At 39.7% G+C, this 144,179-nt stretch overlaps 2 protein-coding genes and 1 pseudogene across 2 annotated transcripts; 1 reads left to right on the top strand and 2 right to left on the bottom strand.

Moving 5' to 3' along the window:
* Window positions 1–31,089: 31,089 nt before the first annotated feature.
* Window positions 31,090–32,210, bottom strand: LOC132561671 (keratin-associated protein 19-2-like; annotated as a pseudogene).
* Window positions 32,211–56,937: 24,727 nt separating this feature from the next.
* LOC132561670 (short transient receptor potential channel 7-like) lies at window positions 56,938–122,619 on the top strand. The gene is given in 15 exon segments (XM_060226373.1): window positions 56,938–57,357; window positions 83,696–84,352; window positions 87,776–87,952; window positions 88,660–88,827; window positions 91,035–91,296; window positions 92,776–92,932; window positions 94,842–94,966; window positions 98,833–99,017; window positions 100,302–100,420; window positions 103,448–103,539; window positions 113,641–113,798; window positions 118,292–118,498; window positions 120,507–120,636; window positions 121,269–121,440; window positions 122,238–122,619. Coding segments are annotated over 15 exon segments (3,411 nt in total).
* Window positions 122,620–134,988: 12,369 nt separating this feature from the next.
* On the bottom strand, window positions 134,989–138,591 carry LOC132561681 (E3 ubiquitin-protein ligase ZNF598-like; the record flags this gene model as incomplete). The annotated part of the gene is made up of 1 exon (XM_060226383.1): window positions 134,989–138,591. A coding segment is annotated over one exon (1,996 nt), but the record flags the coding sequence as incomplete, so codon positions are not given.
* Window positions 138,592–144,179: the final 5,588 nt, after the last annotated feature.

The raw sequence follows: 144,179 nt of genomic DNA, 5'->3' as shown, positions 1-144,179 counted from the left end.
CTGACACAACACATACTATCTCCATATCGTCATACTGACACAACACATACTATCTCCATATCGTCACATACATATCGTCATACTGACACAACACATACTATCTCCATATGGTCATACTGACACAACACATACTATCTCCATATCGTCATACTGACACAACACATACTGTCTCCATATCGTCATACTGACACAACACATACTATCTCCATATCGTCATACTGACACAACACATACTATCCTCCATATCGTCACACTGACACAACACATACTGTCTCCATATCGTCATACTGACACAACACATACTATCTCCATATCGTCATACTGACACAACACATACTATCTCCATATCGTCACACTGACACAACACATACTATCTATCCATACACAACACACAACTACTCTCATATCGTCACACTGACACAACACATACTGTCTCCATATCGTCATACTGACACAACACATACTATCTCCATATCGTCATACTGACACAACACATATTATCTCCATATCGTCATACTGACACAACACATACTGTCTCCATATCGTCATACTGACACAACACATACTATCTCGTCATACTGACACAACACATACTCTCTCCATCTCATACTACACAACACATACTGTCATGACACAACACATACTGACACACACACATACTAATCTCCATATCGTCATACTGACACAACACATACTGATATCACTGACACAACACATACTATCTAAATATACTATCTTATCGTCATACTGACAAAACACATACTATCTCGTCATACTGACACAACACATACTGTCTCCATATCGTCATACTGACACAACACAACTATCTATCTATCGTTGTACTGACACAACACATACTAATCCTGTATATGTTGACCTTGGCAATTTGTATCTGAAGGTCACGAGTTTGGCGTTGTTGCCTTTTAGCTAAAACAGTTTAACAAGCAAAACAACAGTGGGGTGCATTGTTGTTGAGTAACTGGTGTATGAGTCGTGTAGTACCTATTATATAAATAAGAGTAAGTATCCAATTATATACCGGATATTCCTACAAATACTCCTCAATATACTGTTATAGCATTTATATCGTTGTCTTAGACTGGATAAAAATCGTAGTTATATTTTGTAAATATTGGTGATCATAATTCCGGTTTTCATGGCATGTTGGATCAAATTCTTCTCTTGAAAAAGCGTGTTTCCGGAAGGAAGACAAAAAAGAATCGACATTTAATGGGAGAGTTTTACACTAATGCAGTCGTGTTCTCTACAACAGGTCTGGCTGATTAATCCATGGTATAAATTGTGTCATTTTTGTCTGATAGCCTATAGTCACCATTTAGATACTCAATGTTACAGGGTACTCACCATTTAGATACTCAATGTTACAGGGTACTCACCATTTAGATACTCAGTGTTACATGGTACTCACCATTTAGATACTCAATTAATAGGGTACTCACCATTTGCATACTCAATATTACAGGGTACTCACCATTTACACACTCAATGTTACAGGGTACTCACCATTTAGATACTCAATGTTACAGGGTACTCACCATTTAGATACTCAATGTAATAGGGTACTCACCATTTAGATACACAATGTTACAGGGTACTCACCATTTAGATACTCAATGTTACAGGGTACTCACCATTTACACACTCAATGTTACAGGGTACTCACCATTTAGATACTCAATGTTACAGGGTACTCACCATTTAGATACTCAATGTAACAGGGTACTCATCATTTAGATACTCAATGTTACAGAGTACTCACCATTTAGATACTCAATGTTACAGGGTACTCATCATTTAGATACTCAATGTTACAGGGTACTCATCATTTAGATACTCAATGTTACAGGATACTCACCATTTAGATACTCAATGCTACAGGGTACTCACCATTTAGATACTCAATGTCACAGGGTACTCATCATTTAGATTCTCAATGTTACAGGATACTCACCATTTAGATAATCAATGTTACAGGGTACTCATCATTTAGATACTCAATGCTACAGGGTACTCACCATTTAGATACTCAATGTCACAGGGTACTCATCATTTAGATACTCAATGTCACAGGATACTCACCATTTAGATACTCAATGTTACAGGGTACTCACCATTTAGATACTCAACGTTACAGGGTACTCACCATTTAGATACTCAATGTTACAGGGTACTCACCATTTAGATACTCAATGTTACATGGTACTCACCATTTATATACTCAATGTTACATGGTACTCACCATTTAGATACTCAATGTTACATGGTACTCACCATTTAGATACTCAATGTTACAGGGTACTCACCATATAGATACTCAATGTTACAGGGTACTCACCATTTAGATACTCAATGTAACAGGGTACTCACCATTTAGATACTCAATGTTACAGGGTACTCACCATTTAGATACTCAATGTCACAGGGTACTCATCATTTAGATACTTTATAACACCTCAATGTCACAGGGTACTTACCATTTAGATACTCAATGTTACATGGTACTCACCATTTAGATACTCAATGCTACAGGGTACTCATCATTTAGATACTCAATGCTACAGGGTACTCATCATTTAGATACTCAATGTTACAGGGTACTCACCATTTAGATACTCAATGTAACAGGGTACTCACCATTTAGATACTCAATGTTACAGGGTACTCACCATTTAGATACTCAATGTTACAGGGTACTCACCATTTAGATACTCAATGTTACATGGTACTCACCATTTACACACTCAATGTTACAGGGTACTCACCTTTTAGATACTCAATGTAACAGGGTACTCACCATTTAGATACTCAATGTTACAGGGTACTCACCATTTAGATACTCAATGTTACAGGGTACTCACCATTTACACACTCAATGTTACAGGGTACTCACCTTTTATGTTACAGGGTACTCACCATTTAGATACTCAATGTTACAGGGTACTCACCAATGTTTAGATACTCAATGTAACAGGGTACTCACCATTTAGATACTCAATGTTACAGGGTACTCACCATTTAGATACTCAATGTTACAGGGTACTCACCATTTACACACTCAATGTTACAGGGTACTCACCTTTTAGATACTCAATGTAACAGGGTACTCACCATTTAGATACTCAATGTTACAGGGTACTCACCATTTAGATACTCAATGTTACAGGGTACTCACCATTTAGATAATCAATGTTACAGGGTACTCACCATTTAGATACTCAATGTTACAGGGTACTCACCATTTAGATACTCAATGTTACAGGGTACTCACCATTTAGATACTCAATGTTACAGGATACTCACCATTTAGATTCTCTATAACATCTCAATGTTACAGGGTACTCACCATTTAGATACTCAATGTTACAGGATACTCACCATTTAGATTCTCTATAACATCTCAATGTAACAGGGTACTCACCATTTATATACTCAATGTTACAGGGTACTCACCATTTAGATACTCAATGTTACAGGGTACTCACCATTTAGATACTCAATGTTACAGGGTACTCACCATTTAGATACTCAATGTTACAGGGTACTCACCATTTAGATACTCAATGTTACAGGATACTCACCATTTAGATACTCAATGTTACAGGGTACTCACCATTTAGATTCTCTATAACATCTAAATGTAACAGGGTACTCATCATTAAGATACTCAATGTTACATGGTACTCACCATTTAGATACTCTATAACACCTCAATATCACAGAGTACTCACCATTTAGATACTCAATGCTACAGGGTACTCATCATTTAGATACTCAATGCTACAGGGTACTCATCATTTAGATACTCAATGTTACAGGGTACTCACCATTTAAATTCTCTATAACATCTAAATGTAACAGGGTACTCATCATTAAGATACTCAATGTTACATGGTACTCACCATTTAGATACTCTATAACACCTCAATGTCACAGAGTACTCACCATTTAGATACTCAATGCTACAGGGTACTCATCATTTAGATACTCAATGCTACAGTGTACTCATCATTTAGATACTCAATGCTACAGGGTACTCATCATTTAGATACTCAATGCTACAGGGTACTCATCATTTAGATACTCAATGCTACAGTGTACTCATCATTTAGATACTCTATAACATCTCAATGTTACAGGGTACTCACCATTTATATACTCAATGTTTCAGGGTACTCACCATTTAGATACTCAATGCTACAGGGTACTCATCATTTAGATACTCTATAACATCTCAATGTTACAGGATACTCACCATTTAGAAACTCAATGTTTCATGGTACTCACCATTTAGATACTCAATGTTTCTGGGTACTCACCATTTAGATACTTTATAACATCTCAATGTTACAGGATACTCACCATTTAGATTCTCTATAACATCTTAATGTAACAGGGTACTCATCATTAAGATACTCAATGTTACATGGTACTCACCATTTAGATACTCTATAACACCTCAATGTTACATGGTACTCACCATTTAGATACTCTATAACACCTCAATGTTACAGGGTACTCACCATTAGGATACTCTGTTTTGCGATGTAGAAGTGTACTTTGGTTGATGATGTAGAGGTGTATGTTGTTTGGTGATGTAGTAGTGGACATTGTTTGGTGATGTAGAAGTGTACATTGTTTGGTGATGTAGAAGTGGACATTGTTTGGTGATGTAGAAGTGGACATTGTTTGGTGATGTAGAAGTGTACATTGTTTGGTGATGTAGAAGTGTACATTGTTTGGTGATGTAGTAGTGGACATTGTTTGGTGATGTAGAGGTATACTTTGTTTGGTGATGTAGAAGTGTACATTGTTTGGTGATGTAGAGGTATACATTGTTTGGTGATGTAGAAGTGTACATTGTTTGGTGATGTAGTAGTGTATATTGTTTGGTGATGTAGAAGTGGACATTGTTTGGTGATGTAGAAGTGTACTTTGTTTGGTGATGTAGAAGTGGACATTGTTTGGTGATGTAGAAGTGGACATTGTTTGGTGATGTAGAAGTGATGTAGAAGTGGACATTGTTTGGTGATGTAGAGGTGTACATTGTTTGGTGATGTGGAAGTGTACATTGTTTGGTGATGTAGAAGTGTATATTGTTTGGTGATGTAGAAGTGTACATTGTTTGGTGATGTAGAAGTGTACATTGTTTGGTGATGTAGAAGTGGACATTGTTTGGTGATGTAGAAGTGTACATTGTTTGGTGATGTAGAAGTGGACATTGTTTGGTGATGTAGAGGTGTACATTGTTTGGTGATGTGGAAGTGTACATTGTTTGGTGATGTAGAAGTGTATATTGTTTGGTGATGTAGAAGTGTACATTGTTTGGTGATGTAGAAGTGTACATTGTTTGGTGATGTAGAAGTGTACATTGTTTGGTGATGTAGAAGTGGACATTGTTTGGTGATGTAGAGGTATACTTTGTTTGGTGATGTAGAAGTGTACATTGTTTGATAAGGTAGAAGTGTACATTGTTTGGTGATGTAGAGGTGTACTTTGTTTACTGATATAGAAGTGTATGTTGTTTGATGATGTAGAAGTGTATATTGTTTGGTGATGTAGAAGTGTATATTGTTTGGTGATGTAGAAGTGTACATTGTTTGGTGATGTAGAGGTGTACATTGTTTGGTGATGTAGAAGTGTACATTGTTTGGTGGTGTAGAGGTGTACATTGTTTGGTGATGTAGAAGTGTACATTGTTTGGTGATGTAGAAGTGTACATTGTTTGGTGATGTAGAGGTGTACATTGTTTGGTGATGTAGAGGTGTACATTGTTTGGTGATGTAGAAGTGTACATTGTTTGATGATGTAGAAGTGTATGTTGTTTGATGATGTAGAAGTGTATGTTGTTTGATGATGTAGAAGTGTATATTGTTTGATGATGTAGAAGTGTATGTTGTTTGGTGATGTAGAAGTGTACATTGTTTGATGATGTAGAAGTGTATGTTGTTTGGTGATGTAGAAGTGTACATTGTTTGGTGATGTAGAGGTGTACTTTGTTTAATGATATAGAAGTGTACATTGTTTGGTGATGTAGTAGTGGACATTGTTTGGTGATGTAGAAGTGTACATTGTTTGGTGATGTAGAAGTGTACATTGTTTGATAAGGTAGAAGTGTACATTGTTTGATGATGTAGAAGTGTACATTGTTTGGTGATGTTTGGTGATGTAGAAGTGTACATTGTTTGGTGATGTAGAAGTGTACATTGTTTGGTGATGTAGAAGTGGACATTGTTTGATGATGTAGAAGTGTACTTTGTTTGGTGATGTAGAAGTGTACATTGTTTGATAAGGTAGAAGTGTACATCGTTCGGTGATGTAGAAGTGTACATTGTTTGGTGATGTAGAAGTGTACATTGTTTGGTGATGTAGAAGTGTACATTGTTTGGTGATGTAGAGGTGTACATCGTTCGGTGATGTAGAAGTGTACATTGTTTGATAAGGTAGAAGTGTACATTGTTTGGTGATGTAGAGGTGTACATTGTTTGGTGATGTAGAAGTGTACATTGTTTGGTGATGTAGAAGTGTACTTTGTTTGGTGATGTAGAAGTGTACTTTGTTTGGTGATGTAGAAGTGGACATTGTTTGGTGATGTAGAGGTGTACTTTGTTTGGTGATGTAGAGGTGTACTTTGTTTGGTGATGTAGAAGTGGACATTGTTTGGTGATGTAGAAGTGTACATTGTTTGGTGATGTAGAGGTGTACATCGTTCGGTGATGTAGAAGTGTACATTGTTTGATAAGGTAGAAGTGTACATTGTTTGATGATGTAGAAGTGTATATTGTTCGGTGATGTAGAAGTGTACATTGTTCGGTGATGTAGAGGTGTACATTGTTTGGTGATGTAGAAGTGTATATTGTTTGGTGATGTAGAAGTGTACATTGTTTGGTGATGTAGAAGTGTACATTGTTTGGTGATGTAGAAGTGTACATTGTTTGGTGATGTAGAAGTGTACATTGTTTGGTGATGTAGAAGTTTTGTTTGGTGATGTAGAAGTGTACATTGTTTGGTGATGTAGAAGTGTACATTGTTTGGTGATGTAGAAGTGTACATTGTTTGGTGATGTAGAAGTGTACATTGTTTGGTGATGTAGAAGTGTACATTGTTTGGTGATGTAGAAGTGTACATTGTTTGGTGATGTAGAAGTGTACATTGTTTGGTGATGTAGAAGTGTACATTGTTTGGTGATGTAGAAGTGGACATTGTTTGGTGATGTAGAAGTGTACATTGTTTGGTGATGTAGAAGTGTACATTGTTTGGTGATGTAGAAGTGTACATTGTTTGGTGATGTAGAAGTGTACATTGTTTGGTGATGTAGAAGTGGACATTGTTTGGTGATGTAGAAGTGTACATTGTTTGGTGATGTAGAAGTGTACATTGTTTGGTTTGGTGATGTAGATAGTGTATATTGTTTGGTGATGTAGAAGTGTACATTGTTTGGTGATGTAGAAGTGGACATTGTTTGGTGATGTAGAAGTGTACATTGTTTGGTGATGTAGAAGTGTACATTGTTTGGTGATGTAGAAGTGTATATTGTTTGGTGATGTAGAAGTGTACATTGTTTGGTGATGTAGAAGTGGACATTGTTTGGTGATGTAGAAGTGGACATTGTTTGGTGATGTAGAGGTGTACATTGTTTGGTGATGTAGAAGTGTACATTGTTTGGTGATGTAGAAGTGGACATTGTTTGGTGATGTAGAAGTGTACATTGTTTGGTGATGTAGAAGTGGATATTGTTTGGTGATGTAGAAGTGGACATTGTTTGGTGATGTAGAAGTGGACATTGTTTGGTGATGTAGAAGTGGACATTGTTTGGTGATGTAGAGGTGTACATTGTTTGGTGATGTAGAGGTGTACATTGTTTGGTGATGTAGAAGTGTACATTGTTTGGTGATGTAGAAGTGTACATTGTTTGGTGATGTAGAAGTGTACATTGTTTGGTGATGTAGAAGTGGACATTGTTTGGTGATGTAGAAGTGTATATTGTTTGGTGATGTAGAAGTGTATATTGTTTGGTGATGTAGAAGTGTACATTGTTTGGTGATGTAGAAGTGGACATTGTTTGGTGATGTAGAAGTGTACATTGTTTGGTGATGTAGAAGTGTACATTGTTTGGTGATGTAGAAGTGGACATTGTTTGGTGATGTAGAAGTGTACATTGTTTGGTGATGTAGAAGTGGACATTGTTTGGTGATGTAGAAGTGGACATTGTTTGGTGATGTAGAAGTGTACATTGTTTGGTGATGTAGAAGTGGACATTGTTTGGTGATGTAGAAGTGTACATTGTTTGGTGATGTAGAAGTGTACATTGTTTGGTGATGTAGAAGTGTACATTGTTTGGTGATGTAGAAGTGGACATTGTTTGGTGATGTAGAAGTGGACATTGTTTGGTGATGTAGAAGTGGACATTGTTTGGTGATGTAGAAGTGTATATTGTTTGGTGATGTAGAAGTGGACATTGTTTGGTGATGTAGAAGTGGACATTGTTTGGTGATGTAGAAGTGTATATTGTTTGGTGATGTAGAAGTGTACATTGTTTGGTGATGTAGAAGTGTACATTGTTTGGTGATGTAGAAGTGTACATTGTTTGGTGATGTAGAAGTGTACATTGTTTGGTGATGTAGAAGTGTACATTGTTTGGTGATGTAGAAGTGGACATTGTTTGGTGATGTATTGTTTGGTGAGTGTACATTGTTTGGTGATGTAGAAGTGTACATTGTTTGGTGATGTAGAAGTGTACTTTGGTTGATGATGTAGAAGTGGACATTGTTTGGTGATGTAGAAGTGTACATTGTTTGGTGATGTAGAGGTGTACATTGTTTGGTGATGTAGAAGTGTACATTGTTTGGTGATGTAGAAGTGTACATTGTTTGGTGATGTAGAAGTGTACATTGTTTGGTGATGTAGAGGTGTACATCGTTCGGTGATGTAGAGGTGTACATCGTTCGGTGATGTAGAAGTGTTTATTGTTCGGTGATGTAGAAGTGTACATTGTTTGGTGATGTAGAAGTGTACATTGTTTGGTGATGTAGAAGTGTTTATTGTTCGGTGATGTAGAGGTATACTTTGTTTGGTGATGTAGAAGTGTACATTGTTTGATAAGGTAGAAGTGTACATTGTTTGATGATGTAGAAGTGTACATTGTTTGGTGATGTAGAAGTGTACATTGTTTGGTGATGTAGAAGTGTATATTGTTTGGTGATGTAGAAGTGGACATTGTTTGGTGATGTAGAAGTGGACATTGTTTGGTGATGTAGAAGTGTACATTGTTTGGTGATGTAGAGGTGTACATTGTTTGGTGATGTAGAAGTGTATATTGTTTGGTGATGTAGAAGTGGACATTGTTTGGTGATGTAGAAGTGTACATTGTTTGGTGACATTGTTTGGTGATGTAGAGGTGTACATTGTTCGGTGATGTAGAAGTGTATATTGTTTGGTGATGTAGAAGTGTACATTGTTTGGTGATGTAGAAGTGTACATTGTTTGGTGATGTAGAAGTGTACATTGTTTGGTGATGTAGAAGTGTACATTGTTCGGTGATGTAGAAGTGTATATTGTTTGGTGATGTAGAAGTGTACATTGTTTACTGATATAGAAGTGTACATTGTTTGGTGATGTAGAAGTGTATATTGTTTGGTGATGTAGAAGTGGACATTGTTTGGTGATGTAGAAGTGTATATTGTTTGGTGATGTAGAAGTGTATATTGTTTGGTGATGTAGAAGTGTACATTGTTTGGTGATGTAGAAGTGTACATTGTTTGATGATGTAGAAGTGTACATTGTTTGGTGATGTAGAAGTGTATATTGTTTGGTGATGTAGAAGTGTACATTGTTTGGTGATGTAGAAGTGTACATTGTTTGGTGATGTAGAAGTGTATATTGTTTGGTGATGTAGAAGTGTACATTGTTTGGTGATGTAGAAGTGTTTATTGTTCGGTGATGTAGAAGTGTATATTGTTTGGTGATGTGGAAGTGTACATTGTTTGGTGATGTAGAAGTGTACATTGTTTGGTGATGTAGAAGTGTATATTGTTTGGTGATGTAGAAGTGTATATTGTTTGGTGATGTAGAAGTGTACATTGTTTGGTGATGTAGAAGTGTATATTGTTTGGTGATGTAGAAGTGTATATTGTTTGGTGATGTAGAAGTGGATATTGTTTGTTAATGTAAAAATGTTGAAGACAGCTGAAGTTAAGATGCACACTGCAGAAGTTTTCGCCGTGATTGAGGTAAGAAGGTGATTGCGTGTTGAGATACTATCGGGCGAGTATTATGGTGAAAATTACGTTTCTTCTCGGTTTGATATAAGATGCCTAAGTACAAACATTCTGTCTGCTGAGGACTGATTTATAACTATTGCGATATGAAACGATTTCAATTCACCTTTAAAGTGAAAATATTGATAAAGTTGATTTAAAAGCAAGGTGTCAGGGATTTCCCAGTGGTTTCTTTAGACAATCAGTTCTTAATACAAGATAGTACTTGTTTAATCTGAAGACTGGTAATAAATTTACATGGAAAAATATTCAATATTTTGTCATGTCTACTACGAATTCTGTAATTGTAAAAAACCGAATCAGGGAAATAAATCAATTCGGGGTAAACCATCTGGGCAATATCGTATTCCCAGAGGTAATTAACGCAACGGAATTAATTCATTCACATAACCTAGGAACTGATTCTGTGAGCGCTATGCGTTAGACCAATCACAAACCTGTAATAGGTCTCCGGTGAGGCGAGTAATCGGCCCTGTAACAACCAATTATGAGCTCCGTAAGATGGCGCTGTCAGTCACGGGATGTTTAAAGGTGTCATGGGAGCATATATCTAAAGTCTGAATCTCCTACTGGCAGACAATATACGGAACAGCACGTATATATCGGCGGACGTCCCGACAAAATTTAGAAACAGTACAAGTTCATCGGAAGAAGAAACATGTTGTATTCATCTCGACTGTATTCGACCTCTTCTTTGTCAGACCTGTTGTTATAAAGAGACATATTGGATGTATAGTATCCGACCTGGCGTTATACAGAGACAACTCGAACTCGACATAGCGTTATATAGAGACAACTCGGACTCGACATGGCGTTATACAGAGACAACTCGGACTCGACATGACGTTATACAGAGACAACTCGGATTCGTTATGGCGTTATACAGAGACAAATCGGTCTCGACATGGCATTATACAGAGACAACTCGGACTCGACATGATGTTATACAGAGACAACTCGGACATCTGTATCTTTCCTGGCGTAATTTAAAGACATATCGTGCATGATGTATTCGGTTTTGAGCAATAAAAAGACAACCTTGACAACATGGTTTCCGACCTGGCGTTATACAGACAATTCGGTACACTGCATTAGACCTGACAATATATAGTGACAATTTTTGACATACTGTATCTGACCGGATGTTACATAACACGCATCCTGCTCTGGTGTGGCGTTGTATAAAGACAATATGGACAGTACTTTTTTCGATCCGACTTTATACGGAGACAACTCGACACACTCTGTCCGTCCGGATGTTACATATCACGCATCCTGCTCCGGTGTGGCGTTGTATAAAGACAATATGGACACTACTTTTTTCGATCCGACGTTATACGGAGACAACTCGACACACTCTGTCCGACCAGATGTTACATATCACGCATCCTGCTCCGGTGTGGCGTTGTATAAAGACAATATGGACACTACTTTTTCTATCCGACGTTATAAGGAGACAACTCGACACTCTCTGTCTGAAAAGACACCTGAAAGTCGGTTATATCATTGATTCTGTAATATTTAGTTTTGACTATATTGATGTCACGAAGAGGTTTATTAATCAGTGACTATATACACAAAATTAGTGATATTCTGAGTCTATATGCATCGTTTTTCATATTGTGACTTACTAATTTAGGATGGCCTTTTAATGGTGACATTGTGTATTTTTTGTTTGAAATAAGTTATCTGTGGTGATATTTTTGATTGGTGTCAATATTAGTTTGACATTGGTGACAGTTTTGATGGGAATAATTATTAGTTTGACATTGGTGACAGTTTTGATGGATATAATTATTAGTTTGACAGTGGTGACAGCTTCGATTGGAGAAATTACTAGTTTCACAGTGGTGGCATTTTTTTGATGGGTATAATCACTAGTTTGACAGTGGTGACTTTTTTGATGGGTGTAATCACTAGTTTGACATTGGTGACTTTTTTGATGGGTGAAATCACTAGTTTGACAGTGGCGACTTTTTTTATTGGTGTGCTTATTAGTTTGACATTGGTGACATTTTTGATGGGTGTAATCACTAGTTTAACAGTGGCGACGTTTTTGATTGGTGTCAATATTAGTTTGACATTGGTGACATTTTTGATTGAAGTAATCACTAGTTTGACAGTGGCGACTTTTTTGATTGGTGTACTTATTAGTTTGACATTGGTGACAGCTTTGAAGGGAATAATTATTAATTTGACAGTGGTGACATTTTTGATTGGTGTCAATATTAGTTTGGCAGTGGTGACATTTTTCATGGGTGCAACCACTAGTTTGACATTGGTGACATTTTCGATTGGTATAATTATTAGTTTGACAATGGTGACAGTTTTGATTGGTGTAATAATCAGCTTGATAGTGGTGAAAGTTGTGATTGGTGTAATCACTAGTTTGACAGTGGTGACATTTTTGATTGGTGTCAATATTAGTTTGACAGTGGTGACATTTTTGATTGAAGTAATTATTAGTTTGACAGTGGTGACAGTTTATATTAGAGTAATTATTAATTTGACAGTGTTGACGTTTTTGAAATGTTGTATTTGATATTGGTGTAATTATAAGTATACTTAATTGATACCCAGGGTTTCCATTGGTTACGTGTTAATACCGATATGGTCGCAGTCCAGCGGTCGATACCGTGTTAACATCTGTGACATTATTCTGTGTGGTAGCGTATATAACCCTGATATTGGTTTGTTATGTTATTGTGTGTGATAAACACGACGATTTGATGTTCTGTGTAAATGGCAATCGCTCTGTCCGGTATCTGACCCAGAATTTTTTGTTAGATTCCAGAGGACCGATATCAGTGTGATAGGAGGTGTTTCCGGAACCCCCGGGACTACGAAACAATGCACGGACATTGCCTGACCAACGCTTGGATTGATCAGGCGGAAAGTCGCGTCTGATGCATACAAGGAGCGCGGCTTACATAGGGACCGCGTGGGGCGTGGAACAACTCAATAAGCCGGTTTAGGTCACATCTAGTGTCTGATGATGCTAGGAACACAGCCAGAAATCATTTTAATTTTAGAAAGCTTGTAAACGTCAGTTACCCCATGGAGACCCCCATCCCATATAAGTATGCAGTTTTGAGTAACTAAGTGATTGCCTGGGAGAATTGTGCTAACATCTGTCTTCAGATCCATCATGGTTACTGTACATCTCTAGCCTTGAATTCCACATAAATAACAGGTTCATTGAAACTTGTTGTGTGGTGGCGATTGTAACTGGTCATCTGTTTAACTCTCGTGCCACAAGGACAGTCTCTCGACATGAAGGGTGATCACGCCCTGTCTATAAGGTAGCCGTCGTTATAGAGACCACGCACGAATCAAAGTTCACTCTCAACCTAAACGCTATTTTAAAAATCTGTGAAGAGAGTAGAATAGAAATGCATATCTTGTGGTAAATATAATAGACATTTACACCTTTGGGGAAAATTGAATAAACATGTATACCTTTGAGGTAAATAGAATAAACATGTACATCCTGAGGTAAATAGAATAGACATTTACACCCTGAGGTAAATAGAATAGACATTTACACTCTATGGTAAATAGAATAAACATGTACATCCTGAGGTAAATAGAATAGACATTTACACCCTGAGGTAAATAGAATAAACATGTACATCCTGAGGTAAATAGAATAAACATGTACATCCTGAGGTAAATAGAATAGACATGTACATCCTGAGGTAAATAGAATAAACATGTACATCCTGAGGTAAATAGAATAAACATGTACATCCTGAGGTAAATAGAATAGACATTTACACACTGAGGTAAATAGAATAGACATTTACACCCTGAGGTAAATAGAATAGACATTTACACCCTTGAGGTATATAGAATAGACATTTACACCCTTGAGGTATATAGAATAGACATTTACACTCTATGGTAAATAGAATAGACATTTACACCCTGAGGTAAATAGAATAGACATTTACACTCTATGGTAAATAGAATAAACATGTACATCCTGAGGTAAATAGAATAGACATTTACACTCTATGGTAAATAGAATAGACATGTACATCCTGAGGTATATAGAATAGACATTTACACCCTTGAGGTATATAGAATAGACATTTACACCCTGAGGTAAATAGAATAGACATTTACACCCTGAGGTAAATAGAATAGACATTTACACCCTGAGGTAAATAGAATAGACATTTACACTCTTTGGTAAATAGAATAAACATGTACATCCTGAGGTAAATAGAATAGACATTTACACCCTGAGGTAAATAGAATAAACATGTACATCCTGAGGTAAATAGAATAAACATGTACATCCTGAGGTAAATAGAATAGACATTTACACCCTGAGGTAAATAGAATAAACATGTACATCCTGAGGTAAATAGAATAGACATGTACATCCTGAGGTAAATAGAATAGACATTTACACCCTGAGGTAAATAGAATAGACATGTACATCCTGAGGTAAATAGAATAGACATGTACATCCTGAGGTAAATAGAATAGACATTTACACCCTGAGGTATATAGAATAGACATGAATGTCCTGAGGTAAATAGAATAGACATGTACATCCTAAGGTAAATAGAATAGACATTTACACTCTATGGTAAATAGAATAGACATGAATGTCCTGTGGTAAATAGAATAGACATGAATGTCCTGAGGTAAATAGAATAGACATGAATGTCCTGTGGTAAATAGAATAGACATTTATACCCTGAAGTAAATAGAATAGACATTTACACCCTTGAGGTATATAGAATAGACATAAATGTCCTGAGGTAAATAGAATAAACATGTACATCCTGAGGTAAATAGAATAGACATTTACACCCTGAGGTATATAGAATAGACATTTACCTCCTTGAGGTATATAGAATAGACATTTACCTCCTTGAGGTATATAGAATAAACATTTACACCCTGAGGTATATAGAATAGACATTTACCTCCTTGAGGTATATAGAATAGACATTTACACCCTGAGGTATATAGAATAGACATTTACCTCCTTGAGGTATATAGATTAGACATTTACCTCCTTGAGGTATATAGAATAGACATTTACACCCTGAGGTATATAGAATAGACATTTACCTCCTTGAGGTATATAGAATAGACATTTACCTCCTTGAGGTATATAGAATAGACATTTACACCCTGAGGTATATAGAATAGACATTTACCTCCTTGAGGTATATAGAATAGACATTTACACCCTGAGGTAAATAGAATAGACATTTACACCCTTGAGGTATATAGAATAGACATGAATGTCCTGAGGTAAATAGAATAAACATGTACATCCTAAGGTAAATAGAATAGACATTTACACTCTATGGTAAATAGAATAGACATGAATGTCCTGTGGTAAATAGAATAGAGATGAGATGAATACCCTGTGGTAAATATAATAGACATTTACATATACATGTTTGCCCTGTGGTAAATAGAATAGACATGTACACCCTTGATTCAGAATTGTAGATTGTCAATAGTATCTGTACATTATGGTTAAGTGGTAATTGTAGAAATCAGATTTATATTGTGTTATCTTGTGTTCCATACCATTGTTGTGTCCTCTAAAACAGCCGCAAAGCTGTTCCATATACATACCCATAGATACGTATGTATAATGTAGAAATGGAAACGTACCCGGAGCAGGACCATGTTTATCACAAGTAGCATCAGCTACGACAACATCAATCTTTCAGGCCATCAAATTGTTCATGACGTGACATCGGAATTGAGAAATATTAGAAACAGCACCACGATACGTCACCATACAGATCGTGTACCAGTATTATGTTATTACAGGCACTTGTCTGTGATAATCAACATTATTTCAACTTTCTGCTTCTGTACAAATCTAATTATTATACGATACATTTCCTAATCTTAATAAATAAACAAAATTACGTGACTTAATCAACAAAACATCTATTAATGTTTGTTAATAAAGATTGTTGTAAATTCGTTCTTGCTCTCTCTCTATATATACATGGTATACTGAACGGGAGAATACTGGGGTCTTAACGAGCGTGGTTTGTCTCAATGTAACGAACCTTCTACTGCCGTGTCATTACGAACATGAAGACTTAAAATTGATTGCAATCTCAGGGTTACAGATGTCAGTGTTAGATTATGTCTTATATTTGTGTCGGTATAAGAGTTGGCGGGGACTAATGCTTTTTTCAGATTTTGTCTGATTACATAATGCATTTTTATTTTTGATTCCTATTTTCTCGATACTACAAGTAGGAAATAGTTAGTTTAATCTTTTAGCTTTTGTAGCTTGCCAAGACATCACAAAGATAGAACCGGTACGAAGAATCCAGCGAACATCGTAAGGATGATAACCTACTGATTTCACTGTGGTCAAATATAGAACAGTGCTTTTCACATAATCAAAGTCGACAGAAGGCCTCATATTGGTCACTTCAGGGATTTACTATGGTCAGAACAAGCAGTGGACAGTGTTAAAGCAAAGATAATTTCCATAACGATCAAGGGCATGTATATACTTCTTACTGACCAAAACCATCGTACAGACTTCCGCTATCGGGGTAGTTCAACAATAAACGTCATAGTGGTCAGGTTAATCTGATGGTAATGGGTGGATGGGAGATGGGTGTGTGGTCGCTTAGGAACTTCAGCCATCTTTGATTTCGTTGATATGCAATGATGCAACGAAATCAATATGGCGGCCTTAGCAACCCCAACCAAAGCGCCCCCCTATCCTTCCATTATTATCATTGGAGTGTGTGACGTCATCATTTTTTTTACCAAATTTTATCTGTTTTTATTACAGGAGACTGAGGACGATAAATACTACTATTTTTCACATCTATATACATAATACTGGATCGCATTCTGGTAAAGGAATGTGGCCGTTTTTGTTGTAATCTTTCAATTACCTGAATGAAAATTTAAAACAAAAAATCGTGCATCATTTTGGCTATAATCCAACTACATATATGTTTTAGTGAAAGAAATGGAAACTTTAACATTCGTTCGGATAAAAAATTAGAAGTTTAAACTTGTTTAAATAAAGTTTGTTATTCGCTCTGCTACACAAATCCTGGTTAAAAGCAAAAATTCTTCAGCTCTAGAGTAAGTAACTCTTATGTCAGAAAACATATAAAATGTTTGTTTAAGATAATCATACTCGCTGTTGATAGTTAATAACATTTCATTCCAATGAGAGTTAGTACGTATCCCTCTACGAAAATGCCACATACTAAAGCATTTTATTAAGTATCCGGTTAAGTATCAATCTGGTTTCCCTTCATATTCTTTTTTTTCTAAATTCCTTAGAACCTTGGGCAATTAATTATAATCCGAAAATGTCATAGAAATACCGCGCTGAAACAACTTCTATGGAATTCACGTAGGTCTACACAAACATAAGGATCAACAATGAACGTCATGGGATCAAGGTCAATAATAAACGTCATGGGATCAAGGTCAATAATAAACGTCATGGGGTCAAGTTCAACAATGTACGTCATGGTGTCAAGTTCAACAATGTACGTCATTGGGTCAAGTTCAACAATGAACGTCAAGGGGTCAAGTTCAACAATGAAGGTCATGGGGTTAAGGTCAATAATAAACGTCATGGGGTCAAGTTCAACAAAGAACGTCATGGGATCAAGTTCAACAATGAACGTCAAGGGGTCAAGTTCAACAATAAAGGTCATGGGGTCAAGTTCAACAATGAAGGTCATAGGGTCAAGGTCAATAATAAACGTCATGAGGTCAAGTTCAACAATGAACGTCTTGTGGTCAAGTTCAACAATAAACGTCATGGGTTCAAGTTCAATAATAAACGTCATGGGGTCAAGTTCAACAATGAACGTCTTGTGGTCAAGTTCAACAATAAACGTCATGGGGTCAAGTTCAACAAAGAACGTCATGTGATCAAGGTCAATAATAAACGTCATGGGGTCAAGTTCAGCAAAGAACGTCATGGGATCAAGTTCAACAATGAACGTCTTGTGGTCAAGTTCAACGATAAACGTCATGGGTTCAAGTTCAATAATAAACGTCATGGGGTCCGGTTAAACAAAGAACGTCATGGGGTCAAACAATCCGTTCTATATTTATAAACAGTTTACTAATAGCTGTTTTGTATTTGTGACCAGGAATTTCCATGGTATACAAGAGATGGTATGTGCTTGCTTCATTCAAGATATATATTGAGTAATGTACTTATTTGACCTTTACCGATAGCATCAAGACAAACAGTCAAAGATGGTGAACCTTAGATGTTAGTAGAAGTAGATTCAGCCAACAGATGCGATCTTAGTGCAGGAACGTGACTGTCTCTATTTTATTGTTAAAGTTTACTGTGTTTTTAATAACTATGACGAGCAAATAGATATGAAAATGTTGATTTAAGGGGAAAGGTATTTTTCTGTACAATTTTCTATACACAGTGGATACATTCAGTTTATTGTCTGTTGTCCTCACAATCCGTCTGTGTCGACTTGGTTCTATTGTATACAAATTTCGCTCGGTGACGCCACACACATCACTTGATTAATTCTATCCTTTATGAGCTGAAGCTGTGCGCGGTCAGTAGACTGATCTCCAGTTGCTTACACTAATCTCTACGAAAACAACACTTTGACCAACACACGGTGTCCAATATAAATTTCGAACGAACATTAACCTTCCCCGATATAAATCACCCCTGTCTTCCCAAATAAACTAAACCATCACTGTTAAAACTATAATCATGGTTTTGACTTTGATCGTAAGTATATGATATTGTCCGGACGAAATTCTGTCCAGGATGTTCTTTGGTTACATATATGTTATACTGCAAAGTATAAAAGTATGGGAAGACGGGCCTGACATGTAAATTGTACGGGTAGACAGACCTGACGTTTTAATGGTACGGGAAGGGTAGACAGACCTGACGTGTTAATGGTATGGGAACACAGACCTGACGAGTTAATGGTACGGAAACACAGACCTAACGTGTTAATGGTACGGGAACACAGACCTGACGTGTTAATGGTACGGGAACACAGACCTGACGTGTTAATGGTACGGGAACACAGACCTAACGAGTTAATGGTACGGGAACACAGACCTAGCGAGTTAATGGTACGGGAACACAGACCTAGCGAGTTAATGGTATGGGAACACAGACCTGACGTGTTAATGGTACGGGAACACAGACCTGACGTGTTAATGATATGGGAATACAGACCTAACGAGTTAATGGTACGGGAACACAGACCTAGCAGTTAATGGTACGGGAACACAGACCTAGTGAGTTAATGGTATGGGAACACAGATCTAAAGAGTTAATGGTACGGGAACACAGACCTAGCAGTTAATGGATCGGGAACACAGACATAACGAGTTAATGGTATGGGAACACAGACCTGACGTGTTAATGGTACGGGAACACAGACCTGACGTGTTAATGGTACGGGAACACAGACCTGACGTGTTAAGGGTACGGGAACACAGACCTAGCGAGTTAATGGTATGGGAACACAGACCTAACGAGTTAATAGTACGGAAACACAGACATATCGAGTTAATCGTACGGGAACACAGACCTAACAAGTTAATGGTACGGGAACACAGACCTAGCGAGTTAATCGTACGGGAACACAGACCTAACGAGTTAATCGTACGGGAACACAGACCTGACGTATTAATGATATGGGAACACAGACCTAACGAGTTAATGGTACGGGAACACAGACCTAGCAGTTAATGGTACGGGAACACAGACCTAGTGAGTTAATGGTATGGGAACACAGACCTAACGAGTTAATGGTACGGGAACACAGACCTAGCAGTTAATGGATCGGGAACACAGACCTAACGAGTTAATCGTACGGGAACACAGACCTAACGTGTTAATGATATGGGAACACAGACCTAACGAGTTAATGGTACGGGAACACAGACCTGACGTATTAATGATACGGGAACACAGACCTAACGAGTTAATGGTACGGGAACACAGACCTAGCAGTTAATGGTACGGGAACACAGACATAGTGAGTTAATGGTATGGGAACACAGACCTAACGAGTTAATGGTACGGGAACACAGACCTAGCAGTTAATGGATCGGGAACACAGACCTAACGAGTTAATGGTACGGGAACACAGACCTAGCAGTTAATGGATCGGGAACACAGACCTAACGAGTTAATGGTACGGGAACACAGACCTGACGTGTTAATGATATGGGAACACAGACCTAACGATTTAATGGTACGGGAACACAGACCTGACGTATTAATGATACGGGAACACAGACCTAATGAGTTAATGGTACGGAAACACAGACCTAACGAGTTAATGGTACGGAAACACAGACCTGACGTGTTAATGGTGCGGGAACACAGACCTAACGAGTTAATGGTGCAGGAACAATCAATCAATCAATCAAACACAAGCCCAGCGATATTAACGGTATGTAAAGACAGACCTGGTACAGGAAGACTGACCTAACGTGTAAATGAAACGGGAAGACAGACCTGACGTGCAAATGGTACAGGAAGACGGGCCTGACGTGTAAATGATACGGGAAGACGGGCCTGACGTGTACATGGTACGGGAAGACAGACCTGACGTGTACATGGTACAGGAAGACAGACCTGACTGGAAAATGGTACGGAAACACAGACCTGGCGTGTAAAAAACTGTAAGACGGGCGTGACATGTTAATGGTACGGGAAGACCGACCTGACGTGTAAATGGTACGGGAAGGGAAGACAGACCTTACGTGTTAAAGGTACGGGAAGGGAAGACAGACCTGACGTGTAAATGGTACGGGAAGACAGACATGACGTGTAAATGGTGTGTACGGGAAGACGGGCCTGACGTGTGAAAGGTACTTGAACACATATCTGACGTGTAAATGGAACCGGAAGACAGATAGTTTTGTAAAAGTACGGGAAGATGGGCCTGACGTGTAAAAGGTACGGGAACACAGACCGGACGTGTAAAAGGTAAGGAAAGACTGATCTGACGTGTAAAAGGTACGGGAAAACGGGCCTGGCGTGTAAATGGTACGGGAACACAGACCTGACGTGTAAAAGTACAGGAAAACGGGCCTGGCGTGTAAATGGTACGGGGACATGGCTTGACGAAGACGGTAATATTTAATGGAATATACCTGGCGGTTTATTGGTTAAAGAACCCACATGCTATCGTGTAGTTAAACTTTACAAGAGTGAAAGGATTGGCAGGGGTTGTACGACACACATTACTGGGATAGCTCTCAGTATCTTCAGTAAGAAACCTGTTGATTTAGATGAGGTAGATATCCAGATTAATTGGTAAAAGGTATTTACCGAAAACTGTGCCACATGATGGCGTATGATAAAACGAAGCAGCAGTGCTCGTCTGTGATCGGGACAATAGCAGAGTACCGTAGTGAAATAGTATTGAAGTATTGAGAGGAAGGAACTGCTAGCACCAAACGGTTGCCCGTCTACTCCAGCATTGCTAGTTTGATTGGATAGAAAGCCATCACAGATCCGCACTAAACAGCAATTATGTTTGTTAAGATTTTCAAAATGCGTTTATTGTTAGTGTAGACTCACAGCGTTACCATTATAGTCTGAGAAATTTGCCCTTAAGGAGAGCTACGACCACCAGGTAACATCTACCACCCCAGTCACGCATCTCTAAACACTACCCGGAATGGGGCCTGCGATATTTGATGTTTTGGAAAAAATGATATTGATTCTGGGCTGGTGAGTAGCGATTACTTTGGTGACAGAGCACGGCCCGCTGTGTACCTTGGTGTGTGGGTCAGATCAGTAACCAGCCGCCCCGGAACGCCAGGCTCAATGAACTCAGCAAATGTTAGGGCAGTGCACGGGTTCACGGAAGCTTCTTACGGCTTTGTGTTACAAAGGAATTATGTAATAATACTTTTATCGAGATGTTGCATACTTTGAAGGGTACCTTATTACAGGGACTGCCTTAGTTGTGAGGATAGGAGTCTCACCTGAGGCCCAAGGATTGGGTGCAATGAACTCTGATACCCGTAAAAGCATGTTGTTGGATTATATGGAAGAGATGGAGGACTTCGGTCTGTAAGTATGCATTCTATGTTGGCGATGTTATTTACTGTGTGATGTTTCTACTGTGTTACAGTCAATAAAACTACGGATACTCATTACGATAACTTTCCTTTAATGCTTTTTTCATTTTATGTTAACATGTTTCAACTTTTATGAATTATTCTTGTCAGCTTGAATAGATGTACAGAGGCCTCAAAGTGAACTAGAACATCATGACACAATCCGATGACAAATACCTCATACGACCAACAACTCTTCTTTGAAATTGTGTGAGCTATATGACTACTGATACCTTCTCTAAGTACTTTAATAAACACGTGATCATATTAAGCTCTCTAAGTAATTTATCATAAACGTGATCATGACCGCCCTCTTAAAGTGCTTAATTGATCACGTGATCATAGCTGCATTCGCAAAGTACTTTATTGAACACGTGATCATAGCTGCATTCTCCAAGTAATTTAATGAGCACGTGATCATGGCTTCCCTCTCTAAGTACTTTATCAAACACGTGATCATGGCTCCCATTTCAAAGTTTTTTTATTAAACACGTGATCTTGACTTCCCTCTCTTAGGACTTTATTGAACACGTGATCATGGCTTCCCTCTCTTAGAACTTTATTGAACATGTGATCATAGTTCCCCCTCTTAGAACTTTATTGAACACGTGATCATGGCTTCCCTCTCTTCGAACTTTATTGAACACGTGATCATGGCTTCCCTCTCTTCGAACTTTATTGAACACGTGATCATGGCTTCCCTCTCTAAGTACTTTATTGTACACGTGAGTATTCACACCCTCTATTCAAAACGTAATCATCGTGTCTAACCATGTGGGTACTCTTTAATGAACAAGATTGTAACTGAAAGTGAGTAATCTGAAAAAAAAAACATGTGATCATTGATTTAATGTGGATATTTCTAAGACGCGTCAGTTTTCTGTACCGTTGTGAGTACTCTTTCCAACACGTGATCAATGTTACTCACTATGATTATTCTATTTACGTTGTAATTCTGACCTATTGTGAAACATCTTTGAGACACGTGACCATTCCTACTAGCTTTGAATACTCTATAAAAGCACGTTATCAGTTTTACTCAGTGTGCGTAATACGTTAAACGTGTAATCAATGTGAACAACTGTTGATAGATCACGAGACACGTGATACCGAGACACCCTGTAAGTGCTCTATCAAAAACGTGATCATTGCTCTCTTGGTGATTATAATACACGTGATCACTGCTCTCTTGGTAATTATAATACACATGATCATTGCTGTCTTGGTGATTATAATACATGTGATCACTGCTCTCTTGGTGATTATAATACACGTGATCATTGCTCTCTTGGTGATTATAATACACGTGATCATTGCTGTCTTGGTGATTATAATACACGTGATCATTGCTGTCTTGGTGATTATAATACACGTGATCATCGCTTTTTGGGTGATTATAATTCACGTGATCATTGCTGTCTTGGTGATTATAATACACTTGATCATTGCTTTTTGGGTGATTATAATTCACGTGATCACTGCTCTCTTGGTGATTATAATACACGTGATCATTGCTGTCTTGGTGATTATAATACACGTGATCATTGCTTTTTGGGTGATTATAATTCACGTGATCACTGCTCTCTTGGTGATTATAATACACGTGATCATTGCTGTCTTGGTGATTATAATACACGTGATCATTGCTGTCTTGGTGATAATACACGTGATATATGCTCTCTTGGTGATTATAATACACGTGATCATTGCTTTTTGGGTGATTATAATTCACGTGATCATTGCTGTCTTGGTGATTATAATACACTTGATCATTGCTCTCCTTGTGATTATAATTCACGTGATCATTGCTCTCCTTGTGATTATAATTCACGTGATATATTCTCTCTTGGTGATTATAATACACGTAATCATTGCTCTCTTTGTGATTATAATTCACGTGATCATTGCTCTGCTGTGATTGGTGTTTTATAATACACGTTATCATTGCTCTGCTGTGATTTTCATGTTTTATAAGACACGCGGTCATTGCTTCCCTACATGTACAATCGCGCTGTTTCTAGCGTGTCCACTATCAATCCAATGTTTGGGTAGTATTTCATGTTTCATTCTAATTAGTTATTATACGTTACTCTGTAGCAATAAGGAAGTACCAGCTAACCACTGATGACTATTAAGTGATGCCATTGTCAATATCTCGACTACTTGTAGAGAGGAGTGTCCACGACCGCGCCGCTAGGCAGTGTGAAAGTGGATTGCATATAGAAGGCGTGCAGATCTCTTATCGAAAGTAGGCGGAAATAACGTGACAATGGGATTTACAACTATTAACTAGAACAGAATATGTTTGAGTAATGGCGAGTGTTTGGCTAGGACAATAAGCATTGTAGAATAGGGCGAACACTTGACCAAAACACTAGTTACTGTAGAATAGAGCGAATGCTTGATCAGGACACTAGGTACTGTAGAATAGGGCGAAGGCTTGACCAGGACACTAGGTACTGTAGAATATAGCGATTGCTTGACCAGGACACTAGGTATTGTAGAATGGGGCGAATGTTTGACCAGGACACAAGGAACTTTAAAATATAGCGATTGCTTGACCAGGACACTAGGTACTGTAGAATAGGGCGAATGCTTGACCAGGACACTAGGTACTGTAGAAAAGGGCGAATGCTTGACCAGGACACAAGGAACTGTAAAATAGGGCGAATGCTTGACCAGGACACAAGGAACTCTAAAATAGGTTGAATGCTTGACCAGGACAAAAGGTACTGTAGGGTGGGGCGAATGCTCGATCAGGACACTAGGTACTGTAAAATAGGGCGAATGTTTTACTAGGACACTAGGTACTGTAGGGTGGGGCGAATGCCTGACCAGGACACTAGGTAATGTAGAATAGGGTGAATGCTTGACCAGGACACAAGGAACTGTAAAATAGGGCGAATTCTTGACCAGGACACTAGGTACTGTAGAATAGGGCGAAGGCTTGACCAGGACACTAGGTACTGTAAAATAGGGCGAATGTTTTACTAGGACACTAGGTACTGTAGGGTGGGGCGAATGCTTGATCAGGACACTAGGTACTGTAGAATAGAGCGAATGCTTGACCAGGACACTAGGTACTGTAGGGTAGGGCGAATGTCTGACTAGGACAATAGGTACTGTAGTGTGGGGTGAATATCTGACTTACACAGTAAATGTAAAAAAGTAATGTCTGCCTTTTTTGCCAACAAATAGTAATGTGTTTCCCTTTTCTGACCAATAAATTATCATGTATTTCCGCCTTTTGTGACCAACAAGTAATCATGACATTTCCACATGTGGCCAAGAAATAGTCAGGTCTTTCCTACATGTATTCGATAATGATAAATTGCCTGTACGTATCTAACAAATAGACATAGCTGACTTCCGTGCTTTCCATGTGTATATACCTTAAGTAATGCATTTCCTTCACGTGATAAAAAGTCGCGTCTTTTTGCACATCAGTACCTATTTAAGTGTGTTTCTAAAGCGTGATGAACAAATAGAAATTACATTTTTATGTGCGCTACAGTCAGTACGTCAAAAGAACATATTCATAAAATAATTTCGTAATCCTTTAAGACATTCAAGGGTATACACAGGAAATTCAACTACACATAACACTTTAGAAGAGAAACTGGCAAAGCCAACATCATCTCCGTACATCTGCACCTCCCAATACTCAACAACAGTCAAGTAGTCACAAGCAATAGCATATTTCATAAAGTCAAAAGTAAAGAACGCTAAACAAGTTTCAACACCGAATTTTCACACAAAAGCCAGGTCGGACGGCCAATAAGACAGACATTAACAAAGGCAAAGGACAGAAAATTCTAACATGTACACATACTATAGGGTAGATAGTTATGACATGTACGGAACAGTTATTTCACACAGATAATACAACAGTTATTTCACACACATAATACAACAGTTATTTCACACACATAATACAACAGATATTTCACACAGATAATACAACAGACATTTCACACAGATGATACAACAGACATTTCACACACATAATACAACAGACATTTCACACGGATAACACAGCAGATATTTAACACAGATAATACAACAGACATTTCACACAGATAATACAACGGACATTTCACACAGATAATACAACAGTGATTTTGGCTCGTTTTCTTTAGTTTTGGTAAAATAGAAACCCTTATAAAACAACCAGTAGAAGATTAGAGTGTGACGATGACTACACGGTCACCTTCAACTTATAACACAACCAGTAGAAGATTATAGTGTGACGATGACTACACGGTCACCTTCAACTTATAACACAACCAGTAGAAGATTATAGTGTGACGATGACTACACGGTCACCTTCATCTTATAACACAACCAGTAGAAGATTAGAGTGTGACGATGACTACACGGTCACCTTCAACTTATAACACACCCAGTAGAAGATTATAGTGTGACGATGACTACACGGTCACCTTCATCTTATAACACAGCCAGTAGAAGATTAGAGTGTGACGATGACTACACGGTCACCATCAACTTATAACACAACCAGTAGAAGATTATAGTGTGACGATGACTACACGGTCACCTTCAACTTATAACACAACCAGTAGAAGATTATAATGTGACGATGACTACACGGTCACCTTCATCTTATAACACAACCAGTAGAAGATCACCACGGTCACCATCTTATAACACAGCCAGTAGAAGATTAGAGTGTGACGATGACTACACGGTCACCATCAACTTATAACACAACCAGTAGAAGATTATAGTGTGACGATGACTACACGGTCACCTTCAACTTATAACACAACCAGTAGAAGATTATAGTGTGACGATGACTACACGGTCACCTTCAACTTATAACACAACCAGTAGAAGATTATAGTGTGACGATGACTACACGGTCACCTTCATCTTATAACACAACCAGTAGAAGATTGGAGTGTGACGATGACTACACGGTCACCATCAACTTATAACACAGCCAGTAGAAGATTAGAGTGTGACTTTTCGATGACTACACGGTCACCTACATCTTATAACACAACCAGTAGAAGATTAGAGTGTGACTTTTCGATGACTACACGGTCACCTACATCTTATAACACAACCAGTAGAAGATTAGCGTGTGACTTTTCGATGACTACACGGTCACCTTCATCAGACAAATGACCAGTACGGAGTGTACTAACACTGACGTACTTAGTGTACGAGATCTACACGGTCACCTTCATCAGACAAATGACCAGTGTGGAGCGTACTAACACTGACGTTCGTAGTATACCAGATCTACACGGTCACCTTCATCAGACAAATGACCAGTGTGGAGCGTACTAACACTGACGTCCGCAATGTACGAGATCTACACGGTCACCTTCATTAGACAAATGACTAGTGTGGAGCGTACTAACACTGATGTACGTAGTGTCCGAGATCTACACTGTCACCTTCATCAGACAAATGACCAGTACGGAGTGTACTAGCACTGACGTACGTAGTATACCAGATCTACACGGTCACCTTCATCAGACAAATGACCAGTGTGGAGCGTACTAACACTGATGTACGTAGTGTGCGAGATCTACACTGTCACCTCCATCAGACAAATGACCAGTACGGAGTGTACTAGCACTGACATACGTAGTGTACGATATCTACACGGTCACCTTCATCAGAGAGATGAACAGTGTGGAGCGTACTAACACTGACGTACATAGTGTACGAGATAGTACGGAACGGACCAACGTTTTCGGCTGTACTTTAATCCCATGTACACTAAGGTCGAAAATAGTGTGACGAGATGGTTAACAGATTATAGACAAAAATACACCAGATGGTAACAATTTACTGTAGTCAACCGGATACACTTTCTTTAACACTGAGTCCTATATGTGCGAGAGCCTGTGGACCCCATCGTCCCTGTTAAGTACTGGCCCTCTGCAGCGTATCCACATGGCCTCCATGACCAGCCGCCTGATAAGGTTGTTTTCCCTGTCGACTATTTTGGAATTTCCCCAGTTTGTGATATTATTTTGCTGCATATCTTTGACTGGGAAAATTCCGAAAGATTGATAAATTGCAGCATATGATGTTAGCAATTGTTCCTAGTGACGGGACTACTATTCCAGTCCTGTGTACCGGTCTAGTGACGGGACTACCATTCCAGTCCTGTGTACCAGTCCTGTGTACCGGTCTAGTGACAGGACTGCTATTCCAGTCCTGTGTACCGGTCCTGTGTACCGGTCTAGTGACGGGACTATTATTCCAGTCCTGTGTACCGGTCTAGTGACGGGACTACTATACCAGTCCTGTGTACCAGTCCTGTGTACCGGTCTAGTGACGGGACTATTATTCCAGTCCTGTGTACAGGTCTAGTGACGGGACTACTATTTCAGTCCTGTGTACCAGTCCTGTGTACCGGTCTAGTGACGGGACTATTATTCCAGTCCTGTGTATCAGTCCTGTGTACCGGTCTAGTGACGGTACTATTATTCCAGTCCTGTGTATCAGTCCTGTGTACCGGTCTAGTGACAGGACTACTATTCAAGTCCTGTGTACCGGTCTAGTGACAGGACTATTATTCCAGTCCTGTGTACCTGTCCTGTGTACCGGTCTAGTGACAGGACTACTATTCCAGTCCTGTGTACCGGTCTAGTGACGGGACTACTATTCCAGTCCTGTGTACCGGTCTAGTGACGGGACTACTATTCCAGTCCTGTGTACCGGTTTAGTGACGGGACTAATATTCCAGTCCTGTGTACCGGTCTAGTTACGGGACTACTATTCCAGTCCTGTGTACCGGTCTAGTGACGGGACTATTATTCCAGTCCTGTGTACCGGTCCTGTGTACCGGTCTAGTGACGGGACTACTATTCCAGTCCTGTGTACCGGTCTATTGACGGGACCAGTCCTGTGTACCCGTCAAGTGACGGGACTACTATTCCAGTCCTTTGTACCGGTCTAGTGACGGGACTACTATTCCAGTCCTGTGTACCGGTCTAGAGATGGGACTACTATTCCAGTCCTGTGTACCGGTCTATTGACGGGACCAGTCCTGTGTACCGGTCTAGTGACGGGACTACTATTTCAGTCCTGTGTACCGGTCTAGAGATGGGACTACTATTCCAGGCCTGTGTACCGGTCCTGTGTACCGGTTCTGTGTACCAGTCCTGTGTACTAATCTAGCGATAAGATCACTATTTCAGGCCTGTATACCGGTGTGGGAAGGTTATGAACTCAAGGTTAGGGGAGGTATTTGGCCATCAACAAAGGTAAAATGTTGGAAGATTTTCGAGCTACTGTAGTGTAAAGGCTGTTTGTTACCATATTTTGAACAGTAGTTTGATCCCTCTGCCAAGCTAATATCTCTTTCAATCTGCAACACACATTCCTTCATATTAATAAACACAAATATCAAGGATTTGGATGTAATAAAATTTGAAGTTATTGTCGGCGTGCAATACGCATTTCGCTTAGATACATGTCGCTTCATCTTTGTAAAACATACAAAACGCATCACGCCTAATATAATAAAGGTCTTCATACATCTTTCTCAAAGGATGGTCCCTAAATCCCTCTCCTGAATGTAAGATTTCATACATCTCTCTCAAAGGATGGTCCCTAAATCCCTCTCCTGAATGTAAGATTTCATACATCTCTCTCAAAGGATGGTCCCTAAATCCCTCTCCTGAATGTAAGATTTCATATATCTTTCTCAAAGGATGGTCCCTAAATCCCTCTCCTGAATGTAAGATTTCATACATCTCTCTCAAAGGATGGTCCCTAAATCCCTCTCCTGAATGTAAGATTTCATATATCTTTCTCAAAGGATGGTCCCTAAATCCCTCTCCTGAATGTAAGATTTCATACATCTCTCTCAAAGGATGGTCCCTAAATCCCTCTCCTGAATGTAAGATTTCATACATCTCTCCCTAGTGAAGGACTCCGTACACCTCTCCCTAGTGAAGGCCTCCGTACACCTCTCCCTAGTGAAGGCCTCCGTACACCTCTCCCTAGTGAAGGTCTCCGTACACCTCTCCCTAGTGAAGGTCTCCGTACACCTCTCCCTAGTGAAGGTCTCCGTACACCTCTCCCTAGTGAAGGTCTCCGTACACCTCTCCCTAGTGAAAGCCTCCGTACACCTCTCCCTAGTGAAGGTCTCCGTACACCTCTCCCTAGTGAAGGTCTCCGTACACCTCTCCCTAGTGAAGGTCTCCGTACACCTCTCCCTAGTGAAGGCCTCCGTACACCTCTCCCTAGTGAAGGACTCCGTACACCTCTCCCTAGTGAAGGACTCCGTACACCTCTCCCTAGTGAAGGTCTCTCCCTAGTGAAGTAAGGCCTCCTCTCTCCCTAGTGAAGGCCTCCCTCTCCCTAGTACACCTCTCCCCTAGTGAAGGTCCACCTCTCCCTAGTGAAGGTCACCTCTCCCTAGTGAAGGTCTCCGTACACCTCTCCCTAGTGAAGTCTCCGTCACCTCTCCCTAGTGAAGGTCTACACCTCTCCCTAGTGAAGGTCTCCCTCTCCCTACACCTCTCCCTAGTGAAGGTCTCCGTACACCTCTCCCTAGTGAAGGAAGGCCTCCGTACACCTCTCCCTAGTGAAGGTCTCCGTACACCTCTCCCTAGTGAAGGTCTCCGTACACCTCTCCCTAGTACACCTCTCCCTAGTGAAGGCCTCCGTACACCTCTCCCTAGTGAAGGTCTCCGTACACCTCTCCCTAGTGAAGGTCTCCGTACACCTCTCCCTAGTGAAGGCCTCCGTACACCTCTCCCTAGTGAAAGCCTCCGTACACCTCTCCCTAGTGAAGGTCTCCGTACACCTCTCCCTAGTGAAGGTCTCCGTACACCTCTCCCTAGTGAAGGCCACCGTACACCTCTCCCTAGTGAAGGTCTCCGTACACCTCTCCCTAGTGAAGGTCTCCGTACACCTCTCCCTAGTGAAGGTCTCCGTACACCTCTCCCTAGTGAAGGCCTCCGTACACCTCTCCCTAGTGAAGGCCTCCGTACACCTCTCCCTAGTGAAGGTCTCCGTACACCTCTCCCTAGTGAAGGTCTCCGTACACCTCTCCCTAGTGAAGGCCTCCGTACACCTCTCCCTAGTGAAGGCCTCCGTACACCTCTCCCTAGTGAAGGCCACCGTACACCTCTCCCTAGTGAAGGTCTCCGTACACCTCTCCCCAGTAAAGGTATTCGTACACTTCTTCCTAGTGAAGGTCTCCGTACACCTCTCCCTAGTGAAGGTCTCCGTACACCTCTCCCTAGTGAAAGCCTCCGTACACCTCTCCCTAGTGAAGGTCTCCGTACACCTCTCCCTAGTGAAGGTCTCCGTACACCTCTCCCTAGTGAAGGCCACCGTACACCTCTCCCTAGTGAAGGTCTCCGTACACCTCTCCCTAGTGAAGGCCTCCGTACACCTCTCCCTAGTGAAGGCCTCCGTACACCTCTCCCTAGTGAAGGTCTCCGTATACTTCTCTCTAGTGAAGGTCTCCGTACACCTCTCCCTAGTGAAGGTTTCCGTACACCTACCCGTAAGAAACCCTGTAATCGTTTCTTGAGTACGTGGGATATTTAGTGTTGGATACATGGGGTAATTTTTTAGAATAGTACGAGTGGGTTCAGACCCTGTTATCGTGTGTAGGGTATATGGGGGTATTCTAGAAATATGTGTATTTATTCAGGCGCTCGACAGATACGGTACAGATCGGTATATTAGACCTGTAGGTGTGGGAACAGGGTACATGTTATAATATACGTGTGTTTTGTAGAAGAAAAATGTTGATTCAGATTCTTTACTCATTTTCGGGATGGACATGATTATGACTGGGTAAACGTGCCTGGTTCAGACGCAATATGTAATTGTAGTCATCAATGACACGCTCCGGTGGTGCTAGTTCCGTCTGACTGACTTCATGCTCCTGTAATTGTCACTGAGCTTGTAAACAGTGTTACTGAACGGCCTCGTGTCAAGATAGGCGTGATTGAAGGCCGCCACAGCTCTCACAAATCTGATAACTGTTATTCTTGACCTTTGACGAGGAGACCTCCTTCCACATCAAGATCTACAAAACACAACCACCCGGCAAACAATAATGGGTTTTACTCCTGCTCCGCATCCGTATTTGTTATGAGGTTTACCACATTTCAGTATCCGTACTTATCAAGCGATTGATTACTGTTCAGTATCTGTGCTTATCAAGCGATTGATTACTGTTCAGTATCTGTACTTGTCACGTGATTGACTACTGTTCAGTATCCGTACTTTTCACGTGATCGACTAATGTTCAGTATCCGTACTTGTCACGTGATCGACTACTAATCAGTATCCGTACTTTTCACGTGATCGACTAATGTTCAGTATCCGTACTTGTCACGTGATCGACTACTAATCAGTATCCGTACTTTTCACGTGATTGACTACTGTTCAGTATCCGTACTTGTCACGTGATTGACTACTGTTCAGTATCCGTACTTGTCACGTGATTGACTACCGTTCCTTTCACATAGTAACAGGATGCCATGTCGGAAATGAAGTCGTTTTATTTAGAAACATGGTCACTGGGCAGTGAATGTGATTGCCTTTTTTCGACGGCTTTCTGATCACATTCTGTATTGATTATAACTCACTTGAACTTGTTAAATTAAAATCACGAAGCAATTCTTGCTTAATTTAGATGTATTTAGCACGTGTTACAATCCCTATTCAAGCTGTTCGTCGGTATTGGATTGACGATTGAAGAACCGTACAGGTCAAGGTCATATACAGTCCTGTGAAATAACGGATCACTGTCGTCCATCGCTACAAACGACGTTGTAGTAGAAAGTCAACTGCTCCTGCAGCCAGTGTTATATGAGAATTCCTCTCTCTTCTCCTGCCTATATTAACCTACTTGACTCTCACTATCACCATTCCTGATTGGTCCACATCTGATCTCCTATGTAACATCTCGTCCTTTCTCTACGGTGTGTGTTATGTACGAAATAACACCATGCGACAAAACGCCAAAGCGAAAAGATGGAAACTCGCCAAAGCGAAATAACGAAAAGATTCCCAACCGAAGTGGAAAAGACTATGGGAGTGATTTTTTTCCAAAGTATTCATTGCCTTTCTGGTGTTTTTTCGAGTCTTTTTCGGCCAAACAACTCGATCATTGTTCCTCATTTATCGTGGTAAGTGTTCTGGCGTCTTGTCGAACAGGATTTGTTGGATTAATTCAAGGTTAACATAATATTTAAGTGACGTGAGCATCGTATTGACTTTATCAAAGATCCTTCATTTCTATATAACACGTGTCGTGTTAATTTAATTCTTGCTTGGAATCTATTGATGATAAAGTCTTAGAATTAAACATAACAACAAATACATAATCAACAAATGTGTTTACTAACAGACGAAATAAAAATACATGACCTGATTTAGAATATAAAGACCCTTTGTTGCAATCATTATTGTTATAAAATCCTTATTGTAACTATTATGATGAACATTTTATTACAATTAGGATTGCTACAAACGTCAAATAGAAACTATAACATTCCGGGGCTCGTATAATCGGGCTATTTTTAACATAGAAACCTGGAGTTCATAAGGCCCGGTTGTTCTATATTTAGATATCATCGATATGCACTTTATGATTTCTTATCCAATTAACCTGCAGTGTTATTACTCTTCAATCTTGTCCGATGTCATTTGCTATTGTTTCCAGACTGTGTGGAGTCGATGGCTTTGTTTTAGTGGAAGAATTCGGCGATTTGAGTCTTATGTTCGTATGTATAAAATTGCGCAATGCACCACGTTTCATTGTTATGTCTGATATATTCACAGCAATATATGAATGGCTGATACTGATCTACTGTGTTATTTTGACCTTAGCACACCTGGATGGTGCACGATATTATATATTATAGCACGTGTGCGCGCTAAAAATAGCATTTATAGTAAATACTTCTCTTAGATTATTTCTGTGCAATTTGGTAGTGTTTCATAACAATCTTAAGTACAAAAGTACGATGAATTGCATTTCTGCCTCAGCCTCGCATACAAATGTACAATACATCACATTTCTGCCTCTACCTCGCATACAAATGTACAATACATCACATTTCTGCCTCAGCCTCGCATACAAATGTACAATACATCACATTTCTGCCTCAGCCTCGCATACAAATGCACAATACATCACATTTCTGCCTCAGCCTCGCATACAAATGTACAATACATCACATTTCTGCCTCAGCCTCGCATACAAATGTACAATACATCACATTTCTGCCTCAGCCTCGCATACAAATGTACAATACATCACATTTCTGCCTCAGCCTCGCATACAAATGTACAATACATCACATTTCTGCCTCAGCCTCGCATACAAATGTACAATACATCACATTTCTGCCTCAACCTCGCATACAAATGTACAATACATCACATTTCTGCCTCAAACTCGCATACAAATGTACAATACATCACATTTCTGCCTCAGCCTCGCATACAAATGTACAATACATCACATTTCTGCCTCAGCCTCGCATACAAATGTACAATACATCACATTTCTGCCTCAGCCTCGCATACAAATGTACAATACATCACATTTCTGCCTCAGCCTCGCATACAAATGTACAATACATCACATTTCTGCCTCAACCTCGCATACAAATGTACAATACATCACATTTCTGCCTCAGCCTCGCATACAAATGTACAATACATCACATTTCTGCCTCAGCCTCGCATACAAATGTACAATACATCACATTTCTGCCTCAACCTCAGAAAACAAATGTACAATACGTCACATTTCTGCCTCAGCCTCGCATACAAATGTACAATACATCACATTTTTGCCTCAACCTCGCATACAAATGTACAATACATCACATTTCTGCCTCAACCTCGCATACAAATGTACAATACATCACATTTCTGCCTCAGCCTCGCATACAAATGTACTATACATCACTTTTCTGGCTCTCTCTCGCTTTCAAATGTACAATACATCACATTTCTGCCTCAGCCTCGCATACAAATGTACAATACATCACATTTCTGCCTCAGCCTCGCATACAAATGTACAATACATCACATTTCTGCCTCAGCCTCGCATACAAATGTACAATACATCACATTTCTGCCTCAGCCTCGCATACAAATGTACAATACATCACATTTCTGCCTCAACCTCGCATACAAATGTACAATACATCACATTTCTGCCTCAACCTCAGAAAACAAATGTACAATACGTCACATTTCTGCCTCAGCCTCGCATACAAATGTACAATACATCACATTTCTGCCTCAGCCTCGCATACAAATGTACAATACATCACATTTCTGCCTCAGCCTCGCATACAAATGTACAATACATCACATTTCTGCCTCAGCCTCGCATACAAATGTACAATGCATTACATTTGTGCCTCAACCTCAAAAAACAAATGCACAATACATTTGGGTCATTATGTTCAACGTAATTACGATCAATATGCAGATGGCTTCTTTTACAAAGCATGAAGTCCGACTAGAGTGAGTATTCTTCCATATGTTATCTGAGCGATAGAGAACTGTTTACCAGTACACCACACACAAACAAGCAAATGATCTGGTGAAGGTGTGTCCTGTTTAACTCTACCATAATGAATGTAAATTCAGTTGCTGTCAACTATTTGTGATAAAATCAGAGAAAACGCGGAAATTTAGAAACTCATTACGTTGTCTATGAGTGACTATATATCAGCGTTCATCAGCCACACGTAACAGGACGATACGATCAAGGAGATCTGTCTACAACCAATACTTCTACCTCAGAATATACCGTCTAGTTGGCGCAGTTCTCGTGTCAGAAATCCAAAGTATCGACGATAACTAAGCAATCATTTCCAGTATTATATACATTTGTGGTATGTAACAAATGTAAATTACTGCTGCTAGTTATGATGGTGTAGTAAAGTTAAAGGTGGTCGAGATTCCCTTACATTGATGTTTGATTATACTTTCTATCTAAATCCAGTTATTTCTTGTGGAATGGTTTTATTTCAAAACTGATTAAATTGCTCGGATGATGTCAGCATGCCACATGGAGGATGAAGGCCATTTAAATACTTGTATTTGATTTAAAATCACTAGATAATTTGAAAATCACAAGATCACTTAATTACAACTGGTTTACTGTCGATGACGCCAAGGTGATATACCAGTTACTTCCAACACAACGAACATTGTACAAGGTCACTCTGTAAGGTCACTGTATGTGGTCACTCTGTCAGGTCACTGTATGTGGTCACTCTATCAGGTCACTGTATATAGTAACTCTATTAAGTCACTGTACAAGGTCACTGTATACGGTTACTGTGCAAGGTCACTGTGCGGGTGATCACTCTACTAATCACTGTCCAAGGTCACTGTATGTAGTAACTCTCATAAGTCACTGTCATTATACTCCATTATAAGATGTACATGGTCTTTATACTCCGTTATAAAGAGTTCAAGGTCATTATACTCAATTATAAAATGTACAAGGTCATTATACTTCATTATAAAATGTACAAAGTCATTCTACTCCATTATAAAACACACAAGGTCATTATACTCCATTATAAAACACACAAGGTTATTATACTCCATTATAAAACACACAAGGTCATTATACTCCATTATAAAACACACAAGGTCATTATACTCCATTATAAAACACACAAGGTTATTATACTCCATACACACAAGGTCCATTATAAAACACACAAGGTCATTATAAAACACACAAGGTCCATTATAAAACACACAAGGTCATTATACTCCATTATAAAACACACAAGGTCATTATACTCCATTATAAAACACACAAGGTTATTATACTCCATTATAAAACACACAAGGTTATTATACTCCATTATAAAACACACAAGGTCATTATACTCCATTATAAAACACACAAGGTCATTATACTCCATTATAAAACACACAAGGTCATTATACTCCATTATAAAACACACAAGGTTATTATACTCCATTATAAAACACACAAGGTCATTATACTCCATTATAAAACATACAAGGTTATTATACTCCATTATAAGGTGTACATGGTCTTTATACTCCGTTATAAAGAGTTCAAGGTCATTATACTCCATTATCAAGAGTACAAGGTCATTATACTCCATTATCAAGAGTATAAGGTCATTATACTCCATTATCAAGAGTATAAGGTCATTATACTCCATTATAAAGAGTTCAAGATCATTACAATCCATTATAAATAATAGAAGGTCATAATACTCCATTAAAAGAGTTCAAGGTCATTATACTCCATAATAAAGAATACAAGGTCATGACACTCCATAAAAAAGAGTTCAAGGTCATTATACTCCATGATGATCACTTCAGTGTGATCGTTATTCTCCAGAAAACCTTGCTCAAATTAAACTCTCTATTTTGTGTTGAACAGACGTAACATTAAGGTCAATCTGACGCTTTCCTAGACACTTTCATTAATTAACAACATATGTAAGTTAATTATCTGTATATAATTAGTGTTTCCACACAATGAGGAAACAATTATCCTGTCCTTTACGTTTTTGTCTATACGGAAGTAGATTTTGTTTGTGGTACGCCTACCCGTGCTCAAACAAAAAGGGAAGCATGTGCTATACAACGCATTGTAATTATAAAGAATTTGTATGTACCACCTCCATCAACAGAAAGTATGTGCTTACGTGTGTCTTTGTGTTGTCAGTATAGTACACGTGGATCGTGTGTTGTTGTCAGTATAGTACACGTGGATCGTGTGTTTGTGTTGTCAGTATAGTACACGTGGATCGTGTGTTTGTGTTGTCAGTATAGTACACGTGGATCGTGTGTTGTTGTCAGTATAGTACACGTGGATCGTGTGTTTGTGTTGTCAGTATAGTACACGTGGATGGTGTGTTGTTGTCAGTATAGTACACGTGGATCGTGTGTTGTTGTCTGTATAGTACACGTTGATCTGTGTTTGTGTTGTCAGTATAGTACACGTGGATCGTCTGTTGTTGTCAGTATAGTGCACGTGGATCGTTTGTTTGTGTTGTCAGTATAGTACACGTGGATCGTGTGTTTGTGTTGTCAGTATAGTACACGTGGATCGTGTATTGTTGTCAATAAAGTACACGTGGATCGTGTGTTGTTGTCAGTATATTACACGTGGTCGTGTGTTTGTGTTGTCAGTATAGTACACGTGGATCATGTGTTGTCAGTATAGTACACGTGGACCATGTGTTGTTGTCAGTATAGTACACTTGGTCGTGTGTTTGTGTTGTCAGTATAGTACACGTGGATCGTGTGTTGTTGTCTGTATAGTACACGTTGATCGTGTGTTTGTGTTGTTAGTATAGTACACGTGGATCGTCTGTTGTTGTCAGTATAGTACACGTGGTCGTGTGTTTGTGTTGTCAGTATAGTGCACGTGGATCGTGTGTTTGTGTTGTCAGTATAGTACACGTGGATCGTGGGTTTGTGTTGTCAGTATAGTACACGTGGATCGTGTGTTGTTGTCTGTATAGTACACGTTGATCGTGTGTTTGTGTTGTTAGTATAGTACACGTGGATCGTGTGTTGTCAGTATAGTGCACGTGGATCGTGTGTTTGTGTTGTCAGTATAGTACACGTGGATCGTGTGTTTGTATTGTCAGTTTAGTACACGTGGATCGTGTATTGTTGTCAATAAAGTACACGTGGATCGTGTGTTGTTGTCAGTATAGTACACGTGGTCGTGTGTTTGTGTTGTCAGTATAGTACACGTGGATCGTGTGTTGTCAGTATAGTACACGTGGATCGTGTGTTGTTGTCAGTATAGTACACGTGGATCGTGTGTTTGTGTTGTCGGTATAGTACACGTCATGAGTCTTTGTGTTATTCCTATAGTTTAGGTGATGATAGATGTCTTTGTGATGTTAGTAAAGTACATTTGTGATGTTCGTAAGGTACACGCGATAGTGTTTGTTGTTAAGGGAAGCTATTTGCTCAGGAGATGTCTAGAACTGGGTTCTTTCTCAGTAAAGATTAACAACGGCATGTCTTCAAACAATGTTATCTTGTTACCTAGTAAGTCAACATTCTAACACCAGTCCACTCAGGTCTGTATCGATCTGTCAGAACCTGGCCATTTAACACTACACTTTCAACCTAAACGTGATCTACAGAGGTTTAACACCCTAGTAACGTTGGTCAATCGTACCAGGTGACTGCCTGGACGAGAGTTGTCTACCTTCTTACACCATACTCGGGCCTAATCATCTCGCACAATTCAACATCTTGTCGTTCTTGTCGCGTGTATGAGTTTCGCCATTCTTGTCCATAAACCCACTATTTTCTTGCATGAGTGTCGTATCCTTTCCATAACCGTCGGGTCATTGTTTCCAATAAAGGTTTGTTTATGTATTCTTTGTCTAGAATTTGTTTTCGCCAACCCGCCATGCACTTGTATGTGTAATCCTGCCCTTTCTGTCATTATTAGACCATCCAACCATAGTGTTAGTTTCCTATCAAGGTTTAACCATGTACCTCTGCCACATTATAGGACATGTTCACGCCCCGTCATACTACCATTTTCTGTACAGATCAGTCCCATGTTGTCCCACATTGTAGGACCATGTTCCCGCCCCGTCATACTACCATTTTCTGTACAGATCATTGGCCCACATTATAGGACCATGTGTCATACTTTTTCTGTACAGATCAGTCCCATGTTGTCCCACATGATAGGACCATGCCTTAAATTTTCTGTTAGATTTCCCATGTTGTCCCACTTATAGGACCATGTTCCCGCCCCGTCATACTACCATTTTCTGTACAGATTAGTCCCATGTTGTCCCACATTATAGGACCATGTTCCCGCCCCGTCATACTACCATTTTCTGTACAGATCAGTCCCATGTTGTCCCACATGATAGGACCATGTTCCCGCCCCGTCATACTACCATTTTCTGTACAGATTAGTCCCATGTTGTCCCACATGATAGGACCATGTTCCCGCCCCGTCATACTGCCATTTTCTGTACAGATTAGTCCCATGTTGTCCCACATTATAGGACCATGTTCCCGCCCCGTCATACTGCCATTTTCTGTACAGATCAGTCCCATGTTGTCCCACATGATAGGACCATGTTCCCGCCCCGTCATACTACCATTTTCTGTACAGATCAGTCCCATGTTGTCCCACATTGTAGGACCATGTTCCCGCCCCGTCATACTACCATTTTCTGTACAGATCAGTCCCACGTTGTCCCACATTATAGGACCATGTTCCCGCCCCGTCATACTACCATTTTCTGTACAGATCAGTCCCACGTTGTCCCACATTATAGGACCATGTTCCCGCCCCGTCATACTACCATTTTCTGTACAGATCAGTCCCACGTTGTCCCACATTATAGGACCATGTTCCCGCCCCGTCATACTACCATTTTCTGTACAGATCAGTCCCATGTTGTCCCCACATTTCCCGCCCCGTCATAGGATCAGTCCCACCATGTTCCCGCCCCGTCATACTGCCATTTTCTGTACAGATCAGTCCCACGTTGTCCCACATTGTAGGACCATGTTCCCGCCCCGTCATACTACCATTTTCTGTACAGATCAGTCCCACGTTGCCCCACATTATAGGACCATGTTCCCGCCCCGTCATACTACCATTTTCTGTACAGATCAGTCCCATGTTGTCCCACATTATAGGACCATGTTCCCGCCCCGTCATACTACCATTTTCTGTACAGATCAGTCCCATGTTGTCCCACATTATAGGACCATGTTCCCGCCCCGTCATACTACCATTTTCTGTACAGATCAGTCCCATGTTGTCCCACATTATAGGACCATGTTCCCGCCCCGTCATACTACCATTTTCTGTACAGATCAGTCCCACGTTGTCCCACATTATAGGACCATGTTCCCGCCCCGTCATACTGCCATTTTCTGTACAGATTAGTCCCATGTTGTCCCACATTATAGGACCATGTTCCCGCCCCGTCATACTACCATTTTCTGTACAGATTAGTCCCATGTTGTCCCACATTATAGGACCATGTTCCCGCCCCGTCATACTACCATTTTCTGTACAGATTAGTCCCATGTTGTCCCACATTATAGGACCATGTTCCCGCCCCGTCATACTGCCATTTTCTGTACAGATTAGTCCCATGTTGTCCCATTTTCTGTACATTATAGGACCATGTTCCCGCCCCGTCATACTACCATTTTCTGTACAGATTAGTCCCATGTTGTCCCACATTATAGGACCATGTTCCCGCCCCGTCATACTACCATTTTCTGTACAGATCAGTCCCACGTTGCCCCACATTGTAGGACCATGTTCCCGCCCTGTCATACTACCATTTCCTGTTCAGATCAGTCCCACGTTGCCCCACATTGTAGGACCATATTCCCGCCCTGTCATACTACCATTTTCTGTTCAGATCAGTCCCACGTTGCCCCACATTATAGGACCATGTTCCCGCCCCGTCATACTACCATTTCCTGTTCAGATCATTCCCACGTTGCCCCACACTGTAGGACCATGTTCCCGCCCTGTCATACTACCATTTTCTGTTCAGATCAGCCCCACGTTGTTTCTCAAATGAAACTGATGTCCGTCGTTTGTCATTAAATGTAAAATGGTTGTAACATGACACGTTGGTCAATCTGGGCGGTGATTTGTAGTTGTCGTTATTGTATTGGTTGTGATTAACTATACGTCCTGGGCGTCTAGCTCATGGTCAGTAAAGTGTGGCCATTCACGGCCCGGCCCGTCACGACCCGTCCAGTCACGGCCCGGCCAGTCACTCCGGTCAGTCACGGTTAATCAATGGGAAAGCAGTGATATCAAATGGATATTCCTGGCCAGTAGGATAGATAAACACTATATATCATGGCATCACAGCCTTTTTATCAATAGGCAGATTCGTCCACGAAAACGCCTTGATCACTAGGATCACCAAATCTCGTATCCCTACATACAACAGATATCTTTTATATATTGATAGTATTTTGTCATAGAATTCCATACAAATAAAAATCTAGTTACATTCTGACATTTTTTTAAAATCAATTAATGACGTAACGTCATTGTCCATAATATGACATCACAATCGATTTCTGACTCGTGCAGCCAATGAAAAACGGTCCATGGTATATAACACTAGTGAAAAGATCGTTGGGTAACAGGTCTCATATACATCCATTGCACTTATGTTGCGATCATAATTGCTTTTTCCATTGTTTTCCTGTTAATTAGACATAAATACTCTTTGTACATATTTTCATATTTGTACAAAATGTTAATTTATAGAGAAAGAAATCGTGACAGGAGCCTGTGTCATTATAAATACGTCCACGTTATCTAACATCTGTATAACATCTATATAATTTTATCATGCCGCCTAGAAAGTGCGATTTTAGACTTTTCAAATGACACACATATTATTATTTTCCATGCAAATCAACAATCATAGTTTCGTGTAACACGCGGGATTATAAACCTGAAAAGTGACGTAAGCACCGTCTAGACCGCAGACAATATGTGTTGTATTCTACGAATATTTAATGTACAATAAACTGAATACACACACATACCGCCCTGTATATACTATAACCATTTTTGTGGACGAACTTGATGTTCGTCAGTGTTTGGAAGGAGCATGGAAGATTTTATTAGTGTTGTTATCCGGTATAGTTGGTGGTGTGTGGCGACCCCGGGGTGCCAAGATAAGTTGTATAAGGGACTGTGCTGAGCGATAAGGACCGTTGATGGAGTAGCGAAGTATAGATCGTGAAGCACACGAGACCAATGATTTCTCAGCGACAATCAAGTTCATTTCCTCGAGTTCGCACAAATTTGTTATTAAATAGGCCGGTGTTCTCTTCAAAATTACTGGCACGTGCATGTATGACGTGGTATGTGTAAATCAATGCGGATGGTTGACGTCATGATGTGTTTCCACAGATACTCACCATTCATATAGATGTTTCTAAACAAATTAATGGCTTCTGAGATAAGTAAAGGTTTAACCATTCTAACTAATGTTACACTTTCAGAACGTTATGCATTCAAATACCGTACTTCATTTGATGTGAATGAAAACAGACCGCTAGCAAATACCCACTGTCTAACTTCGATTCGTTTGTTTTTCGGGTGATTATTTGGGGTTTGGGATAGGGTTCTCAGGTTAATGAAGCCAGGCCCGCAGATCTCATGTTTTTAGCTCACATTGTCAGAAAGTTCACTGAGCTAATGTCATAGTGTGGTGTCCGTCAACTTTTTATTATAAGTCGCTACCAGATGTATTAATAATGGTTCTCGGCCCTCTTCTTTAAAATCCTACTTCTCCTGTACGAATGAATGGATATTGCCCAAATTTGGTCTGGAGCATTCTTTGGGAATACAATTTGTATAAAATCAGGTCTCGGTCCCCTGTAACGGAAGGGGCGGAGCCAAATAGGGGAAATAGAGCAAATTCTATAAAATCCCACTCTTTCCCTGGAAATTAGGTGATTTTGCGCAAATTTTGTCTGAAGTATTCTGTGGTGAAGTGGAATCAATTGTGTATTAACGGTAGATGTGAGCTCCCTGGATGGGAGGGGCGGGGCCTAATAGGGAAAATAGAGCATTTTGAAAACCCCTAGTCCTCCCGTAGGAATGATTGAATTTTGCTATACGAAATTCCCCTCTTGAGCCCGCCTCAGGGATGGGCCCTATACGGGAAATTCTTTAAAATCCTATCCTCCTGTAAGAATGATCTGATTTTGCTGAAATGAGTTCTGAAGCATTCTTTGGGTGAAGGAGTACCAATTTTTCTATAAACGGTTCTTCTCGGTGCCTTTGAGAGAAGGAGCAGGGCCTTATACGGGAAGTGTGGCAGATTCATTCATTAAAATCCTACTTCTCTAGAAATGATTTTATATTGGTTTGAAGCCATCTTCGCTGAATGGGAATCAATTTACTATCAACAGTTAGTTTGGCCCACAGGGGTGGGAGGGGCGAGGCCAATTAGATAAAAGAGAAAATTTTTGAAAGTCATACTTTTCCTGTAGGAGATTATACCAGTACTGATTTAACTTGTCCTTACCGCCATGTCACCAGCACCCGGTCATGTTATGCCGGTAACGATCTAACTGGTTCTTACTGCTATGTCACCAGCACCCGGTCATGTTATACCGGTAACGATCTAACTGGTTCTTACTGCCATGTCACCGGCACCCGGTCATGTTATACTGGTAACGATTTAACTGGTCCTTACCGCCATGTCACCGGATCCCGGTCATGTAATACCGGTAACGATCTAATTGATCCTTACCGCCATGTCACCGGCACCCGGTCACCTTATACCGGTGACTATCTAACTGGTCCTTACCGCCATGTCACCGACATCCGGTCATGCAATACCGGTAACGATCTAACTGATCCTTACCGCCATGTCACCGGCACCCGGTCACCTTATACCGGTAACGATCTAACTGGTCCTTACTCCCATGTCACCGGCACCCGGTCATGTTATACCGGTAACGATTTAACTGGTCCTTACCGCCATGTCACCGGCACCCGGTCACCTTATACCGGTGACTATCTTACTGGTCCTTACCGCCATGTCACCGACATCCGGTCATGCAATACCGGTAACAATCTAACTGATCCTTACCGCCATGTCACCGGCACCCAGTCACCATATACCAGTAACGATCTAACTGTTCCTTACCGCCACTTCACCGGCACCCGGTCACCTTATACCGGTAACGATCTAACGGTTCCTTACCGTGACGTCACCGGCACCCGGTCACGTAATACCGGTAACGATCTAACTGTTTCTTACTGCAATGCCATCGCCATCCGGTCACCTTATACCGGTAACGATCTAACTGTTCCTTACCATGACGTCACCGGCACCCGGTCACGTAATACCGGTAACGATCTAACTGTTCCTTACTGCAATGCCATCGCCATCCGGTCACCTTATACCGGTAACGATCTAACGGTTCCTTACCATGACGTCACCGGCACCCGGTCATATAATACCGGTAACGATCTAACTGGTCCTTACTCCCATGTCAACGGCACCCGCTCGCCTTAAACCGGTAACGATCTAACTGTTCCTTACCGCCATGTCACCGGTACCCGGTCATGTAATACCGGTAACGATCTAACTGTTCCTTACCGCCATGTCACCGACATCCGGTCATGTAATACCGGTAACGATCTAACTGTTCCTTACCGCCATGTCACCGGCACCCGGTCACCTAATAACGGTAATGATCTAACTGGTCCTAACTGCCATGTCACCAGTACCCGGTCACATTCTACCTGTAACGATCTAACGGCTCCTTACCGCCACGTCACCGGCACCCGGTCACCTTATACAGGTAACGATCTTACTATTCCTTACCGCCATGTCACCGGTTCCCGGTCATGTAATACCGGTAACGATCTAGCTGTTCCTTACCGCCACGTCACCGGCACCCGGTCACCTTATACCTGTAACGATCTAACCGGTCCTTACCGCCATGTCACCGGCACCCGGTCACGTTTTACCGGTAACGATTTAACCGGTCCTTACCGCCATGTCACCGGCGCCCGGTCACCTTATACGTGTAACGATCTAACGGTCCCTTACCATCACGTCACCGGCGCCCGGTCACCTTATACCGGTAAAGGTCTAACAGACCTTACAGAATTGCATTTGAAATATAGGAAAAATATCCCGAACGAGGGAAGAGTTGTTGCAGATTAAGATCGCCCGCGTGGCTATCAGCAGAAGGCATTAACACTTACAATGGAGTCACTACAGGACAGACACCAGGAGATGTTTCCCATAGATACAAATTGTCGTTGGTTATAGTAAGTTCGCGCTTAAATGTCTCCACTCGGGTTGAACAGAAGTTCTTAGAACTTTCATGCTGAAATGTTTTCAACGGTGCCACCACACCGAAATGTCTCGCCAAGGGTTATACAGAGGTAAATGTCAACATGGGTTACACATTGATTCATTATAAACCTCCCTATCATAATGGCTGAACTTGGCCTCTAAGTCATTCGTTACTTTAACATCTAAAACGGTCAGTATTTAAGAATTTTTTAAAGGAAACGTAGTTTTGATGTGAAGTATTTTGAGACTTGGTCGAGACAGCATCTTGATCGACTTATCACGGTGGGGATTTGGAGACAATATGTTCTATTTGTTTTTTATTTATGTGGATATGTAATGGCTGTTCAGATCGACAGGGATACAGATCGTCGGTTTGGCGTCGATGTGTCATATCCATTCGATTTCTGCTTGTTTTATGACGGGTTTGTTCTAAATCAGAGCTAAACATTACTTATTGAACAAACCAGCTAGCTGGTGTAGTCACCACAACTTACTGCTGACAGCGAGAACGAATCATGCAAAAATATAAACCATCTAACGATTTAGACAATAATGTAGTAGATGGCTGGAGGGAAGCTGGACACACCGTGAATACTTCTCCTACCTCCAACATCACCATCTAACAGACCAAGACATGCCAGTTCCACATACGTGCGTGTATCGTACGATGTTTTCAGCATCAGACCGTAAAGATTTACGTCCTTAATCAGCAATAACGCAATCCAGAAATTTATATATCACAATCAAGACACGAGTCAAATTAAATTAAAATGAAATTGTTGTACAAAAAGATATAAATTTATTTCGACATCACTAACATCTGGAAAATGTATATGAGAAAGACAATCATTCATCATGACAAACTTATTTCCACATAACATTTTGCACATCCTTAGAACTATTCGTTTGATATATTGCAAAAGTAAACACGGGGGAAGAAGAGTACGAAATGTGAGGTGTGATAGTGTACTGAGTTAGGTGTGTCTGTTTACTGAGTGTGACTGTGTACTGGGTTAGGTGTGACTGTGTACTGAGTGTGACTGTGTACTGGGTTAGTGTGACTGTGTATTGTGTGACTGTGTACTGAGTTAGGTGTGTCTGTGTACTGAGTGTGACTGTGTACTGGGTTAGGTGTGACTGTGTACTGAGTGTGACTGTGTACTGGGTTAGGTGTGACTGTGTACTGAGTTAGGTGTGACTGTGTACTGGGTAAGGTGTGACTGTGTACTGGGTTAGGTGTGACTGTGTACTGAGTGTGACTGTGTACTGGGTTAGGTGTGACTGTGTACAGGGTTAGGTGTGACTGTGTACTGGGTTAGGTGTGACTGTGTACTGAGTGTGACTGTGTACTGGGTTAGGTGTGACTGTGTACAGGGTTAGGTGTGACTGTGTATAGGGTTAGGTGTGGCTGTGCACTGGGTTTGGTATGACCGTGTACTGGGTGTGACTGTGTTCAGGGTTAGGTGTGACTGTTTACTGGGTTAGGTATGACTGTATACTGGGTGTGACTGTACAGGGTTAGGTGTGACTGTGTACTGGGTTAGGTGTGACTGCGTATAGGGTTAGGTGTGACTGTGTACAGGGTTAGGTGTGACTGTGTACTGGGTTAGGTGTGACTGAATAGGGTTAGGTGTGACTATGTATAGGGTTAGGTGTGACTGTGAACTGGGTTAGGTGTGACTGTGTACTGGGTTAGGTGTGACTGTATACTGGGTTAGGTGTGACTGTGTACTGAGTTAGGTGTGACTGTGTACTATATTATGAGTGACTGTGTGCTGAGTTATGTGTGACTGTGTACTGAGTTAGGTGTGACCGTGTACTGAGTTAGGTGTGACTGTGTTCTGGTTTAGGCGTGACTGTATTGTGATTGTGTACTGGGTTAGATGTGACTGTATACTGTGTGTGACTGTGTACTGAGTTAGGTATGACCGTGTACTGGGTTAGTTGTGACTGTGTACTGAGTTAAGTGTGACTGTATACTGTGTTAGGTATGACTGTGTACTGGGTTAGGTGTGCCTGAGTTAGGTGTGACTGTGTACTGAGTTAGGTGTGACTCTGTACTGAGTTAGGTGTGACTGTGTACTGGGTTAGGTGTGACTGTGTGCTGAGTTAGGTGTGACTGTGTACTGGGTTAGGTGTGACTGTGTGCTGAGTTAGGTGTGACTGTGTTCTGGTTTAGGCGTGACTGTATTGTGACTGTGTACTGGGTTAGATGTGACTGTATACTGTGTGTGACTGTGTACTGAGTTATGTATGACCGTGTACTGGGTTAGGTGTGACTGTGTACTGAGTGTGACTGTGTACTGGGTTAGGTGTGACTGTGTACAGGGTTAGGTGTGACTGTGTATAGGGTTAGGTGTGGCTGTGCACTGGGTTTGGTATGACCGTGTGCTGGGTGTGACTGTGTTCAGGGTTAGGTGTGACTGCGTATAGGGTTAGGTGTGACTGTGTACAGGGTTAGGTGTGACTGTGTACTGGGTTAGGTGTGACTGAATAGGGTTAGGTGTGACTGAATAGGGTTAGGTGTGACTATGTACTGGGTTAAGTGTGACTGTGTACTGGGTTAGGTGTGACTGTGTATAGGGTTAGGTGTGACTGTGTACTGGGTTAGGTGTGACTGTGTACTGGGTTAGGTGTGACTGTATACTGGGTTAGGTGTGACTGTGTACTGAGTTAGGTGTGACTGTGTGCTGGGTTAGATGTAAATGTATACTGAGTGTGACTGTGTACTGAGTTAGGTGTGACTGTGTACTATATTATGAGTGACTGTGTGCTGAGTTATGTGTGACTGTGTACTGAGTTAGGTGTGACCGTGTACTGAGTTAGGTGTGACTGTGTTCTGGTTTAGGCGTGACTGTATTGTGACTGTGTACTGGGTTAGATGTGACTGTATACTGTGTGTGACTGTGTACTGAGTTAGGTATGACCGTGTACTGGGTTAGTTGTGACTGTGTACTGAGTTAAGTGTGACTGTATACTGTGTTAGGTATGACTGTGTACTGGGTTAGGTGTGCCTGAGTTAGGTGTGACTGTGTACTGAGTTAGGTGTGACTCTGTACTGAGTTAGGTGTGACTGTGTACTCGTTTAGATGTGACTGTGTACAGAGTTAGGTGTGACTGTGTACTGGGTTAGGTGTGACTGTGTGCTGAGTTAGGTGTGACTGTGTTCTGGTTTAGGCGTGACTGTATTGTGACTGTGTACTGGGTTAGATGTGACTGTATACTGTGTGTGACTGTGTACTGGGTTAGGTGTGACTGTGTACAGGGTTAGGTGTGACTGTGTATAGGGTTAGGTGTGGCTGTGCACTGGGTTTGGTATGACCGTGTACTGGGTGTGACTGTATACTGAGTTAGGTGTGACTGTATACTGAGTTAGGTGTGACTGTATACTGAGTTAGATGTAACTGTATACTGAGTGTGACTGTGTGCTGGATTAGATGTAACTGTATACTGAGTGTGACTGTGTACTGGGTTAGGTGTGCCTGGGTTAGGTGTAACTGTGTACTGGGTTAGGTGTGACTGTATACTGGGTTACGTGTGACTGTATACTGAGTTAGGTGTGACTGTATACTGGGTTAGATGTGACTGTGTACTGAGTTAGGTGTGACTGTGTACTGAGTTAGGTGTGACTGTATACTGAGTTAGGTGTGACTGTATACTGAGTTAGATGTAACTGTATACTGAGTGTGACTGTGTGCTGGGTTAGATGTAACTGTATACTGAGTGTGACTGTGTACTGGGTTAGGTGTGCCTGGGTTAGGTGTAACTGTGTACTGGGTTAGGTGTGACTGTATACTGGGTTAGGTGTGACTGTATACTGGGTTAGGTGTGACTGTGTATAGGGTTACGTGTGGCTGTGCACTGGGTTTGGTATGACCGTGTACTGGGTGTGACTGTGTTCAGGGTTAGGTGTGACTGTTTACTGGGTTAGATATGACTGTATACTGGGTGTGACTGTACAGGGTTAGGTGTGACTGTGTACTGGGTTAGGTGTGACTGCGTATAGGGTTAGGTGTGACTGTGTACAGGGTTAGGTGTGACTGTGTACTGGGTTAGGTGTGACTGAATAGGGTTAGGTGTGACTATGTACTGGGTTAAGTGTGACTGTGTACTGGGTTAGGTGTGACTGTGTATAGGGTTAGGTGTGACTGTGTACTGGGTTAGGTGTGACTGTGTACTGGGTTAGGTGTGACTGTATGGGTTACTGGGTTAGGTGTGACTGTGTACTGAGTGTGACTGTGTGCTGGGTTAGATGTAACTGTGTATAGGGTTAGGTGTGACTGTGTATAGGGTTAGGTGTGACTGTGTACTGGGTTAGGTGTGACTGTGTACTGGGTTAGGTGTGACTGTATACTGGGTTAGGTGTGACTGTGTACTGAGTTAGGTGTGACTGTGTGCTGGGTTAGATGTAAATGTATACTGAGTGTGACTGTGTACTGGGTTAGGTGTGACTGAATAGGGTTAGGTGTGACTATGTACTGGGTTAAGTGTGACTGTGTACTGGGTTAGGTGTGACTGTGTATAGGGTTAGGTGTGACTGTGTATCGGGTTAGTTGTGACTGTGTACTGGGTTAGGTGTGACTGTGTACTGGGTTAGGTGTGACTGTATACTGGGTTAGGTGTGACTGTGTACTGAGTTAGGTGTGACTGTGTGCTGGGTTAGATGTAAATGTATACTGAGTGTGACTGTGTACTGAGTTAGGTGTGACTTTGTACTATATTATGAGTGACTGTGTGCTGAGTTATGTGTGACTGTGTACTGAGTTAGGTGTGACCGTGTACTGAGTTAGGTGTGACTGTGTTCTGGTTTAGGCGTGACTGTATTGTGACTGTGTACTGGGTAAGATGTGACTGTATACTGTGTGTGACTGTGTACTGAGTTAAGTATGACCGTGTACTGGGTTAGTTGTGACTATGTACTGAGTTAAGTGTGACTGTATACTGTGTTAGGTATGACTGTGTACTGGGTTAGGTGTGCCTGGGTTAGGTGTGACTGTGTACTGAGTGTGACTGTGTACTGGGTTAGGTGTGACTGTGTACTCGTTTAGATGTGACTGTGTACTGAGTTAGGTGTGACTGTGTACTGAGTTAGGTGTGACTGTATACTGGGTTAGATGTGACTGTGTACTGAGTTATGTGTGACTGTGTACTGAGTTAGATGTGACCGTGTACTGGGTTAGATGTGACTGTATACTGAGTGTGACTGTATACTGAGTTAGGTGTGACTGTGTACTGAGTTAGATGTGACTGTGTACTAAGTTAGGTGTGACTGTGTACTGAGTTAGGTGTGACCGTGTACTGAGTTAGATGTGACCGTGTACTGGGTTAGGTGTGACCGTGTACTGAGTTAGATGTGACTGTATACTGAGTGTGACTGTATACTGAGTTAGGTGTGACTGTGTACTGAGTTAGGTGTGACTGTATACTGGGTTAGATGTGACTGTGTACTGAGTTAGGTGTGACTGTGTACTGAGTTAGGTGTGACTGTATACTGAGTTAGGTGTGACTGTATACTGAGTTAGATGTAACTGTATACTGAGTGTGACTGTGTGCTGGGTTAGATGTAACTGTATACTGAATGTGACTGTGTACTGGGTTAGGTGTGCCTGGGTTAGGTGTAACTGTGTACTGGGTTAGGTGTGACTGTATACTGGGTTAGGTGTGACTGTATACTGGGTTAGGTGTGACTGTGTACTGAGTTAGGTGTGACTGTATACTGGGTTAGATGTGACTGTGTACTGAGTTAGGTGTGACTGTGTACTGAGTTAGGTGTGACTGTATACTGGGTTAGATGTGACTGTGTACTGAGTTAGGTGTGACTGTGTACTGAGTTAGATGTGACCGTGTACTGGGTTAGATGTGACTGTATACTGAGTGTGACTGTATACTGAGTTAGGTGTGACTGTGTACTGAGTTAGGTGTGACTGTGTACTGAGTTAGGTGTGACCGTGTACTGAGTTAGATGTGACCGTGTACTGGGTTAGGTATGACCGTGTACTGAGTTAGATGTGACTGTATACTGGGTGTGACTGTACAGGGTTAGGTGTGACTGTGTACTGGGTTAGGTGTGACTGCGTATAGGGTTAGGTGTGACTGTGTACAGGGTTAGGTGTGACTGTGTACTGGGTTAGGTGTGACTGAATAGGGTTAGGTGTGACTATGTACTGGGTTAAGTGTGACTGTGTACTGGGTTAGGTGTGACTGCGTATAGGGTTAGGTGTGACTGTGTACAGGGTTAGGTGTGACTGTGTACTGGGTTAGGTGTGACTGTAGGGTTAGGTGTGACTATGTACTGGGTTAAGTGTGACTGTGTACTGGGTTAGGTGTGACTGTGTATAGGGTTAGGTGTGACTGTGTACTGGGTTAGGTGTGACTGTGTACTGGGTTAGGTGTGACTGTATACTGGGTTAGGTGTGACTGTGTACTGAGTGTGACTGTGTGCTGGGTTAGATGTAACTGTGTATAGGGTTAGGTGTGACTGTGTATAGGGTTAGGTGTGACTGTGTACTGGGTTAGGTGTGACTGTGTACTGGGTTAGGTGTGACTGTATACTGGGTTAGGTGTGACTGTGTACTGAGTTAGGTGTGACTGTGTGCTGGGTTAGATGTAAATGTATACTGAGTGTGACTGTGTACTGGGTTAGGTGTGACTGAATAGGGTTAGGTGTGACTATGTACTGGGTTAAGTGTGACTGTGTACTGGGTTAGGTGTGACTGTGTATAGGGTTAGGTGTGACTGTGTATCGGGTTAGTTGTGACTGTGTACTGGGTTAGGTGTGACTGTGTACTGGGTTAGGTGTGACTGTATACTGGGTTAGGTGTGACTGTGTACTGAGTTAGGTGTGACTGTGTGCTGGGTTAGATGTAAATGTATACTGAGTGTGACTGTGTACTGAGTTAGGTGTGACTTTGTACTATATTATGAGTGACTGTGTGCTGAGTTATGTGTGACTGTGTACTGAGTTAGGTGTGACCGTGTACTGAGTTAGGTGTGACTGTGTTCTGGTTTAGGCGTGACTGTATTGTGACTGTGTACTGGGTAAGATGTGACTGTATACTGTGTGTGACTGTGTACTGAGTTAAGTATGACCGTGTACTGGGTTAGTTGTGACTATGTACTGAGTTAAGTGTGACTGTATACTGTGTTAGGTATGACTGTGTACTGGGTTAGGTGTGCCTGGGTTAGGTGTGACTGTGTACTGAGTGTGACTGTGTACTGGGTTAGGTGTGACTGTGTACTCGTTTAGATGTGACTGTGTACTGAGTTAGGTGTGACTGTGTACTGAGTTAGGTGTGACTGTATACTGGGTTAGATGTGACTGTGTACTGAGTTATGTGTGACTGTGTACTGAGTTAGATGTGACCGTGTACTGGGTTAGATGTGACTGTATACTGAGTGTGACTGTATACTGAGTTAGGTGTGACTGTGTACTGAGTTAGATGTGACTGTGTACTAAGTTAGGTGTGACTGTGTACTGAGTTAGGTGTGACCGTGTACTGAGTTAGATGTGACCGTGTACTGGGTTAGGTGTGACCGTGTACTGAGTTAGATGTGACTGTATACTGAGTGTGACTGTATACTGAGTTAGGTGTGACTGTGTACTGAGTTAGGTGTGACTGTATACTGGGTTAGATGTGACTGTGTACTGAGTTAGGTGTGACTGTGTACTGAGTTAGGTGTGACTGTATACTGAGTTAGGTGTGACTGTATACTGAGTTAGATGTAACTGTATACTGAGTGTGACTGTGTGCTGGGTTAGATGTAACTGTATACTGAATGTGACTGTGTACTGGGTTAGGTGTGCCTGGGTTAGGTGTAACTGTGTACTGGGTTAGGTGTGACTGTATACTGGGTTAGGTGTGACTGTATACTGGGTTAGGTGTGACTGTGTACTGAGTTAGGTGTGACTGTATACTGGGTTAGATGTGACTGTGTACTGAGTTAGGTGTGACTGTGTACTGAGTTAGGTGTGACTGTATACTGGGTTAGATGTGACTGTGTACTGAGTTAGGTGTGACTGTGTACTGAGTTAGATGTGACCGTGTACTGGGTTAGATGTGACTGTATACTGAGTGTGACTGTATACTGAGTTAGGTGTGACTGTGTACTGAGTTAGATGTGAATGTGTACTGAGTTAGGTGTGACTGTGTACTGAGTTAGGTGTGACCGTGTACTGAGTTAGATGTGACCGTGTACTGGGTTAGGTATGACCGTGTACTGAGTTAGATGTGACTGTATACTGAGTGTGACTGTATACTGAGTTAGGTGTGACTGTGTACTGAGTTAGATGTGACTGTGTACTGAGTTAGGTGTGACTGTATACTGGGTTAGATGTGACTGTGTACTGAGTTAGGTGTGACTGTGTACTGAGTTAGATGTGACTGTATACTGAGTGTGACTGTATACTGAGTTAGATGTGACTGTATACTGAGTGTGACTGTATACTGAGTTAGGTGTGACTGTATACTGAGTTAGATGTGGCTGTGTACTGAGTTAGATGTGACTGTATACTGAGTGTGACTGTATACTGAGTTAGGTGTGACTGTATACTGAGTTAGATGTGACTGTATACTGAGTGTGACTGTATACTGAGTTAGATGTGACTGTATACTGAGTGTGACTGTATACTGAGTTAGGTGTGACTGTATACTGAGTTAGATGTGACTGTATACTGAGTGTGACTGTATACTGAGTTAGGTGTGACTGTGTACTGAGTTAGATGTGAATGTGTACTGAGTTAGGTGTGACTGTGTACTGAGTTAGGTGTGACCGTGTACTGAGTTAGATGTGACCGTGTACTGGGTTAGGTATGACCGTGTACTGAGTTAGATGTGACTGTATACTGAGTGTGACTGTATACTGAGTTAGGTGTGACTGTGTACTGAGTTAGATGTGACTGTGTACTGAGTTAGGTGTGACTGTATACTGGGTTAGATGTGACTGTGTACTGAGTTAGGTGTGACTGTGTACTGAGTTAGATGTGACTGTATACTGAGTGTGACTGTATACTGAGTTAGATGTGACTGTATACTGAGTGTGACTGTATACTGAGTTAGGTGTGACTGTGTACTGAGTTAGATGTGGCTGTGTACTGAGTTAGGTGTGACTGTGTACTGAGTTAGGTGTGACCGTGTACTGAGTTAGATGTGACCGTGTACTGGGTTAGGTGTGAGTGTATACTGAGTTAGGTGTGACTGTATACTGGGTGTTAGGAATGATGTTACGTCTATCTTATTCCCCTTATCTTCACCTGTAATTTAGTGATAGACCAAAACCTGTGTGATAGATATTACGGTTTGCGAGCATTGATTGGCTTGACAATAGCTGATAATGAGACACGCCTTCTCCAACTGTAGCTCTTCGCGTTATACAGTTATACACAGGTAGGAGGAAAATATCATCTTAGGTTCATCCATTATTCATCGTAGAATTACCATGGGGACAGATTGATATTTAATAAAATACGTTCTATCGTGCATTCCGCCATTTAAAAGCAATTAAACAAAATCCTTTTTACTTGTCAAAAGTACAGCTCCCAATCCAATTCCATTTCCCACTCGGTCAGGCCATTGCAGGTATTGCATTTTCATACGTTTTGCCATCAATTCCCTCTATATACTCGGTCGTCAATCCGCTCGTGAATGGAACAGACGGCTCCTCACACAGGTACAGCTCATCAACTCAGCAACGCCCATCTGTACAGGAAGGTGATAAAAATGAGATTCGCTTCAAATTCACTTCCTCTGTCGCCAGAACTAGACTCGGCAGTCCAGTGACCGCGATCACAATCTGACCAATCACATGGATCGTACCGAAGTGATACGGACGTGGGACTGATTGCAAGTTCGGAACTGTCCACCATGACGTGAGTACCGTGACGGATGACAGACAAGCATGGCCAGACTTGTACATCCGGTATCGGAGTATACAACCCCAGCATTCGAATACGAAAGGTCAGTGTTATCTCACAGCTCACAAGGATGGTCAGTGTTATCTCACAGCTCACAAGGGTGGTCAGTGTTATCTCACAGCTCACAAGGGTGGTCAGTGTTATCTCACAGCTCACAAGGGTGGTCAGTGTTATCTCACAGCTCACACGGGTGGTCAGTGTTATCTCACAGCTCATAACGGTGGTCAGTGTTATCTCACAGCTCATAACGGTGGTCAGTGTAATCTCACAGCTCATAACGGTGGTCAGAGTTATCTCACAGCTCACAAGGGTGGTCAGTGTTATCTCACAGCTCACAAGGGTGGTCAGTGTTATCTCAGAGCTCACAAGAGTGGTCAGTGTTATCTCACAGCTCACAAGGGTGGTCAGTGTTATCTCACAGCTCATAACGGTGGTCAGTGTTGTCTCACAGCTCACAACGGTGGTCAGTGTTATCTCACAGCTCATAACGGTGGTCAGTGTTATCTCACAACTCATAACGGTTGGTCAGTGTTGTCTTACACATCACAACGGTGGTCAGTGTTGTCTCACAGCTCACAACGGTGGTCAGTGTTGTCTCACAGCTCACAAGGGTGGTCAGTGTTATCTCGCAGCTCACAAGGGTGGTCAGTGTTGTCTCACAGCTCACAAGGGTGGTCAGTGTTGTATGACTACTCACAAGGGTGGTCAGTGTTATTTCAAACCTCACAAGGGTGGTCAGTGTTGTATGACTACTCACAAGGGTGGTCAGTGTTATCTCAAACCTCACAAGGGTGGTCAGTGTTGTCTGACTGCTCACAAGGGTGGTCAGTGTTGTCTCACAGCTCACAAGGGTGGTCAGTGTTATCTCAAACCTCACAAGGGTAGTCAGTGTTGTATGACTACTCACAAGGGTGGTCAGTGTTATCTCAAACCTCACAAGGGTGGTCAGTGTTGTCTGACTGCTCACAAGGGTGGTCAGTGTTGTCTCACAGCTCACAAGGGTGGTCAGTGCTGTCTCACAGCTCACAAGGGTGGTCAGTGTTATCTCAAAGCTCACAAGAGTGGTCAGTGTTGTCTGACTGCTCACAAGGGTGGTCAGTGTTGTCTGACAGTTCACAAGGGTGGTCAGTGTTGTCTGACAGCTCACAAGGGTGGTCAGTGTTTGGTTGGTTATATGCTTGGGGTCAAATAAATGACACTACCTGTGGTGACTGGGGACGACATAGTGGTCAGTGTAGTAACATCACAGCTTTAGCTACACTGAACTGTGTAGGGTGATGTCGGACAGGTTAACGTTACTAAGATGGTTCAAGTCCTTGTGTGATTGTCAATGTGGTACCCGCGAATCTCCATTTTTCAGGGAATATGGGTGTTCTTTGTAGGAAGATACATCAACCTAGTTTGTAAATAGTTCTAATGTAGGTAGTCACTTACATGTACTTCGTAGACATACAATTGGACTAGGCTGATTGCCGGTGGCCAGGTAAGGTTGTTAGGTAAAACATCTGTTTAGAGGTCGGAGGTCACTGGTTCGAGTCAAAGGTTTATGTCAAGTTAATACAAAAGAGCTGTTGATGCCCCATAGGTATACCAATCTTTGATAACATTTCGTCGATGTGGTCATTTCTATCACTATATATAGTAGTCAGTGATTTAACCTTTCTACTGATAAGATGTAACACTATTGTTTGTAGTCAATGTTGTACTAAAGGTCAGAGGTGAACACCTATTTCTATTCGACAGCAATGTATCATGAATTCGGACCGAAAACGGCGTGACATTTTTTGGTTGATACCTCGACATCTTTGTCTCTATTTCGGTAACATCTTCCATGACCAGACAGTGGAATGTTTTCTTGATTTGTGATTGATGAAATTGCCGTTCATTAATACTGGCTTTAAAACATCCTTTCTAGTGGTCAGTTATCAAACTGTCGTAGCCGGATTGTCAGTAGATTGTCAGTGGTGTATGTTCTAACCGGATTCTCAGTGACATGTATGGCCTAACCGGATTGTCAGTGATGTATGCCCTAACCAGATTGTCAGTGGTGTAAGGTCTAACCGGATTGTCAGTGATGTATGCCCTAACCGGATTGTCAGTGATGTATGACCTAACCAGATTGTCAGTGATGTATGACCTAACCGGATTGTCAGTGGTGTAAGGTCTAACCGGATTGTCAGTGATGTATGGTCTAACCGGATTGTCAGTGATGTATGGTCCAACCGGATTGTCAGTGGTGTAAGGTCTAACCGGATTGTCAGTGATTTATGGCCTAACCGGATTGTCAGTGATGTGTGGTCTAACCGGATTGTCAGTGGTGTGTCCTAACCGGATTATCAGTGGTGTATGTCCTAACCGGATTGTTATTGGTGTATAGCCTAACCAGATTGTCAGTGATGTATGGCCTAACCGGATTGTCAGTGGTGTGTCCTAACCGGATTGTTAGTGGTGTGTCCTAACCGGATTGTTAGTGATTGATGGTCTAACCGGATTGTCAGTGATGTGTGACTATGATTCTAAGTGTTTGTTTCATGTCTTTATGCCTGTTGTCAAAGACATGACACTTGTATTAGAATGTGATACACTTTTTCTGTTGATGGTGTTTAGCGATACCTAATGATTTTGTGATAGGACAATATCCCTTTATTCAGTGGTGTAGCCGTTTACCGTATGGTCAAGGACATGACACCATCTCTTTACTCAGTGGTGTGGCCGTTTACCGTATGGTCTAGGACATGACACCATCCCTTTACTCAGTGGCGTGGCCGTTTACCGTATGGTCTAGGACATGACACCATCCCTTTACTCAGTGGCGTGGCCGTTTACCGTATGGTCTAGGACATGACACCATCCCTTTACTCAGTGGCGAGGCCGTTTACCGTATGGTCTAGGACATGACACCATCCCTTTACTCAGTGGCGAGGCCGTTTACCGTATGGTCTAGGACATGACACCATCCCTTTACTCAGTGGCGTGGCCGTTTACCGTATGGTCTAGGACATGACACCATCCCTTTACTCAGTGGCGTGGCCGTTTACCGTATGGTCAAGGACATGACACCATCCCTTTACTCAGTGGCGTGGCCGTTTACCGTATAGTCTAGGACATGACACCATCCCTTTACTCAGTGGCGTGGCCGTTTACCGTATGGTCTAGGACATGACACCATCCCTTTACTCAGTGGCGTGGCCGTTTACCGGATGGTCTGTAGCGTGAACAATTCCCTTTTTTCAGTGCTTGGTCCCTATTGGTGATATGGTTTTCACCTCGCTTAACTTGATTCATTTAAAATTTCGTTCCCGAAGAATAACAAATATTTCAACAAATAGATAAGAAACTACAACTGACTTTAAATTAAATGTGAAGTATGTTGCTCGTAAATTGAAATAAAAATAAATAAGCAGTAATTTGGCGATACTTATCTGCTGTATATCAAATTGCGAGTGATTTTCTTCTCAAAGTTAACTCAATATCAAGTAGTGCAGCTGGTTTTGAAATAGCAACACAGTAACAGCGATGTCTTATAGGTTTTAGGGGCCCTCGTGGTACGCTTTATACCACTAGGGCATGTGGATGGGTTAATGAAGTCCTCTTTCTATTAAAAACAGGTTCAATATTCGTCAAGAAATGAAAAGATACAAATTAATAAAACAATAATTTAACTCAAAACAAGACAATATTTCAATAAGTAATGTTTTGTCGATTTGAAACATCGCTTAGGCAGTGGTAAGAAGGAGTATGGTCTGGTTAGCATTCATCGATCTCACATAATTACATATGAGATAAAATAACGCACTATCGTCACTCAATTGTATCTGAAGGAATATCCTGGAAACATCATAGCTGATTCATAAAATCCGGAATCGACCAGTATAACTAGAGCTGTCAACCTGTCCTGTGGTGGGATCGCTATTGGACCAAACTTTATGTCCCTTTTAATGTTATTACTGTTTTATCTTACGAGGTATGATTAGTCTATCATTTGGAGAGGAAATTCTCATAGAAAGATTACCATACACATACATAGGGTCGGCTAACATACAGAGAAAGATTACCATACACATACATAGGGTCGGCTAACATACAGAGAAAGATTACCATACACATAAATAGGGTCAGCTAACATACAGAGAAAGATTACCATACACATACATAGGGTCGGCTAACATACAGAGAAAGATTACCATACACATCCATAGGGTCGGCTAACATACAGAGAAAGATTACCATACACATCCATAGGGTCGGCTAACATACAGAGAAAGATTACCATACACATCCATAGGGTCGGCTAACATACAGAGAAAGATTACCATACACATCCATAGGGTCGGCTAACATACAGAGAAAGATTACCATACACATCCATAGGGTCGGCTAACATACAGAGAAAGATTACCATACACATACATAGGGTCGGCTAACATACAGAGAAACATACACAAGATTTAAAATAATGTATAGTCATAGTTGGGATGTTATCCTAGACAGTACTGATAGAGTTCTAGTTTAATGTTATTCTAGTCAGTACTGATAGAATTCTAGTTTAATGTTATTCTAGTCAGTACTGATAGAATAGTTCTAGTTTAATGTTATTCTAGTCAGTACTGATAGAATTCTAGTTTAATGTTATTCTAGTCAGTACTGATATAATAGTTCGAGTTTAATGTTATTCTAGTCAGTACTGATAGAATTCTAGTTTAATGTTATTCTAGTCAGTACTGATAGAATTCTAGTTTAATGTTATTCTAGTCAGTACTGATAATAGTTTAATGTTATTCTAGTCAGTACTGATAGAATAGTTCTAGTTTAATGTTATTCTAGTCAGTACTGATAGAATAGTTCTAGTTTAATGTTATTCTAGTCAGTACTGATAGAATTCTAGTTTAATGTTATTCTAGTCAGTACTGATAGAATTCTAGTTTAATGTTATTCTAGTCAGCACTGATAGAATTCTAGTTTAATGTTATTCTAGTCAGTACTGATAGAATAGTTGTAGTTTAGAATAGTTGTAGTTTAATGTTATTCTAGTCAGTACTGATAGAATTCTAGTTTAATGTTATTCTAGTCAGTACTGATAGAATAGTTCTAGTTTAATGTTATTCTAGTCAGTACTGATAGAATTCTAGTTTAATGTTATTCTAGTCAGTACTGATAGAATTCTAGTTTAATGTTAGTTTAATGTTATTCTAGTCAGTACTGATAGTTCTAGTTTAATGTTATTCTAGTCAGTACTGATAGAATTTTAATGTTATTCTAGTTTAATGTTATTCTAGTCAGTACTGATAGAATAGTTGTAGTTTAATGTTATTCTAGTCAGTACTGATAGAATTCTTTAGTTTAATGTTATTCTAGTCAGTACTGATAGAATTCTAGTTTAATGTTATTCTAGTCAGTACTGATAGAATTTTAATGTTATTCTATCAGTTATTCTAGTCAGTACTGATAGAATTCTAGTTTAATGTTATTCTAGTCAGTACTGATAGAATTCTAGTTTAATGTTATTCTAGTCAGTACTGATAGAATTCTAGTTTAATGTTATTCTAGTCAGTACTGATAGAATTCTAGTTTAATGTTATTCTAGTTTAATGTTATTCTAGTTTAATGTTATTCTGATAGAATAGTTCTAGTTTAATGTTATTCTAGTCAGTACTGATTATTCTAGTCAGTACTGATAGAATAGTTCTAGTTTAATGTTATTCTAGTCAGTACTGATAGAATTCTAGTTTAATGTTATTCTAGTCAGTACTGATAGAATTCTAGTTTAATGTTATTCTAGTCAGTACTGATAGAATAGTTCTAGTTTAATGTTATTCTAGTCAGTACTGATAGAATTCTAGTTTAATGTTATTCTAGTCAGTAATGATAGAATTCTAGTTTAATGTTATTCTAGTCAGTACTGATAGAATTCTAGTTTAATGTTATTCTAGTCAGTAGCTGATAGAATTCTGATAGAATTCTAGTTTAATGTTATTCTAGTCAGTACTGATAGAATTCTAGTTTAATGTTATTCTAGTCAGTACTGATAGTATAGTTGTAGTTTAATGTTATTCTAGTCAGTACTGATAGAATAGTTGTAGTTTAATGTTATTCTAGTCAGTACTGATAGAATTCTAGTTTAATGTTATTCTAGTCAGTACTGATAGAATTCTAGTTTAATGTTATTCTAGTCAGTACTGATAGAATAGTTCTAGTTTAATGTTATTCTAGTCAGTACTGATAGAATAGTTCTAGTTTAATGTTATTCTAGTCAGTACTGATAGAATTCTAGTTTAATGTTATTCTAGTCAGTACTGATAGAATAGTTCTAGTTTAATGTTATTCTAGTCAGTACTGATAGAATAGTTGTAGTTTAATGTTATTCTAGTCAGCACTGATAGAATTCTAGTTTAATGTTATTCTAGTCAGTACTGATAGAATTCTAGTTTAATGTTATTCTAGTCAGTACTGATAGAATTCTAGTTTAATGTTATTCTAGTCAGTACTGATAGAATAGTTCTAGTTTAATGTTATTCTAGTCAGTACTGATAGAATTCTAGTTTAATGTTATTCTAGTCAGTACTGATAGAATTCTAGTATAATGTTATTCTAGTCAGTACTGATATAATGTTATTCTAGTCAGTACTGATAGAATAGTTCGAGTTTAATGTTATTCTAGTCAGTACTGATAGAATAGTTCTAGTTTAATGTTATTCTAGTCAGTACTTATAAAAGTGAATGTTTGATTCTGTTGATGACATATAAATTAGATTCTCTTGAAAGAATCATATTGAAAATTATCATAATGATACATGGTATAGATATGACTTAAACAACAGGAAGTGGTTTTTTTCTATGATACATGGGTGGTAACGTGATAAACTGAATTTGTAAACTGCAATAATATTACATATTAATTCTAAACTGTGAAATATAGTAAGAAACAGATTATCTGGACGGGATCATAGAAGTTAAATGTTCCTACAGGTGTAATGTTTTCCCGTCAACTTTAAACACAGTCTGTTTTTCTTCTCTTGTCCAGAGAGTAGAGTCATCAATTTAAATAGTTTTGGCAACTTATACAACGAAACACGGATCATGATGAATCATTTTGAGTGTCAAATAAGACGAGGGACAATGACAAAAATATCACGCTTCAACTATTTTCTAGGCAAAGCCCTAACCAAGCACGTGTATTGGCCATTGTTTAGGCAATCCGTGGCATTACGATTCACGGTACGACCGCTGATACACTTCCGCTATTAGTTTCGGACGATTGGCGAGATGGTTTTGTGCCAACGTCTGTGCAGTATTCTGTAATGACTTTGATGGCGAGAACATACTTACCAGGTCAAGTAATCGTGGGCGAGAAAGCTCTTGTCGTATTACCAGACTGCCTTGTAACGAACCCTCACCAGTAACTATCTTTGTCGTGACGCTTTTGCATCCTAAAATGGGGAGATTATGACGTGATGAGGAGTTCATGGCAGATTTCGTTATCAAATTAGGAGCAATGATCTAGACCTGTTTGATAAATCGTTTTGTAAGGTCACCTAAGTGTAGCCCCGTGAACTTTTTTACATGTCTGATGAATTCAATAACATTTTGCGGAGAAGTCCCATGGATGATGACAATGATAACGATAGATTGTATATTTATGATTCCATTCCAACCCCCTCCCCGGGGCCTTGAAAGGTGGGGCCACAAGGGGGAAATCTGCATACATTTAAAAAGTCATTTTTGCCAAATCGGGAAACTGTAGTTTCAAAAACTCTCGTTCCATGATGAAAAATTCCTTTGTAGCTGTCAAAATTAAAATTAAAAAAAGCCTCGGGATTCCTCGTTGTCCTTTTGGAGAAGGGTCATTTTCTTTCTTTTTTCTATCACACACACACACACACACACACACACACACACACACATATATATATATATATATAGATAGGACGGAAGGGAGAGAAAGGGAAGAATCTGTTTATATCAAAAACAATCCATAGATGGAAAGAACTGAAGGCATTTTATAAAACTTACGAATTCCCTTAAACTTGGATCTGTGTAAATGACTTCTGCTATTGACTGGTTGATTAACCCAGCGAACAAACAGATAAAACCTGGGTCTCCCGTTACTCTATAGAGGAAGTAAATATATCTATTGTTTGCATAGGCAAATAATTTGGGTATAGTTTGATTATTTTCAGTAAAAGATTATTCTAACAACAAACGTATTGTTATCAAATAGCTGTTCGATGGTATGTCAGGCGCTGAACCAGCCTACCTCCCATCTCTCCTTACTGTTTCAGTTTGCCGGTGATTTTTCTATATATTGACATTACATGTGCCCAATATCTGTTATGTTAACATTTTAATTCCCATGACTGATCACGACACCAGAAACAACCATCATCATATTAGGATTCAGATGATTAAGAACTATGTGTTACCTTACTTCTCTCTAACTCGAGGTTTTGGTAAGCATCGTTCTGCCCATCCCGAACACAGACATCTGGTCGTGGATCTATGAACATTGTGACCTTCCCGGACAGAAATCTTGTCATTGGTCATATAATTTAAGACTTTCCTAGACACAGAAAGCTGGTCACTGATCATTTAACGGTATGACCTGCTAGAGCGGAAATCTGATCATTTAACGGTATGACCTACTCAAACGGAAATCTGATCATTTAACGGTATGACCTACTCAAACGGAAATCTGATCATTTAACGGTATGACCTACTCGGGCGGAAATCTTATCATTGAGTGTTATAACCTTCTCGAGCGGAAATCTGATCATTTAACGGTATGACCTTCTCGAGCGGAAATCTTATCATTTAACGGTATGACCTTCTCGAGCGGAAATCTTATCATTTAACGGTATGACCTTCTCGAGCAGAAATCTTATCATTTAACGGTATGACCTTCTCGAGCGGAAATCTTATCATTTAACGGTATGACCTTCTCGAGCGGAAATCTGATCATTTAACGGTATGACCTTCTCGAGCGGAAATCTTATCATTTAACGGTATGACCTTCTCGAGCGGAAATCTTATCATTGAGTGTTATAACCTACTCGAGCGGAAATCTTATCATTGAGTGTTATAACCTACTCGAGCGGAAATCTGATAATTTAACGGTATGACCTACTCGAGCGGAAATCTGATCATTTAACGGTATGACGTTCTCGAGCGGAAATCTTATCATTGAGTGTTATAACCTTCTCGAGCGGAAATCTTATCATTTAACGGTATGACCTTCTCGAGCGGAAATCTGATCGTTTAACGGTATGACCTTCTCGAGCGGAAATCTGATCATTTAACGGTATGACCTTCTCGAGCGGAAATCTGATCATTTAACGGTATGACCTTCTCGAGCGGAAATCTGATCATTTAACGGTATGACCTTCTCGAGCGGAAATCTGATCATTTAACGGTAACGGTATGACCTTCTCGAGCGGAAATCTGATCATTTAACGGTATGACCTTCTCGAGCGGAAATCTGATCATTTAACGGTATGACCTTCTCGAGCGGAAATCTTATCATTGAGTGTTATAACCTTCTCGAGCGGAAATCTTATCATTGAGTGTTATAACCTTCTCGAGCGGAAATCTGATCATTTAACGGTATGACCTTCTCGAGCGGAAATCTGATCATTTAACGGTATGACCTTCTCGAGCGGAAATCTTATCATTGAGTGTTATAACCTTCTCGATCTTATTTAACGGTATGACCTTCTCGAGCGGAAATCTGAGGTATGACCTTCTCGAGCGGAAATCTGATCATTTAACGGTATGACCTTCTCGAGCGGAAATCTGATCGTTTAACGGTATGACCTACTCGAGCGGAAATCTGATCATTTAACGGTATGACCTTCTCGAGCGGAAATCTGATCATTTAACGGTATGACCTTCTCGAGCGGAAATCTGATCATTTAACGGTATGACCTTCTCGAGCGGAAATCTGATCATTTAACGGTATGACCTTCTCGAGCGGAAATCTGATCATTTAACGGTATGACCTTCTCGAGCGGAAATCTGATCATTTAACGGTATGACCTTCTCGAGCGGAAATCTTATCATTGAGTGTTATAACCTTCTCGAGCGGAAATCTGATCATTTAACGGTATGACCTTCTCGAGCGGAAATCTGATCATTTAACGGTATGACCTTCTCGAGCGGAAATCTGATCATTTAACGGTATGACCTTCTCGAGCGGAAATCTGATCATTTAACGGTATGACCTTCTCGAGCGGAAATCTGATCATTTAACGGTATGACCTTCTCGAGCGGAAATCTGATCATTTAACGGTATGACCTTCTCGAGCGGAAATCTGATCATTTAACGGTATGACCTTCTCGAGCGGAAATCTGATCATTTAACGGTATGACCTTCTCGAGCGGAAATCTGATCATTTAACGGTATGACCTTCTCGAGCGGAAATCTTATCATTGAGTGTTATAACCTTCTCGAGCGGAAATCTTATCATTTAACGGTATGACCTTCTCGAGCGGAAATCTTATCATTGAGTGTTATAACCTTCTCGAGCGGAAATCTGATCATTTAACGGTATGACCTTCTCGAGCGGAAATCTGATCATTTAACGGTATGACCTTCTCGAGCGGAAATCTGATCATTTAACGGTATGACCTTCTCGAGCGGAAATCTTATCATTTAACGGTATATAACCTTCTCGAGCGGAAATCTTATCACCTTCTCGAGTGTTAACGGTATGACCTTCTCGAGCGGAAATCTGATCATTTAACGGTATGACCTTCTCGAGCGGAAATCTGATCATTTAACGGTATGACCTTCTCGAGCGGAAATCTGATCATTTAACGGTATGACCTTCTCGAGCGGAAATCTGATCATTTAACGGTATGACCTTCTCGAGCGGAAATCTTATCATTGAGTGTTATAACCTTCTCGAGGGGAAATCTGATCATTTAACGGTAGTGTTTATAGCGGAAATCTTATCATTTAACGGTATGATCTTCTCGAGGGGAAATCTGATCATTTAACGGAATGACCTTCTCGAGCGGAAATCTGATCATTTAACGGTATGACCTTCTCGAGGGGAAATCTGATCATTTAACGGTATGACCTTCTCGAGCGGAAATCTGATCATTTAACGGTATGACCTTCTCGAGCGGAAATCTGATCATTTAACGGTATGACCTTCTCGAGGGGAAATCTGATCATTTAACGGTATGATCTTCTCGAGGGGAAATCTGATCATTTAACGGAATGACCTTCTCGAGCGGAAATCTGATCATTTAACGGAATGACCTTCTCGAGCGGAAATCTGATCATTTAACGGAATGACCTTCTCGAGCGGAAATCTGATCATTTAACGGTATGACCTACTCGAGCGGAAATCTGATCATTTAACGGTATGATCTTCTCGAGGGGAAATCTGATCATTTAACGGTATGACCTACTCGAGCGGAAATCTGATCATTTAACGGTATGACCTACTCGAGCGGAAATCTGATCATTTAACGGTATGACCTTCTCGAGGGGAAATCTGATCATTTAACGGTATGACCTTCTCGAGCGGAAATCTGATCATTTAACGGTATGACCTCGAGGGGAAATCTGATCATTTAACGGTATGATCTTCTCGAGGGGAAATCTGATCATTTAACGGAATGACCTTCTCGAGCGGAAATCTGATCATTTAACGGTATGATCTTCTCGAGGGGAAATCTGATCATTTAACGGTATGAAATTGCTCGAGCCTGGAAATCTGATCATTTAACGGAATGACCTTTCTTGAAGCGGAAATCTGATCATTTAACGGTATGACCTATGAGCGGAAATCTGATCAATCATTTAACGGTATGATATGAGAAATGATTTAAAATCATTTAGCGACGTGTATGACCTAATTTGTGTTCGGAAATCTGATCATTTAATATGCCTTCTCAAGTGGAGTATTGTTGAATAACGGATGATCTTCTCGTGGGAAATTCCATTTAAGAATGATAATGATTGAAATCTGATAAAAATGAATAATCAGCGGATGATCATTTAACGGTATGATTTCAGGGAAACTATCATTTAACGCTAGCATGACCTATAGCGAGGTGGAAATATCAGTGTTAAAGTATGAACTAATAGGGATCACTTGGAACATAGAGTACAACTAGACTAATTTAACGATGTGTGTTCGAGAAATCTGGATCATGGGATTTCGAGGGAGTAGGTATCATTTAACGGAGCGAGGGGTGAGGGGGAAGTGATATGGACGGAATGACCTGTGCGGGAAGTAGTATGACTAATTTAACGGGAGATGACCTTCTCCAGCTAAAGTTGAGTCTGATATATGGACTGACCTGAGCTTGTAAGGGGGATCTCATGTGTTAGGTATGATAATGAATGAACTAATGAGGGATGGAGAGGGAGTAGGTATGGACTAATGAGGGATGGAGGGGTGTAGGTATGAAATAATGAGGGATGGAGGGGTGTAGGTATGAACTAATGAGGGATGGAGGGGGAGTAGGTATTGGCTAGTTATGGTTGGAGAGTGGGTAGGTATGAACTAATGAGGGGTGGAGGGAGAGTAGGTATGAACTAATGAGGGGTGGAGGGAGAGTAGGTATGAACTAATGAGGGGTGGAGGGAGAGTAGGTATGAACTAATGAGAGGTGGAGGGGAGTAGGTATGGACTAATCAGGGGTGGAGAGGGAGTAGGTAGGGGCTGATGAGGGGTGGAGGGGGGAGTAGGTACTAATGAGGGGTGAGGGAGAGTAGGTATGAGGGGATGAGAGGATTAGATATATGAGAGGGGTGGAGGGGGAGTAGGTATGAACTAATGAGGGGTGGAGGGGTATGAACTAATGAGGGGTGGAGGGGGTGTAGGTATTGACTAATTAGGGGTGGAGAGGGAGTAGGTATGAACTAATGAGGGATGGAGAGGGAGTAGGTATGGACTAATGAGGGGTGGAGGGGGAGTAGGTATGGACTAATGAGGTGTGGAGGGGAAGTAGGTATGGAGGGATGGAGATGAGTAGGTAGGTATGACTAATGAGGGGTGGAGGGGGAGTAGGTATGGACTAATGAGAGGTGGAGGGGGCGTAGGTATGGACTAATGAGGGGTGGAGGGGGAGTAGGTATTGACTAATGAGGGGTGGAGGGGGAGTAGGTATGACTAATTAGGGATGGAGGGTAATGAGGGATGGAGGGGGAGTAGGTATGGACTAATGAGGTGTGGATTTGGAGTAGGTATGGACTAATGAGGGATGGATGGGGAGTAGGTATGGACTAATGAGGGGTGGATGGGGAGTATGTATGGGGAATGAGGGGTGGAGGGGAGTAGGTATGGACTAATGAGGGGTGGAGGGGGAGTAGGTATGGACTAATGAGGGGTGGAGGGGGAGTAGGTATGGACTAATGAGGGGTGGAGGGGGAGTAGGTATGGACTAATGAGGAGTGGAGGGGGAGTAGGTATGGGCTAATGAAGGGTGAACAGGGAGTAGGAATGAACTAAAGAGGTGTGGAGGGGGAGTAGGTATGGACTAATTAGAGGTGGAGGGGAAGTAGGTATGGACTAATGAGGGTGGAGGGGGAGTAGGTATGGACTAATGAGGGGTGGAGGGGGAGTAGGTATGGACGAATGAGGAGTTGATGGGGAGTAGATATGGACTAATGAGTGGTGGTGAGGGAGTAGGTATGGACTAATGAGTTTTGGAGGGGAGTAGTTATGGACTAATGAGGGGTGAATGGGGAGTAGGTCTGGACTAATGATATGTGAGCGCGGAGTAGGTATGAACTAATGAGGGATGGAGAGGGAGTAGGTATGGGCTAATGAGGGGTGGAGGGGGAGTAGGTATGGACTAATGAGGGGTGGAGGGGGAGTAGGTATGGACTAATGAGGGGTGGAGGGGGAGTAGGTATGGACTAATGAGGGGTGGAGAGGGAGTAGGTATGGACTAATGAGGGGTGGAGGGGAGAGTATGGTAATGAGAGGGGAGGGGTGGAGGGGGAGTAGGTATGGACTAATGAGGGGTGGAGGGGGAGTAGGTATGGACTAATCAGGGGTGGAGAGGGAGTAGGTATGAACTGATGAGGGGTGGAGGGGGAGTAGGTATGGACTAATGAGGAGGTGACGGGGAGTAGATGTGGACTAAGCAGGGGTTGAGAGGGAGTAGGTATGAATTAATGAGGAGTGGAGGGGGAGTAGGTATGGACTAATGTGTGGTGGTGAGGGGGAGTAGGTATGGACTAATGAGATGTGGAGGGAGAGTAGGTATGAACTAATGAGGGGTGGAGAGGGAGTAGGTATTGGCTAGTTATGGTTGGAGAGTGGGTAGGTATGGACTAATGAGGGGTTGAGGGGGAGTAGGTATGGACTTATGAGAGGTGCAGGGAGTAGATATGGACTAATGAGGGGTGGAGGGGGAGTAGGTATGGACTAATGAGGGGTGGAGGGGGAGTAGGTATGGACTAATGAGAGGTGGAGGGGGAGTAGGTATGGACTAATCAGGGGTGGAGAGGGAGTAGGTAGGGGCTGATGAGGGGTGGAGGGGAAGTAGATATGGACTAATGAGAGGATGACGAGGATTAGATATGGACTAATGAGGGGTGGAGGGGGAGTAGGTATTGACTAATGAGGGGTGGAGGGGGAGTAGGTATGGACTAATGAGGAGGTGACGGGGAGTAGATGTGGACTAAGCAGGGGTTGAGAGGGAGTAGGTATGAATTAATGAGGAGTGGAGGCGGAGTAGGTATGGACTAATGAGGGTTGGAGAGGGAGTAGGTATTGACTAATGAGGGGTGGAGAGGGAGTAGGTATGAACTAATGAGGGATGGAGAGGGAGTAGGTATGGACTAATGAGGGATGGAGGGTGTAGGTATGAACTAATGAGGGATGGAGAGGGAGTAGGTATGGGCTAATGAGGGATGGAGAGGGAGTAGGTATGGACTAATGAGGGGTGGAGAGGGAGTAGGTATGAACTAATGAGGGGTGGAGGGGGAGTAGGTATGGACTAATGAGTTTTGGAGGGGAGTAGGTATGGACTAATGAGGGGTGAGCGCGGAGTAGGTATGAACTAATGAGGGATGGAGAGGAAGTAGGTATGGGCTAATAAGAAGTGGAGGCGGAGTAGGTATGGACTAATGAAGGGTGGTGAGGGAGTAGGTATGAACTAATGAGGGATGGAGGGGGAGTAGGTATGGACTAATGAAGGGTGGAGAGGGAGTAGGTATGGACTAATGAGGGGTGGAGGGGGAGTAGGTATGGACTAATGAAGTGTGAACAGGGAGTAGGTATGAACTAATGAGGGGTGGATGGGGAGTAGGTATGGACTAATGAGGGGTGGATGGGGAGTATGTATGAACTAAAGAGATGTGGAGGGGGAGTAGGTATGGACTAATGAGGTGTGGATTTGGAGTAGGTATGGACTAATGAGGGATGGATGGGGAGTAGGTATGGACTAATGAGGGGTGGAGGGGGAGTAGGTATGGACTAATGAGGGGTGGAGGGAGAGTAGGTATGAACTAATGAGGGGTGGAGAGGGAGTAGGTATGGACTAATGAGGGATGGAGGGGTGTAGGTATGAACTAATGAGGGATGGAGAGGGAGTAGGTATGGGCTAATGAGGGATGGAGGGTGTAGGTATGGGCTAATGAGGGATGGAGAGGGAGTAGGTATGGACTAATGAGGTGTGGATTTGGAGTAGGTATGGACTAATGAGGGGTGCTGGAGGAGTAGATATGGACTAATGAGGGGTGGAGGGAGAGTAGGTATGAACTAATGAGAGGTGGAGGGGGAGTAGGTATGGACTAATCAGGGGTGGAGAGGGAGTAGGTATGGACTAATGAGGGGTGGAGGGGGAGTAGGTATTGACTAATTAGGGGTGGTGACGGAGTAGGTATGAACTAATGAGGGGTGGAGGGGGAGTAGGTATGGACTAATGAGGGGTGGAGGGGAGTAGGTATGGACTAATTAGAGGTGGAGGGGAAGTAGATATGGACTAATGAGGGGTAGAGGGGAAGTACGTATTGACTAATAAAGGGTGAAGGGAGAGTAGGTATGGACTAATGAGGGGATGACGAGGATTAGATATGGACTAATGAGGGGGTGACGGGGAGTAGATATTGACTAATGAGGGGTGGAGGGGGAGTAGGTATTGACTAATTAGGGGTGGTGAGGGAGTAGGTATAGACTAATGAGGGGTGGAGGGGGAGTAGGTATGGACTAATGAGGGGGTGACGGGGAGTAGATATTGACTAATGAGGGGTGGAGGGGGAGTAGGTATTGACTAATTAGGGGTGGTGAGGGAGTAGGTATGAACTAATGAGGGGTGGAGAGGGAGTAGGTATGGACTAATGAGGGATGGAGGGGTGTAGGTATGAACTAATGAGGGATGGAGAGGGAGTAGGTATGGACTAATGAGGGGTGGAGAGGGAGTAGGTATGGACTAATGAGGGGTGGAGGGGGAGTAGGTATGGACTAATGAGGGGTGGAGGGGGAGTAGGTATGGACTAATGAGGGGTGAGGGGGAGTAGGTATGGACTAATGAGGGTTGGATGGGGAGTAGGTATGGACTAATGAGGGGTGGAGGGGGAGTAGGTATGGACTAATTAGAGGTGGAGGGGGAGTAGGTATGGACTAATGAGGGGTGGAGGGAGAGTAGGTATGGACTAATGAGAGGTGGAGGGGGAGTAGGTATGGACTAATGAGAGGTGGAGGGGGAGTAGGTATGGACTAATCAGGGGTGGAGAGGGAGTAGGTAGGGGCTGATGAGGGGTGGAGGGGAAGTAGATATGGACTAATGAGGGGTGGAGGGGAAGTAGGTATGGACTAATGAAGGGTGAAGGGAGAGTAGGTATGGACTAATGAGGGGTGGAGGGGGAGTAGGTATGGGCTAATGAGGGATGGAGAGGGAGTAGGTATGGACTAATGAGGTGTGGATTTGGAGTAGGTATGGATTAATGAGTTGTGGAGGGGGGTAGGTATGAACTAATGAGGGATGGAGGGGGAGTAGGTATGAACTAATGAGGGGTGGAGGGGGAGTAGGTATGAACTAATGAGGGGTGGAGGGGGAGTAGGTATGGACTAATGAGGGGTGGAGGGGGAGTAGGTATGGGGGTGGAGGGGAGTAGGTATGAGGGGGTGGAGAGGGAGTAGGGAGAGGGGATAGGGGAAGGTATGGACTAATGAGGGATGGAGAGGGAGTAGGTATTGACTAATGAGGGTTGGAGAGTGGGTAGGTATGGACTAATGAGGGGTGGAGGGGGAGTAGGTATGGACTAATGAGGGATGGAGGGGAAGTAGGTATGGACTAATGAGGGGTGGAGCGGAATTGGTATGGACTAATGAGGGGTGGAGAGGGAGTAGGTATGAACTAATGAGGGATGGAGGGGAAGTAGGTATGGGCTAATGAGGGATGGAGAGGGAGTAGGTATTGACTAATGAGGGTTGGAGAGTGGGTAGGTATGGACTAATGAGGGGTGGAGGGGGAGTAGGTATGGACTAATGAGGGGTGGAGGGGGAGTAGGTATGGACTAATGAGTGGTGGTGAGGGGGAGTAGGTATGGACTAATTAGAGGTGGAGGGGGAGTAGGTATGGACTACTAATGAGGGGTGGAGGGGGGGAGTAGGTATGAATTAATGAGGGGTGGAGGGGGAGTAGGTATGGACTAATGAGGGTTGGAGAGGGAGTAGGTATTGACTAATGAGGGTTGGAGGGGGAGTAGGTATGGACTATGGGGGTGGAGGGGACTAATGAGAGGTGGAGGGGGAGTAGGTATGGACTAATTAGAGGTGGAGGGGGAGTAGGTATGAACTGATGAGGGGTGGAGGGGGAGTAGGTATGGACTAATGAGGGGTGGAGGGGGAGTAGGTATGGACTAATGAGGGGTGGAAGGGGAAGTAGGTATGGGCTAATGAGGGGTGGAGGGGGAGTAGGTATGGACTAATGAGGTGTGGACAGAAGTATTAACATGAGGGGAATGGAGGGGTATTAGGTATGGGCTAATAATTCGAGGGGTAATAACTCTCACAGTATTTAATTAGCCGATACATCTGACAAAGCTTACATAGATATGAGGTCATCATAATGTCAAGTGTGGTAGAGATATCATTATGGAATAGGTATGTTTTACTATATGTATAGTGTTGTCATGGTAACTAATGTCCAGTGATAGGATGTGGAATAGTGTTCACGTTAACTATATGTATAAGGATGTGTTGATGTTGTGTTGTCATGGTAACTAATTGAGATAGGATGTGTTGATGGTGTGTTGTCATGGTAACTAATAGAGATAGGATGTGTTGATGGTGTGGTGTCATGGTGTCTATTTGTATAAGGATGTGTTGATGGTGTGTTGTCATGGTAACTATTTGTATAAGGATGTGTGGATGGTGTGGTGTCATGGTTACTGTTTGTATAATGATGTGTTGATGGTGTGATGTCATGGTAACTATTTGTATAAGGGTGTGTTGATGGTGTGGTGTCATGGTAACTGTTTGTATAAGGATGTGTTGAAGGTGTGGTGTCATGGTGTATATTTGTATAAGGATGTGTTGATGGTGTGTTGTCATGGTAACTGTTTGTATAATGATGTGTTGATGGTGTGATGTCATGGTAACTATTTGTATAAGGGTGTGTTGATGGTGTGGTGTCATGGTAACTGTTTGTGTAATGATGTGTTGATGGTGTGGTGTCATGGTAACTATTTTTGTAAGGATGTGTTGATGGTGTGGTGTCATGGTAACTGTTTGTGTAATGATGTGTTGATGGTGTGGTGTCATGGTAACTATTTGTGTAAGGATGCATTGATGTTGTGGTGTCATGGTAGCTAATTGAGATAGGATGTGTTGATGTTGTGGTGTCATGGTAACTATTTGTGTAAGGATGTGTTGATGGTGTTGTGTCATGGTAACTGTTTGTGTAAGGATGTGTTGATGGTGTGGTGTCATGGTAACTATTTGTGTAAGGATGCATTGATGTTGTGGTGTCATGGTAGCTAATTGAGATAGGATGTGTTGATGTTGTGGTGTCATGGTAACTATTTGTGTAAGGATGTGTGGATGGTGTGATGTGATGTTAACTATTTGTAGAAGGTTGTGTTGAGTGTGTGTTTTCATGGTAACTATTTGTGTAATGATGTGTGGATGGTGTGGTGTCATGGTAACTGTTTCTGTAAGGATGTGTTGATGGTGTGGTGTCATGGTAACTGTTTGTGTAAGGATGTGTTGATGGTGTGGTGTCATGGTAACTATTTGTGTAAGGATGCATTGATGTTGTGGTGTCATGGTAGCTAATTGAGATAGGATGTGTTGATGTTGTGGTGTCATGGTAACTATTTGTGTAAGGATGTGTTGATGGTGTTGTGTCATGGTAACTGTTTGTGTAAGGATGTGTTGATGGTGTGGTGTCATGGTAGCTAATTGAGATAGGATGTGTTGATGTTGTGGTGTCATGGTAACTATTTGTGTAAGGATGTGTGGATGGTGTGATGTGATGTTAACTATTTGTAGAAGGTTGTGTTGAGTGTGTGTTTTCATGGTAACTATTTGTGTAATGATGTGTGGATGGTGTGGTGTCATGGTAACTATTTGTGTAATGATGTGTGGATGGTGTGGTGTCATGGTAACTGTTTCTGTAAGGATGTGTTGATGGTGTGTTGTCATGGTAACTATTTGTGTAAGGATGTTTTGATGGTATGATGTCATGGTAACTATTTGTCTAATGATGTGTTGTTGGTATAGTATCATGGTAACTATTTGTCTAATGATGTGTTGTTGGTATAGTATCATGGTAACTATTTGTATAAGGATGTGTTGATGTGGTGTCATGGTAACTATTTGTGTTAGGATGTGGTGATGGTATGGTGTCATGGTAACTATTTTTATAAAGATGTGTTGTTGATATGGTGTCATGGTAACTATTTGTATAAGGATGTGTTGATGTTGTGGTGTCATGGTAACTATTTGTGTTAGGATGTTTTGATGGTAGTGTCATGGTAACTATTTGTGTAAGGTTGTGTTGATGTTGTGGTGTCATGGTAACTATTTGTGTAAGGTTGTGTTGATAGTATGATTTCTTGGTAACTCTCCATGTAAGGATACGTTGAGGGTGTAGTGTTTCGCTTTGTGAGGAGAATTCTGTGTTACAGACTTAAACGTGACTGATGCCTCAAGCCTCATGACGATAGGCGGTTGTAGATATAAGTGATTCCGATTGGTGTTGTATTGAGCATGAATTGATTGACAACATTATGTTTGTCGAGAGTCCCTGATCGAGTTAGAGACTTATCCTCAACGGACGAGTAGTTATTGACTGCAAAACAAGTGCTTACATTCGTATGCACCAGCCATGACACGCACAAGAAAGATTAGGGATGAAGCTACTTTTGTTAAAATGTTGCTTGTAATCTACAGAATGTGTAATGCATATTCATGTCTAACTAATTAAATTACATGATAGTTTATTTCATGAGTTAGTACCAAACATTCATTTTAATCAGCGAGTGATGCTCTGTTCTATTGGCTGGTTCTACAGAAGTTACAATCAGTGTTTGTTAATAAAGACACAAATCATGTAAACACTTAAGTTTATTAGGAACATCTGATGATAACATGTAACGACAAATTGACATATAACGACGGTTCCCTGGTGGAAAGTAATATGGTGAAGGAGATCAAAATATTCCCTTCTTTTTACGGTTGATGTTATTGATATTTATTAAGAAGTTCTGGAAAGATTTCTCTAAACTTCATATATAGTTTTCCCTTATTCCCGATGATGTGCTGTTTGTTTTACTCAACATTTTATCTATTTTTGCATGGTCAATTTGAAACTGATCGGACAAGAAAATAGGCGACCATTTTTGCCAAATGTTATGAAGGTTTTGTTTGGTTTTTGAGGCTGCATTATCAGGTCAAATGATTTTGATCAAATATGGCGAGGTGTGTTTGAGGAAAGTAAACTAAAAGTTACTGAAAGCGTAGTTGCTGTCACAATACAACAGGTTGGCTTTTGAATATGCAATTTTGATAAGTAGGTTCTGAAACCGAAGACAGTTTGTTACCTGTAGCTACACCTTTCTAGTGGGCTTTATCGTGGTTTGTTGCTGGCTCTTCCGGTTTTCGGTAATATTTGGTTAATCAAATCTTTAAACTCAACCATCTGTCTACATTGAGGTAATTGTTCGGTATGAGAAATTTTGGTAAAAGTTGATTAATGTGAAAAACAAAAAAACAAAAATCAAAAAGAAAGAAAGATTTTTCTTCAGACACGTTTCCCACTGCTACAATAAGATATTTTCTCCCGAAATCTCGCGATGTATTGACGAGATTTGGGTCTTTTAGCTCAAGCACACGCGATATAGGTTATTTTCCAGTTGAGATATAATAAGATTAAAGAGAAGATAACTCCTCCACTGTCGCGATAACTCCTGTTATATCACAATTTATTCTAAAATCCATATTAGAATCACTCTCTAACGTATTATAAGCAAGTGACGTGGTTTTTGACGGGATCAACCTCCGAGGCAATGGACTATCCTGTCTCAAAACATATATTTTCTCTTTATTTCGATAATTACAGTATCAGTTCCTAGTAAAACAATCACTCGCCTCTTCAAATCCTCCGCTCCATCCTCAAGGTTCCACCAACTGAAAGCATAAAATCAAAATGTACGACTATAGAGGTACTATTTTCAACTGTACACAGAGTTGTGGGCGTAGATATCTTGTAATCTGGGCCGAAGCGGTTTACTCTCTGGTCAATATGAATTGTGTTTTAGCTACCCAGAATCAATATCAGGTTCTGAAGTAATTTTTGAAAATCGAAAATATTTTGTAAAAGGAAACTTACTGTAGAAAGCTATATATACCTGTATAGTTCTGTTTATATAAGTTCCACTTACCCTGTTTACTGAGAACAGAAGATGTTGTGTTAAGGATAGCCGTGTTACAAAACCTTCGGATATACTCTGTGACACACTAGTACCTATAACAGTTGGATATAGATCATTGTCTGTTTACGATAAAAGATCTCCGAATCATTCAAAACACACCACTTAGATGTCGGGAAAACAGGGCTTTATTTCTGTACATGTGTTCCTTGTTGTTATCACCAGACATATAAGGTACTCGTGTTTATAACAACAATAATATTATCAGAAAAGACTTCGGTCGTCGTGAAAAAAAACCCCAGATATTCTTGTATGCATTAACATTGTCTGTTGGTTTATTAATTAATTTTGTTTTTATTTATTATTATTTGTTTGGAGCATGTGGGCAATACATTCAAGACAAGAAACATGATAGGGTTCGATATCACATGTAAATTACAGTTGTAAACAGTGATGATATATTTGAGGAAAGATTAATATCGTACGTGGACATGAATCTCTACATGTAGACAATTATAGTAACACGTGTACCGACATCTTACAGACACGGACTCAACAAGTCTATCTCGTAACGTATATCTACCAATTATTTGTTAAATTCTAGTTATCACTGACAGCCTCATCGAAATAGATAGTTAAGGCTAAGGTTACAACAGTGCGAACACGAAAATGTAGTTAACAAGGCAGTTTTAAGTTTTAAAACATGGTCGGCATTCAACTAGACGAGAGCATATCAATATCTGTTTTCCTTGTCAGGTAAGGAATTGGCCTTTTTACAATGTTTTTACTGTCGCATGCTTGTGTCTTGACAAAACGAAGATTATTTTGAGTTTTGTATGAATCACTTTGTCCGCTCTATCCTTATTACTGTCTTTTTAGGAATGTATCCAATGTAGATATGTTTGTACACTAAATACAGAGCTATATGATGTTTTGTCGTAATCACTTATATAGACGTTATATCTACTATAGCTATCAAGACATACTGGTTTTTTTTCGAATCTAATTGAACGATACTTAATGGTACAGTACAAACAACACGCAGAATTGACATCATAAAAACAAGCTTGTAATTTCTATTATTCATTTTTTTAAAATAAGAGTTTTATGACATTTTGAGTGAGAAATTGTTTTTGAGAACGTACAGATGTCAGTTGATTTCCAGATATGCTGTATTTTTGTATAGTTTCTGTTATCAGTAGAAAACCTCGTGAAATATTTAATTAAGTATGAGCGTTTGTCCTACTTTGGACCTCGATCTGGCAGCTCTACAAAATGGTCGTTCTATCAAAGTGTTATAGTACATCTTTATTGTTTCAATATAGTTTATACTGAAAGAGAAGACCTTATTGATTTGGAAATTTTCAAGGAAATTTTATTTAGATAGGAATATCATTTAACATCTAAGATGTGAGATTTGGTAGATTTTCAAAGGGCGTTATTGATTGAATATACTTGATTTCATCTTTGATGATTTTCTGTGGAAAGTGACGTAAAAACCATGGTATGCTTTCCCATTCTTGTACACACTTATTTATAGTATTTGATGTTCAACATTCTCAGTCCCTATCGTGTATAGTCATTCACGTTTACTACTTTTTAACTCGTTTTGAACGATGGTATTTTATACAAATTGCACACAGTTCCTAGTGTAGCTGCTAACATTTCTGCAATGTTTAGGACTTAAACACGTTTAGTGTTTAAACCTAACACGAGGGACACCTGGGGCTACGGTGCCTTGTGTTAACGTTCCTGAAATAGATGGTCCTGATCAGCTGTTTGCACTGATCCTGATTAATTGCGCTAAGATATTAATATCGTCTTGAAAATCGAAGTCTTTGAATTATTTTCATTTCCTGTGTTCTTTCTTTAACTGTTATTTTATGTTTATTCGTCAATTCATTACAAACAATGTAATCCCCATCTCGCTTAGTTCTGCCGCCTATTTATTTCAACCTTCTGCAGGGATGGTCGACTGTGCTACTAATTTCCGTCTTGCTGAGGGCTAGTTTAGTGGACACTAAATCTCGCCTTGTTTGTTACTTGTCGGCTCCGGATCGTCGGCGTTGCCAGGCTTGTGCCATTCAATCCTGGTACGTCGGCAGATCGTGTTTCGATTATAGAACAATCGTGTACTATAGCAGGCTTGAGGTGAACTCAATTATGACGTGGAGAAGACAACCCAATCATATTTATATAGAGTGGGCTGACTTCTACTGAACGGTTTGTACTATCCAATAGATATTGTACACTGTTTGGTTTGACGTTTGTGTTAGTGATAACTCGTATCTGTGTAAAGCGTCTTGATGATAGGATTTGGTTGATATAATGGCGCCTTTTTCTCTGTGATGAAGAGCGCGTGAACACAACCGTGGACAAACCACGTGACTTTTGGTCCGCGAGGATCCACCCCCGAGTCTGTTGAAACACTTTATGGTCATTTCTACCGCTGTAATTAATTACTTAATCGAACAGATGACTGATACTGGTACAATCAACGTTAGAAAAAAGTCAAGTATGTGTTACAATACACATAGTATGAATAATGTCACACAGCGCGCGTGCTTTATAAGAATTACATATATCATTGATGTACACCACAACTTCTGTTTTCCCCAAATCTATCGTGGGCCATTCATAATGTTTTGAATTAATGTCGTTATGTTCCGAGGTCTCTACGTGCATTATCACAGTTCTGATTTGCGAAGATAAAGTAATATATTTTAACTTGATTTATAGTCTCGCGTGCACTTAACAAAACAGAGACATAGACTGACGTAATAGCATTGGTCTACCAATGTTTATCTGGAGCCCGACCCAAACTTAAGGTTTAATTTCTTTCCAGGCGTATTGTTAAGAAATACCAACATGTCAACATGATAACGATCAAACTAAAATTCAATAAAACTAGGGTAAGATATGAACAAAACAAATATTTACACGGAGACTCCTGAAAACGTACATGGACAATAAGGTCAATTTAAAGCTAGGTTTGCCAGTGTATCCACTGGACAGAGTTTCCATCTGTTAGGGTGGATACACGTGCATCCACTGGACAGAGTTTCGGTCTGTTAGGGAGGATACACGTGTATACACTGGACAGTGTTTCGGTCTGTCAGGGGGGATACACGTGTATCCGCTGGACAGTGTTTTGGTCTGTTAGGGAGGATACACGTGTATCCACTGGACAGTGTTTTGGTCTGTTAGGGAGGATACACGTGTATCCACTGGTCAGAATTTCGGTCTGTTAGGGAGGATTCACGTGTATCCAATGGTCAGTGTTTGGGTCTGTTAGGGTGGATACACGTGTATCCACTGGACAGAGTTTCAGTCTGTCAGGAAGGATAGACGTGTATCTACTGGACAGAGTTTCGTTCTGTTAGTAAGGATACACGTGTATCCACTGGTAAGAGTTTCGGTCTGTTAGGGTGGATACACGTGTATCCACTGGTCAGAGGTTCGGTCTGTTAGGGTGGATACACGTGTATCCAGGTCAGAGTTTCGGTCTGTTAGGGTGGATACACGTGTATCCACTGGACAGAATTTCGGTCTGTTAGGAATGATACACTTGTATCCACTGGTCAGAGTTTCGGTCAGTTAGGGAGGATACACGTGTATCCACTGGTCAGAGTTTCGGTCTGTTAGGGTGGATACACGTGTATCCACTGGTCAGAGTTTCGGTCTGTTAGGGAGGATTCACGTGTATCCAATGGTCAGTGTTTGGGTCTGTCAGGGTGGATACACGTGTATCCACTGGACAGAGTTTCAGTCTGTCAGGAAGGATAGACGTGTATCTACTGGACAGAGTTTCGTTCTGTTAGTAAGGATACACGTGTATCCACTGGTAAGAGTTTCGGTCTGTTAGGGTGGATACACGTGTATCCACTGGTCAGAGTTTCGGTCTGTTAGGGTGGATACACGTGTATCCAGGTCAGAGTTTCGGTCTGTTAGGGTGGATACACGTGTATCCACTGGACAGAATTTCGGTCTGTTAGGAATGATACACTTGTATCCACTGGTCAGAGTTTCGGTCAGTTAGGGAGGATACACGTGTATCCACTGGTCAGAGTTTCGGTCTGTTAGGGTGGATACACGTGTATCCACTGGTCAGAGTTTCGGTCTGTTAGGGAGGATACACGTGTATCCACTGGTCAGAGTTTCGGTCTGTTCGGGAGGATACACGTGTATCCACTGGACAGAGTTTCGGTCTGTTAGGAAGGATACACGTGTATCCACTGGTCAGAGTTTCGGTCTGTTAGGTAGGATACACGTGTATCCACTGGTCAGAGTTTCGGTCTGTTAGGGAGGATACACGTGTATCCACTGGTCAGAGTTTCGGTCTGTTAGGGTGGATACACGTGTATCCACTGTTCAGAGTTTCGGTCTGTTAGGGAGGATACACGTGTATCCACTGGTCAGAGTTTCGGTTAGGAAGGATACACGTGTATCCACTGGGAGGAGGATACACGTGTATCCACTGGACAGATTTTCGGTCTGTTAGGTTGGATACACTTGTATCCACTGGTCAGAGTTTCGAGGATACACGTGTATCCACTGGTCAGAGTTTCGGTCTGTTAGGGTGGATACACGTGTATCCACTGTTCAGAGTTTCGGTCTGTTAGGGAGGATACACGTGTATCCACTGGTCAGAGTTTCGGTCTGTTAGGAAGGATACACGTGTATCCACTGGTCAGAGTTTCGGTCTGTTAGGGAGGATACACGTGTATCCACTGGACAGTGTTTCGGTCTGTTAGGAAGGATACACGTGTATCGACTGGTCAGAGTTTCGATCTGGTAAGGAGGATACACGTGTATCCACTGGACAGATTTTCGGTCTGTTAGGGAGGATATACGTGTATCCACTGGACAGAGTTTCGGTCTGTCAGGGAGGATTCACGCGGATGCTACATATTTTTCCATCATACTATCGCCTACTGAGATGGAATATTGTTCATTTTAACCACAACAGGATCACTTCCTTGACACGAAGGACACAACAGACACTTCTATATCCGGCTCTTACCACAATCTCTACCCACAATGGTACCAACTGGGACGGTTTTTCCATTTAGATGAAAAAATTCGATACTCATGTCGCGAATTTTCTCATTTCTACTAGATAGTAATGTATACCGCGGTTGGTATTCAATGACTTGTTCCAAATATCACGATTCCGTGAAAGATGTCTATGGTTGACAGATAAAGCCATAACACTGGGGTTTTAAACAATGCAGTTTGATGAAGCCTATTTTTTGTAGTTACCATCATGGTCCCATTATGAAACGTCATTTTAGCTACAGAAATACGGCGTTACTCTCACCAAACTGACGTAACCATCTTTCGGTTTACGTCATTTTAGCTTCAGAAATAAGGCGTTTCTCTTAACACACTAACGTCATCTTCTTTCGTTTGACGTCATTTTAGCTACAGAAATACGGCTTTGCTCTCAACACATTGACGTAATCATTTTTCGGTTAACGTCATTTTAGCTACAGAAATACGACGTTGCTCTCAACACATTGACGTGATCTTCTTTCGTTTAACGTCATTTTAGCTACAGAAATACGACGTTGTTCTCAACACATTGACGTAATCATCTTTCGTTTAACGTCAGAGTATGTATTGACGTGTTTTCTTTAATATAGCCTATTTTCTGTTTTAGTTGACGGACGAAGAACGTGTGTATCTGAATGCCGCGTCGCTGGGAGACGCAGGAATTGTACGGGAAACATTGGAGGAGGAGAACCAAGACGGCACACTTAACGCTAACTGTGTTGACTACATGGGGCGTAACGCCCTCCACCTAGCGGTGGATAGTGAGAAGATTGATGTGATAGAAATCCTTCTGGATAATCTGTCTTTTGGCTGCATAGAAGAGTCATTACTTCACGCCATCAGTAAAGGTGCCACAAAAATTGTCAAGGTCATATCAGAACATCCCAATTTTATCGCGGGAGAAGATAGGTTTCTTATATCAGGCGTCAATGAGGCTTTCTTCAGGACAGAGGAAAAAAGTCAGTTTCCCCCTGACATAACACCTATCATTCTTGCCAGTCACTACAATAACCATGAAATAGTTCAGATGTTTCTGTCAAGAAACCATCGGATAGAACGACCTCACCCAATTTCTTGTAGATGTTCAGACTGTATCTCAAAGCAAAATTATGATGCACTAAAAAGGTCAAGGTCAAGACTGAACGCCTACCGGGCGCTGGCCAGCCCGGCCTACATGGCGCTATCCAGTGCAGACCCAATTATGACCACTTTTGAACTGCGACAGGAAATGATGCACCTTGCTGAAGTCGAGAAAGAGTTCATGGTACGTCGGTAAGCACGTTATGTCGCTGTGCCTTAAAATAGATACATTCACCACGTTGTCGTCCGGTACTCTTAATATTCGTCACTCTAATAAGTACGATATATTTTGTTATTATAAGTGAGTGGTTTTTAAGAAGGTCAGAATGAAGGACAGCGTTATACTTTAGTACATGATCAAATGAATTTGTCTGATGATAAACCCACTGATCAACATTTTATATTATTCTTACTAATCTACTTGTTCCCCTGACAACGCACTTACCTGTTGCACTTCTGTTATATCTTACATAACTCTGCGATAACTTACCTACACAATGTACCTGTTATATCTTACATAACTCTGCGATAACTTACCTACACAATGTACCTGTTGTATCTTACATAACTCCGCGATAACTTACCTACACAATGTACCTGTTGTATCTTACATAACTCCGCGATAACTTATCTACACAATGTACCTGTTATATCTTACATAACTCCCCGATAACTTACCTACACAATGTACCTGTTATAACTTATATAACTCCCCGATAACTTACCTACACAATGTACCTGTTGTATCTTACATAACTCCCCGATAACTTACCTACACAATGTACCTGTTGTATCTTACATAACTCCCCGATAACTTACCTACACAATGTACCTGTTATATCTTACATAACTCCCCGATAACTTACCTACAAAATGTACCTGTTGTATCTTACATAACTCCCCGATAACTTACCTACAAAATGTACCTGTTGTATCATACATAACTTCCTGATAACTTACCTACACAATGTACCTGTTGTACTTGTGTTGTATCTTACATAATTCCCCGATACGGTCGGTCAGTGTCTTGTCCCACTTTGATAACTTCTTCTGACAAAGATGTCGGTGTATGTCTTGTCCCACTTTGATAACTTCCTCTGACAAAGATGTCGGTGTATGTCTTGTCCCACTTTGATAACTTCCTCTGACAAAGATGTCGGTGTATGTCTTGTCCCACTTTGATAACTTCCTCTGACAAAGATGTCGGTGTATGTCTTGTCCCACTTTGATAACTTCCTCTGACAAAGATGTCGGTGTATGTCTTGTCCCACTTTGATAACTTCTTCTGACAAAGATGTCGGTGTATGTCTTGTCCCACTTTGATAACTTCTTCTGACAAAGATGTCGGTGTATGTCTTGTCCCACTTTGATAACTTCCTCTGACAAAGATGTCGGTGTATGTCTTGTCCCACTTTGATAACTTCCTCTGACAAAGATGTCGGTGTATGTCTTGTCCCACTTTGATAACTTCTTCTGACAAAGATGTCGTTGTATGTCTTGTCCCACTTTGATAACTTCTTCTGACAAAGATGTCGGTGTATGTCTTGTCCCACTTTGATAACTTCCTCTGACAAAGATGTCGGTGTATGTCTTGTCCCACTTTGATAACTTCTTCTGACAAAGATGTCGGTGTATGTCTTGTCCCACTTTGATAACTTCCTCTGACAAAGATGTCGGTGTATGTCTTGTCCCACTTTGATAACTTCTTCTGACAAAGATGTCGGTGTATGTCTTGTCCCACTTTGATAACTTCTTCTGACAAAGATGTCGGTGTATGTCTTGTCCCACTTTGATAACTTCTTCTGACAAAGATGTCGGTGTATGTCTTGTCCCACTTTGATAACTTCCTCTGACAAAGATGTCGGTGTATGTCTTGTCCCACTTTGATAACTTCTTCTGACAAAGATGTCGGTGTATGTCTTGTCCCACTTTGATAACTTCTTCTGACAAAGATGTCGGTGTATGTCTTGTCCCACTTTGATAACTTCTTCTGACAAAGATGTCGGTGTATGTCTTGTCCCACTTTGATAACTTCCTCTGACAAAGATGTCGGTGTATGTCTTGTCCCACTTTGATAACTTCTTCTGACAAAGATGTCGGTGTATGTCTTGTCCCACTTTGATAACTTCTTCTGACAAAGATGTCGGTGTATGTCTTGTCCCACTTTGATAACTTCTTCTGACAAAGATGTCGGTGTATGTCTTGTCCCACTTTGATAACTTCTTCTGACAAAGATGTCGGTGTATGTCTTGTCCCACTTTGATAACTTCCTCTGACAAAGATGTCGGTGTATGTCTTGTCCCACTTTGATAACTTCCTCTGACAAAGATGTCGGTGTATGTCTTGTCCCACTTTGATAACTTCCTCTAACAAAGATGTCGGTGTATGTCTTGTCCCACTTTGATAACTTCCTCTGACAAAGATGTCGGTGTATGTCTTGTCCCACTTTGATAACTTCTTCTGACAAAGATGTCGTTGTATGTCTTGTCCCACTTTGATAACTTCTTCTGACAAAGATGTCGGTGTATGTCTTGTCCCACTTTGATAACTTCCTCTGACAAAGATGTCGGTGTATGTCTTGTCCCACTTTGATAACTTCTTCTGACAAAGATGTCGGTGTATGTCTTGTCCCACTTTGATAACTTCCTCTGACAAAGATGTCGGTGTATGTCTTGTCCCACTTTGATAACTTCTTCTGACAAAGATGTCGGTGTATGTCTTGTCCCACTTTGATAACTTCTTCTGACAAAGATGTCGGTGTATGTCTTGTCCCACTTTGATAACTTCTTCTGACAAAGATGTCGGTGTATGTCTTGTCCCACTTTGATAACTTCCTCTGACAAAGATGTCGGTGTATGTCTTGTCCCACTTTGATAACTTCTTCTGACAAAGATGTCGGTGTATGTCTTGTCCCACTTTGATAACTTCTTCTGACAAAGATGTCGGTGTATGTCTTGTCCCACTTTGATAACTTCTTCTGACAAAGATGTCGGTGTATGTCTTGTCCCACTTTGATAACTTCTTCTGACAAAGATGTCGGTGTATGTCTTGTCCCACTTTGATAACTTCTTCTGACAAAGATGTCGGTGTATGTCTTGTCCCACTTTGATAACTTCCTCTGACAAAGATGTCGGTGTATGTCTTGTCCCACTTTGATAACTTCCTCTGACAAAGATGTCGGTGTATGTCTTGTCCCACTTTGATAACTTCTTCTGACAAAGATGTCGGTGTATGTCTTGTCCCACTTTGATAACTTCTTCTGACAAAGATGTCGGTGTATGTCTTGTCCCACTTTGATAACTTCTTCTGACAAAGATGTCGGTGTATGTCTTGTCCCACTTTGATAACTTCTTCTGACAAAGATGTCGGTGTATGTCTTGTCCCACTTTGATAACTTCCTCTGACAAAGATGTCGGTGTATGTCTTGTCCCACTTTGATAACTTCTTCTGAAAAAGATGTCGGTGTATGTCTTGTCCCACTTTGAAAACTTCCTCTGACAAAGATGTCGGTGCCTTGTCCCACTTTGATAACTTCCTCTGTGCTTGTCTTGTTTCCGTAATGTTTCTTTTGATATACCTGACAATAATATACATGTCTGTTTCCCAGGCTGAATACCTAGGTCTAGTCGAGCAATGTATGAACTTCGCCTGTGAGTTGATGGACATGTGTCGTGGAACACAGGAAGTAGAGGCTGTGTTCAGTGAAGGGTCCGGATGTGGAGAAGATGTCCGTGTTGATCCTCTCGCCAGACTCAAAATGGCCATACGTTACCGCGAGAAAAAGGTAACAGTGGAAAATGTAATCATTTTTAATTTTTAGAACACCTCATAAACTTCTAGATACATTTGGGACCAGGAACTTGTATTACTAGTCTTTTTTGTAATAGCCAAGGGACCGCAACTCCTTTCTTTGTAAATACATTGTGGACCATGGATTCCTCGGACGTCTTATATAAATGTTTGCAAGTCATTCCGTTGTTGTTCTCTTTGGATTGACCAAGATTTACATGGCGGATGCCATCAATGAAGCAGAAGACGCTTACCCTTTCGGAACATTATAGAAGTTAATCTTTCTGTTCCTCATTGTTTGTCATAATTTCATCAAATTTGAATGTGAACTATTATTTTGGTGATATGTGGATTTTTTGGTTGTTTCTCTGGACAATTATCACCAATGTTTTAATGCTGATCAGAGCGTTGTCCAAATAAAAGTCATTCATAATATTGAGATCACGAACTGTTCTTTGCAAACCGCATTAATAAATTCTCTTGAACTATCAAAAATAAACATAGAGAAACTTTATAGATGTTTTTTTGTGAGCACGAACACTTATTTTTAACCGACTTACCTGACGTTCGAACAAAACCCTGTAAACTACATATAAAGATAAGTATGGTTTAATATAAAATTGATGATCATCTGGATATATACTAAACTCGACAAAAAAGTAAAGTTGAACGAAAAACATATTTCCGTTTAATTCTTTTCAGTTTGTTGCTCATCCTAACTGTCAGCAACACATGACGACCTTGTGGTACGGGTCTGAGATGGGATTTCTGCAGTCGCTACCGTCCTGGAAGCAGCTTGCGTTTGCCGTGTGCTTTATTCCGTGTATACCTGTGATGTGTGTAGCTTACGTAATGGCTCCTAACACAAAGGTAAATGTTACTCGACCTTGTATTTACGGCTACTGTTTTACCTGTGATACGTAACAAGGTTGTATTATCTTTACACCTGTATCATTACCTTATGCCACACACCTTAACCATGTTACCATAGATAATACGCGGCCTCCTGTATGATGTTCATTAAACTGGTCGCCAGCTACTACAAGCAAACACTGCAACATGATAATTCTGGATATGAATCCAATTCTTAGCTTACATTTTGTATGAATAAATGCTTCATTAATCTACATTGTACCCGGGCACATCAGTAAGTTCTCTCTGTATCTGTACAGGTTCTAGGGTAAACACACGATATCATCTGTACCAATATGTTTTCGCCAGTCTCAACAGCTCTTACCAGGACCTGTAATCCCGTTCAACTAAGTGTTTTCCAAGATGTTTTGACGCTAGGTCACATCTGTTGATGCAAACGTTTTAAGCGATCAGAGAATTACGGCCGAAAGTACAGCAGTGCCCCATCCAACGTTCGCTGAAAACGTTAGGCTTGTTGTGTAAGCGACTTATTTATTCTAAACGTGTTATTCATGTGTGTATTTATTTTGTAACAATTAAAGATATAAACATTTCAAACCTTTTATTGAAGACAGACAATTACCAGGAATATTACATCTAGTGCACATGACAGCAATGTGTTGTCCACGTGTGCCAAGCATACTTCTTCTTTACAATTCGCTGTCACTGACAATATTACTAAGAGGTATGACTGATAGTCAGTTTTACTTCGAAACTATCCTCATTTCCCATCGCTTCATCTATTTTTGTACTCGATACCCGTCCTGAGCTAGTAATGCTAGAGATCTTTAACCCCGTTTGGAGATATTGTCGTGTTTCTATATTCCTGTAGTGCTAGGTATCATTAACCCCAGGACGTTAGGACAAATTGTTGTTTTTCCTTATCCCTATAATATTAGAGATCTATACCTCCAGGATGTTATGACATATCGTTGTGTTTCTATTTCCATATAATTTGAGATATCTATACTTTCCGGAATGTTTGACAAATTGTTGTGTTTCTATGCAAGCTGTCAGGGTAACGATATTATGCTGTATAAACCACTGGCTGTTCTTACTGATAAGCTGTGTTGGTTGGCTCTGCACCGATTCAATTAACCAATAATATGCGAGTTAGGCGTTCTGGGATCGATGGTCCCAGGGCAGAGTTTTACACTTGCCAGTCAAACTCAAATCATCGGGTATGCTCCATAGGTCACACTTGTCAATTAGATGGCAGAGGAAGCAGTATGTAAGCACAGGACAGGTTTTTACATGTAATCGATTCCATAAACGAGGTCATGGTTCAAGGTCATTACAAACAGTTTGAGGAACTGACAAACGAGGGGTACAATCGTTCATGAGACCACATCCTTCGCTTCCGTGTAGCCCAGATCGATGTCACTCGTTCGATAGTCAGACCCTAAACCAGTGCCAAGTCCATCCCGGTATTGAACCCGGAGCACTCACAATAAAGATATTACTTATATAAAACTAACAGGCCATTGAAGAAATATAAGAAATATTAAGATAAGACATTACTGATATGACACTACCAGTCTTTTGTAGATAAATGGGAAAATATTAAGATAAGACATAACTGATATAGCACCACAAGTTTATTGTAGATACATGAGAAATATTAAGATAAGACATTACTGGTATCACACTACCAGTCAATTGTAGATCAATGAGAAATATTAAGATAAGACATTACTGGTATCACACTACCAGTCCGAGATAAGATAAGACATTACTGGTATAACACTACCAGTCCGTGATAAGATAAGACATTACTGGTATAACACTACCAGTCCGTGATAAGATAAGACATTACTGGTATAACACTACCAGTCCGAGATAAGATAAGACATTGCTGGTATAACACTACCAGTCCGAGATAAGATAAGACATTGCTGGTATAACACTACCAGTCCGAGATAAGATAAGACATTACTGGTATAACACTACCAGTCCGAGATAAGATAAGACATTACTGGTATAACACTACCAGTCCGAGATAAGATAAGACATTACTGGTATAACACTACCAGTCCGTGATGGACAATTTGGTTACTTGCTGTTATGGCTGTTTTTTCTTTATTACTGAATTCTTAAATATCTGATCCTTTATCTCAGCGTGGAGAAGTGTATCTGATTGTGTCTGACTTGTTTCACGTCCTTAGGCTGGATCTGTGATGCGTTGCCCCGTGACCAAATTCATCACCCACACGACGTCACACATGTGTTTCCTCGTGCTACTGGCTGCCGCGACCTTCCGGCTGACCGAGAGCGGTGTTTCCATTACCTCCACAAGAGAGATGAACAGTCCGGCGTTCGTGCACCTCTCGCACGATGAGAAGATACAGAGCCTAATGAAGGAAACTTTAAGGCCATCCAGCACACTTCTCACTCATGTCCAAATCTGTATAGTGTTTTGGATATTAGGTAAATATACATCGACAATATTTGAATAATGTTCTAAATACATAGATTACAAAAATGACGTAATCACTACAAACACAAATATCAAATTCCAAAGGTGAGGGATACAAACTATTATAATTCTATGGTGTGCTATACCTCGACAGTATGGTGTTCTAGACATCATTATGTAATTACCCAGGTATTGGACAAATATAGGTCCTTTGTCACCACCTCACGGCATTGTGTTTTAGATATAAGACCTTTGTCACCACCTCAATGTATTGTGTTTTAGATATAAGACATTTGTCACCACCTCACGGTATTGTGTTTTAGATATAAGATATTTGTCACCACCTCACTGTATTGTGATTTAGATATAAGACATTTGTCACCACCTCGCTGTATTGTGTTTTAGATATAAGACATTTGTCACCGCCTCGCTGTATTGTGATTTAGATATAAGACATTTGTCACCACCTCGCTGTATTGTGTTTTAGATATAAGACCTTTGTCACCACCTCACTGTATTGTGTTTTAGATATAAGACCTTTGTCACCACCTCACGGTATTGTGTTTTAGATACAAGTCCTTTGTCACCACCTCACTGTATTGTGTTTTAGATATAAGACATTTGTCACCACCTCGCTGTATTGTGATTTAGATATAAGACATTTGTCACCACCTCGCTGTATTGTGTTTTAGATATAAGACCTTTGTCACCACCTCACTGTATTGTGTTTTAGATATAAGACATTTGTCACCACCTCACTGTATTGTGTTTTAGATATAAGACCTTTGTCACCACCTCACTGTATTGTGTTTTAGATATAAGACCTTTGTCACCACCTCACTGTATTGTGTTTTAGATATAAGACCTTTGTCACCACCTCACTGTATTGTGTTTTAGATATAAGACTGTATTGTGTTTTAGATATAAGACATTTGTCACCACCTCGCTGTATTGTGTTTTAGATATAAGACATTTGTCACCACCTCACGGTATTGTGTTTTAGATATAAGACATTTGTCACCACCTCACTGTATTGTGTTTTAGATATAAGACATTTGTCACCACCTCACGGTATTGTGTTTTAGATACAAGTCCTTTGTCACCACCTCACTGTATTGTGTTTTAGATATAAGTCCTTTGTCATCTGTTACCAATATCTTCCTTCCGTATTCTGTATACCCTAGGTTATCTATATTCTGTATGTCTCAAGTTTATTCGTATGCTGTATGCCTCAAGTTTATCCGTATTCTGTATGCCACAGTTTATCCATATTCTGTATGCCTCAGTTTATCCGTATTCTGTATGCCACAGTTTATCCGTATGCTGTATGCCTCAAGTTTATCCATATTCTGTATGCCACAAGTTTATCCGTATTCTGTATGCCACAGTTTATCAATATTCTGTATGCCTCAAGTTTATCCGTATTCTGTATACCACAGTTTATACATATTCTGTATGCCTCAAGTTTATCCGTATTCTGTATGCCACAGGTTTACTTTGGATAGAGTGTAAACAGATCTACCATACCGGTGCACGGTCCTACCTAACCGACTATATCAACTTCATGGACTTTAGTGTGCTCTCCATGTACCTCGCATCCTACGTTATGAGATTCTTCACGGAATACAAGGTGACAAACGCCAACAGGTAGGTAGCACGACACACCTCACACACAGGTAGGTAGTACGACACACCTTACACACAGGTAGGTAGCACGACACACCTTACACACAGGTAGGTAGCACGACACACATATACGTAGCACGACACACCTTACACACAGGTAGGTAGCACGACACACCTTACACACAGGTAGGTAGTAGGACACACCTTACACACAGGTAAGTAGTACGACACACAGGTATGTAGTACGACACACCTTACACACAGGTAGGTAGTACGACACACCTTACACACAGGTAGGTAGTACGACACACCTTAAACACATGCGTTTCTGTAATCTGCAGAACTTCACAGATAAAGCATCTGTTTATTATATACAGGTGTTCACTTATCAATCCGAGGGAAACTGTTTCACAATGAAGCAGACAAGACCGAATCATTATGATACATAATAATAAACAATATAACCAAAGTAGTTACAGGTATATAAGTAGTAATGTGTAATTAAGTTGTGCATAAAACACAAGATAGCGAACACAAATACCAACTTTCTATTCAACGTAAATTGGCCTCAATTTATCATCATGAAATATCCTGAAGGGGTTGTTAGTTGGCAGGTAGGTGGATGTTCCTTCATCAAGCAATACATGTTGGTACTTTCTTGTTGTTTTCAAGCAGCAACATAGACTTGTAAGTAGCAATAACTTAATATCTAAGACAAAAATATCAAGCGGCGCCGCCAAGGTGATCTGACCGGGAAATCGACCAGTATAAAGTAGACCATGTACTACCATCTGTTACCATGTAGGTACAACAAATACTACTTAATATCTGTACAAATCATTTAGATACTTCTAACTGATTAAATATAACATATTTCAGAAATGTTTTGGGTACCACTAACGTTTCTGTCGCAAGAACTAGTATTTTCCTGTTTACAACAACAGAGCGTTCATGCCGACTACAATGCGGAGGTGCAGTGTACAGTGCTGCTGCTGTTGTGTTCCAGTAGCTATACCTCTGTGATAAGTATCACAGACTGCAGGGCTTCCTCATTCAAATCATTTATCATTTCATATTATATAGCAGTTAGTGAGAGTTAGACAAGGCTATATATGATTGGAGGGTCATCTGTTTTTCAACAAACTTCTTGTCTATTTCCCAGTCCTAATGATAAAACCTTACTGACTAGCGGTATTCCCCGAGCCCGGGGTTGTATATATATATATATGTTATCAAAATCTTTCAAAAATCGTGAGGAGTAATACACTTTAGTTTCGACAGTGGCCATGGTAAATTTTATCTTTTTTTTCATAGAAAAGCCCGTCAGGAGTTGTGGTGATCGCCAGGATAACGGTCATCCCTAAGTACACAGAAAACTCAGTGTTATTACTAAAGACATATTGCCTGTGTCTATACTAAAGCGAACGATAAATCGCCATAACCATATCAGCTGTATAGCTATTTAAGTGCTGTCTGCATATATAATGTATAAACTCAACATTTATAAATTACATTACTGACAGTCGCTATTTGTTGTATCCATGTTACAGTATACAGATTGTCACAAAACATACATGACGTTGTGTACCACGTGACGGAATCTTTATCACAAAAGAGTTCTCATCCCTGTCACGTGATGCAAAGACGAGACCTCCATGCATGCACCACATGCAACAGAAACCAAATAAACTAGACAATAGATAAATATATAAAAACGCCAACTAAAATAGGACTGCTTCTTCAAATGACTTTTTATTAAATGAAGAGAACGGAGCTACTGATTGTGAACAAAAATGACACAATCTAATTATCTCGCCTTCCCATGTATTTAAGTCCACCATTACTTTATCAATGCCGTCATCACAAACATCACCATCCATCTATATTGTTGAATTGTGCCATTTCTGATGCCTCGCACCTATGTTTACAGGTATTTTAATGGAACCATGCGCGGCCATGAATTACTGAAACACTCAAATTATACCTACTTTAACCTTCTCTTGGATGAAATCAAGGACCCGTCGAACTCGCCGACCAACTACTTCATGGAGGCGTGTAAGTAGAATAGTATACTTGGGAACGTTTTCTTCGTGTTGACAAAGTCAATAGAATACAGTTTTTTGTTTACGTCAGTGTTGGTACGCTTCACACTGGTCATTTTTTCTAACGAAGGTGACCATGAAGTTATCGAAATGTCACACTCTAATCTTCTGCTGGTTGTGTTATAAGTTGAAGGTGACCGTGTAGTCATCGTCACACTCTAATCTTCTACTGGTTGTGTTATAAGATGAAGGTGAACGTGTAGTCATCGTCACACTCTAATCTTCTACTGGTTGTGTTATAAGATGAAGGTGAACGTGTAGTCATCGTCACACTCTAATCTTCTGCTGGTAGTGTTATAAGATGAAGGTGACTGTGTAGTCATCGTCACACTCTAATCTTCTACTGGTTGTGTTATAAGATGAAGGTGACTGTGTAGTCATCGTCACACTCTAATCTTCTACTGGTTGTGGTATAAGATGAAGGTGAACGTGTAGTCATCGTCACACTCTAATCTTCTACTGGTTGTGGTATAAATTGAAGGTGACCGTGTAGTCATCGAAACGTCACACTCTAATCTTCTGCTGGTTTTGGTATACGTTGAAGGTGACCGTGTAGTCATCGTCACACTCTAATCTTCTACTGGTTGTGTTATAAGATGAAGGTGACCGTGTAGTCATCGTCACACTCTAATCTTCTACTGGTTGTGGTATAAGTTGAAGGTGACCGTGTACTCATCGTCACACTCTAATCTTCTACTGGTTGTGTTATAAGATGAAGGTGACTGTGTAGTCATCGTCCCACTCTAATCTTCTACTGGTTGTGTTATAAGATGAAGGTGACCGTGTAGTCATCGTCCCACTCTAATCTTCTACTGGTTGTGTTATAAGATGAAGGTGACCGTGTAGTCACCGTCACACTCTAATCTTCTGCTGGTTGTGTTATGAGAAGTTGTATTCTATAGAACAGTATACACTAAACTTTCCTATGACAATTGTACAATGAAATAGTTGATTCAGAAAAGGAAGCTTGATTGAGTTGTCGGGGAAATAAGTATTCGTTATTGAGTAAAGAAATATTGGCATTTGATAAAACATATTAGGCACGTCTTGTTTGATCTACGTCATTTCGGAACGCTTGTGTAACTACTAACATGTGCCTACCTAATACCACAATGCAGTACAGCGTCCGAGATCAATACTCCCTCCTCTAAGGTTGACTAAGATTACATCGATTCTTGGAGATCCATCTGTTAATCAAGCGTTGTATATTGTTGAAATCCTTCTTTAGATTTATTCTTACTGATAACCATATCTCCAGTTTCACCCATAATCCAGTTTTCACCATCTTTTATTAGCCTGATTGTAGTAAACAGCAGACGGTTCCCGTCAGACTCTGTTACATCTAGACATATCTCAACACATCGCCGCAACCCTGATATAAATATAACTGACGAAACTCCAGAAATCGTGTCATCTTTTAATCGTCATTTGAGTCTAAACTAGGCAGGGAAGAAAACTCCCTTGTCATAAAGGTCTAATATATACGACATATTTAGCTTAGTCTGGTAAAGGTTAAATGTGGGTTATGTTAGAGGTAGTAGTCCGGTAAAGGTTAAATGTGTGTTATGTTAGAGGTAGTAGTCCGGTAAAGGTTAAATGTGTGTTATGTTAGAGGTAGTAGTCCGGTAAAGGTTAAATGTGTGTTATGTTAGAGGTAGTAGTCCGGTAAAGGTTAAATGTGTGTTAAGGTGTGTGTTATGTTAGAGTGTAGTAGTCCGGTAAAGGTTAAATGTGTGTTATGTTAGAGGTAGTAGTCCGGTAAAGGTTAAATGTGTGTTATGTTAGAGGTAGTAGTCCGGTAAAGGTTAAATGTGTGTTATGTTAGAGGTAGTAGTCCGGTAAAGGTTAAATGTGTGTTATGTTAGAGGTAGTAGTCCGGTAAAGGTTAAATGTGTGTTATGTTAGAGGTAGTAGTCCGGTAAAGGTTAAATGTGTGTTATGTTAGAGGTAGTAGTCCGGTAAAGGTTAAATGTGTGTTATGTTAGAGGTAGTAGTCCGGTAAAGTGTTAAATGTGTGTTGTGTGTTATGTTAGAGGTAGTAGTCCGGTAAAGGTTAAATGTGTGTTAAATGTGTGTTATGTGTGTTAGAGGTAGTAGTCCGGTAAAGGTTAAATGTGTGTTATGTTAGAGGTAGTAGTCCGGTAAAGGTTAAATGTGTGTTATGTTAGAGGTAGTAGTCCGGTAAAGGTTAAATGTGTGTTATGTTAGAGGTAGTAGTCCGGTAAATGTGTGTGTTATGTTAGAGTGTAGTAGTCCGGTAAAGGTGTTAAATGTGTGTTATGTTAGAGGTAGTAGTCCGGTAAAGGTTAAATGTGTGTTATGTTAGAGGTAGTAGTCCGGTACAGGTTAAATGTGTGTTATGTTAGAGGTAGTAGTCCGGTAAAGGTTAAATGTGTGTTATGTTAGAGGTAGTAGTCCGGTAAAGGTTAAATGTGTGTTATGTTAGAGGTAGTAGTCCGGTACAGGTTAAATGTGTGTTATGTTAGAGGTAGTAGTCCGGTAAAGGTTAAATGTGTGTTATGTTAGAGGTAGTAGTCCGGTAAAGGTTAAATGTGTGTTATGTTAGAGGTAGTAGTCCGGTAAAGGTTAAATGTGTGTTATGTTAGAGGTAGTAGTCCGGTAAAGGTTAAATGTGTGTTATGTTAGAGGTAGTAGTCCGGTAAAGGTTAAATGTGTGTTATGTTAGAGGTAGTAGTCCGGTAAAGGTTAAATGTGTGTTATGTTAGAGGTAGTGTCCGGTAAAGGTTACATGTGTGTTATGTTAGAGGTAGTAGTCCGGTAAAGGTTAAATGTGGGTTATGTTAGAGGTAGTAGTCCGGTAAAGGTTAAATGTGTGTTATGTTAGAGGTAGTTAGAGGTAGTAGTCCGGTAAAGGTTAAATGTGTAGTAGTCCGGTAAAGGTTAAATGTGTGTTATGTTAGAGGTAGTAGTCCGGTAAGGTTAAATGTGTGTTATGTTAATGTGTGTTTAAATGTGTGTTATGTTAGAGGTAGTAGTCCGGTAAAGGTTAAATGTGTGTTATGTTAGAGGTAGTAGTCCGGTAAAGGTTAAATGTGTGTTATGTTAGAGGTAGTAGTCCGGTAAAGGTTAAATGTGTGTTATGTTAGAGGTAGTGTCCGGTAAAGGTTAAATGTGTGTTATGTTAGAGGTAGTAGTCCGGTAAAGGTTACATGTGTGTTATGTTAGAGGTAGTGTCCGGTAAAGGTTAAATGTGTGTTATGTTAGAGGTAGTAGTCCGGTAAAGGTTAAATGTGTGTTATGTTAGAGGTAGTAGTCCGGTAAAGGTTAAATGTGTGTTATGTTATGTTAGAGGTAGTAGTCCGGTAAAGATTAAATGTGTGTTATGTTAGAGGTAGTAGTCCGGTAAAGATTAAATGTGTGTTATGTTAGAGGTAGTAGTCCGGTAAAGGTTTAATGTGTGTTATGTTAGAGGTAGTAGTGACTGGTTAGATTGTGGTAATGTTGATATAAAGCTTGTATTAAAAATAAAGAGCTGTAGTAGCGATTTATGTTTGAAGTAAGTATGAGAATGGTGCTATGATTTTATTTGAAGCAATGTTAATTGCGCACAAGAAAATTGGTCCATCTTTTTACGATGGATATCTATGTCTCTTAACACGAGACATTATAAACGCTTTACCTGTAAATAAATACTTATTCATTTGTATGATTTTATTTCCTTCATTCCTTCAATGCGGCTCATTTGTGTTAACCGAACTTTAAGGTGAAGGTTGTGAACGTTTTTTTTTCTAGATCAAAATAACGAAACGCATCGTATGCATAAAGTAACGAGGCGTTCTTTTTTCGATATCCAATTAGCTCGGTTCCACTGGAAACCAGACGATCCCGAAATTGTGTCTGATGTCCTGTTTGCTATAGCCAATGTGATCAGTTTTGCCAGAACCACCTACCTCATGCCAGCCTTTGAGGTCCTGGGACCGCTGCAGATCTCCCTTGGTCGAATGATTGGCGACATCACGCGCTTCATGGTGCTTTTTATGTTGGTAGGTACATAGGTATCAGGCTGTGATGCACGTGAGATGTGGCACGGCTTCCGACTTTTCTTTAAATAACTACAGAGAGTAGGTCACATTCTGGGATAATAGGCAATCTATTTTGTTAAAATTAATTACTTTGCCTTTCAAGCTCGAAGGGGTCATGGGTATCAAAGCACTTTGAATAATTTTGATTAATGCTAGTAGCATGATGGGGTTAAATTTGTTTAGATAAACTACACGATGTCAATGCTAGTAGCATGATGGGGTTAAATTTGTTTAGATAAACTACACGATGTCAATGCTAGTAGCATGATGGGGTTAAATTTGTTTAGATAAACTACACGATGTCAAAGCCAGTGTAGTAATTTGTGTGCAGATATATTTTGAATAGACCACGAAATAATAAGTTCAAGGCTATGCTAGCACTAAATCATATTAACATCACTTTTTTAATCGACATATAGGAGAAATGACTTGACATTTTAATCTTGATGTGTAATAAACGATTAAAGAATAGAATTAGGGTTAATCTTACAGGTTCCATATCTGTTCAAGGGGAGCAACTCCTCAACGTCCTATCCTCAAATAATTGTTCTTTATTTTAGTGGTAAATGATGACTGGTTCTCATCTTACACTGCCTTATGTTACTTACCCACAAATCAGTATAACACACAATGTTAACGTATGATTAATAGCTGAACATTTTATTTGTATATAATACCAAACATATCTCTCTCTTCAACTAAAAAAGCATGTTTTTCAATTGACGGCATTTTTATTTTGTTATTCTCCTCTATTGCATTTAGATAGTCGAATACCGATTTCATTTAATAATGTATTTTTGACTTTTTAAAGATGTTTGAGGAACATGATTACATGTGATGGACGATCTATCCATCCCTTAAACTTCCGTTTTACTGAGGAGTTGATAAAGATGTCTGTCTTACATGTAACTGTATTTATCTCGAGTGTTGATAATCTGCTTATTAAATTTATTTACTGGTTTAAATTTTTTTATAAAATAAGATTGGTCGGTCGTGTGTTTACTTTTGATTCCTACTATTATCAACAGAACAAATCAATATTTTCTACAATTTAATCATTAAAGAAATCATTAATTTTGTACAACCTTATCATTCACAGAAATGTGGCAAGAAATCATTTGTACAATTTTATCATTAACAGAAATAAATAATTTATTTTGTACAATGAATGAACTCTAATCTAGTCTAAAGTTTATTGTATAATTACTAATTTGACTGTTTAACATGATCCGTTTTGTATTTTAGGTCCTGTTTGCATTCATGGTAGGTCTCCATAATCTGTACTGGTACTATGGAGCTCAAAGAATTAAGATGACTATGAACGGACAGATTGTCTACGTACACGCGGCGGAGGCTTTTCAGGGGTAATATGTCTAACATGTTTATTTCGTCTTTTGATGTTTTATCTTCTAAAAGAAAAAAGGAAACGGATGTTATCAAAACAAAAACGTGAAACATTGTCGGAAATATCAGATTTCCTGAAGATATACACAGTATCTGTTCGATTTTGATTTTTTGATTTTAGAACTAAAATATGAAATCGATTCCTATTTGTGTAACATCTCGCAATGCTGTTAATTAATGTTAATCTTCTGTTCGGTGTTAGGGATACGACATACTCTCTAACCAAAGTTAGAAACGAAAAATACCTCTGTTAGGTGTTGGGGTTACGATACACTCTCTAACCAAAGTTACAAACAAAAGGACTTCTGTTCGGTGTTGGGTAACACGACATACTCTTTAACCAAAGTTACAACCGGAAAAGACTTCTGTTCGGTGTTAGGGATACGACATACTCTCTAACCAAAGTTACAAACGAAAAATACTTCTGTTAGGTGTTGGGGTTACGATACACTCTAACCAAAGTTACAAACAAAAGGACTTCTGTTCGGTGTTGGGTAACACGACATACTCTTTAACCAAAGTTACAACCGGAAAAGACTTCTGTTAGGTGTTGGGGTTACACGACATACTCTATAACCAAAGTTACAAACTAAAAAAGTCTGTTCGGTGTTAGGGATTCGACATACTCTCTAACCAAAGTTACAAACAAAAAGACTTCTGTTCGGTGTTGGGGTAACACGACATACTCTCAATCCGAGGTTTTAGACTGAAATATCATTGTTACGGCAGACACAATGTACAGAGCTACAGTTTACAATGTACGTGTTACTACAGATTATTACATTTCAACCATGTCCTTTTCATTGTTATTCATTAGGAAATACTTATAGGTTGAAGTTACGACTGATAACCGTCTGTTGTATGTATGGTTACAAGTTACGACTGATGACCGTCTGCTGTATATATGGTTACAAGTTACGACTGATAACCGTCTGCTGTATGTATGGTTACAAGTTGCTGTATGTATGGTGTATGTATGGTTACAAGTTACGACTGATAACCGTCTGCTGTATGTATGGTTACAAGTTACGACTGATAACCGTCTGCTGTATGTATGGTTACAAGTTACGACTGATAACCGTCTGCTGTATGTATGGTTACAAGTTACGACTGATAACCGTCTGCTGTATATATGGTTACAAGTTACGACTGATAACCGTCTGCTGTATGTATGGTTACAAGTTACGACTGATAACCGTCTGCTGTATGTATGGTTACAAGTTACGACTGATAACCGTCTGCTGTATGTATGGTTACAAGTTACGACTGATAACCGTCTGCTGTATGTATGGTTACAAGTTACGACTGATAACCGTCTGCTGTATGTATGGTTACAAGTTACGACTGATAACCGTCTGCTGTATGTATGGTTACAAGTTACGACTGATAACCGTCTGCTGTATGTATGGTTACAAGTTACGACTGATAACCGTCTCTGCTGTATGTATGGTTACAAACGACTGATAACCGTCTGCTTGTATGTATGGTTACAAGTTATACCGTCTGATAACCGTCTGTAACCGTGTATGTATGGTTACAAGTTACGAATGTCTGCTGTATGTATGGTTACAAGTTACGACTGATAACCGTCTGCTGTATGTATGGTTACAAGTTACGACTGATAACCGTCTGTTGTATGTATGGTTACAAGTTACGACTGATAACCGTCTGCTGTATGTATGGTTACAAGTTACGACTGATAACCGTCTGCTGTATGTATGGTTACAAGTTACGACTGATAACCGTCTGTTGTATGTATGGTTACAAGTGTCGACTGGTAACTGTCTGCTGTATGTATGGTTACAAGTTACGACTGATAACCGTCTGCTGTATGTATGGTTACAAGTTACGACTGATAACCGTCTGCTGTATGTATGGTTACAAGTTACGACTGATAACCGTCTGCTGTATGTATGGTTACAAGTTACGACTGATAACCGTCTGCTGTATGTATGGTTACAAGTTACGACTGATAACTGTCTGCTGTATGTATGGTTACAAGTTACGACTGATAACCGTTTGCTGTATGTATGGTTACAAGTGACTCTGTCTGCTGTATGTATGGTTACAAGTTACGACTGATAACTGTCTGCTGTATGTATGGTTACAAGTTACGACTGATAACCGTCTGCTGTATGTATGGTTACAAGTTACGAAAGGTAACTGTCTGTTGTATGTATGGTTACAAGTTACGACTGATAACCGTCTGCTGTATGTATGGTTACAAGTTACGACTGATAACCGTCTGCTGTATGTATGGTTACAAGTTACGACTGATAACCGTCTGCTGTATGTATGGTTACAAGTTACGACTGATAACCGTCTGCTGTATGTATGGTTACAAGTTACGACTGATAACCGTCTGCTGTATGTATGGTTACAAGTTACGACTGCTGTATGTATGGTTACAAGTTACGACTGATAACCGTCTGCTGTATGTATGGTTACAAGTTACGACTGATAACCGTCTGCTGTATGTATGGTTACAAGTTACGACTGATAACCGTCTGCTGTATGTATGGTTACAAGTTACGACTGATAACCGTCTGCTGTATGTATGGTTACAAGTTACGACTGATAACCGTCTGCTGTATGTATGGTTACAAGTTACGACTGGTAACTGTCTGTTGTATGTATGGTTACAAGTTACGAAAGGTAACTGTCTGTTGTATGTATGGTTACAAGTTACGAAAGGTAACTGTCCGCTGTATGTATGGTTACAAGTTACGACTGATAACCGTCTGTTGTATGTATGGTTACAAGTTACGACTGATAACTGTCTGTTGTATGTATGGTTACAAGTTACGACTGACAACTGACTTGTATCTTTGGTTACAGGTTACGTTAGACAACTGACTGTTGTATCTATGGTTACAAGTTAAGACTGACTGTTGTATCTATGGTTACAGGTTACGACAGACAACTGACTGTTGTATCTATGGTTACAGGTTACGACTGACAACTGACTGTTGTATCTATGGTTACAGGTTACGACAGACGTTCTATAGCCTCTTCTGGTCGATGTTCGGTCAGGTCAGCATCAACGACATCAACGTTAAACATCCAGGGCCAGAAGGAAGTATGTGTATCATACGTGTTGTAAGGGGAACAACTCTTTTATTTCATGTTCATTAACAGAATATTCTAACCCATCAGTGTTAGCATGTATTTTTCTACGCTAAGACGTTAAATATGTCTCTCCAATGAAACCAAATGTCTGTATCAAACTTTTATCGTAATAGCATGAAATCATTGACACCATTAATTAACGTTAGTAACGACAACGTTCACCTTTGTATATATGTAACATGTCTGACTAATATAACACTGTTTCCTTCTATGTACCGGCTATATCTACCACATCATCGAACAACTGCTGCGCTCATAAAACGTCATAAGTGTACACTACTATTGATGACGTAGTATTACATGTTCGCTACCATAGATGATGACGTAGTATTACATGTACACTACTGTTGATAACGTAGTATTACATGTACACTACTGTTGATAACGTAGTATTACATGTACACTACTGTTGATGACGTAGTATTACATGTTCTCTACTGTTGATCACGTAGTATTACATGTTCACTATCATTGATGACGTAGTATTACATGTACACTACTGTTGATGACGTAGTATTACATGGTCACTACTGTTGATGACGTAGTATTACATGTTCACTACTGTTGATGACGTAGTATTACATGGACACTACTGTTGATAACGTAGTATTACATGTACACTACTGTTGATGACGTAGTATTACAGGCATGTGAATGAGGACATGACTTTTCTTTTAATCAAACTTGAAGGTAATGGTGTCATGTTTTAGAGGGATTTGCTAACCTAAATAAACACACCTAAATACATTATTAAGATAATGTTTCTATCGCTTATATATCATTGTACACTATGTCACTATACCATAGTTTCGTACCCATAAATATATTTTCACTATTTGTGTTAGCTGCAGAGAATGTAAAAATCACTTAAAAGTCAATGAAATGTTTCATCTCGAACAAAAAAGGAGGGGGGATTTATAATTAACCCGATTTATCAATATTTATATGTGTTTTAAATTATCATAATTAATCAGTTAAATACCTTTCGTGCCGTTTTCTGACCTTGACCACTCTCGCCCTGACCATCATTCCGATACGGTCAGCAGTTGTTCGATGGTGAAAATAGCCAGTATTATGTATACCTGATGATAATACGATAACTTTGTGTTCTTTCTGTCCTGTGTAGATCGTCACTGTATGGTTATAGACTGTGCTCGCAACAAAATCATGTGCAGTCATGGTTTAAACAATCGTTCTGCTGGTACTAGTGCATGTATGTATACATTTATACACCTTTCTTACCCAGTTCATATCTGTTTACATTCATCTGTTTACATTGTCTCATCAAAACCAAAGGCGAAAATTACAGAATTATGATTTATTATTATTATTATTATTTTCCAATTAACGTTGTATCGAATATCTCTTTTTAGGTATAATATTAGTCGTAGAATTAGATACTGTAAGTGTTGTGAGACCAAAGTAACAATGATAACTGTTGAGATCAGTGTCAGTAGAGCTGTACAAATATATCATTAATAACCCGCCTACAGCACCGTCTATATGACGGCGATGAGACATACATTGTCGTAACAACAATATGAACATTAAATTATTTCTATCAGATTCTCAACATGGTACGTATAACACAAATGTCTAAGTAGGATTGTAGCTACAGGACATACCTAGAGATGTATATGAAGTAACATTTCGTCCGTGTTTTTATTTCTTTATTTCATATCAATAAACAAATTGACACGGATCTGTAATGATCTTGATCTACCATATCAAGTGTTAACTTAATAGTAATGACCAGGAACTGTGATATATAGATAAATATATGTATACATCGAGGTGACAAAGGGCGACACCAAATAGTCCAGTTTTATAAATCTTTCAGTTGTACACTAATAGATACTCTACTATAATTAACTATATATATATCCTTCAGTTTTATATCAAGATATGAATATAGAAATATCTATAAACTGACATTTTTTAACCAAGAATGAACATCTGCAGGTGCCACAACTAGTTATGTACACATATACAAATGTATATACCTATATAAAGATATGTAAGGCCTCCCCGGGAGTCGCCTAATAAACCAAGTGTCACAACACCTTAGGGAATAATTGTCACTTGAAAATCGTCTTGACGCACAATAAGCGGTAACAAAACCTGAACAATGTTTGTACCCGTATCCCTTGTAACATTAAGTTGATTTATACATTATGATACGCCAACGAATATTTGACATCAAACTATTGTCATTTGCTGGACCAGGTAAAGTTGTCGGAAAATTGTAAATATTTTTTTCTCGTTATCTACATCAGATACCTATTTAGTGTAATATTGGTGCGATATAAAATAACAACATATATATATATATCACAATATCCTGACGATATGAAAAACATATATAATTCATTTCTTAATATATAATTATTATAATTACATAATTATTAATTGATAGTGATCGCTTTTCACGCGATTTTACTGATGTATATATATATATGCATGGACTGGTTCAGGCTATGTGTAAACCTTGTAAACGCGAAATCTATGTGTAATATTCGAGTGAATGCTCACTATATCACAATACCTTGTTATTGATGGTAAATAACTTACATATCTACATAAGATTAAAAGTTTATATGAGAGAAAACATTATGGTGTAATACGAACTAACATTACAGGGCTCCCCTCGTCTGTGTGCGGTACCAGTACAGGCAAACTCACGGGTAAACTCCATCTCCAGTTTTCTTTCTTCCGCTATCTTCACTGATGCACGTGCTGTTAGTCTTCACATGAAACACACGGGCTCCTTACAGATTAACGTGGAATGTTTCAATTATTTCTTCTAAGATATCTAAATTTAATCGTAGAAGAAAACTGATTCCTAAAGGCACTGGAATCTATTGTTGTTTCCTTTTATCTGCATGCACACCTGTGTCGAATATGGATTGTTAAATGGCTGGTTGATGCAATGTTTTATCTAGATAATTCTCGGAAGCCTTTCTCCCTCGTGTAATTGCCATGTTATAGACAAGAAAACACATTTTTAGTATTTACCAATGGTTATAGAATCACTGGTCTCACAGAGGTAGCTATGCCCAATATCGAATCCAACACTTAAGTAGAATTGCACTTGTTCAAATAGTTTTGAAAAAGTAGAGATTTATTCTCGGTTTTACATTTTTGCATGGTAACTTTTTTTTTAATTCCACAATTATACTTATTCTTGCGTCTTGCATTCACTTTAACAGAATGATATGATAAAATACAGAGAAAATAGATATTAGACCAATTCCGACCAAACTGTTCTGAGATGGTTAGGCGAATTATAAGGTGATATTACTTAGATAGAATGGGGGTAACATGGATAAGTTATATACCGATTGATCGTTTTAAAGATATTTCAAAACCTTTGATATGTTTATTGATAACATTCCCACAACATGTAACCACCACGACATTGAAATCAGGCAACTGTAACATAGACTGTAGTGTTAGAATTAGTGCCCTGAAAGCAGTTAGCAGCTGATATTTCGGTATTAACAGACATTGTCCCAGAGTTCCATTGTCTGTACCACTATCAACAGGCATTGTCCCAGAGTTCCAGTGTCTGTACCACTATCAACAGGCATTGTCCCAGAGTTCCATTGTCTGTACCACTATCAACAGACATTGTCCCAGAGTTCCATTTTCCTACCACTATCAACAGACATTGTCCCAGAGTTCCATTGCATGTACCACTATCAACAGACATTGTCCCAGAGTTCCAGTGTCTGTATCACTATCAACAGACATTGTCCGAGAGTTCCAGTGTCTGTACCACTATCAACAGACATTGTCCCAGAGTTCCAGTGTCTGTACCACTATCAACAGACATATTGTCCCAGAGTTCCATTGTCTGTACCGCTATCAACAGACATATTGTCCCAGAGTTCCATTGTCTGTTCCGCTATCAACAGACATATTGTCACAGAGTTCCATTGTCTGTACCACTCTCAACAGGCATTGTCCCACAGTTCCATTGTCTGTACCACTATCAACAGGCATTGTCCCCAAGTTCCATTGTCTCTACCACTATCAACAGACATTGTCCCAGAGTTTCATTGTCTGTACCACTATCACCAGGCATTGTCAGAGTTCCATTGTCAGTACCACTATCAACAGACATCGTCCTCGAGTTCCATTGTCTGTACCACTATCAACAGACATTGTCCCACAGTTCCATTGTCTGTACCACTATCAACAGGCATTGTCCCCAAGTTCCATTGTCTTTACCACTATCAACAGACTTTGTCCCAGAGTTCAATTGTCAGTACCACTATCAACAGACATCGTCCTCGAGTTCCATTGTCTGTACCACTATCAACAGACATTGTCCCACAGTTCCATTGTCTGTACCACTATCAACAGGCATTGTCCCCAAGTTCCATTGTCTTTACCACTATCAACAGACTTTGTCCCAGAGTTCAATTGTCAGTACCACTATCAACAGACATCGTCCTCGAGTTCCATTGTCTGTACCGCTATCAACAGACATATTGTCACAGAGTTCCATTGTCTGTACCACTATCAACAGACATTGTCCCAGAGTTCCATTGTCTGTACCACTATCAACAGACATTGTCCCAGAGTTCCATTGTCTGTACCCAGATTCCATTGTCTGTACCACTATCAACAGGCATGGTCCCATACTTCCATTATCTGTATCACTATCAACAGACATATTGTCCCAGAGTTCCATTGTCTGTACCACTATCAACAGACATTTTCCTATAGTTCTATCGTCTGTACCACTACCAACAGACATTGTCCCACAGTTCCATTGTCTGTACCACTATCAACAGGCATTGTCCCCAAGTTCCATTGTCTTTACCACTATCAACAGACTTTGTCCCAGAGTTCAATTGTCAGTACCACTATCAACAGACATCGTCCTCGAGTTCCATTTTCTGTACCACTATCAACAGACATCGTCCTCGAGTTCCATTTTCTGTACCACTATCAACAGACATTGTCCCAGAGTTCCATTGTCTGTACCACTATCAACAGGCATTGTCCCATACTTCCATTGTCTGTACCACTATCAACAGACATTGTCCCATACTTCCATTGTCTGTACCACTACCAACAGACATTGTCCCAGAGTTCCATTGTCTGTACCACTATCAACAGGCATTTTCCATTGTCCCAGAGTTCCATTGTCTGTACCACTATCAACAGTCATTGTCCCATAGTTCCATTGTCTGTACCACTATCAACAGACATTGTCCCACTATCAACAGAGTTCCATTGTCTGTACCACTATCATTTTCCTACAGACATTGTCCCTGTACCACTATCAACAGTTCCATTGTCTGTACCACTATCAACAGGCATTGTCATAGAGTTCCATTCTGTACCACAGAGTTCCATTGTCTGTACCACTATCAACAGGCATTGTCCCAGAGTTCCATTTTCCTACCACTATCAACAGGCATTATCCCAGAGTTCCATTGTCTGTACCACTATCAACAGACATTGTCCCAGAGTTCCATTGTCAGTACCACTATCAACAGACATTGTCCCAGAGTTCTATTGTCTGTACCACTATCAACAGACATTGTCCCACAGTTCCATTGTCTGTACCACTATCAACAGACATTGTCCCAGAGTTCCATTGTCTGTACCACTATCAACAGACATTGTCCCAGAGTTCCATTGTCTGTACCACTATCAACAGACATTGTCCCATACTTCCATTGTCTGTATCACTATCAACAGGCATTGTCATAGAGTTCTATGTCTGTACCACTATCAACAGACATTGTCCCAGAGTTCCATTGTCTGTACCACTATCACCAGGCATTGTCCCACTATCAACAGTTCCATTGTCTGTACCATTATCAACAGACATTGTCCCAGAGTTCCATTGTCTGTGCCACTATCAACAGACATTGTACCAGAGTTCCATTGTCTGTACCACTATCAACAGACATTGTCCCAGAGTTCCATTGTCTGTACCACTATCAACAGACATTGTCCCAGAGTTCCATTGTCTGTACCACTATCAACAGACATATTGTCCCAGAGACATTCCATTCCTACATTGTCTGTACCACTATCAAGGCATTGTCCCAGAGTTCCATTTTCCCCACTATCAACAGACATTGTCCCAGAGTTCCATTGTCAGTACCACTATCAACAGACATTGTCCCAGAGTTCTATTGTCTGTACCACTATCAACAGACATTGTCCCACAGTTCCATTGTCTGTACCACTGTCAACATACATTGTCCAAGAGTTCCATTGTCAGTACCACTATCAACAGGCATTGTCCCATACTTCCATTGTCTGTACCACTATCAACAGGCATTTTCCCAGAGTTCCATAGTATGTACCACTATCACCAGGCATTGTCCCAGAGTTCCATTGTCTGTGCCACTATCAACAGACATTGTCCCACAGTTCCATTGTCTCTACCACTATCAACAGGCATTGTCCCCAAGCTCCATTGTCTGTACCACTATCATAGACATCATCCTCCAGTTCCATTGTCTGTACCACTATCAACAGACATATTGTCACAGAGTTCCATTGTCTGTACCACTATCAACAGACCATTGTCTGTACCACTATCAAGGCATTGTTGTCTGTACCACTAGAGTTTCCATTGTCTGTACCACTATCAACAGGCATTTTCATAGAGTTCTATGTCTGTACCACTATCAACAGACATCGTCCTCGGGTTCCATTGTCTGTACCACTATCAACAGACATTGTCCCACAGTTCCATTGTCTGTACCACTATCAACAGGCATATCAACAGACATTGTCCATTCATTGTCTGTACCACTATCAAGGCATTGTCAGAGTTCATATTGTCCACTATCAACAGACATTCCTCGAGTTCCATTGTCGGTACCACTATCAACAGACATATTGTCCCAGAGTTCCATTGTCTGTACCACTATCAACAGGCATTGTCCCATACTTCCATTATCTGTATCACTATCAACAGACATATTGTCCCACTACCAACACACATTGTCCTATAGTTCTATCGTCTGTACCACTATCAACAGGCATTGTCCCAGAGTTCCATTGTCTGTACCACTATGAACAGGCATTGTCCCAGAGTTCCATTGTCTGTACCACTATGAACAGACATCGTCCTCGAGTTCCATTGTCTGTACCACTATCAACAGACATTGTCCCAGAGTTCCATTGTCTGTACCACTATCAACAGACATTGTCCCAGAGTACCATAGTCTGTACCACTATCACCAGGCATTGTCCCAGAGTTCCATTGTCTGTACCACTATCAACAGGCATTTTCCCAGAGTTCCATTGCCTGTACCACTATCAACAGACATATTGTTCCAGAGTTCCGTTGTCTGTACCACTATCACCAGGCATTGTCCAAGAGTTCCATTGTCTGTACCACTATCAACAGGCATTATCCCAGAGTTCCATTGTCTGTACCACTATCACCAGGCATTGTCCCAGAGTTCCATTGTCTGTACCACTATCACCAGGCATTGTCCCAGAGTTCCATTTTCTGTACCACTATCAACAAACATATTGTCCCAGAGTTCCATTGTCTGTACCACTATCAACAGACATTGTCCCCGAGTTGTTCCTGGTTACTTCGATACTTACTCATCCCAGACTCCGAAATGGCAGGAGTCAATGTCGAAATCTAGAATGTCAGGAAGGATTAACAATTTAAAAAGGGGGTCCAATTACCTCTAAAGAATAAGTAAATAGTTTCTGTGTTATTCTGAAGTTGTAGACGATAGCCGGTATACACTTACCAATCATCAGGAATTAAAACGTCCACTGGAGAACTGTGTTTTAAGCTCATAAACATCGGAACACACCAAGGTGTAGTACAACTAACTTATTAAAAGACACTATGTATATTTATGAATGACAAAATATCGCGCGGATGTTTAGTTTGCCGTAACCTGCATGCCACATTTGGAACAGTGGCATGTTTTAGAATATACACCTGAACTTGCTGTGCTTCTAAAATTATACGATCTACGAAATTAACAGAATTGATAGAATATTGGAGCTAGTGCCTCTCCCAATTTAGATATTGACATTTTGTCTGTCACTTCACTTCCGGTTACCCTCAGTCGCCTCCTAGGCATCAAAACCTAGGTCCTTGGCAGCAATGACGAGTTCTTGCAGGACGAAACAGCTGTATGATGCAATTGAATTTATAGTTTGGCTCTACTGTATCTATTTCTAAATGATTTTGTAAAGGGTGCTATTCACTCCATGTCTCTTTTGTACAATGTTCTACTACTGTTTAGTGATATCTCACGCCGAAACTTCGGAAATCTATTAGAGTATTAGGTAATCGCTCAGAACATGGATGTCTAAAGGAGTGAGGGCGCACGAGAAACATAATGGATTTAATTAAGAACCGTGTGATTGAATCAAGTCGTCAACTACTTCTTCAAAAGTGTTGTCAGTAGCCCAGCAAAACGTCATTTAAAACGCTCAATATCAGCTGATAACTAAGTGTACCAAATCTCAAATATTACGCTAGAATTCATTTTACATTGATATATTTCCTGTCAAACAGCCTTTCCTAACTTAAGTACGCGTGTATTCTGAAGCGATGCCATTAATACTTGCTGAAGAGCACACCTTCTGGATTTTCTTGTCTCGGTGTCGCTGTAAACAGAGATCTTCATGTATCTTACGTTCACTACAGTACAATACTTATTCTACAATTTACACATACATACCATGAATGTTAGAACATTTTAAAACATTATCTTAAAATTTTGAAAGGGAAATGAAAAGAAATGGCCTTGTGAGTAATTTGCTTTCTAACTCTTACTAAGGTACGATTAGTCTGTTGACATACCAAAACAGGACAAAGTAGCACCCCCCCTTCCCTGTCCAAAAATCAATGTATTAAACTGGACTGTGATCTTGTGTACCTACACCATGTTTTATTTCGATAGGTATGGAGTCATAACATCAAAATTTTGTATTTCCTCAATACATAATGCCTTTTCGTGTTTCTGTGTTGAAATAGTCTGTGGTCGTGATCACAGTCAGGACAATGATTTCATGTTACATATCAAAATGGTATAAATATTGGTAAATCGGTGGTATCTCATGTCCGATCATTTTTTTTTCCTGATTCAGTTATATGTAATTATTATCTTTCACACACGAGAACATTTCACATGACTTCCTCTACTTATTTAGCGCCCAATCAACAATTCATTAATATCTACCTAACCCATGTGTTTTGAAGCGCCATAAATACGCCCAAGATTACATTCCCTGTAGTGTAAGCTTTGTAGTGAGAACTGTAACTCGTCATAATTCCCACAAAGCATTGTGTGATTTCTAAGGTTATTTTAAGACCACCCACATACCCTGTGTTCATGTTTATCATGTATGATAAAATTGTGTATTAATCTCTCTGCCGACAAAACCACTTTTGTTATGTTTTTTTTTTTATTTTCCTTACTCCAACACTTTGTAACGTAGTCTCTTCTACAAGTTTCTGTATTCTTTTATCGTAAAGATAGATGCTCCAGTGAAAACCACGCACGGTACTTCCTTTATTAATTTCACTTCACGGTGATTGGTTGTAAATGACCTTTATCATATGTAGTATTGTGAACTTTGTATCTATTTTATTGATCAGTATTTCGAATATTAGCTGAAACTATTTTAAGAAAACATAACTTACTGAACAATATCCGTGATGCGCTGATATTGATGAAAGAACTGTTATTTTATATTCCTTGAAAGAGAAGTGGAGAGTTAACGTAAAAGGCCGAGAAGTCTCTGTTGTCTGTGATGGTAAATTAGGACTTTCCTACCGTTGTAGACTTATAGGAAACCCAAGTTGAAACAAGCGGAGCATCAATGCGGGCTAAATTACAGGCAGTGTATATAAGAATGTAACTTGTACGCACATTAGAGGGTAGACAGTCAGAACCGACCTTTTCATCTCTAACGTAATAAGTAGGACATTATGAGCAGCAGAAGTGTTCCCCTTTGATCAGAGAGTGAAATGGAGCTTTATTATTATCATCTGCTTTATATACCATATATTAAGTAAGAGCTGTTGTAGTTTACAGCCCAAATGATCCGGAGTCGTTGATGAAGAGCAGCACCTCGATAGTGGAGGGAGTCGGGTTATCACTTTTTGGAATCTATCACGTCGTTATCATCATCGTCCTCATCAATATGCTGATCGCCATGATGAGCCACTCGTTCGAGGACATACAGGTAAGTCTAAAACAAAATAACGTTACCCCCAAATAATGCAATCCATTTAAGGTTTTTATTTGAAATAATCCCTGGTGGTATATATTTTTATTGTCGTATATGCACCATCAGGCAGTCATACCTATAGTAGTTCTGTCCAATTGTGTTCTCAGACTCTGTTTCTTGTTTGTTTCCTTTTTTGTGTACATTGCACACTGTTCTGTTGTGGTATTTCTGTGTGTACATTACACACTGTTCTGTTGTGGTATTTCTGTGTGTACATTACACACTGTTCTGTTGTGGTATTTCTGTGTGTACATTACACACTGTTCTGTTGTGGTATTTCTGTGTGTACATTACACACTGTTCTGTTGTGGTATTTCTGTGTGTACCATTTCACACTGTTCTGTTGTGGTATTTCTGTGTGTACATTACACACTGTTCTGTTGTGGTATTTCTGTGTGTACATTACACACTGTTCTGTTGTGGTATTTCTGTGTGTACATTACACACTGTTCTGTTGTGGTATTTCTGTGTGTACATTACACACTGTTCTGTTGTGGTATTTCTGTGTGTACATTACACACTGTTCTGTTGTGGTATTTCTGTGTGTACATTACACACTGTTCTGTTGTGGTATTTCTGTGTGTACATTACACACTGTTCTGTTGTGGTATTTCTGTGTGTACTGTGTGTACCATTTCACACTGTTCTGTTGTGGTATTTCTGTGTGTACATTACACACTGTTCTGTTGTGGTATTTCTGTGTGTACATTACACACTGTTCTGTTGTAGTATCTGTGTGTACATTACACACTGTTCTGTTGTGGTATTTCTGTGTGTACATTACACACTGTTCTGTTGTGGTATTTCTGTGTGTACATTACACACTGTTCTGTTGTGGTATTTCTGTGTGTACCATTTCACACTGTTCTGTTGTGGTATTTCTGTGTGTACCATTTCACACTGTTCTGTTGTGGTATTTCTGTGTGTACATTACACACTGTTCTGTTGTAGTATTTCTGTGTGTACATTACACACCGTTCTGTTGTGGTATTTCTGTGTGTACCATTTCACACTGTTCTGTTGTGGTATTTCTGTGTGTACCATTTCACACTGTTCTGTTGTGGTATTTCTGTGTGTACCATTTCACACTGTTCTGTTGTGGTATTTCTGTGTGTACCATTTCACACTGTTCTGTTGTGGTATTTCTGTGTGTACCATTTCACACTGTTCTGTTGTGGTATTTCTGTGTGTACCATTTCACACTGTTCTGTTGTGGTATTTCTGTGTGTACCATTTCACACTGTTCTGTTGTGGTATTTCTGTGTGTACCATTTCACACTGTTCTTTTGTGGTATTTCTGTGTGTACCATTTCACACTGTTCTATGTGTACTATTTTGCATCAGTCTGGTACCGTTCCTGTATTGCATGATCACATTAACATCAGACGTTATCTTCCTTTGATGCGTACCATCATACACAATTTTGTTGTTTCATTATAACCTTTTCTGTTCTTGTAATCAGATGGTTCTGTTCTTGTATTTCAATTTGTTCTGTTCTTGTAACAATCAGTTCTTGTATAGTGTTTCTGTTCTTGTACATCTGTAAACAATCAGATGGTGTTCTGTTCTTGTACATCTATTAACAATCAGATAGTGTTCTGTTCTTGTACATCTATTAACAATCAGATAGTGTTCTGTTCTTGTACATCTATTAACAATCAGATGGTGTTCTGTTCTTGTACATCGTTTATCTGTAAACAATCAGATGGTGTTCTGTTCTTGTACATCGTTTATCTGTAAACAATCAGATGGTGTTCTGTTCTTGTACATCGTTTATCTGTAAACTTCAGATAGTGTTCTGTTCTTGTACATCGTTTATCTGTAAACAATGAGATGGTGTTCTGTTCTTGTACATCGTTTATCTGTTAACAATCAGATGGTGTTCTGTTCTTGTACATCGTTTATCTGTAAACAATCAGATAGTGTTCTGTTCTTGTACATCGTTTATCTGTAAACAATCAGATGGTGTTCTGTTCTTGTACATCGTTTATCTGTAAACAATCAGATGGTGTTCTGTTCTTGTACATCGTTTATCTGTAAACAATCAGATGGTGTTCTGTTCTTGTACATCTATTAACAATCAGATAGTGTTCTGTTCTTGTACATCTTTATCTGTAAACATCGTTGGTACATCTGTAAACAGATCAGATAGTAAACAATCAGATGTTTCTGTTCTTGTAAACAATCAGATGGTGTTCTGTTTATCTGTAAACAATCAGATGGTGTTCTGTTCTTGTACATCGTTTATCTGTAAACAATCAGATGGTGTTCTGTTCTTGTACATCTGTAACAATCAGATGGTGTTCTGTTCTTGTACATCGTTTATCTGTAAACAATCAGATGGTGTTCTGTTCTTGTACATCGTTTATCTGTAAACAATCAGATGGTGTTCTGTTCTTGTACATCGTTTATCTGTAAACAATCAGATGGTGTTCTGTTCTTGTACATCGTTTATCTGTAAACAATCAGATGGTGTTCTGTTCTTGTACATCGTTTATCTGTAAACAATCAGATGGTGTTCTGTTCTTGTATTTTTGTGTTTACCATCAGGTTGTGTTCTTGCTTTTGTTTTGGGGGTGCGGATAGGGGTTGTGTTCTGATCTGTGTTTACATCAGATGGTGTTCTGTTTAGGGGGGGTTACATTGTTTTGGTTATCTGTGTTTACCATCAGGTGTTGTTCTGTATAGGGGTGGGGTTAATTTGATTTGTTTATCTGTGTTTACCATCAGGTTTTTTGTGTTTTTGTATCTGTGTGTAAGGTCAGAAAGAACTTTATTTATCTATTTTTTATTTATTTAGTTTCTGTGTGTGGCTTCAGATTTTGTTTTGGTAGTTCTATGTGTCAATGATTCGCTGCTATTTCTCCTACGAGTATCATCAAAACCGCTTATGGCAGTCTTATGTCTATCTATAAATGTTCCTTGTCACTAAACATAATGGTGTTTCCTGTTCTCAGATGTCAATATTTGTTCGATAGAACGAGTTGTGATTTCCACAATGGATTTCTCTTTAGGTGTTCTCTGTACATATCCGATGTGTTCGTTTGTCTTTTGATTATACCAACGACAGAGGACAAAGATCAATGGTTAGAAGTAGTTTATGTAATTCAACATGAACGGATGCTGTCCTATCCGTCCTTTGTAGGAATTCTGAACCTGCCTAGTTTTATACAGTGATTATATCAGATGATATTCTGACAGTCGTTATCTATCGTAACGGCTCCAACAAAATACCCTATTATAGATGTAGATCAGTGTACAGTATATATAGTTTGTTTTGTCGTTTACTTGTATTAATGTCGATAAAATCGTGAAACGTTTGCCACTTTGTTTGAAGTCGACTTGGTGTGATTACATTCTGTTGTAAAACATAGAGGGTTGGCAGTTACGTAGCCAACTAATCGTACACCGCAAGCCTCGCACCCTTCCTGGAGGGCGGTATTCTCAAACAACTCTCGGCAGCCAGCACAATGGGAATATATTTGACTACTTGAGCATGGGGTTCCAATTATAGACAGTTAGTGCAATCGACTGAAGCCTTGCGTGAGAAACTTCTGTTTTACAACTTCTAAACACTAGTGTTGCTCTTCCACTTATTACTGCAATATCAACCGTGAAGTCGACATATTTCCTACTACCCCAAGTGTAAACCTGAACGCGCCATGTCTCTTTACAACCTCTCGATATATACGAACGCGCACAGCTTCTTTACTGTGTCATTTTAAACCCGAACGTGTGGCATTTCTTTACAAACTGTGTTAAATACGAATGCAAACTGCTTATTTACCGTCTCATTTTAAACCCGAACGCGCCATGTCTCTTTACAACCTGTGTTATATTGGAACACGCACTGCTTATTTACTGTCTCGTCGTACCCCGAACGCGCCACAATTCTTTGCAACCTGTGTTAAATACGAACGCAAACTGCTTATTTACCGCCTCATTTTAAACCCGAACACGCCATATCTTTTTACAACCTGTGTTAAATACGAACGCAAACTGCTTATTTACCGTCTCATTTTAAACCCGAACGCGCCATATCTTTTTACAACCTGTGTTAAATACGAACGCAAACTGCTTATTTACCGTCTCATTTTAAACCCGAACGCGCCATATCTCTTTACAACCTGTGTTATATACGAACGCGCGCTGCTTCTTTACTGCTTCATCGTAAGCTGAACGCGCCATGTCTTTTTACAAACCCAGGGGTATATACGAACGCGCGCTGCTTCTTTATTTTCTTGAGTGTGGATCTTTGCGCATTATATCTCGTTACAAACCCCCTAGTTTTTTTATTCCATTGTTGACACATCATGTCACACTCCACTCTCTTCATACACCAGTTCACAAGTTGTGCTCCTTCATTTTCCTATAACAGCCGTGTATGTTACGTAGTTTTACTTTTTTCCCTATTTCAATCAAACATTTGTATTGATGCTATATTTCAGACCGACTGTGATGTGGAGTGGAAATTTGCCCGGACGAAGTTGTGGCTAAATTACATGGACGAAGGCAGTACCTTGCCCGTGCCCTTCAACATGATCCCATCCATTAAGTCCTTCTGTTACTTGTGGAAGTTTTGCAGGGACTTGTTTGCTATGGCTGATAGTAATTGGCTGGTTTACCAGAAAGCTAGAAAACAGACATTTATCAAGGTAACCTGTAAATTTGTTGATCACGGGTCTTTAACCATCGTGTTGTTTCAAATGTATTACGAAGTGGTAAACAAGCAACAGCTGTTATTTTAGTCTTGTCGTCATGGTAACACGTTTTTAGGTAGGGCTCGAGGATTTTGGTCAATGTGTTTTAGTATATAACCGACTACTGATCGGTTACCTGTCTGTTACAGTAACGTTGCATTCATTTCAATGGTTAACACTTTCCAAATAGGTCACTGTAGAGTTGTTATCGTTAATTTCAACATGATCAGTTATCCTTAGTGTGTTCATAAATCTAATTCCTTTAATTTTCCTTTATCTATAAATAATATATAGATAATAAGATGTTTGTGAACTATTTCGGTGTGAATGATGTTTTGTTGAAATTTATGGCAAGTGTGGAGTGTCAGAATCTTCCTGTGCGAGGTTATATTTTGTAAACATGAAATCTGATCCCAGGGAACTATCCCTGACAGTATTCACACATATGTCTGAAAAAGAAAAGTTGGTCTTAAAAAACCTATGGTAGTGTATCCTGTTAAATTGTGAAATTCGACGCACATTGTTGTTTCACGGCATTTATATATACAAGGATGATATGCACGTGTATATACTGGCGACGTTCACACTGTACTCTACTAGAAAGGTGTTTCACGGAATTTACATATTGGGTAGGATAAGATCTATATACTGGCGACGTTCATACTGTACTCTACTAGAAAGGTGTTTCACGACATTTACATACTGGGAAGGATGAGATTTAAAATAGAGGATGATATGCACGTGTAGATACTGGCGACGTTCACACTGTACTCTACTAGAAAGGTGTTTCACAGGCGCTACATTGAACGGTACGTGGCGCCGTGTAAACATCTATCTTGTGGTGTCCAAATATCGGCATTGTCGCTTTATAGGGTGTTGTTAAAATATGTACCGTGACGATAAAAAATGATGATGTCCAATTATCAATCTTGACGCCAGGTAAACATCAACTCAGTAGTATCCAATATCATATGGTGGTGTTCAATTATCAATCCTGACGCCAGGTAAACGTGTATGTTTGGTGTGTCCAGTTGTCGGTCTTGGCGCCGGGTAAACGTGTATGTTTGGTGTGTCCAGTTGTCGGTCTTGACGCCGGATAAGCATTTATCTGGTGATATCCGATTTTCAGCCATGAATTCGGATAAACATGTTTCTGATAATGTCTATATATCAACCCTGAAGCCGATGTACAAATATCAATTTCGAAAATACTTTGCTGTATTTATTGGTGGTGTTCAGTTGGAGTAATGAATATTTAGGGTATATCGATTAAGCATTCACTATCTCGCTTTGTATATATAGGTTGATATCCAGCTGGTTATTGGGGTGTTTGGAGGTGCTAAACTTAGTATTGCTAATATCAGATAGTATATTTGTCAACATTGATTGACTTTGTATGTTTCGTGTTCAATTTAGGAAATGAAGATGTTGAATTAAATATAAGTATGAAAACATGTGCTGTGGGTATTAAGTTTTGTACAACTTAAACCTAAACATGTTAGGATAAGTACAGATACAAAGAAAAAAGTCATTTTGAACAAATTTCTGACATCAATTTAAAATCAATTAACCGAGGAGACAATGTAAAGGAAACACTTACACGGGAACATTTGGAAAAGTAAACACAATAAGGTCGATATTCCAGAGGGCAAAACGCTTTCAGTTCATCAACGAAAAGTTTCAAATAGGTTCAAGTCAATCCAAGTAATGGAATGTTCCCAAAATAAGTATCGAGTACACAATAAACATAATGCACATGGAAATGGGATATTTCCCTAAGATATTGGTATCTAATATCTCATATTACAAAAATATCCTTTAGATTTTCTATATAGACCGTTATTTTCTTAACGCATTTAGTCGGCCACAGAAGAATAGCAGTGTTATTGCAATATCTTTATTATAATATATAATCATTTGGAAACATTCATGACACATCGATATATACATTTTAATTGTGCAGAAGAGACGAGAAAATATTTGCAAGACGTTGGAACTGAAAACTGACAATACCTCATACTCCGAAATGATTCAGCGGCTTGTCAAGAGATATCTGTTTAAACTAGAGCGAGCAAAAGATGAGAAGGAGAACTGTAAGTATACTGTGATGGATAACACACAGGGTCGAGTAATGACAAACTGATATCCTTAAAGCTGAGCAATTGATATTGACAAAATAATATCCTTAAAGCTGTGCTATTGATATTGACTAAATAATATTCTTAAAGCAGTGTTATTGATATTGCAAAATAATATTCTTAAAACAGTGTTATTGATAAAATTATGTTCCAAACGCAGTTTAAATGATATTGACAAAATAATGTTCTTAATGCAGTGTAATTGATATTGACAAAAAATTTCACAAAACGTTACTTTGGTGGTTATTTATATTGTTGATAACAAAGTTCTAGACAATATAGTGTGGTAGATCAACAAAAACATGTTCACAATAAACTGATGTTTTCTTTAAATTTACTTTAAATGATGTTGTGATGTAATAAAGTATATAGCATTGTAACTCTTCACATTGTGCTGATATCACCCCAGATATATATAGGTTAATGTCCTCTTACAATGTATATTTGTCGAATCGTGTTTCTGTGGTTTTTCGTAGTCGTATTATTTGCACTACTATGTCGAATTGGATGGTGTGTAATGGTGTTTATATCATTAACAGCTGTGAAATCATATAGCTGCTCATTACATGTAAATTTTATAGTAAAAGAAGGCGGGCCAAACATACGATCTGAGGAAGTTGAGATCGCCGACACCCATGACACGCCCCCTCCAGTACCCAATGCGCCCAACCGAATTCAATATGCCACTCCCCCTACTATACACGAGGAGGAGGAGGAGGGGGTTCATATCGGCAGCAAATGTACGTATAATGATCGTAAGTATGCCAGAGAAGACGTTACAATTCATTGCTACTGTACCTGTCGCCTCCATTTTCTATATATGATTTATAAGATATTCTGAAATGAAAAAACCTTTTTGTTTAGGTATGTCCCAGGTAAGTAGCACTGTGTGTTTAAACAAAAACACTTACATAACCCATAACACATTTAACTTCACAAAAACATCGAAAAATAACACTACAAATTTTATTATACAGCGAAAACAGTTGTATACACTGATGATGATAACAAAATTATGTAAATAAAGTACCCGCTGCATAGCATTGTATAGTTTTTAGATATGATACAAACATAGATGTTTTTGTGATAATGTATGTTAACACGTGTATAACATATCTACCAATTTTCATTTAAGATATTTCTTACTTACAGTACATATAAACACAGGCTACACATGTTAACCATGAGTAAATGTAGCAGAAACACGTTAATGGCTACAACTTCACATATAATTATTATGTGTTTTTTTTTTCATTTCACAAAGATTTTATTGAATGAATCAAATTCAAAAGGAATCGTTAACAGGTAGAATCCTATACAAGACCAGATGAATTGATCTCAAGCGATTCATAATCACGAATAACCAACAGCTCACCAACATAGCATCAATACAAAACATTATTGTTTTCTTCCTTATATGGCATGTATGTAAAACGTAGTAACTAAACATTAATTCAATCGTACTTAAATCATCCCAGTCTGGGTAACAAATGCTGGCTTGTTTTACGTGTTGTAGCTTGCAGAGCGCCGCCCCCTCGGCGGAAAGGTGTTAATAGACGAACGTCCAACCCGGCGGCGCCAGCCCCTACAACATTGGTTATTCCACAACTTGATGCCATCCAACGATCGCAGAAACTCCTTGATGTGCGCTTACAACACCTTCAAACAAATAGCAAAATGAATACAAAAATTATTGACGATATAGAATTTTTGAGGAGAGTAATGAACGAAAATCAGAAAGCGTTGTGCAACATAATTCAAGCTTTAGGAAGTATGCAATGTGAAATTGTGAACTTGGTCAAATGTTTTGCGCCAGTTCCTACACAGAACCAGAATAATGTGACCAACACTCACTCTCAACAGAACTCAATCCACAGATTTGGTAGTGGAAAGAAACGTCCAAGTCATGTGACTGACGATGACGAGAGTGAGGTGTGAGTGTTATCACGGGTATTTATTCAGGTTTATCACAGGGACAACTTTATCTATTGTTGTTTTCTTCATATTATATGTAATATGATATTCATGAACAATTCTACTTGCAAAAGTATTTACTCTATTAATGCACCGTATACCTTTTAGATTTAATACTTTGTTAGCACATATCTCAATAGCTTAAGTTATTCATGAAAGATCAGTGTTAAATGTATGGGAACTGGAATCAGCAAACATCACTATACCAGTTTTACATAAGGGATGCTTTTTATATAAAATAGGAGATATTTAATTTCTTTTAAATGACAAATAATTTCAATATTTAAATCCAAATCGCCAAAATCTGTGGATGTTAACCCGAGAGTTAATTATTCATCACATGATCATTGAAATATCGAATCACGTGATCATAGGTACACATTATAGAAACATGGATATCGATGCATCTACATTGTGGCCGAGCGCAGGTCGTTCAATGCCAGCATTTCCTTCGTTAGTTAAGGCCCATTCGGGATTGTGTAATACTGTTTGAGATTATGTGTTGAGGAGGATGTGATATGTTGTATACAGATATAGCAGTTGTGGCAATAATTTGAGATTATGTATTAGAATTAGATATTATTTAGTCGTATTGAAGTTTCATATATATGTCACAGGTGAGTTGATATCAACTTATTTCTAGTTTTTTCACGATCCAAAGCGAACCGTTTGAGTGTTTAGTACATAAAGATAGTAGATATTTTGTTAATGTAGGCATGTCGTTGTCGACCTTTCACTAGATATTTGACCTTCACGAGATATTTAGTGATTGATATATGCCAGATTTTATTATCGACGTTCATTAGATATATTTGGTAATTCACTTACATAAGATAACTGGTGATTGCAATACACAAAATATTTGGTTATTGAAGTGCAATAAACATTTTGTTATCAACATTCACTTTATCTTTTTTCTATAAACGTACGCTTGGTATTTGGCGGGTTTTCAATGCACTATATTGTATAATCAATGATTTTATGGGTTTTTGAAATGCACTAAATTTTATAACTTTCGCACATATAATATTGAAATAATGATGCACACTTAATATTTAGTTATTGAAGTGTGTTAGTTATTCCCCTTTACTAAATGTTCAGTTATTTACACACAGTTAATATTTAGTTACTGACATACACAACTCTATATATTTAGTTATTGGCGTACAGTAAGTATTTAGATATTGAAGTGCATTAATGTTTTGCTATTTTACACTAAATAGTTTTTGTTATTGAAATGCGCTTAAAATTCATATGTTCTTGATGTTGTTCTGAAATATCGGAAATGTGAAATTCATTATATTATGGGTCTAGTACATGCCCCCGTCTAGACTTAGACCTTTGACCTTTGATTACTTTGGATTTTCTCGCCTGCAAGGCTACAGAATTTTGGCCCAAACATCACTGACGAGTCCCAGGAGTACGAAACAGCTGTATGATGTAGCATCATTGATGAGTCCTACAAGGACGAAACAGCTGTATGATACAGCATCACTGACGAGTCCTAGGAGTACGAATTACCTGTATGATGTAGCATCATTGACGAATCCTAGAAGGACGAATCAGCTGTATGATGTAGCATCATTGACGAGTCCTAGGAGTACGAATCACCTGTATGATGTAGCATCATTGACGAGTCCTAGAAGGACAAATCAGCTGTATGATGTAGCATCACTGACGAGTCCTAGGAGTACGAATTACCTGTATGATGTAGCATCATTGACGAATCCTAGAAGGACGAATCAGCTGTATGATGTAGCATCATTGACGAGTCCTAGGAGTACGAATCACCTGTATGATGTAGCATCATTGACGAGTCCTAGAAGGACAAATCAGCTGTATGATGCGGTTAAATCCATTTAGTTTGACTCTACTTTATATAACTCTAATATTTTTAATATCATAAGGTGCTATTAAATGATGTTGTTCACTTTTGTTTCCAACCTGTATGCATTGACATACACTAGATAGTTACGTATCAATGTACACTGGACGTTTTGGTATTGGTGGACACTAATTACCGAATTATTCAGTGTTAAATCATTGACGCACGCCTGATATGTGTTAACTTAAATTCAGTTATCACTTCAGTATCAGCGCACACTAGATATTTGGTTGTTGACGTGCACTTTGGTGGTTGCCCGACAGGCACTAGATATATTTATAGCATAATGATGTGAAATAAAATAGACACAGAATTGAATAACACTTAGCAATAAAAATTTAGAATTACATACAGTACTGCCAAACAATCAAGTAAGCTATATCAAAGAGATGTAGAAAATAACAAATACATTGGCATATCGGTTTTAATCTCTCTGAATTATGACTCGTGATAAATTATGACTCGTGGCTGCACGTTACGACTGATACTGGTGGAAAAAAACCTCAGCAGTTCTCTCCTGATCTTTTGCTTGATACTTTTACTGGTGGACCAGCATGCGATGAAGTTATTAAATCGGTGTTTGTGTATTAACCTTTACCTGGTTTATATAGTTCCCAGTACTAGTGAATCAATCCTTTAATTCTGGTGAAAGACCTCAATTACCTGCATATTTGTGACTTAAATTTTGTATGATGAATTACTTAACACAGTATAATCGTAAATCATTTATCACTTTTGATTTTGGGTTTGATCGGATAAACAAAATGGAGGACACGCAGCCATGTTGAATTTTGACGAGGAAATTCTGTTATCATCATTTTCAACATCTCCCTTGCTCCCTATAGTTGTTTCTTTTTCTATTTACGAACTGTCGAATGTTGTAATCCCGTGTTTTACTCTCGGTTTCCTGTTTAATCCCCCTCGCCTCAGAGGCGACTCAGAAATATCCAAAGTCATCGAAAGAAGAATCAACTCTAAACGGAAGGTGTGCTTGTCCCATTCAACAACTTAGTTTTCATATATCTGACAGGTCATCAACAATGGAAAGTTCAAGTGTATATTTTGAATCATGCCACTACTGAATGAATTGAAACATGCAGTTTTACAACGCATGATCAGACAAAACACTTAAATAACACAAACATTCCCGAAAGCATCGCCACGCCAACAACCATGTAATACTCTTCTCGTGCAAACAGTACGATACCATGTGAAATGCGATCTGATCTGTCAGTAGGGGTTACATTATCACCTTATCAAATAATGTCTGTCAGTAATCAGAAAAGTATGAAATCTCTTCAGAGCTACAAACGTCAGCCATTAGCGATATGTCATCGAGTGCTGAGCCTGGATAAGGCTACATGACCCTTCCTTAATGTGTTCCAGTCGTTTCCGTTGTCCTATCTGCTTCTACCGGATCGACACCTCATGTCAGCATTCTCATCATCTTTTTTAAGCTTTTCAATTCAAAAGCAATGCATTTGACAACTTCATACAACACGCTTGAGGTGTGACCAAATTTTTTACAACATGTACCAACAAACACTTTCGTAAATTGTTCGGAATAACTATCTGATATCCTCTTCCTGAAAAATGAAAACAAAAATTTTAAATTGCTTAATTTTAGAATGTTTATATTGTAATAGTTAAATCTTGAAATTTCATTTCTGTTGCCTGATAAAGCTCGCCGACAGCTGTCCCGTATGTGTGAGGTAATGTACAGTGTTACAAAGTGACACTACTTTGTACTGCAGAGACAACTGAAAGTGCATTTTAAAATGGTTAATGTGAGAATAAGGACTGGTTGTCTGCTTTGTTGCTTGCATGGGCTGATGAAGGGAAGGGAACCGCGGGTACCTGCTTCGCAGTGAAACGCGGGTACCTGATTAACAGTGAACCCTGGGTACCTGCTTCGCAGTGAACCGCGGATACCTGCATCACAGTGAACCGCGGGTACCTGCTTCACAGTGAACCCCGGGTACCTGCTTCACAGTGAACCGCGGGTACCTGCTTCACAGTGAACCCTGGGTACCTGCTTCACAGTGAACCGTGGGTACCCGCTTCACAATGAACTGCGGGTACCTGCTTCACAGTGAAACCCGGGTACCTGCTTCACAGTGAACCGTGGGTAAATGCGGTCACGGAAAGGAAAAAATACATGCAAGATCCTGTGTAGTTAAATAGAGCTTTGAGTACTCGGGTATTTACTAAAACGCCTTTTTCTGTCCTGAACATGCTGAAATAATATTTGCCATGTCAAACACGCTAAGACTTTTTAAATTTCGTCCTTATTGAAAACAATAAGTAATATTGAACAGTTTAAAAAGTTATTTCGGCACATTTTCTCTGGGTTGGTAATATCAAGGGAATAAAAGCTCTTACAACACAACCAGTAGAAGCTGGTCATCTTAATCAGACAAATCAACTCTGTCTGATGAAGATAACCATGGAGTCATCGTCACACTCTAATCTTCTACTGGCTGTGTTATAAGATGAAGGTAACCGTGTAGTCATCGTCACACTCTAATCTTCTACTGGTTGTGTTATAAGATGAAGGTGACCGTGTAGTCATCGTCACACTCTAATCTTCTACTGGTTGTGTTATAAGATGAAGGTGACCGTGTAGTCATCGTCACACTCTAATCTTCTACTGGTTGTGTTATAAGATGAAGGTGACCCGTGTAGTCATCGTCACACTCTAATCTTGTACTGGTTGTGTTATAAGATGAAGGTGACCCGTGTAGTCATCGTCACACTCTAATCTTCTACTGGTTGTGTTATAAGATGAAGGTGACCGTGTAGTCATCATCCTCTACTGGTTGTGTTATAAGATGAAGGTGACCGTGTAGTCATCGTCACACTCTAATCTTCTACTGGCTGTGTTATAAGATGAAGGTGACCGTGTAGTCATCGTCACACTCTAATCTTCTACTGGTTGTGTTATAAGATGAAGGTGACCTTGTAGTCATCGTCACACTCTAATCTTCTACTGGTTGTGTTATAAGATGAAGGTGAGCGTGTAGTCATCGTCACACTCTAATCTTGGTTGTGTTATAAGATGAAGTTGAGCATGTAGTCATCGTCACACTCTAATCTTCTACTGGTTGTGTTATAAGATGAAGTTGACCGTGTAGTCATCGTCACACTCTAATCTTCTACTGGTTGTGTTATAAGATTAAGGTGACCGTGTAGTCATCGTCACACTCTAATCTTCTGCTGGTTGTGTTATAAGATGAAGGTGACCGTGTAGTCATCGTCACACTCTAATCTTCTACTGGTTGTGTTATAAGATGAAGGTGACCGTGTAGTCATCGTCACACTCTAATCTTCTACTGGTTGTGTTATAAGATGAAGGTGACCGTGTATTCATCATCCTCTACTGGTTGTGTTATAAGAACTTGTATTATATAGGTTAGAAACATCATTCCAATTGCCCAGAACACTTATTAAATTAATAAAATTTCGAACACGATGAAAGTTAATCATCGAAAACAGCAAATGAATGGATTTCTTTGCTCTTTAATGAACTGAACAATTATTTAATGCAAATATCTTTGATGGAACATCAGAAAATTGTCAATTTTTAAACTCCGAGTTTGATAAGTAAATTTTTGATACTAAGACCTCGATCACAAACTTGACTATGTAGTACAATCAATTAACAGGTTGATGGGACTGACTTTCGTTGTCTTTTTGAAGTGCAAAATGCATTATTAATTAACCTGTGTTCCAATATAAGTTTTATTACATTTATGCCAGTGATATATAGAGAAATATTACATTGATGAAATGGTTATTTCTTCAATAATGAAAAATAACACTTTTGCAGACTTACACCAATACGAAGAGAGACTACAGATCATCTTATAAAATTGACAAATAACAAAGAATTAATTTCCCGGAACACCTGGTCTTATTCTCCTTGTACTTTTATTCAAGTCTCCGTGTAAATTTTGTTTATATTTTGCCCTAGTTTTATTGACTCTGAGTTTGGATTATGATTACGTTGAAATGTTGGTGTTTCATTTTTTCACAGTTACAATGTATGTCCAAGAAACTTTTCATGACATGCAGTTACATGTCAATATTCATCAAACGTCCGTGCTTTATTGAAAACCACTTTGTAATATAGAAGGTACTAGTCAGATATTTTATTTGTTCACAGATGAATTATTATTTCAAAACATCTCAACAAGATGTTTTTTTTAGGAATAACACGAACAGTAAAATAATTCAGTGGGTTTTTTTTATCATATAATTTGCTTATCGTGGTATCGATCAACTTTACTTTAAATTAGCTCCAAATCTTGCCCTAATAACTTTAAGGAAAAACCCGAATTTTCATACCATATTTTGATGCTTTTATTCTGAGCTAGTATTCAAAATTGATATTTATTGACTTAATGAATTCTCGTCAAAAACGTACCAACCCAATGTTCAAAGTTAGCTATATAGGCAATTATCGTTGTTGTCCATCACGATTTTGGCTTAAAAATTGATATTTTTAGGATCATTTTCTGTTACGTAGAATGTAAAACAAAAAGGACATTCTGTTAGTCCTAACTTTATATTGACAACACGAGACTGATTTTTCTTTTGCAGGCGAATTAATGGCGGTATGGTAAAATCGTGAGAGGACAGGTTCCTCTTCATCGTTTGCTCCGTTTATTGTCGCATAAACCAGCATTCATTTGACAACTTGGCATATAATCAAGATTTTCTTATACTCCGAAAATTTCCAATTTTTTCACGTTGTTTTTTCTATGGCTTCTACAAAATCGAGAATGTTTGAACATTCGTGAGAAGTAAGACTTTTTAGCCGTCCATGATCAGAATTCGCAGGCGTCTTGATTGATGCAGGTTTTGAGATCTATTTCCTTCTGGAGTGGAGTTTTCTAAAGGAGTGTACAAAAAGGCATACACATGAAAACTGTCTGTAATAGATACAAATCATAGATATTATATAAAAAGAATAGAAATAAGACTGTTTTGTTGTCCTGGAACTTATCTGTGATGCCAAGCAATCTAGAAGGGAAACTCCAATCCTTAAACAGAGCTCACCACCCAACGATCCCAAACGGTTGTACAAAAGACACAATGATAAACATTTTATACACAAATGTGTGTTTATATTGCATATTTATTGTATTAACTAATTAATCAACAACAAAATTTCATCTAAGTTTCCATCACCAAGCAAGATCCAATGCTTATATTTAAGTTAATCTTGTCCAAATGTTTGAAAAAATCCCAATCTGAAGTTACTAGAATTTGTGCAAGTCTATTGTATTGCGTTGAAAAGGATGAGCAAACAGTATCATTGGGGCAGAACGATTCAGCGACACATTTAGAAAATACAAAAAACATCATTAAATTCTAATAATTGATTTTGTCTGTGTAATTTAGAAATGATGGAAATTTTCCAACAGCTACGCAGAAGAACAGCGTCTATACTGAGTTCTACTGTCAACTTCGCTTCGCACTGAGCGGCAGCCATTTTTAAATTGTCATGGAGTATGTTTTGTGATCTTTCTCAGCAGTCTATGTATCCATGGTATCAAGAACTTTGTCAGGAAGTAGTTCTGTATCAAAATCACTCAGCAAACGCTCTTGGTCTTGTTGGAAAATTTCGTCCTCAGACAGTGGAGAGTTAAACAAAAATTGTAGCAAACATCATTTACAAGGTCTCTAGCAAAGAATTAGCTAATGTAACCCTAAGTGTGACATTGCAAGGAAAAAATAAAAATATTCATAAGCCTACAAATTTTGTTTGAAGTATAACTGTAAATGGTGTCTTTCTATGTGTAACAAATAAAATCATTTTGAAACTTACTTCAGTTAAGAACAAAGAGTTCTTAAAGAATTCTCAAAAGTTCTTAAAGAGTTCTCAAAGAATAAATGAATTAAGAACATGTAACATTGACACTATTCCCAAACTGAGATTGATGGTTATTTGACCTGTTTAAAGATTAGTATTAGGTTTGTTTATCTCAAAACATTGTCCATCATCTCGACTTAGAAAATTGCATTTTACAAATTCATCATGTATATTTCAGAAATTCTATGAAAACATCTTTCCTCTTATTGTTCTGTCATTGTTACATGCAAATATTAAGAGATTAATATAATCAGAATTATGTTCTTGGTAAACAAGAAAAGGAAAAGTCATTTTTTCATTGTGTTACTGCCGTATAAAGAAAATTCTATCATTTTTTTTGCAACCTTCTCATTTCAGTAATAAAGTAGTTACACATATGTTGCATGTAACATGTACACAAAAAATATGAATCATAAAGCATGGCAGAAATGCTATTAAAACATATAAAAAGCCCCCCCCCCCCCCATCTCTATGTAAATTATAATTTAAAATATATATACTCCCACATATCTCAAATATAATATCGTTTAAGTAGTCGCATGTAACATTGACACCAAAAAACGTGCAACTATTTATTTTCGGGTCAAGGATACGTACGGAAATCGTTCCCACCAAAAAATCGCTATGGAGACGTCAAACCTGTTTCAAATACCAGATCTACTGTTTTTTTTGTTGTTGAAAAATACAAAGAAAAAATCAAACAACATTATTAAAGATCATATTTTACTCCGAATGTGTGCGTAACACTTCGTTACGTGATCAAAATTACCTGATTCCGTGGTCTCCTCGAGTTCCTCTACACCAATAACCACCTTTTTGGAAAACTGCATAGTCACGTGTTGACGTTACTGGGAGCGGGTCGAAATATCGCAAAAAACATTATTGTTACGCGATCTGTTACAGAAATACAACTGTTCCAAAGAGAGGGAGTATTTTAGGGTAGTTTGGACACGAAAATTAATTATATTTTATTACCTGATATATTTTCCGAACTCCAGTTGATTGATGAAAATTACGACAATCATATCGTACCTTGTGTTGACACTTCGTAAATTTGCAAATGCCATGTCGATGATGCGTTTCCAAACAAATTTACTGAGGGAAACGTGCACGTAACGTTTGTTGACGCAGAAGTTACCTACATTGGTTTATTTTCAATCCTATTTTTTTTGCAACATTAATCAAATCCTGTACAAAACAAGCGTTTTTATCGATAGACCGATCATTTTGAAGTTGATTAACAGCTTTTACAGCACCACAATTCTTCATGCATTTAACAAATACGACTCGGAGTTTCTGCAGAAATGTCACACTTTTTGCCTATAATTTATCCACTGGCGGCGTACAACTTGTGTTGCTTTCTTGTTATTTAATCAATTAGATCAATTTGTTTTTTCATATGACGATAAAAATAAACCAACTTTAATATTTAAGCAATGTTTATTCTCCATACTTGCATGATTTTGTCTGTTTTTTATTGGATAAACTACTTTGACACTAAAATTTCATTAGCGAAATCTTGCCCATATATCAAAGCATGAAAAACTAATCGGTTAAAAATTACCATAAAGGCATATTTTTTATTTATCTAATAATTATTATATGATTCATCTTTATCATTTTTTATCCTGCAAATCTCGAGCAAATTTGATAGCTTTTATTTAAAGTTTATCATCAAACATATATCAGGGTTCTCTCCCTTCCAAAATGTCTTAAGGATGTATTCATACGTCCAGATCAATGTTAATCTGGACAAATGCATAGACAAAGGAGACAGGCTACGTGTATTTATTGAGAACTGTTTGAATCACGGTTATGATTGAATATTGGATGAAGATTATGAAAAATAGTTTAGTCTCGCTTTCAGATTGGACATAAAGAATGGCGCAGGTAACTTTACATACATCGTGCGCTGTCAAAGTTTCATGAATATCAATGTTTCTCGCACGGATCTCCTCTAAGGTACGGCACTAATCCTAAATGGTCACGTGATAGATCCTTCATCTGACTCTAGGTCGATAAAATGATTACAATATATGAACAAAAGACTGATGAACCGTGGAAAGGTACAAGGAGTGTATTGCTAAAGGTTCCAGAATAGTCAGCGTCTTCTGCTAGGAAAATCAATATCACGCTGCTTAGTGAGTAGCTATCCCAGCGAGTTGTCTTGTAAATGAAAATCGAGGCAAGCGACTGTACAGCGATAGGTGGACGTGTCTTTTATCTAAAGTTCTCTAGGAATTCGAGAATTCTAACGGTTCATTTCCTTTTTGACGAAGTTGCTGAAGCGTATTGTACATCACAATTATACTGATATAGCGCCGTTAACTTTCTTGGGAGTTTTTTTAATAGAATATAGTCGTGCAATTTATGCAATTCAGCAGTGGTTCTGAAATCAAAGTTGATCAAAATTTCTTCTACGTTCTTCAGAGTAGAACAGCGATACCATAAACCTAATGAGTTTTGAGCAACTAGCCGAACAAGGATGACACATTACTAGTGCGGATTCTTATGAAGAATGGGATTCAGTCCTTATCTGAAATTCACAAGTATCTGTATTTTAATATTCGAGTGTTGAAGAAGAAGACACTTACTCTCGCCTTTGCTCTCTGCACCCCTGGAACATCTCATGGCACAAGTTGACGTTTTCATGTGGGCCACCTTGTGGACAAGTCGTAAAAACTAGTGTGATCTTCTGATGTACACTGAACGAATCACGAATACTGAATAAAGACAGTGTCAATACATGCATACCATCAAAACTGTCATCCTATACTGATAATTCTTATAAAGTTATTTCCAGCGGGAAATAATCAACGTTATGCTCACAAATATAATTTCTCTATGAAAATTACAGTTAAGTCTAAAAAAATCCTCACAAGAAAGAAATGTGAGACTCATTTTGGTAATTAAAGCACCTTAAGATGCTTCCATTCATGAAGAGTATTTGATTCTACCATATCTGGGTGTTGAGACTTTGTTTCATGTGACCTAAAAATGAGACCGATTTCAATAAACATTTAGCTACAAGAGGTTGGCTTTTTAAATAACATCAGGGCCATAGATGACAGTCTGGTTCTTAAACTTAGAATTTCCATTTCTTTCCATGAAATGTAATCAGTACTGGATAGAATACTTAGTACCGAGAGAGTCGAATTATCTTGATGTGGCAGAAACATGCCATATTAAGCTGAAGTCAAAGATTAATACAATTTGTAAAACCAAGAGGTTTCTGAAACACACCAGCTCCTCACATTATAATTGTAACCCTGAGCAAAACGTCACAAAAATGGCAGTAGTAGTTATCCTTCCCTAAGTGGCGATACAGCTCGTCATTATCCATATAGCGTTCATCACAGAGGTGACACAATAGGTGACCCTTGTAGGATGAATCATCCTTGTCTGCAATAATAACAAAAGTACGTGAAATCCCCAGTCAAGCCATCGGGATATTAGTCGCATGTCGTAAAGATATGTACTGGATCGTGAACTAATCCAATTTAGATAAGAGGTCCATGGGCCTTGATGATCATCTGACTGTAGAGACCTATTAACGATACGTGGCAGATTTGACCATGGTCGACAACTAGTTTTGAGGGAAATTCACTTCAGCTAAGTAGTAGTTGAGCATCTGACTAAGAGACCTGGAGGTCGCGGGTTCGATCCCAGGTGGAAGCACACTATTCTCTTTCCTGATCATACTAAATAGCAGCAGTGGTATTAAATGATAGTTATACTAGCACTAAATAAAACACAAGACAGCCTTTCCTTCATTTTTCAACATTCCCAATCATTTTCAGTTTAATGGCACCAATGGAACTTTAGAAGTGTAAAATATGTTTTCAAGATGGCGGCCACATTGGATTTCGGACTGATGACCTATACGTAAAAAACTTTGCAGTCTTGTATTTTTTTCATATCGTTCAACTGTCAATGATTGGCACCTGAAGTGTGGACACATTTAAGGTGAGTTTGGAGATGTATCACCCTATAATTCAAGCAGTTTCGTTGACTTCCCAAATTTTTACGGCGTTAAATGAACAAAACCCATTTATGTATGTTCTCAAACATGCTATCATACATACAAAAGACACAAGTGAACAAAGCATTACCATGCAAATTTTGAGTTAGCTATCACACGTTAGGTAACAGAATGAGCTGTTTATACGGATATTTCATCTAAGTAGAACTTGTCAGCGATTGAAATGGTGAATTTGGAAGTTGAAAATTGGCGGGATCAAATATGAACGTATTGATAAGTAGGAGCACATTGCCTCCATTAATGAATATTTAATGAAATATCATAAAAAATTATTCATTAAATTCTGTAACTTTTTAATTTTTCATTCCGATATCATTTTAAACAAACTCTTCACATCATTCGGATGGCTCTAAAAGGAAATGTTAGAAAGTCCATTCTGATCCTTTCCAATTCCACACAGCTACAGAGGTCTAGAACTTAAAACCTATAGCCAGAGCTTTCACAATGAAAATCAACGACTGTCTTCATAATACTACGTAATTCAGAGATAGCACCAAAGTTTCACAACACAGAAAAACATTCCACATATTCAAATATAAATAATAAATTTTATTTCCTTTTCAAATTCCAAAACAGCAATTAAATTCCATGGAATAATGATAGTACTGATTACAAGTAGACGTTTCATTGGCAACCAACTCTTATCACTATAGAATACCTTAGTTATAAGCAAATGATAGCATGATCCATTTCGGGGAACTGTTTTTGAATACCCAACAATTAGATTTATAGAACTTGTACATAAATTGTGAATATACAATGTACAATCTGAGTCCACTATATCCGAACTAGAAAGTTTGAATTATATTAACCATAGTTTGGCTTTAATTAGAAATTCTCTAAAATAAGATATCAATTAACTTGTGCATATTTGCTATAAGACATAAAGCATATACAAAGTCTACAATTAATCTTGTATTTCAACTTAAGTTTATTACAGATTGAAAAATCAAAAACAGGTCAATACTAAAAACATCACAGCTAGAGACTGTAAGATGAAGTGATAGAGAATACATTGAAAAAACACTTAGAATTAATTGAAACAAAATTCATACTTTCTTTGTACTGTTTAAAAAATATGTTTCGTGTAATCTCCATTAAATTAAAAGGACATAGGACAAAAATATTTGGGCATTTAATACTTGGTCCTATTCCAGAGTCAGTGATTGTTGCTGGATGTAAATATCTTTAACGTGTTTTAGTTTTAGTTACAGAATAAACTGTAAATCAAAACACAATCAAGATCTCGACTTTAACTTCAGAAACAAGGCAGTGACTATATGCTCCCCTGAGCATAAATATACTTTTAATTAAAACAAGAGAAAAATTGATAAGTTTCTATGTACCAGACCAAAAAATGACACCTTTTTCATAAGTAGGGAAGCTTTGATATAGCTCAGAATTGATAAACTTAACCTAAGTGCATTCCAGTTTCTAATAGGAAAAAGACATATCTTTACATACAGATGGAAAGACAGGTCAGTCAAGGGCCTTAACTCCAAGAACTCTTATCACTTATCAAATGTCAGATCAACAATTTGTATAACGTAAGTATTTCATGCATGTATGAATTCACGTATTTTATACACAATGTATTGTCATTCATGACTGGAAAGCGTATAAGAAATATATTTATCAAAGATGATGTAAATCTCGACCATTACAATAAATTATTTTTGAATCTCGACACCTGACAATGACAAAATCCTGGAAATAATTTCGAAAAATCTTTCCCTAATTACATTAAGATATTTTGTAACACAGGTAAAGGATCTGGTATCAATATATTATCACATAATTTAAAATAGATACAGTCTCTGAAGCAGCAGAAGTACAAATAAATAAATGATTTTAACAAAAGCCTTAAAGGGCACAAAAATGGCATTAACCTTGCATGCATGCCCTGATACAACCTCTCCTTATTTCACAAGAAGTCCGACTCATGTGACCTTCCGTAGTCATCATATCCGAAAACATCTCTTTATTTACAAGGCTAAAAACCATAAGGTAATTCAAACTCAACAACTAAAACTTGGATGCAAGCATAATAATCAAATGAAAGTCTTCAAGTAGTTTCCTAGAATCACTTTCACAGCTTTTCAATGAAAAGACGTGATTCCTAATGCTGTTCACTTTTACTTTGCCCTTACCCATTCTTTGAGGCCAGGACCTACTGGCCTGGCAGAAGTGTCCGAGTACAGGGAAGGAAAGTCTGAACTGGCATCATGCATAGATGTATGATGGTTGTAGTCTTTTTGGAGTAGTACCTGTCTACATGTAGGACATACAGAAAAAGAGGAGGGTACTTCCCATCCCCCCTTCCTCCCTTGTCCTCCCTTGTGTGACAGGCCATGTTTATCACGCTGCTTTATGGACCCCATACTACTGTACATTGACAAAAGCTCTTGCTGTTTGTTGATGTCAGGAAGAAGAGCAAGAAGTTCAGGAAATATTTCTGTAAAATTTTCCTTCCCAAGCAGAGTTTCACATTTGTCATAATAATCTGCAGCCAGCATCTTTCCATTTCGAAACTCACCAGCCCAGGTCTTGAACTTGTCAAAGTTGCCCTGTGCATGATTTCGGATATCTGAAATCAGCTTGTGATTGCGTGACTGAGCATCTTCAAGTGGTGTATACAGAAAGTTTCCCACATTGACCGACATCGGCACCATTGTCTTCAAAGTCAAACTTTCCTGTATGGCATGAAGATCTAGGATCTCCGGCTTGACAGAGTCCGACTTCACAGACGATCCAAAGCCAGGTGGTGGTTTTTTAGACACTGGTTGGTTACTGAACCCTGGTGGGGAGGTAGGTACTGGTGTCTTTGAAAAGCCAGGCGGAGCTTTCGATTTCTTGTTACCACCAAGTTGGGGAAACTCTTCTTCGTTCAATAGTACATTAGCTTTCTCTTTGTGAGACTTTTGAAGAGCACGTGACTTGGGCACACCGTTTTCCAGTCCAGGGAAATTTTCTGAATCCAATAAATCAAATTTATTGAAAGTAGAATGATTTTGGACAACTGCTGCACTGGCATTTTCCTTGGGATCGTATTTTTCGCTAACACTGACCACTGGGTATCCTTCAAATTCCTCATCACTAGCTTGCTTATTGTCCCTTGAATCTTTTACTGACACAGGTTTTTTGTTTTCCTTTAGTTTTTGCTGTTCAGTTGAATCTGGTATACTTTTCATTGAGATTAAGGAGTTTGCAATGATATCTAAAGTAGCATTTTCTCCCAACGATGACGAATTAGTGTTAGTAGATATTGATTCAACGACACCTTTCTGCTTCTTTTTCTTTTTCTTACTTTTACTTGCAGTGTCATTATGTGTAGTGTCTTTGTCACTCTTAAAATTATTCATACTGTATTCTTTTCCATCAATATCAAACCAATCAATTTTCTTATTTGGTTGTTGTTTTTTACTTTCCGTGCTCGATCTCCCCCATTCCATGTTCAATGGAGGTGTATTTCCTAGTGAGGGAAATTCTTTATCATCTACAAGTACTCTTTTAGAAGGATGAACATTATATTGTTTAGATTTACTAACTTTTGAGCCTAATGTCACATTAATATTATTTGTAATGTCTTTGTGTTGTTGGACAGGTGAGCGAGGTTTTGGAGGAGGCTGAATTCCCCATGATCCAGCTTTCGTTGTGTTATTTGACAAGTGATTTTTGGCAGTTGGTAATTCTGGGAAGTCATCTTTTTTCAATGATTGCACAGAACTAGGTCGATTCTTATTTGAGACAGTGGTAACAGCTTTACGAACTTCAGCACGTGGTTCTTGTTTGCTTTTCTTTGACACAAAAGGTTTAGGTGGCTCTGCAAGCCCTCCACTAGACTGCCCCAGAGTGGGAAAGTCCGCCATTCCGAGGCGACCATGCTGTACAGACATGTTATTAGCCTTGGCTAGTTTGTGAGCTATTGATTGATCCTTGATAATGTCTTCTGTTGGTGTGTGGGATCTACCAGTTGGCACCATGTTTCCTAACGTTGGAAAGTTGGATTCATCATGCACAATCTTAGGGCTCTCCTGTTCCATTTCCTCGACTGGACTTTTTGATTGTTTTGAAAGGTCTTCCTTCATTGTTTCCAGAGACACCTTGATGGCCTTTTCAACATCTTCATCCCTAAAATAACCAAAAAAAGCAGTGTGTAGTCTTTCTTATGCATGTTACCATCCTGTTTATATAAATTTACAGTCTAATACAGTCCCTCCCATTCATTTCATCTGTCCTTTCTTATCCTCATTATGAAAGCATTACTGTGATTGTCTTCTGGAAAGAAAAAAAAATCCAATGTTAGCAATGTAACTTGATCCTCCATTTGACCGTAAGTCTGATTATATCACCTTGGCTGGACATGTCTCCTACATATAATGATGTCTCTCCCATTGAGAGAAGCCCTGTCTACATCTCTGCTTACAGCAATTGATGTGCTGATAATTCTCTTTGTCCTACTTCCCAGTTATTATACAGTGCTGATATCACTCCCCATGCTGTTCTCTATGTGTTAAATACTAACCTGAAGCAGTCCCTGTAAGATGTTTGATATCCCTCCCCATGCTGTTCTCTATGTGTTAAATACTAACCTGAAGCAGTCCCTGTAAGATGTTTGATATCCCTCCCCATGCTGTTCTCTGTGTTAAATACTAACCTGTCAGTCCTGTAAGATGTTTGATATCCCTCCCCATGCTGTTCTCTGTGTTAAATACTAACCTGAAGCAGTCCCTGTAAGATGTTTGATATCCCTCCCCATGCTGTTCTCTATGTGTTAAATACTAACCTGAAGCAGTCCCTGTAAGATGTTTGATATCCCTCCCCATGCTGTTCTCTGTGTTAAATACTAACCTGAAGCAGTCCCTGTAAGATGTTTGATATCCCTCCCCTTTGTGTTCTCTGTGTTAAATACTAACCTGAAGCAGTCCCTGTAAGATGTTTGATATCCCTCCCCATGCTGTTCTCTGTGTTAAATACTAACCTGAAGCAGTCCCTGTAAGATGTTTGATATCCCTCCCCATGCTGTTCTCTGTGTTAAATACTAACCTGAAGCAGTCCCTGTAAGATGTTTGATATCCCTCCCCATGCTGTTCTCTAGTTGTTAAATACTAACCTGAAGCAGTCCCTGTAAGATGTTTGATATCCCTCCCCATGCTGTTCTCTGTGTTAAATACTAACCTGAAGCAGTCCCTGTAAGATGTTTGATATCCCTCCCCATGCTGTTCTCTATGTGTTAAATACTAACCTGAAGCAGTCCCTGTAAGATGTTTGATATCCCTCCCCATGCTGTTCTCTATGTGTTTTGAAATACTAACCTGAAGCAGTCCCTGTAAGATGTTTGATATCCCTCCCCATGCTGTTCTCTGTGTTAAATACTAACCTGAAGCAGTCCCTGTAAGATGTTTGATATCCCTCCCCATGCTGTTCTCTGTGTTAAATACTAACCTGAAGCAGTCCCTGTAAGATGTTTGATATCCCTCCCCATGCTGTTCTCTATGTGTTAAATACTAACCTGAAGCAGTCCCTGTAAGATGTTTGATATCCCTCCCCATGCTGTTCTCTGTGTTAAATACTAACCTGAAGCAGTCCCTGTAAGATGTTTGATATCCCTCCCCATGCTGTTCTCTGTGTTAAATACTAACCTGAAGCAGTCCCTGTAAGATGTTTGATATCCCTCCCCATGCTGTTCTCTATGTGTTAAATACTAACCTGAAGCAGTCCCTGTAAGATGTTTGATATCCCTCCCCATGCTGTTCTCTGTGTTAAATAAATACTAACCTGAAGCAGTCCCTGTAAGATGTTTGATATCCCTCCCCATGCTGTTCTCTGTTAAATACTGTTGTTTGAAATACTAACCTGAAGCAGTCCCTGTAAGATGTTTGATATCCCTCCCCATGCTGTTCTCTAGTTGTTAAATACTAACCTGAAGCAGTCCCTGTAAGATGTTTGATATCCCTCCCTATGCTGTTCTCTAGTTGTTAAATACTAACCTGAAGCAGTCCCTGTAAGATGTTTGATATCCCTCCCCATGCTGTTCTCTATGTGTTAAATACTAACCTGAAGCAGTCCCTGTAAGATGTTTGATATCCCTCCCCATGCTGTTCTCTGTGTTAAATACTCACCACAAGCAGACCCTGTTTTTGATATCCCTCCCCATGCTGTTCTCTGTGTTAAATACTAACCTGAAGCAGTCCCTGTAAGATGTTTGATATCCCTCCCCATGCTGTTCTCTGTGTTAAATACTAACCTGAAGCAGTCCCTGTAAGATGTTTGATATCCCTCCCCATGCTGTTCTCTATGTGTTAAATACTAACCTGAAGCAGTCCCTGTAAGATGTTTGATATCCCTCCCCATGCTGTTCTCTATGTGTTAAATACTAACCTGAAGCAGTCCCTGTAAGATGTTTGATATCCCTCCCCATGCTGTTCTCTGTGTTAAATACTAACCTGAAGCAGTCCCTGTAAGATGTTTGATATCCCTCCCCATGCTGTTCTCTATGTGTTAAATACTAACCTGAAGCAGTCCCTGTAAGATGTTTGATATCCCTCCCCATGCTGTTCTCTGTGTTAAATACTAACCTGAAGCAGTCCCTGTAAGATGTTTGATATCCCTCCCCATGCTGTTCTCTATGTGTTAAATACTAACCTGAAGCAGTCCCTGTAAGTGGTTTGATATCCCTCCCCATGCTGTTCTCTGTGTTAAGATGTAAGATGTGTTAAATACTAACCTGATATCCCTCCCCATGCTGTTCTCTGTGTTAAATACTAACCTGAAGCAGTCCCTGTAAGATGTTTGATATCCCTCCCCATGCTGTTCTCTGTGTTAAATACTAACCTGAAGCAGTCCCTGTAAGATGTTTGATATCCCTCCCCATGCTGTTCTCTATGTGTTAAATACTAACCTGAAGCAGTCCCTGTAAGATGTTTGATATCCCTCCCCATGCTGTTCTCTAGTTGTTAAATACTAACCTGAAGCAGTCCCTGTTGTTTGATATCCCTCCCCATGCTGTTCTCTGTGTTAAATACTAACCTGAAGCAGTCCCTGTAAGATGTTTGATATCCCTCCCCATGCTGTTCTCCAAGATGTTTGATATCCCTCCCCCTGCTGTTCTCTGTGTTAAATACTAACCTGAAGCAGTCCCTGTAAGATGTTTGATATCCCTCCCCATGCTGTTCTCTGTGTTAAATACTAACCTGAAGCAGTCCCTGTAAGATGTTTGATATCCCTCCCCATGCTGTTCTCTAGTTGTTAAATACTAACCTGAAGCAGTCCCTGTAAGATGTTTGATATCCCTCCCCATGCTGTTCTCTATGTGTTAAATACTAACCTGAAGCAGTCCCTGTAAGATGTTTGATATCCCTCCCCATGCTGTTCTCTGTGTTAAATACTAACCTGAAGCAGTCCCTGTAAGATGTTTGATATCCCTCCCCATGCTGTTCTCTGTGTTAAATACTAACCTGAAGCAGTCCCTGTAAGATGTTTGATATCCCTCCCCATGCTGTTCTCTGTGTTAAATACTAACCTGAAGCAGTCCCTGTAAGATGTTTGATATCCCTCCCCATGCTGTTCTCTGTGTTAAATACTAACCTGAAGCAGTCCCTGTAAGATGTTTGATATCCCTCCCCATGCTGTTCTCTAGTTGTTAAATACTAACCTGAAGCAGTCCCTGTAAGATGTTTGATATCCCTCCCCATGCTGTTCTCTGTGTGTTAAATACTAACCTGAAGCAGTCCCTGTAAGATGTTTGATATCCCTCCCCATGCTGTTCTCTGTGTTAAATACTAACCTGAAGCAGTCCCTGTAAGATGTTTGATATCCCTCCCCATGCTGTTCTCTGTGTTAAATACTAACCTGAAGCAGTCCCTGTAAGATGTTTGATATCCCTCCCCATGCTGTTCTCTGTGTTAAATACTAACCTGAAGCAGTCCCTGTAAGATGTTTGATATCCCTCCCCATGCTGTTCTCTATGTGTTAAATACTAACCTGAAGCAGTCCCTGTAAGATGTTTGATATCCCTCCCCATGCTGTTCTCTGTGTTAAATACTAACCTGAAGCAGTCCCTGTAAGATGTTTGATATCCCTCCCCATGCTGTTCTCTATGTGTTAAATACTAACCTGAAGCAGTCCCTGTAAGATGTTTGATATCCCTCCCCATGCTGTTCTCTGTGTTAAATACTAACCTGAAGCAGTCCCTGTAAGATGTTTGATATCCCTCCCCATGCTGTTCTCTGTGTTAAATACTAACCTGTCCCTGTAAGATGTTTGATATCCCTCCCCATGCTGTTCTCTGTGTTAAATACTAACCTGAAGCAGTCCCTGTAAGATGTTTGATATCCCTCCCCATGCTGTTCTCTGTGTTAAATACTAACCTGAAGCAGTCCCTGTAAGATGTTTGATATCCCTCCCCATGCTGTTCTCTATGTGTTAAATACTAACCTGAAGCAGTCCCTGTAAGATGTTTGATATCCCTCCCCATGCTGTTCTCTGTGTTAAATACTAACCTGAAGCAGTCCCTGTAAGATGTTTGATATCCCTCCCCATGCTGTTCTCTGTGTTAAATACTAACCTGAAGCAGTCCCTGTAAGATGTTTGATATCCCTCCCCATGCTGTTCTCTGTGTTAAATACTAACCTGAAGCAGTCCCTGTAAGATGTTTGATATCCCTCCCCATGCTGTTCTCTGTGTTAAATACTAACCTGAAGCAGTCCCTGTAAGATGTTTGATATCCCTCCCCATGCTGTTCTCTGTGTTAAATACTAACCTGAAGCAGTCCCTGTAAGATGTTTGATATCCCTCCCCATGCTGTTCTCTGTGTTAAATACTAACCTGAAGCAGTCCCTGTAAGATGTTTGATATCCCTCCCCATGCTGTTCTCTGTGTTAAATACTAACCTGAAGCAGTCCCTGTAAGATGTTTGATATCCCTCCCCATGCTGTTCTCTGTGTTAAATACTAACCTGAAGCAGTCCCTGTAAGATGTTTGATATCCCTCCCCATGCTGTTCCTCCCCCTCCCCATGCTGTTCTCTGTGTTAAATACTAACCTGAAGCAGTCCCTGTAAGATGTTTGATATCCCTCCCCATGCTGTTCTCTGTGTTAAATACTAACCTGAAGCAGTCCCTGTAAGATGTTTGATATCCCTCCCCATGCTGTCTCTGTGTTAAATACTAACCTGAAGCAGTGTAAGATGTTTGATATCCCTCCCCATGCTGTTCTCTGTGTTAAATACTAACCTGAAGCAGTCCCTGTAAGATGTTTGATATCCCTCCCCATGCTGTTCTCTATGTGTTAAATACTAACCTGAAGCAGTCCCTGTAAGATGTTTGATATCCCTCCCCATGCTGTTCTCTATGTGTTAAATACTAACCTGAAGCAGTCCCTGTAAGATGTTTGATATCCCTCCCCATGCTGTTCTCTATGTGTTAAATACTAACCTGAAGCAGTCCCTGTAAGATGTTTGATATCCCTCCCCATGCTGTTCTCTATGTGTTAAATACTAACCTGAAGCAGTCCCTGTAAGATGTTTGATATCCCTCCCCATGCTGTTCTCTGTGTTAAATACTAACCTGAAGCAGTCCCTGTAAGATGTTTGATATCCCTCCCCATGCTGTTCTCTATGTGTTAAATACTAACCTGAAGCAGTCCCTGTAAGATGTTTGATATCCCTCCCCATGCTGTTCTCTATGTGTTAAATACTAACCTGAAGCAGTCCCTGTAAGA

Source organism: Ylistrum balloti, unplaced genomic scaffold, assembly GCF_031769215.1.
Source record: "Ylistrum balloti isolate Yb309-2 unplaced genomic scaffold, AGI_CSIRO_Ybal_v1 Utg371262, whole genome shotgun sequence".
Classification (NCBI taxonomy): domain Eukaryota; kingdom Metazoa; phylum Mollusca; class Bivalvia; order Pectinida; family Pectinidae; genus Ylistrum; species Ylistrum balloti.
Note: the sequence above shows the minus strand (reverse complement) of the source record. Positions and strands in the feature narration are given on the sequence as shown.